Below are 144,179 nucleotides of genomic sequence, written 5' to 3'. Positions count from 1 at the left end.
TAATAATACAGTCCACATTCAAGGTTGATTCTCTGGCTTTCCCGGTGTCCTGAATGGCAGTTCTTTCTAGCTATATAGGTGAAGCAGTAGTTAAAGCATGTTTTTCATTTCTTATTATAATTTATTATATTTTATTTCTTATTATCTTTTTCGAATTATATTTTTCATTTAATCTGCTTCTAGGAAAGCTGGATTAATAATACCGTCCACATTCAAGATTGATTCCCCACCTTTCCCGGTGTCCTGAACGGCAGTTCTTCTTAGCTCTATAGGTGAAGCAGTAGTTAACCCGTGTTTTTCCTTTCTTATTATTTTTCTTATTATCTTTTTCTAATTACTGTACATTTTTCATTTAATCTTCTTATAGGAAAGTTGGATTAATAATACCGTCCACATTCAAGGTTGATTCCCTGGCTTTCCCGGTGTCCTGAATGGCAGTTCTTCCTAGCTATATAGGTGAAGCAGTAGCTAAACCGTGTTTTTCCTTTCTTATTATATTTCTTAGTAGCTTTTTTTAATTATATATTTTTCCTTTAATCTGCTTCTAGGAAAGTTGGATTAATAATACCGTCCACATTCAAGATTGATTCCCTGGCTTTCCCGGTGTTCTGAATGGCAGTTCTTCCTAGCTCTATAGGTGAAGCAGTAGTTAACCCGTGTTTTTCCTTTCTCATTATTTTTCTTATTATCTTTTTCTAATTACTGTACATTTTTCATTTAATCTGCTTCTAGGAAAGTTGGATTAATAATACTGTCCACATTCAAGGTTGATTCCCTGGCTTTCCCGGTGTCCTGAACGGCAGTTCTTTCTAGCTATATAGGTGAAGCAGTAGTTAACCCGTGTTTTTCCTTTCTTATTATCTTTTTCTAATTATATTTTTCATTTAATCTGCTTCTAGGAAAGCTGGATGAATAATACTGTCCACATTCAAGATTGATTCCCCACCTTTCCCGGTGTCCTGAACGGTAGTTCTTCCTAGCTCTATAGGTGAAGCAGTAGTTAACCCGTGTTTTTCCTTTCTTATTATCTTTTTCTAATTATATTTTTCATTTAATCTGCTTCTAGGAAAGTTGGATTAATAATACCGTCCACATTCAAGATTGATTCCCCACCTTTCCCGGTGTCCTGAACGGCAGTTCTTCCTAGCTCTATAGGTGAAGCAGTAGTTAAACCATGTTTTTCCTTTCTTATTATATTTCTTATCTTTTTCTAATTATATTTTTCCTTTAATCTGCTTCTAGGAAAGTTGGATTAATAATACCGTCCACATTCAAGATTGATTCCCCAACTTTCCCGGTGTTCTGAATGGCAGTTCTTCCTAGCTCTATAGGTGAAGCAGTAGTTAACCCGTGTTTTTCCATTCTTATTATCTTTTTCTATTTCTATTTTTCATTTAATCTGCTTCTAGGAAAGCTGGATGAATAATACCGTCCACATTCAAGATGGATTCCCCGGCTTTCCCGGTGTCCTGAACGACAGTTCTTCCTAGCTATATAGGTGAAGCAGTAGTTAAACCGTGTTTTTCCTTTCACCTTAAGGGCCCCGCCGCCGCGTTCCGTGATGTAACGCCGATACGGTGAATGAAAGCTCCTTTCATGGGGGGGAATTCATAGGAAAAACAACTTGTTCCTGACAGAGAGTACTGTGTACTGTAGGCGTCTCCGCACCGCAGCCGGGGCACTACAAGAACCAGCATACCCTGCCGCAACTCTATAATAAAAACGGTCTACAACTTTTTAAAAACTTTAATATATATTTTTTTTAATCTTTATAAAATGTTGCGGTTTTCACACTTTATTGTACGGCCCTATATTGTTTGCCAACCTGCAGCCGAACTACAACTCCCATCATGCCCTGACAGCCGAAGGCTGTCAGGGCATGATGGGAGTTGTAGTTCGGCTACAGGTTGGGGAATCCTCCCATATAACAATATTGCTCCCCATCCATCCGCACACCTGAGCTCCCACAATCCCCTGCGGTGACAACAGGTGTCTCAGGAGGAAGCCCCCGTCTCCATGACACCTGTCCTAGGTGTATACGCGCATGCGCAGTTGCTCCACCCGACCCTCCCGCAGGAAAAAGTGAGATGGACTCTCCCAAAAAAATATAAGAAAAAAAAAAAAACTGTTATCCCACCTGACGCCCCCCCGCACTGACCTGACAATAGGACGCTCCACAGCAGCGCCTGCGCAGTCATGGCGGACTAGGCTCTGCGGGCTTCCTGGTACTTGTAGTTCTCTTCTCTCAGGTCAGATTCAGGTGTCGCCTCCTCCTCCCCGGGCTGTGAACTCTCTAGGTGTCCTCCAGGCTGGAGCTCAGCCGCCCGTCATCTCTATCAGTGACCCGGAGCCGCCCGCACACCCGAGAGCGAAACTTCCCTGCCAGCCAGAAACCTGTTCACCCCTCCCCCAGCGACTGGCAACGGGTAACACGGGACCACGCCCACCGGGCAGCAGGCCACGCCCCCTCTGAAACCTTCACCGACCTGTTCACCTCTGTCCAGACACTATATACCCTGCAGAGCATTGCACCTCTGTCCAGATACTATATACCCTGCAGAGCATTGCACCTCTGTCCAGACACTATATACCCTGCAGAGCATTGCACCTCTGTCCAGATACTATATACCCTGCAGAGCATTGCACCTCTGTCCAGACACTATATACCCTGCAGAGCATTGCACCTCTGTCCAGATACTATATACCCTGCAGAGCATTGCACCTCTGTCCAGACACTATATACCCTGCAGAGCATTGCACCTCTAGACACTATATACCCTGCAGAGCATTGCACCTCTGTCCAGACACTATATACCCTGCAGAGCATTGCACCTATGTACAGACATTATATACCCTGCAGAGCATTGCACCTATGTACAGACATTATATACCCTGCAGAGCATTGCACCTCGGTCCAGACACTATATACCATGCAGAGCATTGCACCTCTGTAGACACTATATACCCTGCAGAGCATTGCACCTCTGTAGACACTATATACCCTGCAGAGCATTGCACCTCTAGACACTATATACCCTGCAGAGCATTGCACCTCTGTCCAGACACTATATACCCCGCAGAGCATTGCACCTCTGTCCAGACACTATATACCCTGCAGAGCATTGCACCTCTGTCCAGACACTATATACCCTGCAGAGCATTGCACCTCTGCCCAGACACTATATACCCTGCAGAGCATTGCACCTCTGTCCAGACACTATATACCCTGCAGAGCATTGCACCTCTGTCCAGACACTATATACCCTGCAGAGCATTGCACCTCTGTCCAGACACTATATACCCTGCAGAGCATTGCACCTCTGTACAGACACTATATACCCTGCAGAGCATTGCACCTATGTACAGACACTATATACCCTGCAGAGCATTGCACCTCTGTCCAGACACTATATACCCTGCAGAGCATTGCACCTCTGTCCAGACACTATATACCCTGCAGAGCATTGCACCTCTGTACAGACACTATATACCCTGAAGAGCATTGCACCTCTGTACAGACACAATATACCTTGCAGAATATTGCAGCTCTGTACAGTATATACTGCAGAGCATTACACTCCTGTACAGATACTATATATTTTGCAGAGCATTGCACCCCTGTAAAGACACTATATACTCTGCAGAGCATTGCACCTCTGTACAAATACTTTTTTGTGCGGAACATTTCACCCTGTGCAAACACTATACTCTGCAGAGCGTTGCACCTCTGTGCAGACACTATATATTCTGCAGAGCATTGCACTCCTCTACGTACACTATATATTTCAGCTGAAACCCTGTGCACCTCTGTAAAGACTTTGCACCTCACATTCTACAATTCCCAGTCCGAGAACTAGATACTCTACAGAGCATTGCAGCTAACTTTCTTTGAGACTCTTTAAAGGCCTTATACACCCTGCAGAGCATTGCACATCATATTCTAGAACTCCCAGTCCAGGAACTACATACTCTGCAGAGCATTGCACCTCACATTCTATAACTCCCAGCCCAATAACTTTATACTCTATAGAGCATTGGCAGCTATTAAACTATGCTTTGGTTCTCTATACTCTGCAGAGCATTGCACCTCACATTCCACAACTTCCAGCACAATAACTATGTACTCTGCAGAGCATTGCATCTTTTAAACGATCGCATTGGCTCCCTATGCTCTGCAGAGCATTGCACCTCACGTTCCACAACGCCCAGGCCGAGAACTAGATACCCTACAGAGCATTGCAGCAAACTTTCTATGAGACTCTTTAAAGGCCTTATACACTCTGCAGAGCATTGCACCTCGTATTCTAGAACTCCCAGTCCACGAACTACATACTCTGCAGAGCATTGCAGCTAAAACACTATGTCCCGACTCTATGCATTTGCACCTCACATTCTAGAACTCCATGTCTGAGAACTATAAACTCTGCAGAGCATTGCAGCTGTTATTCTAGAACTCTCAGTCCAGGAACTACATACTCTGCAGAGCATTGCACCTCACATTCTATAACTCCCAGCCCAATAACTTTATACTCTGTAGAGCATTGGCAGCTATTAAACTATGCTTTGGTTCTCTATACTCTGCAGAGCATTGCAGCTCACATTCCACGACTTCCAGCACAATAACTATGTACTCTGCAGAGCATTGCATCTCTTAAACGATCGCATTGGCTCCCTATGCTCTGCAGAGCATTGCACCTCACGTTCCACAACTCCCAGGCCGAGAACTAGATACCCTACAGAGCATTGCAGCAAACTCTTTAAAGGCCTTATACACTCTGCAGAGCATTGCACCTCATAGTCTAGAACTCCCAGTCCACGGACTACATACTCTGCAGAGCATTGCAGCTAAAACTCTATGTCCCGACTGTCTATGCATTTGCACCTCACATTCTAGAACTCCATGTCTGAGAACTATAAACTCTGCAGAGCATTGCAGCTGTTACACTATGCATCCTTGTACAGGCTTTGTATACTCTGCAGCAAAAAAATATATACCCCGCACAACTACCTAATACACAGGTGCCTGCTGCTGTGGCAAATACAAAGTATACAAAAAAGAAGGTTGCAGCGGCACTCTTGGTCAAAAAAATGGAGGCTCTTAGCGCATTTTTTGATCAAAACGTGTCCCCCATCTTTTTTTGTATACTCTGCAGAGCATCTCGCCCTACACTCCATACACAGCCACCTTGGGCCTCATTTCCATGACCTAATTCCTACATTCAGACAAATACAGTTCCGGCCCCCCTATATATGGGCCCTTGGGTGACAGCGGACCCCCTGACACAGACATAAATATGGGTTGGGATAGGAGGCCAGACGGGTTTCCAGCGTCCACCGACTTCTACAGGGACCTCGCACAATGGAGAGACGCGCCCATCCCCCGCCTACATTATCCCAGGCCAGACAAAAGACTGACCCAGTGAATGGAGTAGTGTGACCCCCGCTGAGCGCCCGCTACATGCCAATCATAGGGGGAGACCAGAAGGGGCGACCATCGTTATTAGGGGTCTGTATTATATTTACGTCTAAATCACTCTCCCACCAGGGGGCCTCCAGCTTTTGCAAAACTACAACTCCCAGCATGCCCGGACAGAAAAAAACAAACAAAAAAACACAAACTCAAGCAAATCCATGACAAAAACTGTATAACTAGGTAGATTTGCCATTCAGGGCTTTGGGAGAGACTGGTAGAATGATGACTGCATTAGTTGTTACCCAGCTTCACCAGAAGCAGATAAGAGTTAGGAACCATCTATGTGGTCATTTGTTATTGAGGAGGGCGATTTTGCAAAGTTGACATTCAGGATTCTGGAAAAGCTGGAATGGGATTTAAAAGTTCAGGGTTACGATTTCCGTAGTTTTGCAAAGTTGACGAGGGGGGGGAGGGGGGGGAATATTATAGCAGCAGTTTGACGGTAGGAGATGTATTGCTGTATGAATTGATTGAGTTGCCATTCAGGATCCTGTAAAAAGTTGAGTGATGGGTTCTGGGAAGCTGTAATGATGACTGTGGTGTCACCCAGCTTTTCTAGAACTGAGATGTTTTTGATTTATAGAAGAGGGCCACTGTGGATTGCTGACGGGATTCGGACCCAGCTTTTCCTGGAAACTGAACGAGAAGATGAAGACTTGGAAGCTTAGGGCCTCGTTCATACCTGCGCTAGACTTAGATGACACCTGCGACGTCTGATGGACGCCATTGACTATAAGGCCCAGTTCACACTACGGAAAATCCGCCAGAGAAGACCCGGCGTAGTGCAGTGTTTCCCCACCAGGGTGCCTCCAGCTGTTGCAAAAACTACAACTCTCAGCATGCCTGGACAGCCGAAGGCAACAACTGGAGGCACCCTGGTTGGGAAACACTGCTTTAGGCCCCTTTCACACTACAGGTACTGACGTTATATGACAATAACAGATGAAAAAAAACGGATGCAATAACTGATAATAACGGATGAGAACATCAGTTTTTTTTGTACTGAGCATGCTCAGTACAGCTTTACAAAAAAGGGTTAAAAACCGGTTTAAAAAAACCCCGGATGTAACGGGTAATAATGGATAAACAGCAACAGGTTTTTTCTTTAAAAAACCTGGTGTTCATCGGTTATCATCCGTTATTACCACTTACATCCGTTTTTTTAAATCACGTTTTTAACCCTTTTTTTGTACAGCTGTACTGAGCATGCTCAGTACAAAAAGCGGATGTTAAAAAACAGACAATAACGGATTTTTATTTTTAACTTCCATTTCCCATAGACTTCAATGTTAAATTTTAACGGCCGATTTTTTTTCGCCATTATTTTTGCCGGACCAAAAATGACTGCATGCTCCGTCTTTGGTGCCGGCATAAATACCGGACATTAGTAAAAAAACGGACATACCTGATGCAAAAGGATGGTCAAAAAATCCCATTGACAGGAATGGGACTTTTTGCTGGCCTATTTTGGGACTTTTTGCCGGGAGTAATAACGGAGGTTTTTACAGGATGATACCTGTAGTGTGAAAGGGGCCTTAAAGGGGTTATCCAGGAAAAAAACTTTTTTACATATATATAAATCAACTGGCTCCAGAAAGTTAAACAGATTTGTAAATTACTTCTATTAAAAAATCTTAATCCTTTCAGTACTTATGAGCTGCTGAAGTTGAGTTATTATTTTCTGTCTTAGTGCTCTCTGATGACACGTGTCTCGGGAACTGTCCAGAGTAGAAGGAAATCCCCATAGCAAACCTCTTCTACTCTGTGCAGTTCCCGTGACAGACAGAGATGTCAGCAGAGAGCACTGTTGCCAGACAGAAAAGAACAACTTAACTTCAGCAGCTGATAATTATTGGAAGGATTGAGATTTTTTTTATAGAAGCAATTTACAAATCTGTTTAACTTTCTGGAGGCAGTTGATATTTCCTGGAATACCCCTTTAAATAGTCATACAGTGCCATTAGTACCAATAATACCGCCACATATAACCGCTACATGTTATACGGTTACCAAAAACTACCATTAAAACTTGTGTAGAGGAAAAGTTGACTAGTTACCCATAGCAACCAATCAGATCGCTTCTTTCATTTTTGAAAAGTAAAAGAAATGATCTAATTGGTTGCTATGGGCAACTGATCAACTTTTCCTCAGCACGTCTTGATGAATCTCCCCCACAGTGACTAAATAATACCACCATACTGTTAAAAAATAAAGCAGTATACACAGACCAATAATACCCCATACATATAAAGGGGGAGATTTATCAAAACCCGTCCAGAGGAAAAGTTGCTGAGTTGCCCATAGCAACCAATCAGATCGCTGCTTTCATTTTGCTGAGGCCTTTTCAAAAATGAAAGAAGCGATCTGATTGGTTGCTATGGGCAACTCAGCAACTTTTCCTCTGGACAGGTTTTTGATAAATCTCCCCCATAGTGTTGACCCCGGTAGAGATGAGCGAATTTTTGAAAAATTCGATTTGGCTGATTCACCAAATTCTTGGAAAAAATTTGATTAGATCCGAATTTATTTGCGGCGAATCGCTATTAAAAACGTCTATTTCTGGGCTACATACAGCCTCAATAGGGGTGTAGAACACTTTGCCTTGTCGTAACACACATAGGGTGTGTGCTGGGGTAGTGAAATAATACTGTTATTCAGAATGACATGCAGATTCTTTAGGAAATGTCTTCCATGCCATAAGAATGTTGTGACAAGAGTTACCGTCCATTCTTGCTTTTATGTATATCAATTGTACATTTTTAACCCCTTAAGGACACATGACGTTCTCATACGTCTCCATTTCCGAGTCCTTAAAGGGGTAGTCCAGTGGTGAAAAACGTATCCCCTATCCTAAGGATAGGGGATAAGTTTGAGATCGCGGGGGGTCCGACCGCTGGGGCCCCCTGCGATCTCTCTGTACGGGGCCCCGGCTCTCCGCCGAGATAGCGGGTGTCGACCCCCGCACGAGGCGGCGGCCGACACGCCCTCTCAATACATCTCTATGGCAGAGCCGGAGATTGCCGAAGGCAGCGCTTCGGCTCTGCCATAGAGTTGTATTGAGGGGGCGTGTCGGCCGCCGCCTCGTGCGGAGGTCGACACGCCCCCTTCCCGCGGGCTGTCGGGGCTCCGTACAGGAGATCGCAGGGGGCCCCAGCGGTCGGACCCCCCGCGATCTGCAACTTATCCCCTATCCTTAGGATAGGGGATAAGTTGCTCACCACTGGACTACCCCTTTAAGGACACATGACGTATGAGAACGTCATGTGTTTTACCGGCCCCCCCGCAACCATCTGGAGCGGAGCCGGTGCCCGATGCCTGCTGAAATCGTTCAGCAGGCATCGGGGCATATCGCCCAGGGGGGGTCATGATGACCCCCATGTCGGCGATGGCCGCAGATCGCTGGACAATTCAGTCCAGCGATCTGCGGAGGATTCCGGGTCAATCGGGGCTCCAGTGACCCGGTGACCCGGAATTATTAGCTGATCGGGGCCGTCAGAGACGGCCCCGAACAGCCAGACCCAGCAGGGGGGAGGTGGCACTGGTGCCACCTCACGATCGCCCTGATTCGTCGGCCGGATTACCGGCCGACCAATCAGGGCGCCTGCTGCGGGTGTCACTCCCGCAACCCGCTCCGCCCCTCTTCCGGAGGACGTGAGTGGGTGCGGGCAGAAGACCCCGGGTGCTGGGGACCCCGATCCCCGGCGCCCCTGTTGGGATCGGGGCCCCAGGAGCAGCGGCGGCGGCGGAGACGACGAGGGACTGACCTGTGCGGCTAGGATCGTTGGAGGTGAGTGACAGCCTCCTGCTGTTGCTTAGCAACAGCTCCCAGCATGCAAAAAGGGCATGCTGGGAGCTGTAGTTATGCAACAGCAGGAGGCAGACCACCACAACTCCCAGCATTCCCTTATGGGCATGCTGGGACTTGTAGTTTTGCAACAGCTGGAGGCACATTCTTTCTATGGAAGAGTGTACCTTCAGCTGTTGTGTAACTACAACTCCCAGCTTGCACAATCAGCTAAAGCGCATGCTGGGAGTTGTAGTGGTGCATCTGGTGGTTGCATAACTACAACTCCCAGCATGCTCGTTGGCTGTCGGTGACTGCTGAGAGTTGTAGTTTTGCAACAGCTGAAGGCACACTGAGTTAAGTAGCAAACCAGTGTGTCTCCAGCTGTTGCATAACTACAATCCCCAGCATCCCCAGCCAAAGTAGTATGCCTCCAGCTGTTGCATAACTACAAGACCCAGCATGCCCTTCCGCTGTCCGTACATGCTGGGGGTTGTAGCTTTTGCAACAGCTGAAGGCACACCTGTTGCAAAACACTGAGTTTGTTACCAAACTCGGTGTTTCACAACAAGTGTGCCTCCAGCTGTTGCAAAACTACAACTCCCAGCATGCACTGATAGACCATACATGCTGGGAGTTGTAGTTTTGCAACAGCTGGATGTCCCCCCCCCCCCCCCCCATGTGAATGTACTGGGTACACTCACATGGGCGGAGGCTTGCAGTAAGTATCCGGCTGCAAGTTTGAGGTGCGGCAAAATTTCTGCCGCAGCTCAAACTGCCAGCGAGAAACTACTGTGAACCCCCCGCCCGTGTGACTGTACCCTAAAAACACTACACTACACTAACACACAATAAAATAAAAAGTAAAAAACACTACATATACACATACCCCTACACAGCCCCCCTCCCCAATAAAAATGAAAAACGTCTGGTACGCCACTGTTTCCAAAACGGAGCCTCCAGCTGTTGCAAAACAACTACTCCCAGTATTGCCAGATAGCCGTTGACTGTCCAGGCATGCTGGGAGTTTTACAACAGCTGGAGGCACCCTGTTTGGGAATCACTGGCGTAGAATACCCCTATGTCCACCCCTATGCAATCCCTAATTTAGGCCTCAAATGCGCATGGCGCTCTCACTTTGGAGCCCTGTCGTATTTCAAGGCAACAGTTTAGGGTCACATATGGGGTATCGCCATACTCGGGAGAAATTGCCTAACAAATTTTGGGGGGTATTTTCTGCTATTACCCTTTTTAAAAATGTAAAATTTTTGGGAAAACAAGCATTTTAGGTAAAAAAATATATATTTTTTTTTACATATGCAAAAGTCGTGAAACACCTGTAGGGTATTAAGGTTCACATTACCCCTTGTTACGTTCCCCGAGGGCTCTAGTTTCCAAAATAGTATGCCATGTGTTTTTTTTTTTTTGCTGTCCTGGCACCATAGGGGCTTCCTAAATGCGGCATGCCCCCAGAGCAAAATTCGCTTTCAAAAAGCCAAATGTGACTCCTTCTCTTCTGAGACCTGTAGTGCGCCAGCAGAGCACTTTTCACCCCCATATGGGGTGTTTTCTGAATCGGGAGAAATTGGGCTTCAAATTTTGGGGGGTATTTTCTGCTATTACCCTTTTTAAAAATGTAAACATTTTGGGAAAACAAGCATTTTAGGTAAAAAATATATATATATTTTTTACATATGCAAAAGTCGTGAATCACCTGTGGGGTATTAAGGTTCACTTTACCCCTTGTTACGTTCCCTGAGGGGTCTAGTTTCCAAAATGGTATGCCATGTGTTTTTTTTGCTGTCCTGGCACCATAGGGGCTTCCTAAATGCGGCATGCCCCCCAAAAACCATTTGACGCTCCTTCCCTTCTGAGCCCTCTACTGCACCCGCCGAACACTTTACATAGACATATGAGGTATGTGCTTACTCGAGAAAAATTGGGTTTCAAATACAAGTAAAAATTTTCTCCTTTTTACCCCTTGCAAAAATTCAAAAATTGGGTCTACAAGAACATGCGAGTGTAAAAAATGAAGATTTTGAATTTTCTCCTTCACTTTGCTGCTATTCCTGTGAAACACCTAAAGGGTTAATACACTTACTGAATGTCATTTTGAATACTTTGGGGGGTGTAGTTTTTATAATGGGGTCTTTTATGGGGTATTTCTAATATGAAAACCCTTCAAATCCACTTCAAACCTGAACTGGTCCCTGAAAAATAGTGAGTTTGAAAATTTTGTGAAAAATCGGAAAATTGCTGCTGGACTTTGAAGCCCTCTGGTGTCTTCCAAAAGTAAAAACTCATAAATTTTATGATGCAAACATAAAGTAGACATATTGTATATGTGAACCCAAAAAAAATATATTTTGAATATCCATTTTCCTTACAAGCAGAGAGCTTCAAAGTTAGAAAAATGCAAAATTTTCATTTTTTTCATCAAATTTTGGGATTTTTCACCAAGAAAGGATGCAAGTTACCATAAAATTTTACCACTAAGTTAAAGTAGAATATGTCACGAAAAAACAATCTCGGAATCAGAATGATAACTAAAAGCATTCCAGAGTTATTAATGTTTAAAGTGACAGTGGTCAGAATTGCAAAAAACGCTCCGGTCCTTAAGGTGTAAAATGGCCTGGTCCTTAAGGGGTTAAATAATATTTAATATAATTTAAATAAATAAGTCGCTTTTCATAAATTATAAAACGTCTTTAAACAAAGTCTGCAAACTGTAAAGGTTCTTGAAAACTGAAGCCTGATGGAATGTTCACACTGAGGAATTGGCGAGGAATTCTCGCTTAAAAATTCCGCCACAGCACTTCCTTTTTTTTTTTTCTGCGCGGAAATTTTTTTTTGGGCTGGACGACGGCCACCAATTAGAATTTCCCTTTTTTTTCCGCGCGGAATTTCCGGGCACATTCCGCGCGGAAACACAATTGGCAAAAAAAAACAAAGCATTACGGTCTATAGGGATTTACACGCAGATTCCACATAAAGAAAGAACATGTTCATTCTTCATGTGGAACTGAATGTGGCAATTCCTCAGTGTGAACAGAGGAGCGGAATTCAATTTAAAGGGGTATTCCAGGCAAAACCTTTTTTATATATATATATATATATATATATATATATGTGTATATATATATATATATATATATATATATATATATATATATATATATACCAGCAATAAATCCAACAGCACTCACGGGTTCAAGTGAAAAAAACACAACGGTGTTTATTTAAACCATGTTCAGATGCAACGTTTCAGTGATATCCACCACCTTTTTCAAGCATGGTATACAAATGTGCAAGACAAACCTTTATATGGTATCATATTAAGTTAATTACAAACTCCAATCAATATAATCAAACAAAATTCATACAGTAAAAAGACATGATCAATACAAAATTTATAATATAAAAAGTGCAAGTGATAACAGTGTGATCAGAAACAACAATGGTCGCCGTACATACAATAGATCATCGTTGTTATTAAAAATATAAAGTGCAGATAATAAAGGCGCAGCTGCAACTGCGTCTTACAGTGATTAAAAACAACATTGCCATGGAGACAGACCACTCACCTCCCACGTATGGGCGCCGCCATTACGGCGTCTCACATTGTTGTCATATGGCTCCCGGTCATGTGACGCTCCCGAGCTCCGCCCCGTCATCACGTAACCGGGGCGCACACACGCGCATGCGCGCCTGCCACTTTGATGCCGAAAACGGCATCAAGAGACCTGGCGGAGACACGGGAGCGCCACAAATGCCAGGACCAAAATGACATTATGAATCACAATTTAGAATAGCAAATTAAAATACAAATAATATCTGAAAAAGATGATGTACAAAATAAATAAATACAGGGGCAAAAAACCTTATTATCATCAAAGGCCAAGAGGAAAATAAAACCATTCCCACCCGGTCTGTGGATGACAAGGAAGCCTATCAATAATAAAAAAGTTCTAGTAGTACACCAATAAACGCATCAAAAAACGCATCAAAAAAACGCATCATGTGAATAGGGGGAAAACATTTTTTTTTGTTTGTATCAGTGGATACGTCAATGGGCACACAAATGCACATAGGTGTACAAGTGTGCATCCAGAGGCACATCCACGGAGAACATCTCACCTAAGGTAAGGGGGGAATAGTATACTCGTGTAACTAAACAAAAAAGTAAACAAAAAAGTGAATATTTAAATGTGGAATCAATGTTCCACAATGTGCCCGTAAAAATAATGCAAAAAGTGTATATTATGTGAATAAGTATGTATTCATGTATATACATGCACGCATGTAAGGACCAACATACCAATGTTGGTATATAAAAAATATACAATACAGTGAGTATAATCATAATATTATTAAAGAAATATATTAGACATAAAATAAAAGACTGAGTGTCTAATGTAGATGTAGGTCTCCAATCTCCACGTGCATAATGGTTCTCCATATGCACATAGGGATCTTTAACCTTCCGAAAAAAATATATAAATACATGACATTGCCCCTCCTTTGTACATCACACATAACTAAAATAGTCATAAGTTAAATTTTTATTACACACATGTAAAAGTAATGTAAAGAATTATAATAGTATATTCCGTGTCGGTGTCTTTGGTCTGTCCCCCGACAAGCAAATACTTCAATATCTAAAACAAAACAGAAAGAAAGTATCAATAATATATGTTACATCGTATACCATTTAAACACATTCTCAACAGTCGACATTGGCCTACGCATTATATATAGCCGATGTAACAGTAAAATCTACATTCAGGCCACGTGGGCGTAACGTGTCCAACTCATGAATCCAATATAACTCACGTTTCTTCAAACGATTGATTCTGTCTCCTCCCTTCTTACTCTCTGGTACATGGTCAATTAATGTAAACCGCAAATCTCCTTCCGTATGACCCGCCTCAACAAAATGTTTAGATAACGGCAGATCCAGTCTAGCCTTCCTGATCGAATACCGGTGTTGGTTGAGGCGGGTCCAGAAGTCGAGTGTGGTCTCTCCAATGTAAAGTAATTTACAGGGACATGAAAGTGCATAGATGACAAAGTGCGACGTACAGGTTAAAAATAATTTCAATTTGTATTGCCTTAATGTTAGAGGGTGTACAAACAGAATGCTCTTGTTCATCCTTGGGCAGTTGATACAAGTGCCACAAGGAAATTAACCCTTGCGGTTAACTGTCAGATACTTTTGTCGGTCCATCGGGCTTGTGGATACGTCGGTTTTCACCAGCCGATCCTTCAAGCTCGGTGGCTTCCGATAAGACATCAACGGGGGTTGACAGAACTCTGGAATCTCAGAATGACATTTACTCAAGATACCCCAATGTTTACGTACCACACCAGCGATCTTATCTGATCTACTATTGAACGTAGACACAAATGCAATCCTTGGTGGCTTAGGTGTTTTTTCAGTCTGATGAATTAGTAGTTTACGATCCAATTCTAGGGTCTTGTCCTTACTTGCTAAAAGTAAATCACGTGGATACCCTCTACGTGCAAAGTTATCCACCATTTTGTCTAGGGCCGGTAAGACTCTGTCATCCACTCCCACCACCCGGTGGGCCCTCATCATCTGACTTGACGGGAGGGACCTACCATGGGGCGGGGGTGGTGACTGTCATACCTTAAAACAGAATTGCTGTCAGTCGGTTTCGTGTATAGATCGGTGGTCAGCCGTCCACCGTCTACACATACCAACGTATCTAGAAATTGTACTGAAACCATAGAAGAAGTTAAGGTAAATTTAATATTAGTATGGATATGATTCAAAAACTCAAAAAAATCCAAAAGTTGTTCGTGTGTACCCGTCCAAATTAAAAAGACATCATCTATGTAGCGCCACCACCCCAGCACATTTACATTACTTTTACATGTGTGTAATAAAAATTTTACTTATGACTATTTTAGTTATGTGTGATGTACAAAGGAGGGGCAATGTCATGTATTTATATATTTTTTTCGGAAGGTTAAAGATCCCTATGTGCATATGGAGAACCATTATGCACGTGGAGATTGGAGACCTACATCTACATTAGACACTCAGTCTTTTATTTTATGTCTAATATATTTCTTTAATAATATTATGATTATACTCACTGTATTGTATATTTTTTATATACCAACATTGGTATGTTGGTCCTTACATGCGTGCATGTATATACATGAATACATACTTATTCACATAATATACACTTTTTGCATTATTTTTACGGGCACATTGTGGAACATTGATTCCACATTTAAATATTCACTTTTTTGTTTAGTTACACGAGTATACTATTCCCCCCTTACCTTAGGTGAGATGTTCTCCGTGGATGTGCCTCTGGATGCACACCTGTACACCTATGTGCATTTGTGTGCCCATTGACGTATCCACTGATACAAACAAAAAACATTTTTTCCCCCTATTCACATGATGCGTTTTTTTGATGCGTTTTTTGATGCGTTTATTGGTGTACTACTAGAACTTTTTTATTATTGATAGGCTTCCTTGTCATCCACAGACCGGGTGGGAATGGTTTTATTTTCCTCTTGGCCTTTGATGATAATAAGGTTTTTTGCCCCTGTATTTATTTATTTTGTACATCATCTTTTTCAGATATTATTTGTATTTTAATTTGCTATTCTAAATTGTGATTCATAATGTCAGTTTGGTCCTGGCATTTGTGGCGCTCCCGTGTCTCCGCCAGGTCTCTTGATGCCGTTTTCGGCATCAAAGTGGCAGGCGCGCATGCGCGTGTGTGCGCCCCGGTCACGTGATGACGGGGCGGAGCTCGGGAGTGTCACATGACCGGGAGCCATATGACAACAATGTGAGACGCCGTAATGGCGGCGCCCATACGTGGGAGGTGAGTGGTCTGTCTCCATGGCAATGTTGTTTTTAATCACTGTAAGACGCAGTTGCAGCTGCGCCTTTATTATCTGCACTTTATATTTTTAATAACAACGATGATCTATTGTATGTACGGCGACCATTGTTGTTTCTGATCACACTGTTATCACTTGCACTTTTTATATTATAAATTTTGTATTGATCATGTCTTTTTACTGTATGAATTTTGTTTGATTATATTGATTGGAGTCTGTAATTAACTTAATATGATACCATATAAAGGTTTGTCTTGCACATTTGTATACCATGCTTGAAAAAGGTGGTGGATATCACTGAAACGTTGCATCTGAACATGGTTTAAATAAACACCGTTGTGTTTTTTTCACTTGAACCCGTGAGTGCTGTTGGATTTATTGCTGGAATTTATGGATGCGGTCTGCGACTGGGACCACGTTTTTTTCCTATTGCACCCGGACTACTATCTTGAGACTTACAGTGGTAGTGCTGTCCTCCGCCATTTGGGAATATATATATATATCAACTGGCTCCGGAAAGTTAAACAGATTTGTAAATTACTTCTATTAAAAAATCTTAATCCTTCCAATAGTTATTAGCTTCTGAAGTTTTCTGTCTAACTGCTCAATGATGATGTCACGTCCCGGGAGCTGTGCATGATGGGAGAATATCCCCATAGGAACTGCACAGCTCCCGGGACGTGAGTCATCAGAGAGCAGTTAGACAGAAAACAACTACTCAACTTCAGAAGCTAATAACTATTGGAAGGATTAAGATGTTTTTATAGAGGTAATTTACAAATCTGTTTAACTTTCCGGAGCCAATTGATATATAAAAAAAAAGTTTTGGCCTGGAATACCCCTTTAACGACACAGGACGCATATTTACGTCCTGCGCCGGCTCCCGCGATATGAAGCGGGATCGCGCCGCGATCCCGCATCATATCGCCTCGGTCCCGGCACTCATCAACGGCCGGGACCCGCGGCTAATACCACACATCGCCGATCGCGGCGATGTGCGGTATAAACCCTTTAGAAGCGGCGGTCAAAGCTGACCGCCGCTTCTAAAGTGAAAGTGACCCGGCTGCTCAGTCGGGCTGTTCGGGGCCGCCGCAATTTCACCGCTGGCAGGACAACAGGAGGGCCCTTACCTGCCTCCTCGCTGTCCGATCGGCGAATGACTGCTCCGTGCCTGAGATCCAGGCAGGAGCAGTCAAGCGCCGATAACGCTGATGACAGGTGTGTTAATACACGCCTGTGATCAGGATGAGAGATCAGTGTGTGCAGTGTTATAGGTCCCTATGGGATAACAATGATCAGTATAAGAGATCAGTGTGTGCAGTGTTATAGGTCCCTATGGGATAACAATGATCAGTATAAGAGATCAGTGTGTGCAGTGTTATAGGTCCCTATGGGACCTATAACACTGCAAAAAAAAATGTAAAAAAAAAGTGTTAATAAAGGTCATTTAACCCCTTCCCTAATAAAAGTTTGAATCACCCCCCTTTTCCCATAAAAAAAATAAAACATAAAACGCATTTTTGGTCATAAAACGTGATCAAAAAGTCCGATCAAAACAAAAATCATACCGATAAAAACTTCAGATCACGGCGCAAAAAATGAGTCCTCATACCGCCCCGTACGTGGAAAAATAAAAAAGTTATAGGGGTCAGAAGATGACATTTTTAAACGTATAAATTTTCCTGCATGTAGTTATGATTTTTTCCAGAAGTGCGACAAAATCAAACCTATATAAGTAGGGGATCATTTTAACCGTAGGGACTTACAGAATAATGATAAGGTGTAATTTTTACCTAAATATGCACTGCGTAGAAACGGAAGCCCCCAAAAGTTACAAAATGGCATTTTTTCTTCGATTTTGTCGCACGATGATTTTTTTTTCCGTTTCGCCGTGAATTTTTGGGTAAAATGACTAATGTCACTGCAAAGTAGAATTGGTGACGCAAAAAATAAGCCATAATATGGATTTTTAGGTGGAAAATTGTAAGGGTTATGATTTTTAAAAGGTAAGGAGGAAAAAACGAAAGTGCAAAAACGGAAAAACCCTGAGTCCTTAAGGGGTTAAATCAATGGGGTTTGGCACTGCTGAATGAATTGGGGAGGAATTAGCAAGCGGAATTACTTGTGGAAATTCCTCTCCAATTCCTCAGTGTGAACATACCCTGAATGAAACACGATAAAATGTTTTGGACACTTTCACATTATAAACACAAACTTTATCAGCACTTTAATGAAAGATTTAATGGCTATGGACACTTCTGATGTTTTTATAAGAATGTCTTCACATTGGTGCCACTTCTACAGCACTCTTCATATCCAAGGTATCCTACAAATCTCCCACATTCACACTCCAATCCAGACAGCTGTGTAGCTTTTTATTTATGTAAATAAGTGTTTATTTATTTATAGCCTATTAGAATGTTAAATTATGATTATTTATGAAAGTCACTTTTCCGTTTTTGCACTTTCGTTTTTTCCTCCTTACCTTTTAAAAATCATAACCCTTTAAATTTTCCACCTAAAAATCCATATTATGGCTTATTTTTTGCGTCACCAATTCTACTTTACAGTGACATTAGTTATTTTACACAAAAATTCACGGCGAAACGGGAAAAAAATCAAGAAAAAACGCAATTTTGTAACTTTGGGGGGCTTCCGTTTCTACGCAGTGCATATTTCGGTAAAAATTACACCTTATCATTATTCTGTAGGTCCATACAGTTAAAATGATCCCCTACTTATATAGGTTTGATTTTGTCGTACTTCTGGAAAAAATCATAACTACATGCAGGAAAATATATACGTTTAAAAATGTCATCTTCTGACCCCCATAACTTTTTTATTTTTCCACGTACGGGGCGGTATGAGGACTAATTTTTTGCGCCGTGATCTGAAGTTTTTATCCATACCATTTTTGTTTTGATTGGACTTTTTGTTCACTTTTTATACATTTTTTAATGGTATAAAAAGTGACCAAAAATAAGCTTTTTTTGACCTTGGAATTTTTTTGCGCATACGCCATTGACCGTGCCATTTAATTAAGGATATATTTTTATAGTTCAGACATTTACGCACGCGGAGATACCACATATGTTTATTTTTATTTTATTTTTACACAGTTTTATTTTTTTTATGGGAAAAGGGGGGAGATTCAAACTTTTATTAGGGAAGGGGTTAAATGATCTTTATTAACACTTTTTTTTTTTTACTTTTTTTTTGCAGCGTTATAGGTCCCATAGGGACCTATAACACTGCACACACTGATCTCTTATACTGATCATTGTTATCCCATAGAGACCTATAACACTGCACACACTGATCTCTCATGCTGATCACTGGCGTGTATTAACACGCCTGTGATCAGTGTTATCGGCGCTTGACTGCTCCTGCCTGGATCTCAGGCACGGAGCAGTCATTCGTCGATCGGACACCAAGGAGGCAGGTAAGGGCCCTCCCGGTGTCCTGTAAGCTGTTCGGGACGTCGCGATTTCACCGCGGTGGTCCCGAACAGCCCGACTGAGCAGCCGGGTCACTTTCACTTTAGCTTCTAAAGGGTTAATACCGCACATCGCCGCGATCGGCGATGTGTGGTATTAGCCGCGGGTCCCGGCCGTTGATGAGTGCCGGGACCGACGCAATATGATGCGCGATCGCGGCGTGATCCCGCTTCATATTGCGGGAGCCGGCGCAGGACGTAAATATACGTCCTGCGTCGTTAAGGGGTTAAACAAAGTCTGCAAACTACAAGGCTCTTATAACAATGATCAGATAAGTGCTAAACATTGTTACATGATGTGCATTACAGACAGAGCTGTAGCTCCTGAGGCAAGAACAGAAAATTAGCGGGGCACCCTAACCGAATAATTTTTTTTCATTATGTTTCTTATATAGATTACAGTACAGTTTTATGCAGCGGCTCACAAATGACATATTCACTGATCAGAGTCATTCTCTTTATTTTTCTTCCCCATCTGGCACAGGACCATCGCGATAATCTGTTCCAGCCAAAACTCTTGGGCAGAACAGTGCAACACAAACATATTAGTATTAGGCTCTGCACTTTTCCAGCATTATCCTCCCCTTTTCCCTACAAATGACTTCAGCCTCTTCCAAGCACAATGCCACCAGCCTTCCCACAACGCACAAGGGAAGAGATTTATCAAAATCTGTGCAGAGGAAAAGTTGCCCAGTTGCCCATAGCAACCAATCAGATCGCTTCTTTCATTTTTAACAAGGCCTTTGCAAAATGAAATAAGAAATCTGATTGGTTGCTATGGGCAACTTTTCCTTTGCACAGGTTTTGATAAATCTCCCCCAATGTTTCCAGCCTCACTCAAATGCCTCCAGACCCCCCCCCCCCCACAAGCACACACAATGCCTCCTGCCTTACCCATATTCCTCCAGCCTTCCCCACGCACAATGCCTCCTGCCTTACCCATATTCCTCCAGCCTTCCCCACACACAATGCCTCCTGCCTTACTAATATTCCTCCAGCCTTCCCCACACACAATGCCTCCTGCCTTACCCATATTCCTCCAGCCTTCCCCACACACAATGCCTCCTGCCTTACCCACACAGTGACAGAGGGGTGTACATAAGTGACAGAGGAGCATACAGGGGTGACAGAGGGGTGTACAGGGTAACCGTGGGTGTACAGGGGTGACAGAAGGATGTAGAGGGGTGACAGAGGGGTGTACGGGATAACAGAGGGGTGTCCAGGGGTTACAGAGAGGTTACGAGGGGTGAGAGAGAAGTGTAGAGGAGTGAAAGAAGGGTGGGGGTGCACTACCTGAAGCTGAGTAGGCCTCTGTCAGCGCGGCCCCTGCTCCTTCCCTCCATCCACATCATTCTGCTGAGGGACCAGGGAGAATCCAGAGTCCAGAGCTGCTCCACAGGAGAGGGAGGATACACGAGGATTGGGGCTGCAGCATCTCCCGTCCAGGCACAGCACTCAGACTTCCCTCCAGCCTGGCCTGCACGGCTGTGTGTGACTCAAGGTGCGCAGGCCTGGGCAGAAAAATCTAAAAATGTTATCGCCATATTTCCCACCAGAGTGTCCTGGCACCCCGGCTGGGAATCAATGCCTCAGTGTAATGTGTCCTGGACTCCCCTTGAAACAGCGCACCTGAGGCGATCGCCTCACTTGCCTCATCAGAGCTACAGCCCTGATTACAGAACATACAAGTGCAAAAAACACAAACGTCAAAAAACACTAAAATCTGTCAGAAAAGTGCTATCAAAAAAGAGGTAGTATTATATGTGACAAGGTCATCAAGGGTGGATTAAAAAGGGGGGCAAGTTTAAGTTGTAGAAATGTCTGCAACAATCCGTTCCAGAAACCTGAGTGAGGGGAACTCTGATATTAATGTTTTGCCACCAGTTGGTTTCAAAACAATTTTTTCCAGATTTGTAACCAGTAGGTGTGTACTTTTGCTGGGCTTTCACAGTATCTAGGCCCTTAAGACTTTAACATGAACAAAATGGTACACCACTTAGATGTACACACAGGTTACACTTAATAGAGGACAATATGCTTTTTTTGCTCTGCTCACCCTAACTGTCTGGCTACTATTAGCTTTTCAGTTGTTGTACACACCAGTGCTGCAGCACACAGTCGCTGTGTACTACACCCACAATTGCACTTTCTCTCTTACTCCCTTCCCTATCAGTGCTTCCGGGCTGGATTTGGGCTCGAGGTGAATCGCTGCTGTAAAAAAGCTTTTCTGTGCAACACACTGCTGTCTGTCCCTCTCTCTTTCTCTGCAATAAAAGGCTGAAGTGACTGGCCGCAAGATGGCTGCCGATTATATAGGGCTGTGACATCACAGGGGTGGCTGGCTGCTGATAAACTGCATGTGATTCAGGGTCATCCGGCCTACCCACCTTCCCAGGATTCCTTGCCCCATGTCCTCACATGTGGATTTGCCATCTTAGATGCCATGGAGCCTGGACCGCACTAAATGGAATTTAATTAAGCGATTTGCGCAATCGAATCGTGGCGATATTTGCATTCATTGCGAATCGCATTTTTCCTGAAATTCGTAACTAATTCGGATTCGTCAGATTCGATTCGCTCATCCCTAGACCCCGGCTCTATACTGGCTCTGATGACCTTGTAAGTGATTACAGTGCAGTTACATCCAGACTCTGCTCAATTGAATAAGAATTGGCCAAAAATCATCTTATGCTGGGTTTACACTGCTTCTAGTGCTTCTTTTACAGGTCACCGTCAGCACCCCGCCAATAATGGAATGCCAACGTATACTGTAGCGGCAGGAGAGCAGGGTGTTCCAGGGAATGTGGGGTGAGCTCAGGAGCTGCGCTTGCTTCATTCCCGGTGAGTACCAGCTGCTTCATGTGAACCCGGACTATGATGCCCCTTATTTAACCTTTTACATGCCGCGATCAATGTTGATCACGGCATCTAAAAAGCTAAAATGACAGTGGGATCGAGACTGTCGTCACACTCTCGCAGCCAAATAACTGGGGTCCAATTAGTTAAAAAGGCCCCCCACCTTGTTAGGCCCTATACTGCGGCCCACTCCCACCTTATTAGGCCCTATACAGTGCTTCTCACCTTATTAGGCCACATACTGTTCCCCCCACCTAATTAGGCTCAATACTGTGCCCCCTACCTAATTAGACTCTATTCTGTGCTCCCTAACTTATATGGCCCTATACTGTGCCCCCCCCCCCCCACCTTATTAGGTCCATACTGTGCTCCCCATTTTATTAGGGCCCCATACTGTGCCCCCCACTTTATTAGGCCACATTAGGCCCCATACTGTGCTTCCTACCTTATTTCGCCCCATACCATGCTCCCTACCTTATTAGACCCTATACTGTGCCCCTGCCTTATTTGGCTCCATACCGTGCTCCCCACCTTATTAGGTCCAATACTGTGCCCCCCCACCTTATTAGGCCCTTTAGAGTGCTCCCCACCTTAATAGGCCACATACTGTTCCCCCCACCTAATTAGACTCAATACTGTGCCCCCTACCTAATTAGGCACCATTCTGTGCCCCCTAACTTATTTGGCCCTATACTGTGCCCCCCCCCCCTTATTAGGCCCTATACTGTGCTCCCCATTTTATTAGGCCCCATACTGTGCCCCCCACTTTATTAGGCCCCATACTGTGCCCCCCACCTTATTTGGCGCTATACTGTGCCTCCCACCTTATTAGGCGCTATACTGTGCCCCCCTCCACTTTATTAGGCCCCATACCATGCTTCCCATCTTATTAGACCCCATACTGTGCCCCTACTTTATTAGGCCCTAACCGTGCTCCCCACCTTACTAGACCCCATACTGTGCCCCTGCCTTGTTAGACCCCATACTGTGCCCCCCCCCACCTCATTAGGCCCCATACTGTGCTCCCACTTTTTATTAGAGCCCCATACTGTGCCACTACCAACTATAATAGGCCCCCTTTTTTCCCCTCACACTTTGTCTGTCTCCAGTCAGTGTGAAAAAGTAAGTGACCCCCTTACCACAATCGCTCCTGTAAAACTTTCAATTTCCTTCTAGAATAGCAGTTTTTCAGTACTATAAATAGTCTCTTCACCTCAAGCTCTCCAGAAAAACTACAACTCCCAGCATACCCTGACAGCTGCTGAGATGTGCATCTAGCCGGAGGCTGTCAGGGCATGCTGGGAGTTGTTGTTCATTTACTGCTGCCAATTTACAGGTTGGAGACTAGAGACAGAAAGTGAAGTAGTCAGCAATAAAGTGTTTACCAGCAGGAAAACTAGTCAGACCAGTCCTGCCGACTCTCATTCACTTTAATACAGTGTTTCCCAGCCAGGGTGCCTCCGATTACTGCAAAACTACAACTCCCAGCATGCCCGGACAGCCTTTGGCTGTCCGGGCATGCTGGGAGTTGTAGTTTTGCAGCAGTAAGAGGCACCCTGGCTGGGAAACACTGTGCATAAACAAGGGGTTCACATACTTTTCTTGTACAGGCTCCCTCACACTGTGTCATAACGTCTGCTGAGCCGATGTATCTAAGCCTATTGCGTAAGATACTGCCTGATAAACCTGTGCATCTAATCTTATTATTCGTGATACAGACTGCTGAGCCTGTGTATATAAGCCTATTATGTGCGATATTGTTTAATGAGTCAATGTATCTAAGCCTATTGTGTATCTTATTGCCTAATAAACCTGTGTATCTAAGCTTATTATTTGTGATAGTGTCTGCTGAGCCAGTGTATGTAAGTCTATTATTCGTGATACTGTCTTCTAAGCCAGTGTATCTAACCCTATCATATGTGATACTGTCTAATGAGTTAGTGTATCTAAGCCTGTTAAATGTGATGATGTCTAATGAGCCATTGTATCTAACCCGATTATGCATAATACTGTCTGCTAAGACATAATATATGTCTGTTTTATGTCAGATGACCAAATGTATCTAAGCCTATTATATATATTAATAATAATAGTAATAATAATAATTAATAATTTATTATTTATTTATACAGTGTCAACACAGCACTTTTGGACACTGTCAGAATAAAAAAACTTTTTAAATGTCATACATCTTGGCAAAACAGTAACCTTTCTAATATACTTCATAATACATTTTATCTCCTTTTTATAAAAATCATGACTTATAAAAAAAAAAAAAGACCACTAGGGGTCCCCATATCATCCAGGACATAATCCTGTCTGGCTGCAGCATCATCTTTGTCCCAACTGAAGAACAGGCTTGGACAAAGTCTAGGAAGTGAGAGCATGACTAGCACTCCTCTGTGCTCACTCCTGTCCTATCAGACTGCAGCATAAAAACAGAGAGGAGGGGGTTACAGAGCAGCCTGCAGTGATTGGATAGGAAGACCCAGCACAGCACAGCAGACTTAGGGAGGAAGTGAAATCATGGTGAGGTAGGGCGGGCCAGTGCTTGCCTCGGACACGCCCCTTCCTGAGCAGCTGATGTCAGAATGAATAAGCAGCAGAACAGAGGAACTATTGAGCTGAATAGAGAAGCTAGACACATAAAAAGAAATGTAATGAATCTGCATGACCTGGTGAATAACATATAGAAGCATTTTTTTTCTAGAAAGTTATACAAATTTTTTAATTACTTCTATATAAAAATCTTATCCCTTCCAGTACTTATCAGCTGCTGTATGCTCCACAGGAAGTTGTGTAGTTCTTTCCAGTCTGACCACAGTGCTCTCTTCTGCCACCTCTGTCAGTGTCAGGAACTGTCCAGACCAGGAGAGGTTTGCTATGGGGATTTGCTCCTGCTCTGGACAGTTCCTGACATGGACAGAGGTGTCAGCAGAGAGCACTGTGGTAAGACAGAAAATAACTACACAGTAGTCTCTGAACTATCTTCAACCTTGATTGTATATCTCTTAGCCATTGGGCTTCCACTATATAAGGTTGCCATCAGAGTGATATATCCATCAATCCAAATATATGTGTTAATTTTAACATGATAAAACGTTGGAGCTCTGACTACAATTTGTCAATATTGTATTATATATTTCGTACATTTATTTGTATATGTACAATAGACTCCCCCACCACATCTATTCTTCCAGGACCATTGGTGACTGATCTGACATTGTGACGGTGACCGTTAATGACCATCCTTTAATCACTTTCTTCTATCTCTTCTTCAGCACACTGCATAACATTATCTGGTTCTTGTTCACAATTTCTCCTTCAACCCTGATGAACCCATTTATATGAGATGGGAGAAACGCGTAGGATAAGAAGTATGAGAAATTCTGCACATGTCATTACCACTTTGATGTTCATTTGACTGTGGTTTATGAATATCCTTCCCCTATCCACACTTATATCAGTTAGGGAATGTTGTTTAGGATAGGCAGGGATATTTAATTTTCTAGGGCACTCACCTGTACCCCTCTTCCCTCCCTATAACAAGCCAACAGGCTTATATCAAGTTTTCACTATATAATAAGTATCGGAATAGAAAATTGCTGAGGATATGTAATTTAGTTTATTGTATCTGTCACTGTTGTTGTTGCCCTTTTTTTTACAAAAACTAAGTAAAAGTTATATTTTAAAATATCTATGTCTTATTGGTTGAGTTTCAATATAAACATATGTTAAGTTCTCTCCAAGGGCTAATACATCGACCTCACTTAGAGGAGTGAGTAACTATCTGACTTTCCCCTGTAGTTAAACTGATGCATTTTGGAAACAAGTTCTGTGGACCGATGAGGTTAAAATTGAACTTTTTGGTCAGAATGAGGTATGTTTGAAGAAGAAGGGGAACAGAATTTAATGAAAAGAACCTCTGTCCAACTGTTAAGCATGGGGGTGGATCAATCATGCTTTGGGGTTGTATTGCAGCCAGTGGCACAGGGAACATCTCACGAGTAGAAGGAAAGGTGGATTCAATAAAATTTCAGCAAATTTTGAATGCTAACTTGATGCCATCTGTGAAAAAGCTGAAGTTAAAGAGAGGATGGCTTCTACAAATGGATAATGATCCTAAACACGCCTCGAAATCCACGGGGGATTACATCAAGACGCGTAAACTGAAGGTTTTGCCATGGCCTTCACAATCTCCTGACCTCAACATAATTGAAAATCTATGGATAGACCTTAAAAGAGCAGTGCGTGACAGACAGCCCAGAAATCTCAAAGAACCGGAAGACTTTTGTAAGGAAGAATGGGCAAAGATACCTCAAACAAGAATTGAAAGACTCTTGACTGGCTACAAAAAGCATTTATAAGCTGTGATACAAGATATTAATTCTGCAGGGTGCCCAAATTTTGCAGACGCCATTTTTTTTTTCTCTGTTATTTTGAAAGTGTAAATGATGGAAATAAAATCTAACATTTGTTGACATATTATAAGAATATAAGAACGCCATCTATTATTTTAGTCAGCCAGTCAAAAAACTCAATAAGATTTGTTTGACATGATCTCCCTGAAGTAAACCCGTGTTGTTTTTTATCTTGCAATCCATGGGATTTTAGATGTTCCACAATCCTATCCTTTAGTAGGGTTTCCATTAATTTCTCCACTATTGATGTCAGACTTACTGGCCTATAGTTGCTTGATTCCTCCCTACTATCTTTCTTGTGAATGGGGAGGGGAAAGTTTAGAGAAGGGAAGATCTATTAGTACAGAGGCACGAGCGAATCCGAACAGCAATTAGAGGTTTTGCGGTTTCAATAGTAAGAAACAAGCAGATTCTGCAGATGATTTTAAGGTGGAGGAGACGAGGGACTGAATATATCTCCTATCCAAAGGATAGAGGATAAGATGTCTGATCACGGGGGTCCCGCCGCTGGAACCCCCCTCGATCTCCGTGCAGCACCCGTGCATTCTAAACATACTGGATAGGGGATAAGATATCTGTGGGCAGATTACCCTGTTAATGCACAGCGATTCCCTGCTTCTATCAGCAGCTGGTGACCTGCAGGTAATAATGAATATCAATTCAAGTAGAGAAGACAGACATGGCCGCACATTCACAAATTGTTTTCTGATCTAATTGCTTCTCAGCATAAATTCAAAAACTAACAGGTTGTTATTATACATTTTGATCAAAAAGTACAAGCCCACTCGCCACGTCAAGGTCACCTATTTAGAGTGGGTCCCTAACGTCCCTAGCATAAAATGGCGTAGCACTGGGTGGCGACCACCACCGCCGCAACACCAGTGCCCACAGGGGGAACGATCCACTGGCAGAGCAGCCACAATGCCACTCAAACCAGTCCCTGGTGTCTGTGGGGAGGCACGGCCCATAGACTGGTTTGAGTGGCATTGGGGCCGCTCTGCCAGTGGGTCATTCCCCCCGTGGGCACTGGTGTCGCGGCGGTGGTGGTCGCCGCCCAGTGCTACGCCATTTTATGCTAGGGACGTTAGGGACCCACTCTAAATAGGTGGCCTTGACGTGGCGAGTGGGCTTGTACTTTTTGATCAAAATGTATAATAACAACCTGTTAGTTTTTGAATTTATGCTGAGAAGCAATTAAATCAGAAAACAATTTGTGGATGTGCGACCATGTCTGTCTTTCTCTACTTGAGTTCAATAATGAATATCAGCCATCACGCTCCATGTCCGATTTTACGTTATTATGCATATGCATAGCACTGAACAGTGATAGAAATCAAGGTTATTGTTATAAATAAACCCCTATGGGGACATCAAAAATGTAAAGTTTGTATTTAAAAAAAAAATGTAAATGTGAATAAGCCCCTCCCCAATAACAAAATAACATTTTCTTTTTCCCATGTAAAAAAAAAAGTGTAAAAAGAAAATAGAGAAAAGTTTTTTGGTACCGCCGCATGTATAAATGTCCAAACTATTAATTAAAATATAATGTTAATGATCTTGTATGGTCACATCACATGCCAGAAAAAAATCATTTTCCCCACACATATATATTGTTTTTGTTTTGCCGTATGTTTTATGGTAAAAAAAAAAAGTGTCATGACTAAGTACAATTGGCCACGCAAAAAACAAGCCCCATATGAGTCTGTGGATGGAAATATAAATGTTATGGCTCTTAGAAGACGAGGAGGAAAAAAAAAAAACTAAAATGCAAAAATGAAGCTGACTGTGTCCTCAAGGGGTTAAATACCTAAAAATGAAGCTTCTTTATCGTCAGCGGCCAAGCGTTTCCAGCGTTCTAGGGCTGTAAATTGGCGATGGCTATTTTTGTTAGGTGGTTTTTATCATTTAAAAACGTTCTATTTATTACTTATATTTATAGCTCCCCCTAGTGGTCTTTACCAAGCAATCACTTGTACAGTGCGCAGAAATTCTATAGCCAGCAAGTGCTTACCTAAACAGCTGGTGAAGCATGTGAAGTGATGGTGCCCTCTTGTGGAGAGACTTGTGTACTGCAGTATTTTCCCAGTAAAGTTTTTAAAGGGGCCCTCCGCTGCTCAGCATTTGGAACAAACTGTTCCGAACGCTGGAGCCGGCGTCGGGAGCTCGTGACGTCATAGCCCCGCCCCTCATGACATCACACCCGCCCCCTCAATGAAAGTCTATGGAAGGCGGCGTGTGGGGGCTAGGTGTAATGTCATGAGGGGGCGGGGCTATGACCTCACAAGCTCCTGGCTCCAGCGTTCGGAACAGTTCCAAACGCTGAGCAGCGGAGTACGCCTTTAGATGCTCGGCACTGCATTCAAAGGAGGGATATGCTTCGGTACGATGTAGGTGCCGACGTATGATCCTTCCCACCCTACTAATAACAGTCCAGCCTCCACCCTCCCCCTGGAATGCTCTGCTCTGCTGGTATGGGACTCAATCAATGGAAGACCAAACATCTCAGCCCAGAAAAGAAAGTCTGTGAGCAGAGAGAAGGTATGGAGCCTTGTAGGAGCAAGTGGCGAAGATGGTAGATGGCAGGAATCAGAGAGCCGCACTGACGGGCAACGTCCTTCTGCACTGTGCCGGCCCCTCCGCACAACGTCCTGGAGGTCATCCGTCAGGCCCAGCAGCCACTGCAGCTCACGTACAATATAGTGAACTGCTGCGGCGTAGAATCCCTGCATGCATGGCCGCTATTTGTCAGCTAATCGCCGTACCCCCGCATAACCCTTGGCATACCCCTAGGGGTACACGCACCCCTGGTTGAGAACCCCTGCTGTAAAAGGAGAATTTTTCATCCTTCTTTAAAAAAAATTATTTACAAAAACAATTTTTTCACTGTTGTCACAAAAAGAAAATTTTTGGAACGCTTAGAAAAAGCCATTGGGGGAGATTTATCAAAACCTGTACAGAGGAAGAGGGGTGCAGTTGCCCATAGCAACCAATCAGATTGCTTCTTTCATTTTCCACAGGCCTCTTTAGAGGCCTATGGAAAATGAAAGAAGCAATCTGATTGGTTGCTATGGGCAACTGCACCACTCTTCCTCTGCACAGGTTTTGATACATCTCCCCCATTGTGTCTTCCGATACCTTCATGTCCATTTTAACACCGGCAGACATCTACCAACAACCAAGGATACATTAACCCCCCCTCCAGTGTAGCATCAGAGAGAGTGTTTAGTGCCGTCTGATCGGCTATTTTTTTTTTTTCTTGAGCCGATCGGACCCTTAAACTGATCGGATGCAAACGGCTATTGATTCGGTAATTTTCCAGGAATTGTGCCAAACTTGACAGATCTGCCGACGGTGCTCCACCAATGGCAGTGTGAAAGAGGCTTAAAGGGGTACTCCGGTGGAAAAACAATTTTTTTTAATTTTTTTAAATCAACTGGTGCCAGAAAGTTAAACATATTTGTAAATTACTTCTATTAAAAAATCTTAATCCTTCCAGTACTTATTAGCTGCTGAATGCTACAGAGGAAATTCCTTTCTTTTTGGAACACTGATGACATCATGACCTCAGTGCTCTCTGCTGACATCTCTGTCCATTTTAGCAACCGTGCATAGCACATGTATGCTATGGGCAGCATTGTGGCTCAGTGGTTAGCACTGCTGACTTGCAGTGCTGGGGACTTGGGTTCAAATCCCACTAAGGACAACAATAAATAAAGACTTATTATTATTATTATTATTATAATAACTTCAGCAGAGAGAACTGTGCTCGTGATGTCATCAGAGAGCATTCCAAAAAGAAAAGAATTTCCTCTGTAGTATTCAGCAGCTAATAAATACAGGAAGGATTAAGATTTTTTAATAGAAGTAATTTACAAATATGTTTAACTTTCTGGCACCAATTGATTTAAAAAAGAAGTACCCCTTTAACCCCTTAGGAGTACCCCTTTAACCCCTTAATGCCGCAGGACGTATATTTACGTCCTGCGCCGGCGTCCGCAATATGAAGCGGGGTCGCGCTGTGACCCGGCATCACATTGCGTCGGTCCCGGCGCTCATCAACGGCCGGGACCCGCGGCTAATACCACACATCGCCGATCGCGGCAATGTGCGGTATTAACCCTTTAGAAGTGGTGGTCAAAGCTGACCACCGCTTCTAAAGTGAAAGTATCCCGGCTAGTCAGTCGGGCTGTTCGGGACCGCCGTGGTGAAATCGCGGCATCCCGAACAGCTTATAACACAGCACAAAAAAAAGTAAAAAAAAAGTGTTAAAGGGGTAGTCCAGTGGTGAAAAATTTATCCCCTATCCTAAGGATAGGGGATAAGTTTGAGATCGCGGGGGGTCCGAATGCTGGGGCCCCCCGCGATCTCTCTGTACGGGGCCCCGGCTCTCCGCCGAGATAGCGGGTGTCGACCCCCGCACGAGGCGGCGGCCGACACGCCCCCTCAATACATCTCAATGGCAGAGCCGGAGATTTCCTGAAGGCAGCGCTTCAGCTCTGCCATAGAGTTGTATGGAGGGGGCGTGTCGGCCGCCGCTTCGTGCGGAGGTCGACACGCCCCCTTCCCGCGGGCTGTCGGGGCTCCGTACAGGTGATCGCGGGGGGCCCCAGGGGTCGGACCCCCGCGATCTGCAACTTATCCCCTATGCTTAAGATAGGGGATAAGTTGTAAACCACTGAGTCACCACTGGACTACTCCTTTAATAAAGGTCATTTAACCCCTTCCCTAATAAAAGTTTGAATCACCCCCCTTTTCCCATAAAAAAAATAAAACAGTGTAAATAAAAATAAACATGTGTGGTATCGCTGCGTGCGTAAATGTCTGAACTATAAAAATAATAAAAAATAATTAAACCGCACGGTCAATGGCGTACGCGCAAAAAAATTCCAAAGTCTAAAAAAGCGTATTTTGGTCACTTTTTATACCACTGAAAAATGAATAAAAAGTGATCAAAAAGTCCGATCAAAACAAAAATCATACCGATAAAAACTTCAGATCACGGCGCAAAAAATGAGTCCTCATACCGCCCTGTACGTGGAAAAATAAAAAAGTTATAGGGGTCAGAAGATGACATTTTTAAACGTATAAATTTTCCTGCGTGTAGTTATGATTTTTTCCGGAAGTGCGACAAAATCAAACCTATATAAGTAGGGTATCATTTTAACCATATGGACCTACAGAATAATGATAAGGTGTAATTTTTACTGAAATATGCACCGCGTAGAAACGGAATTCCCCAAAAGTTACAAAATGATGTTTTTTCTTCGATTTTGTCACACAATGATTTTTTTTTCCGTTTCGCCGTGAATTTTTGGGTAAAATGACTGATGTCACTGCAAAGTAGAATTAGTGACACAAAAAATAAGCCATAATATGAATTTTTAGGTGGAAAATTGAAAGGGTTATGATTTTTAAAAGGTAAGGAGAAAAAACGAAAGTGCAAAAAAGGAAAAACCCTGAGTCCTTAAAGGGTTAAGGGCGATATGAACACCTGAAATGCGTCACTTTATCTCCCTGACCTGTGTTCTGTCATTTTAATGTAATGGAATAAAGAATCTTGGATTTCATCCTATATCTCTGCTGGATCTTCTTGTTCTTAAATGTACATCATGGTCGTGAACATGAAGGAAGGGCCGGAGCTGCGCTCACTTAATGCACAGCAAGTCCCGGCAATTATAAGCAACCAAGACCTTGCTGCTAATGGTGGACATCAGCAGTCATGTCCATCATTAACCCTATAGATGCCCTCATCAATGTCGATCATTAGGCAAATTGGAGGTGCCGATTGGTTCAAGCTGGCTCATCGACTGCATGGAACATCCCTCTTTCCATAAAGACCCCCCATTTCCCTCCCCCGTTCTATATAAATCAAGACATAACTGTCTCCAATTTTACTGGGCTGGGTGATGGTCACAGCCCAATTATTATAAATAACATTCGAATATACATATATATATATATATATATATATATAAAACCGTAAAACCCACTGCATTGCAGTTAAATTAAACATATCATCAACACCTTACTACTTCAGCCGAAGCGGTACGCCGGCCACCGGGTCCCCGACGGGCATGTGTGCCAATGGCCCTTTTCATCCTGATACTCTCCACGCCAGCTGTGACTTCAAAAGAACGTGCAGAAGAAAGGCTAAAGCGCCAAACGACACAATGTAGAGAATAAAAGAAAGTAAGCCCGGAAAAAAAATATTATAATTATTATTATATATTTTTTTTTTTAAACAGGGGTAACAGAAACCAACGAGCCCCACAACAGGGCGCGTGGCCACAATAACACAAAAATATACAAAATGTGAACTAAAGAGAGGGCGGGCTGGGGAGTCACAGAGGATCATCCTGGGTAGGGAGGGTACTAATATAGCCTATGGGCGTACCCAAATACCCCCTCCTCACCAGATAAACGTGGGAGGGAACCCAACCCACCTCTAGGGCTCTCACTTAACCCCTTTGGTACCTGCAGTGCCTATGCAGCCAAGTAACCTACAAGACCCCCTCAATGCAATTGCAAGGGTCTAAGCACCGGAGCAGTGTGGAGCTGGCAATCAGAGCTCCGACTACCTTCTTGTCTCATCGGACTCCCGCCATTGGTCGCTTTAATCTCCCTAATGCTTCAGATGTCATGCATCAACATGATCGCTCATGTCCACCAAAAGCAGTGGGTCCCTGGCTGCTCATAGCAGCCAAAACCTGCGGTCTATGAAGTAAGTGCTACTCCTGCACTCATAGACCAGATGCCTCTTAGGAGGTACATTTATGTCCTGTAGGGGTTTATGGAAATAATTTTGGTAGATATTTCTTTATATGGCTAATTGTATTGTTTTTACACATGGCTTTACTGAATATTTTCTATGTGTACCTAGAAAAAGGTGAGTCTGTTATCGGGATTTGTTGACTGTATAGTGTCTTGCTCATTGTATTAATTATTTACATTAAACTCACACAGGAGAAAAAACATTCAATGCATGGAATGTGGGAAATGTTTTACTTGGAAAATAAATCTTATTAGACATCAGAGAACTCACACAGGAGAAAAAACATTCAATGCATGGAATGTGGGAAATGTTTTACTTGGAAAATAAATCTTATTAGACATCAGAGAACTCACACAGGAGAGAAGTCATTTTCATGTCCTGAGTGTGGGAAGTGTTTTAGTCTGAAAGCAAAATCTTGAGAATAACATAAAACTCACACAGGAGAGAAACCATTTTCATGTCCTAAATACGCAACGAGTTAAGTCTTGAGAAGTCAAACAGGAGAGAAGCCATTTTCATATACAGTATGCGGCTGATGTTTTAACCATAAATCAAAGAACTCAAGTGAAGAAGCCATATCCATTTTCGGAATGTGGAAAATGTATTAGTAAGAAATAGTTTCTTGGTAAACATCTAAGAACATACAGGAGAGAGGCTATTGTCATGTACAGAATATGGAGGTTGTCTTACTTGGAAATCAAGTCTGGTTGGCTATCTAAAAACTCAAGCAAGAGTAAAGCCATTTTCATGTTCAGAATGTGGGAAATATTTTATTCTAAAATCTAATTTTGTTTACCATCTGAGGATGTCCCCACCACATGGGAAAGGTTTTGATTATAAATAAAGTCTTGTAAAGCATCTGAGAACTATTAGAAATAAAAGTCCGGTGCACATTGTAGGACCTGATGTGTCAGGACGTCTTCTAAGTTATAGTGTCTCTGGAATGTTCTTCTCCTGTCTGATGGTCAGATAGGACATGGAGATGACCAATCTGTGCACGAGTCCTATTAATTCCATTGGATGTGTGTAGGAAACCCGCTGGACGTCACATGCTCGCCTCAGTAACTGTACTGCCCAGCAGGGACTTGTGTCCTTCCACCCCCAATCTGAAGATCAGGGGGGAGATCACCATTATAGGGACACTAGAAATGACTTTTCTGGACATGGGTTTTATTGACAAAATCATAAAAAAAACACATTTTTGGGCTTAACACAGAAGAGTAATCTCCTCATGTATCTTCTGTCTCTTTCTCCTGTGATGTTCCAGCTATGTGCACACAGACCTCTGCCTGACTATCCTCACACATACCGCCCCCTAGTGGTCAGAGGTTAGCTCTGTTGTCTTGCTTCTTTAGGCAATGTTCACACAGTGTACTGTTGGTGCTCATTTTGGTCATTCATTATTACAAAAACCAGTGGAACCAACAAGGAAAACAAATCTTTCCATTAGGTTATGGTCACTCAGTATAATGATACGGTCACAGACAGTGGTGCTTCTTCCATTAGGCCTATATACAGGTCACTAATATCTCCTATATATACAGGTCACTAATATCTCCTCCTATATACAGGTCACTAATATCTCCTCCTATATACAGGTCACTAATATCTCCTATATATACAGGTCACTAATATCTCCTCCTATATACAGGTCACTAATATCTCCTCCTATATACAGGTCACTAATATCTCCTCCTATATACAGGTCACTAATATCTCCTCCTATATACAGGTCACTAATATCTCCTCCTATATACAGGTCAGTAATATCTCCTCCTATATACAGGTCACTAATATCTCCTCCTATATACAGGTCACTAATATCTCCTCCTATATACAGGTCACTAATATCTCCTCCTATATACAGGTCACTAATATCTCCTCCTATATACAGGTCACTAATATCTCCTCCTATATACAGGTCACTAATATCTCCTCCTATATACAGGTCACTAATATCTCCTCCTATATACAGGTCACTAATATCTCCTCCTATATACAGGTCAATAATATCTCCTCCTATATACAGGTCACTAATATCTCCTCCTATATACAGGTCACTAATATCTCCTCCTATATACAGGTCACTAATATCTCCTCCTATATACAGGTCACTAATATCTCCTCCTATATACAGGTCACTAATATCTCCACCTATATACAGGTCACTAATATCTCCTCCTATATACAGGTCACTAATATCTCCTCCTATATACAGGTCAATAATATCTCCTCCTATATACAGGTCACTAATATCTCCTCCTATATACAGGTCACTAATATCTCCTCCTATATACAGGACACTAATATCTCCTCCTATATACAGGACACTAATATCTCCTCCTATATACAGGTCACTAATATCTCCACCTATATACAGGTCACTAATATCTCCTCCTATATACAGGTCACTAATATCTCCACCTATATACAGGTCACTAATATCTCCACCTATATACAGGTCACTAATATCTCCACCTATATACAGGTCACTAATATCTCCTCCTATATACAGGTCACTGATATCTCCTCCTATATACAGGTCACTGATATCTCCTCCTATATACAGGTCACTGATATCTCCTCCTATATACAGGTCACTGATATCTCCTCCTATATACAGGTCACTGATATCTCCTCCTATATACAGGTCACTGATATCTCCTCCTATATACAGGTCACTGATATCTCCTCCTATATACAGGTCACTGATATCTCCTCCTATATACAGGTCACTGATATCTCCTCCTATATACAGGTCACTGATATCTCCTCCTATATACAGGTCACTGATATCTCCTCCTATATACAGGTCACTAATATCTCCTCCTATATACAGGTCACTAATATCTCCTATATATACAGGTCACTAATATCTCCTCCTATATACAGGTCACTAATATCTCCTCCTATATACAGGTCACTAATATCTCCTCCTATATACAGGTCACTAATATCTCCTCCTATATACAGGTTATATACAGGTCACTAATATCTCCTCCTATATACAGGTCACCAATAGTAGTATTGCACTGCTTCTCAATAAGTACGTACAGTAATTTCTAGCATCAGCTGAATAATATTAAATTTATGATTTCTTCATAAGGAGAACACCTATTATATGAACTTTTGGTCTACGATTCTATATTGCACCATAACAAAATAGTTTTTATTTTTCATAATGAAATTATTTTTATATATGCTTTATAAAGGACAGTATATAAAAATAATTTATTTCAAGTGGATCCTATAGTGAAAATCCCTGTGGTTTGTCCATAGAATAATTATTTGTAATATTTTTTATTTTCTATTGATAACGTTAAGGTTGGCTGCTGGTTAGGCCTTAAAATGCTGTGACTGCCGCTGTGTACTGCTGAGTGTCGACACAAAGAAATAAACACCAGACAAAAAGTTGCTATATATCTCCTTCTCAGCAGAAGTTTAGCTCATACTGGCTAAGGAGCTGTCTCAAGGAGTTCTGTTTATTATACGGAAGTACATTGTTTTTTACAGTTGACAAAAAGGGGAGGTTAGTTATCACGTCAAAATCATCATGTTATATTTTGATTGGTTATTTGAGTATTGCGTCTGTATATATTAGCACTTTTAAGCAATAATTTTTTTCTTAACCACAGGTCACTTATGTTGCCATTTCCCTATTCTACCAAAAAATTCTGGATGTATCCGTCCTTCTGCACATTCTATTTCTTCAGATGTTTTGTCTCTAACTTCCAACTGCTTCTTTATCTTGCATCTTTTGGCCTCGTCCCAAGGTCTTCATCTTAGTTACAAGCAAATAGTAATCTGATTTGTCTCATAAGTAAACTAATTTTTTCTGCAGCACTTGATTAACATTAGCATATATAATGGATGGGGGACACGTTTTGATCAAAAAGTGCGCTAAGAGCCTCAATTTTTTGACCAATGTGTGCTGCTGCAATCCTCTTTTTTTGTATACTCTGTATCTGCCATGGCAGTGTGCACCCGTGTATTAGGCTGTTGTGCCGGCTATTTTTCTTTTTTCTTGTATGTACAATTCAGGGGGAAATGGCACCCTCTTTGGCTGTGCACCCCTCCCCCTTTTTCACAGGTGGAGTTTTAAATGGATCCAGCATGTCACCCAATTAGAGGCTATATGCCCAGCAGAGGTGAATGGATAGTTGAGCGTTAGGGTCAGAATTTGTGCTAGGGTCCCATCCTAAATGAGGCCACCTCCCCATGGTGGATGGGGGACACATTTTGATCAAAAAGTGCGCTAAGAGCCTCAATTTTTGGACCAATGTGTGCTGCTGCAATCCTCTTTTTTTGTATACTATATATATATATATATATATATATATATATATATATATATTGATAAGTAATCAAAATCATAATGGTCATCCTTATCAATATCATATGTAATAATTTGTATTGAGGATACTAATTCTTAACCTATCTACCGTATTCTTATTCATATATAGATTTCTAGCCTATGATTTTACATCACCGTCCCTCCTACTTTCATCAGTTCGTTCCCTGTACACCTAGTAGGACTGTATAATACTTGTTTATATATTTTAGTAGTTTTTCACATATTAGGGTAGTGTGTATCACATTAACCTCTGTGTACAGGATTTGGACATTGTGAGCTGCACCATTTATTTTCTTTTGGTTTGATTAAACCCAGAAAATACAAGTAAGAGCGCTTTAGATGGCCGTGCTGCATTCACAATGCTTTTAAATACATTTTGGAGGTCTCTGTCTTAGGTCAGCCCACTAAATAATGCTTTTCTTTGCTTGTAATGTGATAGTTTCTTTTGAGCTGGATCACTGCTGGCTGGAATTTGTAGTGCACCAAAAGACTTCTGCAGGTACTGACAGGAGGTCCCTATCTGAGATCAGCCAAAAGATTAATGCTGTGCTCAACTAGTTGTGGAATTGTATAGAGTAGAATTTGTTATAGCTTTCTGGCATCAGTAGTCCTTGCTTCCTCTCCCAGCTTTCTCTCTTCAAAATGGTGGATCCCTTTTGATATTAGTGCACACATTGCCAAGTTCTAGCGAGCCGACACTGGTAATAGTTTGATAGTTCTGCGAGCCGTGATCGCGGCTTAATCTTGATCGAATCCTGGCTTGCGGGGCTCAGCTCACTAATCTCTACTTATAATCTATTAAAATAACACTGAGTTAAAAGGAGTACTCCGCTGCTCAGCGTTTGGAACAAACTGTTCCGAACGCTGGAGCCAGTGCCTGGAACTCGTGACGTCATAGCCCCGCCCCCTCCCATAGACTTGCATTGAGGGCGCTATGATGTAACGAGCTCTCTGAGCTGGCTCCAGCGTTCGGAACAGTTTGTTTCAAACGCTGAGAAGCGGAGTACTACTTTAAAGGGGTGGTCTGGTTATGTAAAACACAGGATAGCGGATAAGAGTCTGATCGCAGGGGTCCAACTGCTGGGACCCCCCACGCTCTCCAGAACGGGACCAGTTTCTTACCTTGCTGAGCTCCGGGCTCCACCTTTTGAGAAAAACTGGTCTTGAAGGTAACAGCCTGTTCCCTTAACCTCAAAGGGCATACTTGTATGACGCTTGCTCAGGAGCTTAGTGTGTGTCATAGCAGGGTGGTGGCTAATACCTAACCCCTATCGCAGTGATGCCTGGCATTAACCCCATAGATGCCGCAATCAAAGTTGATTGCAGAGTCTAAAATGTTAAAAAAAAAACACTTCCTGACTGCTCAGCGGTGCGGTGAAACCATGGTGTCCCGTTCGGCTGAGAGGACTGCGGGAGGGTCCTTACCTGCCTCCTCGGCATTCGATCAGTAATCCGAAGCGCCCGTCAGCCATGGCAGGCTGGAGCAATGGAGCACCGATAACACTGATCAGTGCTGTGCTATGGCATAGCGATGTTCAGTGTGTGCAATCTGAATATTACATGTAGTAGTCCCCTATGGGAACTAAAAAGTGTAAAAAAAAAAAAAAAGTTATAAAATTGTTAATAAAAGTAATTTAAACCTCCTCCCTAATAAAAATTTGAATCACTCCCCTTTAACATAATAAAAAATGTAAAACAAAAATAAACTTAAATATGTTTGGTATGCGTAAATTTGCGTACATTTTGCCCCACCATAGATTTTGTGGTGAAATGATTGAGGTCATTATAAAGTATAATGGGTGGCGCAAAACAATAAGCCCTCATATAGGTCTGTAGGTGGAAAATTGAAAGTGTTCTGATTTTTAGAAGAGGAGGAGGAAAAAACGAAAGTGCAAAAATGAAAAATGGCCTGGTCCTTAGAGGGTTAACCACTGGCTACAGCTAAAAATCACAGTGGCTACTGATCTGTGAAGCAGGCCATCTCTCCTGAGATCAGTTTGTGTCAGAAGATTGAGGCTGAAGCACTTAGTGGGGGGGACATGCTCCGTTCTGGAGATCACTGGGGCCCAACCAGTCGGACCACCCACGTTCAGACACTTATCCCTATTCTGTAAATAGTAGATACGTTTTACATAACCAAACAACCTTAACCCCTTGGGGACAGAGGATTTTTTCCGTTTTTGCACTTTCGTTTTTTCCTCCTCACCTTTTAAAAATCATAACCCTTTCAAACTTTCACCTAAAAATCCATATGATGGATTATTTTTTGCGCCACCAATTCTACTTTGTAAGGACATCAGTCATTTTACCCAAACCATTATGCGACCAAATTGAAGAAAAAAAAACACCAATTTGTAATTTTGGGGGCTTCCGTTTCTACACAGTACATTTTTCGGTAAAAATGACACCTTATCTTTATTCTGTAGGTCCATACGGTTAAAATGATCCCCTACTTATATAGGTTTGATTTTGTCGTACTTCTGGAAAAAATCATAACTACATGCAGGGGAATGTATTCGTTTAAAATTGTCATCTTCTGACCTCTATAACTTTTTTTATTTTTCCGCGTACAGGGCGGTATGAGGACTCATTTTTGGCGCCGTGATCTGAAGTTTTCAGCGGTACCATTTTTGTATTGATTAGACTATTTGATCGCTTTTTATTCATTTTTTCATGATATAAAAAGTGACCAAAAATACGCTATTTTGGACTTTGGAATTTTTTTGCCCGCAGGCCATTGACCGTGTGGTTTAACGATATATTTTTGTAATTCGGACATTCATTTACAGTTTTTTTTTTTTTTTTATGGGAAAAGGGAGGTGATTCAAACTTTTATTAGGGAAGGGGTTAAATGATCTTTATTCCCTTTTTTTTTTTTGCAAGGTTATAGCTCCCATAGGGGACTATAACACTGCACACACTGATCTTTTACATTGATCAATGGTTTCTCATAGGAAACCATTGATCAATGATTCGGCCGCTTGACTGCTCATGCCTGGATCTCAGCCACTGAGCAGTCATTCAGCGATCGGACAACAGGAGGCAAGGTAAGGGACCCTCCTGCTGTCCTTGAGCTGTTCGGGATGCCGCGGTGAACGCCGCATTTAAAGGGTTAATAGCGAGTGGCACCGCACCCCGTCTAAAGGGTTAATAGCGCGCAGCACCGCGATCAGTGCCGCACGCTATTAGTCACAGGTCACAGCTATGACGCGGGATCACGGCATGGCCCCGTGTTATAGACAGGGAGTGGGGGGAGGGTGTACAGCTACGCCCTCTGTCCTCAACAGGTTAAAGGGGCATTCCGGTGGAAAACTTTTTTTTTTTTTTTTTTTAAATCAACTGATGCCAGAAATTTATACCGATTTGTAAATTACTTCTATTTAAAAAAAAAAAAAAAAAATCTTAATCCTTCAAGTACTTATTAGCGGCTGTATACTAGAGAGGAAATTCTTTTCTTTTTGGATTTATTTTCTGTCTGACCACAGTGCTCTCTGCTGACACCTCTGTCCATGTCAGGAACTGTCCAGAGCAGGAGAAAATCCCCATAGCAAACATATGCTGCTCTGGACAGTTCCTAAAATGGACAGAGGTGTCAGCAGAGAGCACTGTAGTTGTGACAGAAAAGAAATCCCAAAATAAAAAAATGTCCTCTGCTAATAAGTATTGGAAGGATTAAGAATTTTTTATAGAAGTAATTTACAAATCTGTTTAACTTTCTGGCACCAGTTGATTTAAAAAAAATTTTTTTTAAATAAATAAAAAGGTTTTCCACTGGAGTACCCCTTTAAGTAATTACAGTATGTTGAATACACTATGTCCACCTATGCCATATACCTATGTCCAAACATTACTCTGTGACCTAAAATGATCAGTGCTTTCTGTTCTTTGTCTCAAAGTTCCATAATATAATTATTGATATGTAACTTTTCTCCTTCCCATTACACCCTTCTACTTCTTATGTACATTCAATTGCATCTTATTTGTAACCGATATCACATTTTCTACTTTTATTTTTTCAAATGAACAAATAAAATGGGGAAAAAAAAATTCTTCTGAAACATTTTCTACATTTTGTCCATCACCAATACATAGCTTCTTATGACCTATTAGATGTGTCACAAGATACTATTTTTACTCAAAACATTTCCCACATACTGAACATTAAACTAAATTTTTCCCCTGAGTGATTTCTCAGATGATCCACAAGATTTGAATTCTGACTAAAACACTTGGCCCATTAAGGACATGAAAGTGGCTTCTCCTCTGTATGAGTTCTCCGATGTTTAACAAGACCGATTTTCTTAGTATAACATTTCCCACATTCTGAGCATGAAAAGGGCTTCTCTCTTGCGTGAGTTTTCAGATGGGAAAGAAGATGCGATTTCTGAATAAAGCACTTCGTACATTTAGGACATGAAAATGGCTTCTCTCCTGTGTGAATTCTCTGATGGATAACCAGATCAGATTTCTCGCCAAAACATTTTCCACATTCTGAACACGAAAAGGGCTTTTCCCCTGTGTGAGTTCTCTGATGTCGAAAAACCTTTGATCTTTGTGTAAAACGTTTTCCACATTCCGAACATGAAAATAACTTCTCCCCTGTGTGAGTTTTCAGATGATAAACAAGACTTGCTTTCCAACTAAAACACTTCCCACACTGAGGACATGAAAATGGCTTTCCCATGTGAATTCTCTGATGTTCCACAAGACTTGGTTTTTGACCAAAAGATTGCCCACATTCTGAAGATGGTCTTTCATCTATGCCAATTTTTTCTTGTATGAAAACATGAGATTTATTTTCAAAATGTTTCCCATGTTCTCCTAGTCTGTGTCCAATTCTTCTGTGATCAATCTGTGATTGATAACATGACAATGAAAGGAGGCGTCCATGGGAGTCTCTCATCCCGTCTTCATCTAAAAAAAATTAATAAAAAAACATTTTCTGTGACTGAAATAGTATTTTATCGTTTGTGGAAGACATTGAAATACGGTCAACAAGTCAAGATAAAGCTGCTCTTACACTGTGTTCATAGTTCAGATATAGATAATACATCAGTGTTTCCCAACCAGGGTGCCTCCAGCTGTAGTAAAACTACAACTCCCGGCATGCCCGGACAGCCAATGGCTGTCCGGGCATGCAGGGAGTTGTAGTTTTGCTACAGCTGAAGGCACCCTGGTTGGAAAACACTTTAATACATTGACATCTCCACATGTACATATCCCATTGCCTGACACCCATACATTGAGGTTTATACGTCAGGGTTTAGGCTTCTGCACTATTCACAGAGCAAGATACACTAATATAATATAAATTATAAAATAATAAAAATGCTAATATAATAATAATAATAATAATATAATAATAATGATGCTAATATATTAATAATAATAATGGTAATAATAATATAATAATGATGCTAATATAATAATAATAATAATAATGGTAATCATATAATAATGATGCTAATATAATAATAATAATGGTAATAATAATATAATAATGATGCTAATATAATAATAATAATAATGGTAATAATAATATAATAATGATGCTAATATAATAATAATAATAATGGTAATAATAATATAATAATGATGCTAATATAATAATAATAATGGTAATAATAATATAATAATGATGCTAATATAATAATAATGGTAATAATAATAATGATGCTAATATAATAATAATAATGGTAATAATAATATAATAATGATGCTAATATAATAATAATAATGGTAATAATAATACAATAATGATGCTAATATAATAATAATGGTAATAATAATACAATAATGATGCTAATATAATAATAATAATGGTAATAATAATATAATAATGATGCTAATATAATAATAATAATAATAATAATGGTAATAATAATATAATAATGATGCTAATATAATAATAATAATAATGGTAATAATACAATAATGACGCTAATATAATAATAATGGTAATAATAATATAATAATGATGCTAATATAATAATAATAATGGTAATAATAATACAATAATGATGCTAATATAATAATAATAATAATAATAATGGTAATAATAATATAATAATGATGCTAATATAATAATAATAATAATGGTAATAATAATATAATAATGATGCTAATATAATAATAATAATAATAATAATAATAATGGTAATAATAATACAATAATGATGCTAATATAATAATAATAATAATGGTAATATAATAATAATGATGCTATTAATTTAATAATAATAATGATAATATAATAGGATAATAATATTTATTCAGCAAGAGAAGGTGGAGTCAGCTCACCCAGCGTTGACCCGCCGTGGCATGGGCAGGTGCCGACCTCACCAATATGTAGACAGAAAAAGAGGGAGTCCAGCGCGGCAATTTCAAGCAGATGTGCGGTTTATTATAACTTGCATACAGCACACAATACAGGCATGGTGGTGACGCGTTTCGGCCGGTGGCACCCGACCTTACTGTGTGCTGTATGCAAGTTATAATAAACCGCACATCTGCTTGAAATTGCCGCGCTGGACTCCCTCTTTTTCTGTCAATAATATTTATTATTATTATGATCGTTATATTATATAATAAATATTATCAATATTATTATCATGATTATATTATGTTGTTTCATCATCATCATCATCATCAACATAATATAATAAAATAATAATAATACAATAATGATAATATTGATATTTATTATATAATATAATGATAATAATAATATAATAATAATTATTATTAGATCATTATTGTATTATGTTGTTGTATCATCAACATAACATAATAATAATACACAAATTATAATAATAAAAGAAGATACAGACACTGCTGGAGATCCAAATAATAATAATACTAAATACTGAGCCGTGTGGTCCCCACTGGTGACTCTGACCCAGTCTGACTATGCATCAATAACAACCACTTTGTTTCCTATCAAGCGCTCCATTTAGGTGGTCCTTCGCATAGTCTGTACTAGCGGCAAACAACGGACCCGGATAATGGGCACCAACGGGTTCTGACATTACCCATTGACTTTCACTGGGGTCCGACGGGGCTGTATTTTTTTTTCTATGCTCAACTCTCGTCAGAACGGAGCTCAACACAGATGTGAACTTGTCCTTAATGCATCCGGAAAGTCTTCAGGCCCCCATATTCTCACTATGGCATATTGAGTGCAACGTGATACAGAAAACATGTTTGTTTTTATAAGCAACCCCACTGTACCATGTGTCCTGGTTCTCACCAGCGTCAGGCTACATCCTCTGTGCCATGTGTCTGCTGTGCCTACTGACCTTCCTCCTCTTGACTCTCATGCTGCTTCTGCCATTGCTGCAGTTTCCGCTTTGCCCTCTAGGGACCACACGGGAACACTAGCTGAAACATATAGTGCACTCACTAATGGATCCTCCTCCAATCCCTGACAGACACTGCCTATATAACTCTGCTCCACCTGTTGTAATAGTGTCGTTTCTCCACAGATAAGGTCTTTGAGTTTGTCTGCTATTCAAGTGTTTCCTGACCATGGCCTGCCTTCTGGACTTTGTCTTCGCCTCATCCCTTGGATCTGGTTTTGTCTCTCCTGTGTATGAATTTGGACTGTTGCCCACGCCCCTCTCTGCCAGCTGCATCTGCCGAATTGGCTCTACTGTTTTCACAGCACCTGCTTTGCTATAAACACCAAGTCAACTCTGCCTCGTCTGACGCTGTCTTTAGTGTCAGTTTTCCGTCGTCAGCCCGGCAAGCCGCCATTTGCTGCACAGTGGGTCCACACACGTTGGGATGTTACAATACCCCTTTGTTATGGACATGACAAAATGAGGTACAATACTCCCATAATTCCACATATAGTAGTCTCTACAGTAAGTGTGGCCCAAAAACTGTTTTCCCGGTTTCTGGCATGCTCAGAAGCAGAGAATGGAAGGAAAATAGTCAACTGAGTGGGGCATAGTGGATTTTTAAGGGGTACTCTAGTGGGAATAAAAATGATCTTAAAATCAACTGGTGCCAGAAAGTTATACAGATTTGTAAATGTCCCTTATTTTATAATCTTAATCCTTCCAGTACTTATCAGCTGCTGTATGCTCAGAGGAAGTTGTGTAGTTCTTTTCTTTCTGACCACAGTTCTCTGTGGTCACGCCCCCTCCCATAGACATGAATGTAGGGGGCGTGGCATGACGTCACGTCCCCAGTCCCAGAAACCCAGGGGTTTCCGAAACTGGAGACGCAGCCCTGCAGAGAATGCGTGTGGTGAAGGGAGATTGTGGGGGGGTCCCAGCAGCGGGCCCCCCGCGATCAGACATATCCCCTATCCTTTGGATAGGGGGTAAGATGTTTTTGACGGGAATACCCCTTTAACCCATTTTACTGAGAAACATTGTTTTCATCGTTTTAAAACTAACCCCTGAGATTTCCTATACTCGATGAGGGTTCGGGCCATTTACACACAATAGACCTGTTTAGAGGAAGAGTGGCACTGTTGTCCTTGGCAACCATCAGATTGCCTTCAGTAAAAAAAAAAAAAAAAAAAAGGCCTAAAAAAATGAAAGAAGTAATCTCACTGGTTGCTACGGGCAACTGCGCCACTCTTCCTCTACATAGGTTCTGAAAAATCTCCCCTATAGACTGTGTAAACATGTGCTAAATTACTTTTCTTCAGAGCGATCTCCCACAAGACCCAATTGCTGGCTAAAACATTTCCCACATACTGTACATGAATATTATTTCTTCCTTGGGTCTCCAGATATTTCCACAAGACTTTATTTCTAGTTTAAACATTTCCAACATACTGAACATGAATTTGGCTTTTCTTCTAAGTCAGTTCTCAAATGTTCCAGAAGACCTGATTTTTAACTATTCGGTATTTTACATTTCAACATAACAAAATGGCTTCCCTCTTATTTTAGTTTATAATTGGTCAGAATTTATGGGTGAGGCAGCTTTCCACATGCTGAACAATGAAATGGCTGCTTTCCCAAGTAAGCTCTGCGGCATATAGAATGAGCTCATAAGTAAACATTTTCCACATTCTGAAAATAAATCTCTGGCTTTCTCTTTGTGTGATTTCTTAGATGATCACAAAGTGTTGATTTATGCTTAAAATGTTTCCCACATACTGTACATGAAAATGATTGCTCCACTTTGTGAGTTCTCAGATGTTTAGAAAGATTAAAGATTTGATGTGTGACTAAAACATTTTCCACGTTTAGGAATACGGCTTCTCCCTTATGTGCGTTCTCTGATGTATAACAAGACCTATTTTCTGGCTAAAATATTTCCCACATTCAGAACAAGAAAATGGATTCTTCCCTATGTGAACTCAATTTTGAAGAAAAGCATTTTGTACATTCTGAACATAAATATAGCTTCTAAGTTCTGTGAGTTTTCTGATGATACACAAGATTAACTTTCAGACTACAACATTTCCCACATTTAAAACATAAAAATGACTGTTCCCCTGTGCAAGTTTCCTGGTGTCTAACAAGACTTGATTTTCGACAAAAACTTTTTCCAAATTCTAAACAAGAAAATGGTTTCTCCCCTGTATGAATCATCAGATGTCTAAGAAAATTTGATTTGACACTAAAGCTTTTCCCACATTCTGAACATACACTGCTCAAAAAAAAAAAAAGGGAACACAAACAACACAATGTAACTCCAAGTCACTGACCCTGAAATCCCACTGTCCACTCAGCAACACTGACAATCAATTTCACATGCTGTTGTTCAAATAGAACAGACAACAGGTGGAAATTATAGGCAATTAGCAAGACACTCCCAATAAAGGAGTGGTTCTGCAGGTGGTGACCAAAGACCACTTCTAAGTTCCTATGCTTCCTGGCTTATGTTTTGGTCACTTTTGAATGCTGGCGGTGCTTTCATTCTAGTGTTAGCATGAGACGGAGTCTACAACCCACACAAGTGGCTCAGGTAGTGCAGCTCATCCAGGATGGCACATCAATGCGAGCTGTGGCAAGAAGGTTTGCTGTGTCTGTCAGCGTAGTGTCCAGAGCATGGAGGCGCTACCAGGAGACAGGCCAGTACATCAGGAGATGTGGAGGAGGCCGTAGGAGGGCAACAAAAGGAGGAGCAGGAGGAGCATTTCCAGAGCCCTGCAAAATGACCTCCAGCAGGTCACAAATGTGCATGTGTCCACTCAAACGGTCAGAAACAGACTCCATGAGGGTGGTATGAGGTGGGGGTTGTGCTTACAGCCCAACACCGTGCAGGACATTTGGCATTTGCCAGAGAACACCAAGATTGGCAAATTCGCCACTGGTGCCCTGTGCTCTTCACAGATGAAAGCAGGTTCACACTGAGCACGTGACAGAGTTTGGAAACGCCGTAGAGAACGTTCTGCTGCCTGCAACATCCTCCAGCATGACCAGTTTGGCGGTGGGTCAGTAATGGTGTGGGGTGGCATTTCTTTGGGGGCCCGCACGGCCCTCCATGTGCTTGCCAGAGGTAGCCTGACTGCCATTAGGTACCGAGATGAGATCCTCAGACCCCTTGTGAGACCATATGCTGGTGCGATTGGCCCTGGGTTCCTCCTAATGCAAGACAATGCTAGACGTCATGTGGCTGAAGTGTGTCAGCAGTTCCTGCAAGAGGAAGGCATTGATGCTATGGACTGGCCGCCCGTTCCCCAGACCTGAATCCGATTGAGCACTTCTGGGACATCATGTCTTGCTTCCTAAACCACAGACTGGTCAGGAGTTCACCTCATCAGGAGCATGCCCAGGCGTTGTAGGGAGGTCATACGGGCATGTGGAGGCCACACACACTACTGAGCCTCATTGTGACTTGTTTTAAGGACATTACATAAAGTTGGATCAGCCTGTAGTGGGGTTTTCCACTGTGATTTTGAGTGTGACTCCATATCCAGACCTCCATGGGTTGATAAATTTGATTTCCATTCATAATTTTTGAATGATTTTGTTGTCAGCACATTCAACTATGTAAAGAAAAAAGTATTTCATACAATTAGTTCATTCATTCAGATCTAGGATGTTTTATCTTCGTGTTCCCTTTATTTTTTTAAGCAGTGTATATTGGGCTTCTACCCGTGCAATTTCTCAGATTCTGAACGCGACAATAGTTTTTTCCAAATTTTCAGATGTATATCAAAACTTTGTTTTTTAGTAAAAGATTTCCCACATTCTGAATATTAAAATGATCTTTCATCTATGTGAGTTTTCTCTTGCATGGAAAGATGGGATTTATTTTCAACATGTTCCCCACATTCAGAACATTTTACCCAGTCCAAGTTTATTTTTTTGCCAATCTGTAATTGATCATCATCATCTAATTTTTAACAAGGAGATAAAAATTGTCCATGGAGACCTCTCATCCAGTCTTTACCTGGGAAAATAAATGTTTTTTGTAACAAAATTGGTATTTTTTTAATTTAAAATGATTACAATGAGCATGATGTATCAAAATTAAGATAAAAAAAATCAAGATTACGTTTGTTGTTGTTTATTTAGTGTATACGTGGAATAATTTTTTTAAAATGTTTTATTAACTAGTGCCAGCAAGTTAAACAGATTTGTACTTCTATATAAAAATCTTAACCCTTCCAGTACTTAACCCCTTAAGGACTCAGGGTTTTTCAGTTTTTGCACTTTCGTTTTTTCCTCCTCACCTTTTAAAAATCATAACCCTTTCAATTTTCCACCTAAAAATCCATATTATGGCTTATTTTTTGCGTCGCCAATTCTACTTTGCAGTGACATTAGTCATTTTACCCAAAAATGCACGGCGAAACGGAAAAAAAAAATCATTGTGCGACAAAATCGAAAAAATAACGCCATTTTGTAACTTTTGGGGGCTTCCGTTTCTACGCAGTGCATATTTCGGTAAAAATTACACCTTATCATTATTCTGTAGGTCCATACGGTTAAAATGATACCCTACTTATATAGGTTTGATTTTGTCGCACTTCTGGAAAAAATCATAACTACATGCAGGAAAATTTATACGTTTAAAAATGTCATCTTCTGACCCCTATAACTTTATTATTTTTTCACGTACGGGGCGGTATGAGGACTCATTTTTTGCGCCGTGATCTGAAGTTTTTATCGGTATGATTTTTGTTTTGATCTGACTTTTTGATCACTTTTTATTCATTTTTTAATGTTATAAAAAGTTACCAAAATACGCTTTTTTGGACTTTGGAATTTTTTTGCGCGTACGCCATTGACCGTACGGCTTAATTAATGATATATTTTTATAGTTCGGACATTTACGCACGCGGCGATACCACATATGTTTATTTTTATTTTTTTTTACACTGTTTTATTTTTTTTATGGGAAAAGGGGGGCGATTCAAACTTTTATTAGGGAAGGGGTTAAATAACCTTTATTAACACTTAACTTTTTTTTTGCAGTGTTATAGGTCCCATAGGGACCTATAACACTGCACACACTGATCTCCTATGCTGATCACTGGCGTGTATTAACACGCCTGTGATCAGCATTATCGGCGCTTGACTGCTCCTGCCTGGATCTCAGGCACGGAGCAATCATTCGTCGATCGGACACCGAGGAGGCAGGTAAGGGCCCTCCCGGTGTCCGATCAGCTGTTCGGGACGCCGCGATTTCACCGCGGCGGTCCCGAACAGCCCGACTGAGCAGCCGGGATACTTTCAGTTTCACTTTAGAAGCGGCGGTCAGCTTTGACCGCCGCTTCTAAAGGGTTAATACCGCACATCGCCGCGATCGGCGATGTGTGGTATTAGCCGCGGGTCCCGGCCGTTGATTAGCGCCGGGACCGACGCGATATGATGCAGGATTCATATCGCGGGAGCCGGCGCAGGACGTAAATATACGTCCTGCGTCGTTAAGGGGTTAATCATCTGCTGTGTGCTCCACAGGAAGTTCTTTTTGAATTTCTTTTCTGTCTGACCACAGTGCTCTCTGCTGACACCTCTGTCCATGTCAGGAACTGACTAGGGCAGAAGAGGTTTGCGCTATGGGCATTTTCTCCTGCTCTGGACAGTTCCTGACATGGATAGAGGGGTCAGGAGAGAGCACTGTGGTCAAACAGAAAAGAACCACACAACTTCCTCTGGAGCATACAGCAGCTGCTAAGTACTGGAAAGATTAAGATTTTTAAATATAGGTAATTAAAAATCTGTAGAACTTTCTGGCACCAGTTGATTTAAAATAAATAAAATAAACCCCCCCCCCCCCGTCGCATAAACCCCGTTCCCTCCATCACAAACCCCCCGCCCGCATACCCCGTTCCCTCAGTTATACTTACCGGCAGCGGGCGTGCAGGGACAGCGGAGGCGAAGAGGCGGCGGCGATGTGCGGGAGGAGTGGCCTCCCAGCCAGTGGCCGGGGAGCCAATGCGCTCACTCCCGCCTGTCTGATTGACAGGCAGGGAGCGAGAACAGCCTAAATGAAAAAGGACTGATTGCCAGGCCAAAATCAGTCCTTTTTCAGGCGTGACGTCACGACAGGCTGCAGTCGGCCACTAGGAGGGAGACCCCTAGTGGCCGGTTTTCAAATGTACATTACACCCTTATAAAAAAAAAAAAAAAAAAATGAAACTATATTTGAGATATGTTGAAGTACATATGTACTACAACATATCAAAAAAAAAAGTTGGTGACAGTGCCCATTTAATGAAGTGAAAACGTGTCCTTTTGGCTACGGCAAGGACGTTCCCGGAGCTATATATGGGGTGGACACACTTATGGGATATACTGTATATATAATGTGAGGGGTGGAGTCACTTATGGGATATACTGTATATATAATGTGAGGGGTGGAGTCACTTATGGGATATACTGTATATATAATGTGAGGGGTGGACTCACTTATGGGATATACTGTATATATAATGTGAGGGGTGGAGTCACTTATGGGATATACTGTATATATAATGTGAGGGGTGGAGTCACTTATGGGATATACTGTATATATAATGTGAGGGGTGGAGTCACTTATGGGATATACTGTATATAATGTGAGGGGTGGAGTCACTTATGGGATATACTGTATATATAATGTGAGGGGTGGAGTCACTTATGGGATATACTGTATATAATGTGAGGGGTGGACTCACTTATGGGATATACTGTATATAATGTGAGGGGTGGAGTCACTTATGGGATATACTGTATATATAATGTGAGGGGTGGAATCACTTATGGGATATACTGTATATAATGTGAGGGGTGGAGTCACTTATGGGATATACTGTATATATAATGTGAGGGGTGGACTCACTTATGGGATATACTGTATATAATGTGAGGGGTGGAGTCACTTATGGGATATACTGTATATATAATGTGAGGGGTGGAGTCACTTATGGGATATACTGTATATAATGTGAGGGGTGGACTCACTTATGGGATATACTGTATATATAATGTGAGGGGTGGAGTCACTTATGGGATATACTGTATATATAATGTGAGGGGTGGACTCACTAATGGGATATACTGTATATATAATGTGAGGGGTGGACTCACTTATGGGATATACTGTATATATAATGTGAGGGGTGGACTCACTTATGGGATATACTGTATATATAATGTGAGGGGTGGAGTCACTTATGGGATATACTGTATATATAATGTGAGGGGTGGAGTCACTCATGGGATATACTGTATATATAATGTGAGGGGTGGACTCACTTATGGGATATACTGTATATAATGTGAGGGGTGGAGTCACTTATGGGAGATACTGTATATATAATGTGAGGGGTTGAGTCACTTATGGGATATACTGTATATATAATGTGAGGGGTGGAGTCACTTATGGGAGATACTGTATATAATGTGAGGGGTGGAGTCACTTATGGTATATACTGTATATATAATGTGAGGGGTGGACTCACTTATGGGAGATACTGTATATATAATGTGAGGGGTGGACTCACTTATGGGATATACTGTATATATAATGTGAGGGGTGGACTCACTTATGGGATATACTGTATATATAATGTGAGGGGTGGAGTCACTTATGGGATATACTATATATATAATGTGAGGGGTGAACTCACTTATGGGAGATACTGTATATATAATGTGAGGGTGGAATCACTTATGGGATATACTGTATATATAATGTGAGGGGTGGACTCACTTATGGGATATACTGTATATATAATGTGAGGGGTGGAGTCACTTATGGGATATACTGTATATATAATGTGAGGGGTGGAGTCACTTATGGGATATACTGTATATATAATGTGAGGGGTGGACTCACTTATGGGATATACTGTATATATAATGTGAGGGGTGGAGTCACTTATGGGATATACTGTATATATAATGTGAGGGGTGGAGTCACTTATGGGATATACTGTATATATAATGTGAGGGGTGGAGTCACTTATGGGATATACTGTATATAATGTGAGGGGTGGAGTCACTTATGGGATATACTGTATATAATGTGAGGGGTGGAGTCACTTATGGGATATACTGTATATAATGTGAGGGGTGGAGTCACTTATGGGATATACTGTATATATAATGTGAGGGGTGGACTCACTTATGGGATATACTGTATATATAATGTGAGGGGTGGACTCACTTATGGGATATACTGTATATAATGTGAGGGGTGGAGTCATTTATGGGATATACTGTATATATAATGTGAGGGGTGGAATCACTTATGGGATATACTGTATATAATGTGAGGGGTGGAGTCACTTATGGGATATACTGTATATATAATGTGAGGGGTGGACTCACTTATGGGATATACTGTATATAATGTGAGGGGTGGAGTCACTTATGGGATATACTGTATATATAATGTGAGGGGTGGAGTCACTTATGGGATATACTGTATATAATGTGAGGGGTGGACTCACTTATGGGATATACTGTATATATAATGTGAGGGGTGGAGTCACTTATGGGATATACTGTATATAATGTGAGGGGTGGACTCACTTATGGGATATACTGTATATATAATGTGAGGGGTGGAGTCACTCATGGGATATACTGTATATATAATGTGAGGGGTGGACTCACTTATGGGATATACTGTATATAATGTGAGGGGTGGAGTCACTTATGGGAGATACTGTATATATAATGTGAGGGGTGGAGTCACTTATGGGAGATACTGTATATAATGTGAGGGGTGGAGTCACTTATGGTATATACTGTATATATAATGTGAGGGGTGGACTCACTTATGGGAGATACTGTATATATAATGTGAGGGGTGGACTCACTTATGGGATATACTGTATATATAATGTGAGGGGTGGACTCACTTATGGGATATACTGTATATATAATGTGAGGGGTGGAGTCACTTATGGGATATACTATATATATAATGTGAGGGGTGAACTCACTTATGGGAGATACTGTATATATAATGTGAGGGTGGAATCACTTATGGGATATACTGTATATATAATGTGAGGGGTGGACTCACTTATGGGATATACTGTATATATAATGTGAGGGGTGGAGTCACTTATGGGATATACTGTATATATAATGTGAGGGGTGAAGTCACTTATGGGATATACTGTATATATAATGTGAGGGGTGGACTCACTTATGGGATATACTGTATATAATGTGAGGGGTGGACTCACTTATGGGATATACTGTATATATAATGTGAGGGGTGGAATCACTTATGGGATATACTGTATATATAATGTGAGGGGTGGACTCACTTATGGGATATACTGTATATATAATGTGAGGGGTGGAGTCACTTATGGGATATACTGTATATATAATGTGAGGGGTGGAGTCACTTATGGGATATACTGTATATATAATGCGAGGGGTGGACTCACTTATGGGAGATACTGTATATAATGTGAGGGGTGGAGTCACTTATGAGAGATACTGTATATAATGTGAGGGGTGGAGTCACTTATGAGAGATACTGTATATAATGTGAGGGGTGGAGTCACTTATGGGATATACTGTATATATAATGTGAGGGGTGGAGTCACTTATGGGATATACTGTATATATAATGCGAGGGGTGGACTCACTTATGGGATATACTGTATATATAATGTGAGGGGTGGAGTCACTTATGGGATATACTGTATATATAATGTGAGGGGTGGAGTCACTTATGGGATATACTTTATATATAATGTGAGGGGTGGAGTCACTTATGGGATATACTGTATATATAATGTGAGGGGTGGAGTCACTTATGGGAGATACTGTATATATAATGTGAGGGGTGGAGTCACTTATGGGAGATACTGTATATATAATGTGAGGGGTGGAGTCACTTATGGGAGATACTGTATATATAATGTGAGGGGTGGAGTCACTTATGGGATATACTGTATATATAATGTGAGGGGTGGAATCACTTATGGGATATACTGTATATATAATGCGAGGGGTGGAGTCACTTATGGGAGATACTGTATATAATGTGAGGGGTGGAGTCACTTATGGGATATACTGTATATATAATGCGAGGGGTGAACTCACTTATGGGATATACTGTATATATAATGCGAGGGGTGGACTCACTTATGGGATATACTGTATATATAATGTGAGGGGTGGAGTCACTTATGGGATATACTGTATATATAATGTGAGGGGTGGACTCACTTATGGGATATACTGTATATATAATGCGAGGGGTGAACTCACTTATGGGATATACTGTATATATAATGCGAGGGGTGGACTCACTTATGGGATATACTGTATATATAATGTGAGGGGTGGAGTCACTTATGGGATATACTGTATATAATGTGAGGGGTGGAGTCACTTATGGGATATACTGTATATAATGTGAGGGGTGGAGTCACTTATGGGAGATACTGTATATATAATGCGAGGGGTGGACTCACTTATGGGATATACTGTATATATAATGTGAGGGGTGGAGTCACTTATGGGAGATGCTGTATATATAATGTGAGGGGTGGACTCACTTATGGGATATACTGTATATATAATGTGAGGGGTGGAGTCACTTATGGGATATACTGTATATAATGTGAGGGGTGGAGTCACTTATGGGATATACTGTATATATAATGTGAGGGGTGGAGTCACTTATGGGATATACTGTATATAATGTGAGGGGTGGAGTCACTTATGGGATATACTGTATATAATGTGAGGGGTGGAGTCACTTATGGTAGATACTGTATATATAATGTGAGGGTGGAATCACTTATGGGATATACTGTATATATAATGTGAGGGGTGGACTCACTTATGGGATATACTGTATATATAATGTGAGGGGTGGAGTCACTTATGGGATATACTGTATATAATGTGAGGGGTGGAGTCACTTATGGGATATACTGTATATAATGTGAGGGGTGGAGTCACTTATGGTAGATACTGTATATATAATGTGAGGGGTGGAATCACTTATGGGATATACTGTATATAATGTGAGGGGTGGAGTCACTTATGGTAGATACTGTATATATAATGTGAGGGGTGGAATCACTTATGGGATATACTGTATATATAATGTGAGGAGTGGACTCACTTATGGGATATACTGTATATATAATGTGAGGGGTGGACTCACTTATGGGATATACTGTATATATAATGTGAGGGGTGGACTCACTTATGGTATATACTGTATATATAATGTGAGGGGTGGACTCACTTATGGGAGATACTGTATATATAATGTGAGGGGTGGACTCACTTATGGGATATACTGTATATATAATGTGAGGGGTGGAGTCACTTATGGGATATACTGTATATAATGTGAGGGGTGGAGTCACTTATGGGAGATACTGTATATAATGTGAGGGTGGAATCACTTATGGGATATACTATATATAATGTGAGGGGTGGACTCACTTATGGGATATACTGTGTATATAATGTGAGGGGTGGACTCACTTATGGGATATACTGTATATATAATGTGAGGGGTGGAGTCACTTATGGGATATACTGTATATATAATGTGAGGGGTGGACTCACTTATGGGATATACTGTATATATAATGTGAGGGGTGGACTCACTTATGGGATATACTGTATATAATGTGAGGGGTGGACTCACTTATGGGAGATACTGTATATATAATGTGAGGGGTGGACTCACTTATGGGAGATACTGTATATATAATGTGAGGGGTGGAGTCACTTATGGGATATACTGTATATATAATGTGAGGGGTGGACTCACTTATGGGATATACTGTATATATAATGTGAGGGGTGAACTCACTTATGGGATATACTGTATATATAATGCGAGGGGTGGACTCACTTATGGGATATACTGTATATATAATGCGAGGGGTGGACTCACTTATGGGATATACTGTATATAATGTGAGGGGTGGACTCACTTATGGGATATACTGTATATATAATGTGAGGGGTGGACTCACTTATGGGAGATACTGTATATATAATGTGAGGGGTGGAGTCACTTATGGGATATACTGTATATATAATGTGAGGGGTGGAGTCACTTATGGGATATACTCTATATATAATGTGAGAGGTGGAGTCACTTATGGGATATACTGTATATATAATGTGAGGGGTGGAGTCACTTATGGGATATACTGTATATATAATGTGAGGGGTGGACTCACTTATGGGATATACTGTATATAATGTGAGGGGTGGAATCACTTATGGGATATACTGTATATATAATGTGAGGGGTGGACTCACTTATGGGATATACTGTATATATAATGTGAGGGGTGGACTCACTTATGGGAGATACTGTATATATAATGTGAGGGGTGAACTCACTTATGGGATATACTGTATATATAATGCGAGGGGTGGACTCACTTATGGGATATACTGTATATATAATGCGAGGGGTGGACTCACTTATGGGATATACTGTATATAATGTGAGGGGTGGACTCACTTATGGGATATACTGTATATATAATGTGAGGGGTGGACTCACTTATGGGATATACTGTATATATAATGTGAGGGGTGGAGTCACTTATGGGATATACTGTATATAATGTGAGGGGTGGAGTCACTTATGGGAGATACTGTATATATAATGTGAGGGTGGAATCACTTATGGGATATACTGTATATATAATGCGAGGGGTGAACTCACTTATGGGATATACTATATATATATATAATGTGAGGGGTGGAGTCACTTATGGGATATACTGTATATATAATGTGAGGGGTGGAGTCACTTATGGGATATACTGTATATATAATGCGAGGGGTGGACTCACTTATGGGATATACTGTATATATAATGTGAGGGGTGGAGTCACTTATGGGATATACTGTATATATAATGTGAGGGGTGGAGTCACTTATGGGATATACTTTATATATAATGTGAGGGGTGGAGTCACTTATGAGAGATACTGTATATATAATGTGAGGGGTGGAGTCACTTATGGGATATACTTTATATATAATGTGAGGGGTGGAGTCACTTATGAGAGATACTGTATATATAATGTGAGGGGTGGAGTCACTTATGGGATATACTTTATATATAATGTGAGGGGTGGAGTCACTTATGGGATATACTGTATATATATAATGTGAGGGGTGGACTCACTTATGGGAGATACTGTATATATAATGTGAGGGGTGGACTCACTTATGGGATATACTGTATATATAATGTGAGGGGTGGACTCACTTATGGGATATACTGTATATATAATGTGAGGGGTGGACTCACTTATGGGATATACTGTATATATAATGTGAGGGGTGGACTCACTTATGGGATATACTGTATATATAATGTGAGGGGTGGAGTCACTTATGGGAGATACTGTATATATAATGTGAGGGGTGGAGTCACTTATGGGATATACTGTATATATAATGTGAGGGGTGGAGTCACTTATGGGATATACTGTATATATAATGTGAGGGGTGGAGTCACTTATGGGATATACTGTATATATAATGTGAGGGGTGGAGTCACTTATGGGATATACTGTATATATAATGTGAGGGGTGGAGTCACTTATGGGATATACTGTATATATAATGTGAGGGGTGGAGTCACTTATGGGATATACTGTATATATAATGTGAGGGGTGGAGTCACTTATGGGATATACTGTATATAATGTGAGGGGTGGAGTCACTTATGGGAGATACTGTATATATAATGTGAGGGGTGGAGTCACTTATGGGATATACTGTATATAATGTGAGGGGTGGAGTCACTTATGGGAGATACTGTATATATAATGTGAGGGGTGGAGTCACTTATGGGATATACTGTATATAATGTGAGGGGTGGAGTCACTTATGGGAGATACTGTATATATAATGTGAGGGGTGGAGTCACTTATGGGAGATACTGTATATATAATGTGAGGGGTGGAGTCACTTATGAGAGATACTGTATATATAATGTGAGGGGTGGACTCACTTATGGGATATACTGTATATATAATGTGAGGGGTGGACTCACTTATGGGAGATACTGTATATATAATGTGAGGGGTGGAGTCACTTATGGGATATACTGTATATAATGTGAGGGGTGGAGTCACTTATGGGAGATACTGTATATATAATGTGAGGGGTGGAGTCACTTATGGGAGATACTGTATATATAATGTGAGGGGTGGAGTCACTTATGGGATATACTGTATATAATGTGAGGGGTGGAGTCACTTATGGGATATACTGTATATATAATGTGAGGGGTGGAGTCACTTATGGGATATACTGTATATATAATGTGAGGGGTGGAGTCACTTATGGGATATACTGTATATATAATGTGAGGGGTGGAGTCACTTATGGGATATACTGTATATATAATGTGAGGGGTGGAGTCACTTATGGGATATACTGTATATATAATGTGAGGGGTGGAGTCACTTATGGGATATACTGTATATATAATGTGAGGGGTGGAGTCACTTATGGGAGATACTGTATATATAATGTGAGGGGTGGAGTCACTTATGGGATATACTGTATATATAATGTGAGGGGTGGAGTCACTTATGGGAGATACTGTATATATAATGTGAGGGGTGGACTCACTTATGGGATATACTATATATAATGTGAGGGGTGGAGTCACTTATGGGAGATACTGTATATATAATGTGAGGGGTGGAGTCACTTATGGGATATACTGTATATATAATGTGAGGGGTGGAGTCACTTATGGGATATACTGTATATATAATGTGAGGGGTGGAGTCACTTATGGAATATACTGTATATATAATGTGAGGGGTGGAGTCACTTATGGGATATACTGTATATATAATGTGAGGGGTGGAGTCACTTATGGGAGATACTGTATATATAATGTGAGGGGTGGACTCACTTATGGGATATACTATATATAATGTGAGGGGTGGAGTCACTTATGGGAGATACTGTATATATAATGTGAGGGGTGGAGTCACTTATGGGATATACTGTATATATAATGTGAGGGGTGGAGTCACTTATGGGATATACTGTATATATAATGTGAGGGGTGGAGTCACTTATGGGAGATACTGTATATATAATGTGAGGGGTGGAGTCACTTATGGGATATACTGTATATATAATGTGAGGGGTGGACTCACTTATGGGATATACTGTATATATAATGTGAGGGGTGGACTCACTTATGGGATATACTGTATATATAATGTGAGGGGTGGAGTCACTTATGGGATATACTGTATATAATGTGAGGGGTGGAGTCACTTATGGGAGATACTGTATATATAATGTGAGGGGTGGAGTCACTTATGGGATATACTGTATATATAATGTGAGGGGTGGAGTCACTTATGGGAGATACTGTATATATAATGTGAGGGGTGGAGTCACTTATGGGAGATACTGTATATATAATGTGAGGGGTGGACTCACTTATGAGAGACTCTATATACACATATATATCTATCTGTGGCTCTATTACCTACAACATGCCTAAGGAAGTGGCCAGGAGGAGATGTAATGTGTGGGGTATCCAGTGGGGGGCGCTCTTGAAATATCTTCACCTTTCCTCTTGGGTCTCTGTCGGTGTCGGGGGTCACTACCAGGGTTGCTTTTTCTTCAGGCTTGATGACGTGCAGAAGTTTTTATATAAACCTCTCCTAATGTATTTTAGATATTAATTTGATGATTTCGCTGTCCCATAGGGAGGGAATTTATCCAGAGGACCATTTTACACGGCGGTTTTTAAGGAAAACTTTCAGAGTCACCCGCACGAACCTGATAAAAATGATACTTGCCACAAGCGGGTCCGTTGCTCCATTGCAAAGTTCTTCTTATCCAGTTTATGAGAATTAGCAGTTTGGGGCGCAGGCGGGGTTCTGAAGGCTTATTCCAGTACGCTAACGTCACCGCTTCTGATTGGGTGCTCCGTCCAGCCCATAAATACGCCTATCCCCCCTCTGCCTCCTCCCTCGGCCTCCTCCCTCTGTTTTATGTCCTACTGCACATGTGTCGCTTCCTGGAAACATTGAGGAGCAGCGTGCGGCACAGATTCACAGCCGCAGCAATCTTGATGTACCCAGGAAGCGGCACATGCGTATTAGGACATAAAACAGAGCATAGAAGTAGAAAAAGTATACGCATATTTTATCAGCCGAGAGAAGCGCCGAACCAGAAGCGGATACGTCAGTGCGCCTTAGAAAGTCTTCGAAAAAGAGGAGTAACGTTGCAATGGAGCAACAGACCCGCTCGTGGCAAGGTTCATTTTAATCAGGGTCACCCTCAATACAGGCCTGTGCTTTACTGCAAGCAAACCTGCTGTGGAAAGCATGAAGACCAGAGGCCACCAACCCAGTCCTCAGGCCACCAACCCAGTCCTCAAGGCCACCAACCCAGTCCTCAAGGCCGCTGACAGTCCAGGATCTGAATTTTTCCTGTTCTATTCCAATGAGTAACTAAAACTACCCCAGAATGTTGGTTGGAATATCTCCTACTTATTTGTGGCAAAAACATTTCCCATATACTGTGTGGGAACTGAATATTGTCCCTTTCCTGTGTAAAATGCCAGATATTTCCGATTTTATCTCAGATGTTCCACAAGACCTGATTTCTGACATTCAGCATTCACTTTTCAACATCAAAAATGGCTTCTCCATGTTTTCGTTTTTTAATTGGTCAGATAATTTATTGGTGAAGAGTCTTTCCACAAACGGCTGCTCAGTGTTTAGAATAATCTCACAGGGAAACATTTTCCACATTCTGAACATGAACCTCCGGCTTTCCCTTTGTGTGGTTTCTTAGATGATCCCGAAGAGTTGGCTTATGCTTAAAAACATTTCCCACATACTGTACATGCAAATGATTTCTCCGCTTTGTGAGTTCTCAGATGCTCAGCAAGATTTGATGTGTGACTAAAACATTTTCCACATTCAGGACATGTATACGGCTTCTCCCCTGTGTGAGTTCTCTCATGTATAACAAGACCTATTTTCTGGCTAAAACACTTCCCACATTCAGAACAGGAAAATGGCTTCTCCCCTGTGTGAACTCTCTGATGTTTGAAAAGAGCTGATCTGGAATTAAAGCATTTTGTACATTCTGAACATGAATAGCACTTCTCCGCTGTGTGATTTTTAAGATGTTTCATAAGCTTTGATTTAAGACTAAAACACTTCCCACATTCAGGACATGAAAAGGTCTCCTCTCCTGTGTGAATTCTCCAATGGTCCACAAGATTTGATTTCCGACTAAAACATTTCCCACATTCAAAACATGAAAAAATCTGTTCACCAGTGTGAGTTTCCTGGTGTCGAATAAGACTTGATTTTCGACTAAAACTTTTTTCACATTCTAAACAAGAAAATGGTTTCTCCCCGGTATGAATCATCTGATGTCTAAGAAAATTTGATTTATCACTAAAGCTTTTCCCACATTCTGAACATATGTTTAGCTTCTCTCCTGTGGGAGGTATCAGATTAAATTTTTCTAATTCTGAACATGACAATAGTTTCTCTATAGTATGAATTTTATGATGTTCCTCCAGACTTGCTTTTTCACTAAAAGATTTCCTACATTCTGAACCTGAATATGGCTTCTCATCTATGTGAATTCTCTCCTGTTTGAAAAGATAAGATTTCTTTTCCAAATCTTTAGTACATTCAGAACTTGCAAAAATGTTATCCAGTCCAAGTCCAGGTCTTTTTTTGCCAATATGCAATTGATTATCATCTACATCATAACAAGGAGATACAAGATGTCCATGAGGGCCTCTCATCCAGTCTTCACCTGGAAAAGCAAACAATTTTCTGCTAACAAAATTGTTTTTATTTTCTACAAAAAAAAAAAACACACATACAACAAACAAGAAACAGGTAAAATACGGCACAATAAAGGTAAATCAAGATAGGGCTAGTTTTACACTGTATTCACAGTGCACGTTTGTCTAATTCTACAGGAAAGCTTCTGGTGTATACATAAGCATATCCATAGATCCTCATTACTTGATGAATAGCAAAAGGGCATCTATTCAGGTGACATCACTAGTTGTTATACGGAGGAACTTAGACCTCTGCACTTATTTATAGAGGAGGAAACCATAAAAAGTGGTATACTACCAAAAAATAATATAATTAATAACGCACAGTAGTCGACTTCCGTGATCAGACACTTATCCCCCATCATGCATATAATGGCTAAGTACTGGAATACCCCTTTAACCCCTTAACAACAATGGACGTAAATGTACATCATGGTAAGGTGGTACTTAAATGGTCACTCTCATTAAAACTAATTTTTGTTATTGCACTCCTTATGGTAAATGAAAAATATTTCTAATATACTTTGTTTAAAAAAAAATTAAGTTTTCTATGTTTTATTTGTGCTTAAAAAAGCTCAAGAGCACATTTTCCCCCAACTCATACACAGACTTTGGACCAAAGTCCAAACACAGGAAGTGCCACCTGGAGTATGGAGGAGGGGGGGGGGGTGTCCAACCAACAGCATATGGCAGTTATGTGTGAGAGGAGCTATGATTGGATGAGGCTGGACACCCCCCCCCCCACCCTCAGCACTCCAGGTGTCACTTCCTGTGTTTGGACTTTGGTCCAAAGTCTGTGTATGAGATGGGGGAAAATGTGCTCTTGAGCTTTTTTAAGCACAAATAAAACATAGAAAACTTCTTTTTTTTTTAAACAAAGTATATTAGAAATATTTTTCATTTACCATAAGGAGTGCAATAGCAAAAATTAGTTTTAATGAGAGTGACCCTTTAACACACCATGACGTACATTTACGCTCCGCCATGACCGCAAGCATCGGACCAATGCTTAAGTCATGCGTGGCAGGTACCGGCTGCTATCAGCAGCCAGGGACCCACCGGTAATGGTGGACATCCGCGATCGCTCAGATGTCTGCCATTAACCCCTCAGATGTAGTGATCAATACAGATAACGGCATCTGCACCAGGGCCTTACTTTAAATGGATGATCGGATTGTCCGCAGCGCTGCCGTGGAGATCCAGGGAAAGAAATGTGAAAAATCTCCTCCCCCAATATAAATGCAAAATCATCCGTTTTTCCCATTTTACCCCCAAAAAAGCATAAAAAAACAGAAACATATTTGGTATCGCCGAGTGCATAAAAGTCTGAACTTTCAAAATATATTGTTAATTATCCAATACGGTGTTCGGCGTAAACTTGAACTTAAAACGTAAAAAATTAAATAAATAAATTAATTAATAAATAAATTGCGGTTTTCATTTCAATTTTCCCACATAAATAATATTCAGGGATGTGGAATTCCTATCTCTCGGGACATGCAGTTCCGGGCGCCGGGCAGGTGAATTTTTCCGGCCCTTAGCCCGGCTTCGGGCAAGAAGGGCCGGACCTGACAAACTTGGTGGCGCTCAGCAGTCTGTATGGAGCGGGCTCCTGACTCCTGCCCGTTCCGTACTCTGCAGCCCCCGGCTGTTTTCAGTATCCGGGGGCCGCCGCTAATAGCCAGCATGTGGCGATCGCCGCGGCTGGCTATTATACCTTTAGATCTAAAGGGACATGTGAATGCTCCCTGGTGGTCCAGTGGGGTGGACCACTATAGAGGTAGCCGGAGGTCTTACCTCTGTTCCCTGGTGTCCCGTGGCTCTGTCATGGATAGATCCTGGCTGGACTAGGCTCTATCAATGGATCGCAGAGCACACAGATCAATGAAGTACAATAGAACTATTGATCTGTATGAGGAATCTAATGATTCCTCCTAAAATTTTAACAAAGTGTAAAAAAAAAAAAAAAAATTATTTTAATAAACGTTTAAAAGACACACACATTAACCCCTTCCATGTTAAAAGTTCAAATCCCCCCCCTTTTCCTATATAAAAACATGTAAACATAATAAAAATAAACACTTCGTATTGCTGTGTGTGTAATTGTACGAACTATTAAAATATAAAACATTATGTATCCCATACGGTAAACGACGTAAATGTAAAAAAAAATAAATACCAAACCACAGAATTGCAATTTTTATAATATCCCAGAAAAAAAAAAAAGGTCAAAAGCGATTAAAAAGTCAGATCAATACCAAAATGGTACCGATCCAAAAAAAACTGATTATGGCGCAAAAAAGGAGCCCTCATACAGCCTGGTAAGTGAAAAAGAAATATATATATATATATATATATAAAAAAAAAAAAAAAAAATAGCTACAGGGGTCAAAAAATGGCAATTAAAAAAGTTCCATTTTTTTTTTAAATTACTAGAACATGACGGACACTATACAAATCTGGTATTGCTGTAATCATGCGGCCTAAAGTATAAAAACAATATGTTGTTATCTCAACCGCAAGGTAAATGGCGCAGAAAATAAAACCACCAAATTTGCTAAATTATCTTTTACTATTTCACTTTCACTTCACCGATTATTATATATATTTTTGGTTCGGAGAATATGAAAAATTAAAAGGCATCATTATAGTAGGTAGTTCTGGCTATGATAGGGCGAGGAGGAAAAAACAAGAATGTAAAAGCGAAAATTGTCCCGGACAAGTGGATCGTCATGAGGGACAAGTAGATTTTGCTCCGTTTTAGTCCCGTGGACAAGTAGTTTTTTAATTAAATTTCCACACCCCTGTGGTCCTTAAGGGGTTAAGGCATCTTTCACACTTAAATGGTTACTTTTGTTTGGTATTGGTAAATAGTTACTCTTGTTTTATACAACGTCCCTCCATTTTTATAAAATATCTGATTCCTAACATTCCTATTAATCACTATTAACCAGAAATGGATTCTTACTCTGGGGAAAAAAAGTTCTTAAAGGGGTATTCCAGGCAAAAACTTTTTTTATATATATATATATATATATATATATATATATATATATATATATATATATATATATATATATATATATATATATATATATATATATCAACTGGCTCAGGAAAGATTTGTAAATTACTTCTATTAAAAAATCTTAATCCTTCCAATAGTTATTAGCTTCTGAAGTTGAGTTGCTGTTTTCTGTCTAACTGCTTTCTGATGACTCACGTCCCGGGAGCTGTCCTGTTCCTATGGGGATATTCTCCCATCATGCACAGCTCCCGGGACGTGACATCATCATTGAGCAGTTAGACAGAAAACTTCAGAAGCTAATAACTATTGGAAGGATTAAGATTTTTTAATAGAAGTAATTTACAAATCTATTTAACTTTCCGGAGCCAGTTGATATATAAAAAAAAAGTTTTTGCCTGGAATACCCCTTTAAGTCTTGACTACTAGGCCTTTCTCTTCCCCGCAACCTGTTGCCCACTGCCTGTTGTTATGGGAAATCTGTCTCTAGGAACAGCCTTTGGAAGACAGATTACAGGAAGTAGGGGGTGGGGCTTAGCCATGTGTTCTGTGCTGAAGAGACTGTGTCCCTGCATCTGTGAGGGTCCTGAGAATCTGCATTGTCCATTCAGGCAAAGGCAGTGCACCAGTAATCTCTTCACCCCCCTCCCTCCTTAAGACTAAATACCCTAATGTGCCTGGACCTAAGGGACCACCATGGCTTCTGTATACTTAAAGGGGTACTTTGCCCCTAGACATGTTATCCCCTATCCAATGGGACCCCCCGTGATATATCCGGCCTGGTGTTGCTGCGTTACAGTTACGGAAGCCTTGGTCTTCTGTGATCCAGATGTCACACCATGCCCCCTCCATTCATGTCTATGGGAGGGGGCATGATGGCTAGTACACAGCAGTCACGCCTCTTCTCATACACATGCATGGAGGGGGGCATGGTGGCTGTGTTCGTCAGTCATCCGACACGGAGCGGAGCTTGCACCGGATGACTGGAGTGTTGCTGCAGAGATCCCCAGTGGCCAGATCCCCGCAATCAGACATCTTATTCCCTATCCTCTGGACAGGTGATAACATGTCTAGCAACGGAGTACCCCTTTAAAGGGATACTCCACTGAAACACATTTTTAAATCAACTGGTGCCAAAAAATTAAAACAGATTTGCAAATAATTTCTATTTAAAAATCTTAATCCTTCCAGTTCTTATCAGCTGCTGTATACTACAGAGGAAGTTCTTTTCTTTTTGAATTTCCTTTCTGTCTGACCACAGTGCTCTCTGCTAACGCCTCTGTCCATTTTAGGACCTGTCCAGCCAGAGAAGGAGCAAATCCCCATAGCAAACCTATCCTGCTGCGGACAGTTCCTAAAATGGACAGAGGTGTCAGCAGAGAGAACTGTGGTCGTGACAGAAAGGAAATTCAAAAAAAAGAACAGAACTTCCTGTGGGGCATATAGCAGCTGATAAGTACTGGAAGGATTAAGATTTTTAAATAGAAGTAATTTACAAATCTGGCACCAGTTGATTAAAAAATTTTTTTTTTTTTTTTTTTCCGGGGAATACCCCTTTAAAGGGGTAGTCCAGTGGTGAAAAACTTATCCCCTATCCTAAGGATAGGGGATAAGTTTGAGATCGCGGGGGGTCCGACCGCTGGGGCCCCCTGCGATCTCTCTGTACGGGGCCCCGGCTCTCCGCCGAGATAGCGGGTGTCGACCCCCGCACGAGGCGGCGGCCGACACGCCCCCCCAATACATCTCAATGGCAGAGCCGGAGATTGCCGAAGGCAGCGCTTCGGGCTCTGCCATAGAGTTGTATTGAGGGGGCGTGTCGGCCGTCGCCTCGTGCGGAGGTCGACACGCCCCCTTCCAGCGGGCTGTCGGGGCTCCGTACAGGAGATCGCGGGGGGCCCCAGGGGTCGGACCCCCCGCGATCTGCAACTTATCCCCTATCCTTAGGATAGGGGATAAGTTGCTCACCACTGTATCACCACTAGACTACTCCTTTAAGACTAAAAACCCTAAAATATAAATTCAAATGGTAAAAGGCTATATTATAGTACCAGGTAACTTTTACTCTGACCAGCACCAAGAAAAGATCAGCAGGTATCTATGTATTGTTATATCTTCTCCACTGGAAACAGAAGGTTCAAAAGTAAAAAATAAATAAAAATAAAAAAATGGAAGGCACTTACCATTCTCCAATATGGGGTTTTCAAGTCCGCTCATTGTTCCTCCAGAACTTTCCTGTAAGGATCTCACATTACGGACCTTAGAAAGGGACAAAAATGAACCTTAGTTTGTCTCTTAGAAGGAATAAACCATTTTGGCCTGAAAGAAAAAAGGCTATCCCCTCCTAGTCTTTCCTCACAAGTAGAGATGAGCGAACTTACAGTAAATTCGATTCGTCACGAACTTCTCGGCTCGGCAGTTGATGACTTTTCCTGCATAAATTAGTTCAGCCTTCAGGTACTCCGGTGGGCTGAAAAAGGTGGATACAGTCCTAGGAAAGAGTCTCCTAGGACTGTATCCACCTTTTCCAGCCCACCGGAGCACCGGAAAGCTGAACTAATTTATGCAGGAAAAGTCATCAACTGCCGAGCAGAGAAGTTCGTGACGAATCGAATTTACTGTAAGTTCGCTCATCTCTGCTCACAAGTAATATTCTCCATATTCTAGAACAGTGGTCTCAAACTGTGGTCCTCCAGATGTGGAAAAACTTCAATTCCCAGCATGCCCGGACAGCCATCGGCTGTCCGGGCATGCTGGGAGTTGAAGTTTTGCAACATCTGGAGGGCCACAATTTGAGACCACTGTTCTAGATGATGTTACACATGTTTTGTAAGGCTGCGTTCACACGGCCGTCTAGACCTGTCCCGTTCTTCTCCCGACAAAAATTAAACACAAACTTTAAAAAAAATATAAGAAGGACAATAATGGATGTTATCCGTTTGTATCCATTATTGTTCAGTTAACCCCTAAAGGACGCAGCGTTTTTCCGTTTTTGCATTTTCATTTTTTCCTCATCACCTTCTAAAAATCTTAACGCTTTCAATTTTGCACATAAAATTCCATATGATGCTTATTTTTTGCGCCACCAATTCTACTTTGCAGTGATATCATTCATTTTACCCAAAAATCCACAACGAAACAGAAAAAAAATTCATTGTGCGACAAAATTGAAGAGAAAAATTTCATTTTTTAACTTTTGGGGGCTTCCGTTTCTACGCAGTGCATATTTCGGTAACAATGACACCTTATCATTATTCTGTAGGTCCATACGATTAAAATGATCCCCTACTTATATAGGTTTGATTTTGTCGTACTTCGGAAAAAATCATAACTACATGCAGGAAAATTAATACGTTTAAAATTGTCATCTTCTGACCCCTATAACTTTATTATTCCGTGTACGGGCCGGTATGAGGGCTCATTTTTTGCGCCGTGATCTGAAGTTTTTATTGGTACCATTTTTGTATTGACCTGACTTTTTGATCTCTTTTTATTCATTTTTTCTTGATATGGAATTCTTTGGAATTTTTTTGCGCGTACGCCATTGACCGTGCGGTTTAATTAATTATATATTTTTATAGTTTGGACATTTCCGCACGCGGCGATACCACATATGTTTATTTTTATTTACACTTTTTTTTTTTTTATGGGAAAAGGGGGGGGGGGGTGATTCAAACTTATTAGGGAAGGTGTTAAAATGGACTTTGTTAACTTTTTTGAAACTTTTTTTTGCAGTGCTATAGCTCCCATAGGGACCTATAACACTGCACACACTGATCTTTTACACTGATCCCTGCAAAGCCATAGCTTTGCATGGATCAGCGAGAAAGGGGCTCGATTGCTCAAGTCTGTAGCTCAGGCTTGGAGCAATCAAACCCCGATCGAACGCCGCGGAGACAGGTAAGGAGACCTCCGCTCACGTCCTAGCTGATCGGGACATCTCGATTTTATCGCAATGTCCGGATCAGCCCGACTGAGCTGCCGGGAAGCGTTTGCTTTCACTTTCAGACGCGGCGGTCAACTTTGATCGCCGTGTCTGAAGGGTTAATAGCGCACGGCACAACGATCGTGCTATGAATAGCAGCCGGGACCAACCCAGTGTGATGCGGGGTCACGGCGTGACCCCGTTTTAAACACCGGGACCGGGCTCAGGGCGTACAGGTACGTCCTGAGTCCTTAAGAGGTTAAGGACGCAGCGTTTTTCCTTTTTAATATTTTCATTTTTTCCTCATCACCTTCTAAAAATCAGAACGCTTTCAATTTTGCACCTAAAATTCCATATGATGGCTTATTTTTTGCGCCACCAATTCTACTTTGCAGTGACATTAGTCATTTTACCCAAAAATCCACGGCAAAACAGAAAAAAAATTAATTGTGCAACAAAATTGAAGAAAAAATTTAATTTTGTAACTTTTGGGGGCTTCCGTTTCTACGCAGTACATTTTTCGGTAAAAATGACACCTTATCTTTATTCTGTAGGTCCATATGGTTAAAATGATCCCCTACTTATATAGGTTGGATTTTGTCGCACTTCGGAAAAAAATCATAACTACATGAAGGAAAATGTATATGTTAAAAATCGTTATCTTCTGACCCCTATAACTTTTTTATTTTTCCGCGTACGGGCCGGTATGAGGGCTCATTTTTTGCGCCCTGTTCTGAAGTTTTTAGCGGTACCATTTTTGTATTGATCGTACTTTTTGATCGCTTTTTACTCATTTTTTCATGATATAAAAAGTGACCAAAAATATGTTATTTTGGAATTTTTTTGCGCGCACGCCATTGACCATGCGGTTTAATTAATTATACATTTTTATAGTTCTGACATTTCCGCACGCGGCGATACCACATTTTTATTTACACAGTTTTTTTTTTTTATGGGAAAAGGGGGGTGATTCAAACTTATTAGGGAAGGGGTTAAATGACTTTTGTTAACTTTTTTTTAAACTTTTTTTTGCACGGTTATAGCTCCCATAGGGACCTATAACACTGCACACACTGATCTCCTATGCTGATCCCTGCATAGCCATAGCTTTGCACGGATCAGCGAGATAGGGGCTCGATTGCTCAAGCCTGTAGCTCAGGCTTGGAGCAATCAAACCCCGATCGGACGCGGCGGAGCAAGGTAAAGGGACCACCGCTCACGTCCTAGCTGATCGGGATATCTCGATTTTATCGCAATGTCCGGATCAGCCCGACTGAGCTGCCGGGAAGCGTTTGCTTTCACTTTCAGACGCGGCGGTCAACTTTGATCGCCGCGTCTGAAGGGTTAATAGCGCGCGGCACAACGAACGGTGCCGTGCGCTATTAGCCCAGGGTCCCGGCTATGAATAGCAGCCAGGACCGACCCGGTGTGATGCGGGGTCACGGCGTGACCCGGTTTTAAACACAGGGACCGGGTGTAGGGCGTACAGGTACACCCTGAGTCCTTAAGAGGTTATGCTGAGAAGTAAAAACTGATCAAAAAACGGATTGAAAAAAAACCTATGCAAACAGATGTCATTAAAGGCTTATCCGTTTTCCATAGACTTCAATGTTAAATTTACTGTATCAGTTTTTTCTTCCGTTTTTTTTTCACGGAAGAAAAAAATACTGCATGTGCCGTTTTTTCTGCCGTCAAAAGAACGGAAATGAGAGCAGACGGGTACAAACGGATGTAAACGGATTGTAAAAAAAATCCCATTGACATGAATGGAATCTTTTTTAAACCGTTTATAAATCAGCCTGCAAGAACAGAACCGAAACGGTGATAAAAAAAATCAAAAAAAACAGGGACAGACGGCCGTGTGAACGCACCCTAAAGCTGTAAGACTATGTCCATATCTTTCAGTAAATAAAGTCATCTTTTAGCCTTACCACAGCTGACTGGCATTGTGCTGTTATTTAGTCGATAATTTACAGTCCAGAACGTGACATTTTTTTTATATTGATTCTTCATTGCCAAGGACGTGGCTATAAAAGGAAGACATTTAGCAAACTAAAGAAAATTAAACTAAAAACCATTTGTGACCACAACCTTCCACGGCCAACAGCGGATCAAACAGAGTGCAGTGCCCCGATACCCATGATACAGCTACAACATAGAAGAGGCTGTTGTGTGGCCGAGAAAACCTCCTGAGTGTTTGTATGGGGTACTGGGAATTGACTTGCATAACTCTTTGTACGTTGCATTGCCATGATAGCATACACTGAAGTCTCACAGCTGTTTGCTATGCAGAAGCTTCCAGAAAGGCTGCGAGATGAGTCCCTAGTCCAGGCCCCTTTCTCCAAAGGGCTGAACCCAAACCAGTTTGTTCTGGCAGAGCAAAACCTCTCTTAGCTCTGCTCCCACTAGGTAGATCTACACCTAGTAAAGTTTAGGCCCAAAGAGTGAGAACCCCTGGTTGAGGGTAAGTTAAAGGAAAACTGTCACCATGATCACTCACACTAAACCCAATACACAGGGTTATAGTGTGGGTGACCAGGAGTCCAAAGAGGGGTCACTTGCCATATTCCAATCAGTGGCTCCTGTGATATTGCTGGACCAAAGTCCTGTTCTCAATTCAGTTACCTGCGCGCAGGAGGCGGGGCCCGAATGGTTGTCCACCCCCTGCTTCTATCTGCCTCCTGAAACAATCTGCCTCGTTTACTATATTCAAATTCTGCGCTGCGCTCTGAGGCAGTAGCGCAAGCGCAGTTAGTTTACAGACAGCTCTCACATCCTAGTGATGGGAGTCACATGTCACGTGAGCGCTGCGCTCCGAGGCCGGTCATACGCTCTGGCACAGTAGCAGAGCGCTCTGGCAAGAAGAGCCCTTACGTCACTAGGATGTGAGAGCTGTCTGTAAACTAACTGCGCTTGCGATACTGCCTCAGAGCGCAGCGCAGAATTTAAATATAGTAATAGAGGAAGATTGTTTCAGGAGGCAGATAGAAGCAGGGGGCGGACAACCATTGGGGCCCCACCTCCTGCGCGCAGGTAACCGAATTGAGAACAGGACTTTCGTCGGGCAATATCACAGGAGCCACTGGATGGAATTTGGTAAGTGACCCCTCTTTGCACTCCTGGTCACCCACACTATAACCCTGTGTATTGGGTGAGTGTTTTCCTTTAAAAAGTCTCTTTAGTGTTCTTTTTGTCCTGTTTAAAGGGGAACTCCGTTGACCTATTACCCCTATGCAAAGGATAGGGGATAAGATGCCTGATCGTGGGGGTCCCGCTGCTGGAACCCATCTGCAATCTCTGAGCAGACACCCAGCATTCTGAAAATTATGCTTAGAACGCTCGGTTTGGCCGGCCGTGGTGGTGATGTCAGGCCATGCCCCCTCCATTCATGTCTATGGGAGGGGGTGTGACGGCCCGACCCCCACGATCAGACTTCTTATCCCCTTATCCTTTCAATAGGGGATAAGATGTCTAGAAACAAGAGTTCCCCTTCAGGTCAAAGCATTCTACAAGCAAATCTTAAAGGGGTACTGCACTGCCCCAGCGTCCAGAACATTTAGTTCAGAACACCGGGTGCTGGCTGTGAGGGTTGTGACATCACTCCACGTACCCTCAATGCAAGTCTATGGGAGGGGGCATGACAACAGCCACTCCTCCCATTGACTTGAATTAAGGGGCGTGGTGTGACTTAACGAGAAGGCCTGACCATGACGTCACGACCCCCGCAGCACGCACCCAGCATTCGGAACTAAATGTTCCGGATACTGGGGCAGTGGAGTACCCCTTTAAGTCCTGTTCTAGTTGCAAGCATCATCACACCTTAGAAATATCTGGGCTGCCTGTGCAGCGATCATGTGAGCACTTTGTGGAGTTAAAGGGGTACTCCACCCCTAGACATCTTATCCCCTATCCAAAGGATAGGGGATAAGATGTCTGATCACAGGGGTCCCGCTGGTGGGGACCCCCGCAATATAGCATGCGACACCTACAGCGGAAGCGCTGGAGGGTCTGAGTTCCGACCACCGGAACGGAAGTCCGTGACGTCACGCCCCGTCCCCTCAATGCAAGTCTATGGGAGGGGGCACCTCCGCCACCGTGTGACGTCACGCCCCGTCCCCTCAATGCAAGTCTATGGGAGGGGGCATGACGCCCCCTCCCATAGACTTGCATTGAGGGGACAGGCCGTCACGCCCCCTCCCATAGACTTGCATTGAGGGGACGGGCCATCACGCCCCCTCCCATAGACTTGCATTGAGGGGACGGGCCGCCACGCCCCCACCCATAGACTTGCATTGAGGGGACCGGCCATCACGCCCCCTCCCATAGACTTGCATTGAGGGGACGGGCCGTCACGCCCCCTCCCATAGACTTGCATTGAGGGGACGGGCCATCACGCCCCCTCCCATAGACTTGCATTGAGGGGACGGGCCATCACGCCCCCTCCCATAGACTTGCATTGAGGGGACGGGCCGCCACGCCCCCACCCATAGACTTGCATTGAGGGGACCGGCCATCACGCCCCCTCCCATAGACTTGCATTGAGGGGACGGGCCGTCACGCCCCCTCCCATAGACTTGCATTGAGGGGACGGGCCGTCACGCCCCCTCCCATAGACTTGCATTGAGGGGACGGGCCATCACGCCCCCTCCCATAGACTTGCATTGAGGGGACGGGCCATCACGCCCCCTCCCATAGACTTGCATTGAGGGGACGGGCCGTCACGCCCCCACCCATAGACTTGCATTGAGGGGACCGGCCATCACGCCCCCTCCCATAGACTTGCATTGAGGGGACGGGCCGTCACGCCCCCTCCCATAGACTTGCATTGAGGGGACGGGCCATCACGCCCCCTCCCATAGACTTGCATTGAGGGGACGGGCCATCACGCCCCCTCCCATAGACTTGCATTGAGGGGACGGGCCATCACGCCCCCTCCCATAGACTTGCATTGAGGGGACGGGCCATCACGCCCCCTCCCATAGACTTGCATTGAGGGGACGGGCCGCCACGCCCCCACCCATAGACTTGCATTGAGGGGACCGGCCATCACGCCCCCTCCCATAGACTTGCATTGAGGGGACGGGCCGTCACGCCCCCTCCCATAGACTTGCATTGAGGGGACGGGCCATCACGCCCCCTCCCATAGACTTGCATTGAGGGGATGGGCCGCCACGCCCCCACCCATAGACTTGCATTGAGGGGACCGGCCATCACGCCCCCTCCCATAGACTTGCATTGAGGGGACGGGCCGTCACGCCCCCTCCCATAGACTTGCATTGAGGGGACGGGCCATCACGCCCCCTCCCATAGACTTGCATTGAGGGGATGGGCCGTCACGCCCCCTCCCATAGACTTGCATTGAGGGGACGGGCCGTCACGCCCCCTCCTATAGACTTGCATTGAGGGGACGGGGCGTGACGTCACACGGGGGCGGAGTCGTGACGTCACGGACTTCCGTTCCGGTGGTCGGGACCCAGACCCTCCAGCGCTTCCGCTGCCGCATGCTATATTGCGGGGGTCCCCAGCGGCGGGACCCCCACGATCAGACATCTTATCCCCTATCCTTTGGAAAAGGGATAAGATGTCTAGGGGTGGAGTACCCCTTTAAGAGGATTTCACCCAAACAGTTGTCTCCAGTTCATGCTGTAAAAGCATCATACTCAAATGTCCAGCTACTAAGAGTGCGTGCGTCGCCAAAGGAGGACAAAGCTGAACAAGGACCCCTCTGTGTACACTAATCTCTTTAGTGACCTAGAGTCGAAATTAGCGCTGGGCGGCTACACACATAAACACAAAAGTTCTTCAGTGTACGCCCTGTATATAGGTCATCGTGACTAAATGTACATGTATTTACATCACAGTAAGTCAACCTGTGTAGGCCTATTACACTAGATAGCAAATAACGTGAACATTCCTGTAATATATCTGCAATGCCCGATACACGACCAAGGGACTTTTCACTGAACATTCAGTAAAGTTTTTTCAAGCTATCGAATTGTTCTTATTCCTTCACAACTTTGGCAATAGGATTTAGGGCTTACAGGGGACCCTTAGATTAGCTCCAGCAGCCGATTACATGACATTACTATCTACATCCCTAAGGGACAACACCACCTAGTTGGCTTGTACTACAACACTCATCTAATACATCACCTCCGCTAAAGGAGATTTATAGAAACTTCATCTACCTGATGGTCCAGTGGGATATCCTCCTCTTCCTCTTTACAATCCTGGGGATATAGAGGACGGGGACATCTCTCGGGGGGATTTATACTACTGGATCCATCTATAGGAAATAAACACAGTGACTGAATCCATTGTTATATGTGATGATCAGATGATGGGGGAATCTAGGAGATCCACAAACCTGCTCTCTCCTCTTACCTGGTGATGTGAGGGACTGGTGATCCTCCATCATGACCTGATCCTTGTACAGATCCTTGTGTCCTAATAAATACTCCCACTCCTCCATGGAGAAATAGACAGTGACATCCTGACACCTTATAGGAACCTGACACAGACAATGATACAATTCTCCTCCAGACACTTCATACCTTGGTGTTATTGTATAATGTCCCAGCATTCCCAGCAGCGCTCACCTCTCCAGTCAGCAGCTCAGTGATCCTGGAGGTAAGTTCTAGGATCTTCTGCTCATGTATCAGTGAATGAGGTGGAGGCTCCTCGGGGGCGGGGCTCTGGCTCCTGCTCCAGCCTCCTGACACACGGGGTGTCACACACTCACCAGACGACTTCTTCACTACTGTGTAATCCTGTGTATGGGGAGACACTGATCACTACAGAGAGAAGAAGAATCCCGCACCTTTCCGCTCATTTCCCTGCTTTATTAATAGAGATACAAGTGAGGTCATGTGACCCGCTCACCTCTCCAGTGATCCAGTAGATCATCTCTAGGGTGAGATCTAATATCCTCCCAGACATGTGGTCTCTGTCCTCCATCTTTGGTCGGTCACTGATAACAAGGACCAGCGTATTTCAGTAATGTTTAGCTACGATAGTCCTGGACCTAAGGAACCTGAGGAGAAGTAAGGAGGATTTACATGAAGTATAATGGGGGAGATTTATCAAAACCTGTAGAGAGGCAAAGTTGCCCATAGCAACCAATCAGATCACTGCTTTCATTTTTAACAAGGCCTCTGAAAAATGAAAGCAGCGATCTGATTGGTTGCTATGGGCAACTTAGCCTCTTTACAGGTTTTGATAAATCTCCCTAAATGTCTGACTTATTGTGACTCCTAGAACTACTGATACCAGCATGCAATAGAGGTGTGAATATTTAGGACGTCATCCGGACATCACTGATGCATAATAAATACCGGATAATGACAATAATAATCATTAATATTAATTATTATGTATTCATTTATTCAGCCATAAATGCACAAATTTACAACAAAGACTGTCGTCCCCCTACCCCCCACCCCAAAAAAAAAAAAAAAAGAGGGAAAATAAACTGTAGCAGTTTTTACAACTAGAGATGAGCGAACTTACAGTAAATTCGATTCGTCACGAACTTCTCGGCTCGGCAGTTGATGACTTTTCCTGCATAAATTAGTTCAGCTTTCCGGTGCTCCGGTAGGCTGGAAAAGGTGGATACAGTCCTAGGAGACTCTTTCCTAGGACTGTATCGACCTTTTCCAGCCCACCGGAGCACCGGAAAGCTGAACTAATTTATGCATTAAAAGCCATCAACTGCCGAGCTGAGAAGTTTGTGACGAATCGAATTTACTGTAAGTTCGCTCATCTCTATTTACAACATTTCTTTATGTTTTTTTAAGGCTACAAATATAAAACAAAAATCCGCTGTGAGAGAGTATGGCATGAAAATGAGAGGACTACACAACTTCCTGTTGAGGGTGAATCAGACTGATGTCGGTACATTTAGTGATAACACTATATTAGTAAGGGATTTATCTTGGATCTTATTTGAATAAAAAACTTTTATGAAGACAGAATACCCCTTTAAAAAGGGGTACTCCACTCCCCAGCATTCGGAACATATATTTCCGAACGCTGGGTGCCGCTTTCGGGTGTCGCCACCCCGCCCGCTCAATGCAAGTCTATGGGAGGGGGCAGGATGTCACAAAGGGGGCGCGGCGACCCCCGAAGCCAGCATCCAGCGTTCGGAACTAAATGTTCCCGAATGCTGGGGAGTGGAGTACCCCTTTAAAGAGCAGCCCTGATATATATATAGAGAGAGAGAGAAGAGAGTGTATAGAGGAGTGTGCATAGTGTGTATATAGAGGAGTGTATAGAGGAGAGTGTATATAGTGTGTATATAGAGGAGTGTATAGAGGAGAGTGAATAGTGTGTATATAGAGGAGTGTGTATAGTCTGTATATAGAGGAGTGTGTATAGTCTGTATATAGAGGAGAGTGTATAGTGTGTATATAGAGGAGAGTGTATAGTCTGTGTATAGAGGAGTGTGTATATAGAGGAGAGTGTATAGTCTGTATATAGAGGAGTGTGTATAGTCTGTATATAGAGGAGAGTGTATAGTCTGTATATAGAGGAGTGTGTATAGTGTGTATATAGAGGAGTGTATAGAGGAGAGTGTATATAGTGTGTATATAGAGGAGTGTATAGAGGAGAGTGAATAGTGTGTATATAGAGGAGTGTGTATAGTGTGTATATAGAGGAGTGTGTATAGTCTGTATATAGAGGAGTGTGTATATAGAGGAGAGTGTATAGTCTGTATATAGAGGAGTGTGTATAGTCTGTATATAGAGGAGAGTGTATAGTCTGTATATAGAGGAGTGTGTATAGTGTGTATATAGAGGAGTGTATAGAGGAGAGTGTATATAGTGTGTATATAGAGGAGTGTATAGAGGAGAGTGAATAGTGTGTATATAGAGGAGTGTGTATAGTCTGTATATAGAGGAGAGTGTATAGTGTGTATATAGAGGAGTGTGTATAGTCTGTGTATATAGAGGAGTGTGTATATAGTGAGGAGTGTGTATATAGTCTGTGTATATAGAGGAGTGTGTATATAGAGAGGAGTGTGTATATATAGGAGAGTGTATATAGTCTGTATATAGAGGAGTGTGTATAGTCTGTGTATATAGAGGAGTGTATATAATCTGTATATAGAGGAGAGTGTATAGTGTGTATATAGAGGAGTGTATATAGTCTGTATATAGAGGAGTGTGTATAGTCTGTATATAGAGGAGTGTGTATAGTCTGTATATAGAGGAGTGTGTATAGTCTGTATATAGAGGAGTGTATATAATCTGTATATAGAGGAGAGTGTATAGTGTGTATATAGAGGAGTGTATATAGTCTGTATATAGAGGAGTGTGTATAGTCTGTATATAGAGGAGAGTGTATAGTCTGTATATAGAGGAGAGTGTATATAGAGGAGTGTGTATATAGTCTGTATATAGAGGAGTGTATATAGTCTGTATATAGAGGAGTGTGTATATAGAGGAGTGTGTATATAGTCTGTATATAGAGGAGTGTGTATATAGTCTGTATATAGAGGAGTGTGTGTATATAGAGGAGAGTGTATAGTCTGTATATAGAGGAGAGTGTATATAGTCTGTATATAGAGGAGAGTGTATAGTGTGTATATAGAGGAGTGTATATAGTCTGTATATAGAGGAGTGTGTATAGTCTGTATATAGAGGAGAGTGTATAGTCTGTATATAGAGGAGAGTGTATATAGAGGAGTGTGTATATAGTCTGTATATAGAGGAGTGTATATAGTCTGTATATAGAGGAGAGTGTATAGTGTGTATATAGAGGAGTGTGTATATAGAGGAGTGTGTATATAGTCTGTATATAGAGGAGTGTGTATATAGTCTGTATATAGAGGAGTGTGTGTATATAGAGGAGAGTGTATAGTCTGTATATAGAGGAGAGTGTATATAGTCTGTATATAGAGGAGAGTGTATACTCTGGGGGACATGTATCATTTCCAGTGTATAATAGAAGTTTTTTACCCCTCTGCCTGTTGTGTAAATTTGGCGCAGCTGTGTTAAATTTATCATTCTTGCGCAGCTACTTTCTTGAATTGCGTTTACATTTAGAATTCTCCTCAGAGCATAAATTTACACCGCAGCTCTATTTAGTAGGAGCTTTGTCTGCAGCGTTTCTGCACCTAAACAGTAATTGTGTCCTCGTTATTAGTTTTAGAATTTTTTTTCTTCATTATGTAGAGTTTTAATCTCACAATAATACCACTTTTTGCACCCAATTATAACATCAATTATACCAATGTCCTTATTCTTCATTTAACATCTGTGACACCCCTGTGCAAATCACCTCAAATGTACATGGTGCACTCTACCTTATGGGCCTTGTTGTGCGCCCGCAGAGCACTTTGCGCCCACATATGTGGTATCTCCGTACTCCGGCTAAATTGTGTCCCAAAAAATGGGGATCTTTTTTCCCATTTACCTCTTGTGAAAATGAAAAGTATGCGGCAATACCTGCATGTCAGTGTAAATAATTTTATTTTTATACACTAACATACTGGTGTAGACTCCAACTGTTCCTTTTCATAAGGGGTAAAAGGAGAAAAAGCCCCCCAAAATCTGTAAGGCAATTTCTCCCGAGTACGGCGATACCCCATATGTGACCCTAAAATGTTGCCTTGAAATACGACAGGGCTCCAAAGTGAGAGAGCGCCATGCACATTTGAGGCCTAAATTAGGGTTTTGCATAAGGGTGGACATAGGGGTATTCTATGCCAGTGTTTCCCAAACAGGGTGCCTCCAGCTGTTGCAAAACTCTGGGAGTTGTTGTTTTGCAACAGCTGGAGGCTCCATTTTGGAAACAGTGCCGTACCAGACGTTGTTCATATTTATTGGGGAGGGGAGGGGGGCTGTGTAGCGGTATGTGTATATATAGTGTTTTTTACTTATTTTATTTAAGTGTAGTGTAGTGTAGTGTGTTTAGGGTACAGTCACACGGGCGGGGGTTCACAGCGAGTTTGCTGCATCTCAATCTTGCAGCACTCCCTGTAAACCTCCACCCATGTGAGTGTACCCTGTCCATTCACATTGGGGGGAGGGGGGAAACATCCAGCTGTTGCAAAACTACAACTCCGAGCATGCCCTTTGGCTGTCCGTGCATGCTGGGAGTTGTAGTTTTGCAACAGCTGGAGGCACACTGGTTGCAAAACACGGAAACAGACTCAGTGTTTCACAACCAGTGCGCCTTCAGATGTTGCAAAAACTACAAATCTCAGCATGCAGTGACAGCAGGAGGACATGCTGGAACTTGTAGTTATGCAACAGCTGGAGGCATACTGCTACAACTCCCAGCATGCCCTTTGGCAGTCCGTGCATGCTGAGGGTTGTAGTTATGCAACAGCTGAAGGCACACTGGTTGCAAAACACATGAAAGTTTTTTTACTTAACTTAGTGTTTCCAAACCAGTGTGCCTCCAGCTGTTGCACAACTTCAATTCCCAGCATGCATGGTCTGTCAGTGCATGCTGGGCGTTATAGTTTGGAGGCACAGCTGGAGGCACATGGGTTGGGAAAAAGAGTTAGGAAACGAACAATGTTTCCCAACTAGTGTGCCTCCAGCTGTTGCAAAACTATAATTCCCAGCATGGCCAGACATGCTGGAAGTTGTATTTCGGCAATATCTGAAGGGTCAGATGTTGACGAACTACAACTCCCAGCATGCTTGGGCAGTCTGGGAGTTGTAGTTTTGCAACAGCTGGAGGTCCACAGTTTGTAGACCACTGTATAATGGTCTCCAATCTGTGGTCTTCCAGATGTTACAGAACTACAACTCCCAGCATGTCTCGACAGAGTGGGCATGCTGAGATTTGTAATTTTGGAACATCTGGAAGAGCACAGATTGGAGACCATTATACAGTGGTCTCCAAACTGTGGCCCTCCAGATGTTGCAAAACTACAACTCCCAGCATGCCCAGAAAGCCAAAGACTGTCTGGGCATGCTGGTAGTTGAAGTTTTGAAACTCCCAGAGGCAGCGGTGAGATCGCTTTACGGCGATCTCACTGCTGGCAATGAAGATGCTGCCCTGCTGCCGGAAACTCACCGCGGGGACGCAGCGCAGCCGGGACCGCATGGAGGACGTCGCTCACGCCGGGACCGCTCGGGACACCACATGGCCGGGTAAGTGACGCCGGGGGACGGGTAAGGGACACTTAGCAGAGTGGTGTGTGTCCCGATCCCCGTGATCCGGACTCACACACCGCGCTGCTAAGTATTCTCATAGCGAAACGCTGCTATCAGCTAGTCAGATTTGACTGATGGCAGCGATCGCTGGGGGGGGGGGGGGGGGGGGTTGGGATGAAACCCCCCGTGGTCACATGGTAAGGTGGCTGGATATCAGTGATAGCCACCATCTTACCGGGCGCTGGGGAAAAGTATAACGGAAAGCAGTAAAAGGAGAATGATCTGCAGTGTTAAGTGGATTACAACGCTATTATAATGTGACGGATCTTGTTCAATGATAAGATATCAAACATTTCCTATGTAAATGTATTAAATTGTTGGATCATAAAATAACAATATCCAAGTGATCTAATGAATAACTGAACTGGAAACAAATATTCTATATGCAAATTATTATAAAAGTGCTTTGGAATAACCAAGGAGTAAAAATATAAAGCAAAACAAAGGAGGAATAGAGATAGGAAAGTGATAACATTCTGGTGGTTCCTTAGTAGAACTTTCCTTCAGAAATAGAAAGGATTTCGCTACGTGCAGTTAAAGATGGTTTATATTTATGGGGAAAAAGACGCACGTGCCTCAAAATTTTTGGTGCAAAGGAAAAGTGCGCAGGTAATAAATCCATGTGTACTATATATGCAGCTCCAAGGTGCCCTGATTAGGCCACATCTGGGGGACATGCTCTACCAAAACGTGCGCAAAAAAATGCGGAAAAAAATACACACAAAACAGGGGTAAAATCTTTGATACATGTCCCCCTGTGTATATAGAAGAGTGTGTATAGTATGTGTAGAGGAGTGTGTATAGTGTGTATATAGAGGAGTGTGTATAGTCTGTATATAGAGGAGAGTGTATAGTCTGTATATAGAGGAGTGTATAGAGTGTGTATATAGAGGAGTGTGTATAGTGTGTATATATAGAGGAGTGTGTATAGTGTGTATATAGAGGAGTGTGTATATAGTCTGTATATAGAGGAGAGTGTATAGTCTGTATATAGAGGAGAGTGTATAGTCTGTATATATAGGAGTGTGTATAGTGTGTATATATAGAGGAGTGTGTATAGTGTGTATATAGAGGAGTGTGTATAGTGTGTATATAGAGGAGTGTGTATATAGTCTGTATATAGAGGAGAGTGTATAGTCTGTATATAGAGGAGTGTATATAGTCTGTATATAGAGGAGTGTGTATATAGAGGAGAGTGTATAGTCTGTATATAGAGGAGAGTGTATAGTCTGTATATAGAGGAGTGTGTATAGTCTGTATATAGAGGAGTGTGTATAGTGTGTATATATAGAGGAGTGTGTATAGTGTGTATATAGAGGAGTGTGTATATAGTCTGTATATAGAGGAGAGTGTATAGTCTGTATATAGAGGAGTGTGTATAGTCTGTATATAGAGGAGTGTGTATAGTCTGTATATAGAGGAGTGTGTATAGTGTGTATATAGAGGAGAGTGTATATAGAGGAGTGTGTATAGTGTGTATATAGAGGAGTGTGTATATAGTCTGTATATAGAGGAGTGTGTATATAGTCTGTATATAGGAGTGTGTATAGTGTGTATATAGAGGAGTGTGTATAGTCTGTGTATAGAGGAGTGTGTATAGTCTGTATATAGAGGAGTGTGTATAGTCTGTATATAGAGGAGTGTGTATAGTCTGTATATAGAGGAGTGTGTATACTCTGTATATAGAGGAGTGTGTATAGTCTGTATATAGAGGAGTGTGTATATAGTCTGTATATAGAGGAGTGTGTATAGTCTGTATATAGAGGAGTGTGTATAGTGTGTATATATAGAGGAGTGTGTATAGTGTGTATATAGAGGAGAGTGTATATAGAGGAGTGTGTATAGTGTGTATATAGAGGAGTGTGTATATAGAGGAGAGTGTATAGTGTGTATATAGAGGAGAGTGTATATAGAGGAGTGTGTATAGTATGTGTATATAGAGGAGAGTGTATATAGAGGAGAGTGTATAGTGAGTTTATATAGTCTGTATATAGAGGAGTGTATATATAGTCTGTATATAGAGGAGTGTGTATATAGTCTGTATATAGAGGAGTGTGTATATAGTGAGTTTATATAGTCTGTATATAGAGGAGTGTGTATATAGTCTGTATATAGAGGAGTGTGTATATAGTCTGTATATAGAGGAGTGTGTATATAGTGAGTTTATAAAGTCTGTATATAGAGGAGTGTGTATATAGAGGAGTGGAGTGTGTATATAGTCTGTATATAGAGGAGTGTGTATATAGTCTGTATATAGAGGAGTGTGTATATAGAGGAGTGTGTATATAGTCTGTATATAGAGGAGTGTGTATATAGAGGAGTGTGTATATAGTCTGTATATAGAGGAGAGTGTATATAGAGGAGTGTGTATAAAGTCTGTATATAGAGGAGAGTGTATATAGAGGAGTGTGTATATAGTCTGTATATAGAGGAGAGTGTATATAGAGGAGTGTGTATATAGAGGAGTGTATATAGTCTGTATATAGAGGAGTGGGTATATAGTCTGTGTATAGAGGAGTGTGTATATAGTCTGTGTATAGAGGAGTGTGTATATAGTCTGTATATAGAGGAGTGTGTATATAGAGGAGTGTGTATATAGTCTGTATATAGAGGAGTGTGTATATAGTCTGTGTATAGAGGAGTGTGTATATAGAGGAGTGTGTATATAGTCTGTATATAGGAGTGTATATAGAGGAGTGTGTATATAGTCTGTATATAGAGGAGTGTGTATATAGTCTGTATATAGAGGAGTGTGTATATAGTCTGTATATAGAGGAGTGTGTATATAGTCTGTATATAGAGGAGTGTGTGTATATAGAGGAGTGTGTATATAGAGGAGTGTGTATAGTGTGTATATAGAGGAGTGTGTATAGTGTGTATATAGAGGAGTGTGTATAGTGTGTATATAGAGGAGTGTGTATAGTGTGTATATAGAGGAGTGTGTATAGTGTGTATATAGAGGAGTGTGTATAGTGTGTATATAGAGGAGTGTGTATAGTGTGTATATAGAGGAGTGTGTATAGTCTGTATATAGAGGAGTGTGTATATAGAGGAGTGTGTATATAGTCTGTATATAGAGGAGTGTGTATATAGTCTGTATATAGAGGAGTGTGTATAGTCTGTGTATATAGAGGAGTGTGTATAGTCTGTATATAGAGGAGTGTGTATAGTGTGTATATAGAGGAGTGTGTATATAGAGGAGTGTGTATAGTCTGTATATAGAGGAGTGTGTATAGTCTGTATATAGAGGAGTGTATATAGTCTGTATATAGAGGAGTGTATAGAGTGTGTATATAGAGGAGTGTGTATAGTGTGTATATAGAGGAGAGTGTATAGTCTGTATATAGAGGAGAGTGTATAGTCTGTATATAGAGGAGAGTGTATAGTCTGTATATAGAGGAGTGTATATAGAGGAGTGTGTATATAGTCTGTATATAGAGGAGTGTGTATAGTCTGTATATAGAGGAGTGTGTATATAGAGGAGAGTGTATAGTCTGTATATAGAGGAGAGTGTATAGTCTGTATATAGAGGAGAGTGTATAGTCTGTATATAGAGGAGAGTGTATAGTCTGTATATAGAGAGTGTATAGTCTGTATATAGAGGAGAGTGTATAGTCTGTATATAGAGGAGAGTGTATAGTCTGTATATAGAGGAGTGTATATAGAGGAGTGGGTATATAGTCTGTATATAGAGGAGTGGGTATATAGTCTGTATATAGAGGAGTGTGTATATAGTCTGTATATAGAGGAGTGTGTATATAGTCTGTATATAGAGGAGTGTGTATATAGTCTGTATATATAGGAGTGTGTATATAGTCTGTATATAGAGGAGTGTGTATATAGTCTGTATATAGAGGAGTGTGTATATAGTCTGTCTATAGAGGAGTGTGTATATAGTCTGTATATAGAGGAGTGTGTATATAGTCTGTATATAGAGGAGTGTATAGAGGAGTGTGTATAGTGTGTATATAGAGGAGTGTGTATAGTCTGTATATAGAGGAGTGTGTATAGTCTGTATATAGAGGAGTGTGTATATAGAGGAGTGTGTATAGTGTGTATATAGAGGAGTGTGTATAGTGTGTATATAGAGGAGTGTGTATAGTGTGTATATAGAGGAGTGTGTATAGTCTGTATATAGAGGAGTGTGTATAGTCTGTATATAGAGGAGTGTGTATAGTCTGTATATAGAGGAGTGTGTATAGTCTGTATATAGAGGAGTGTGTATAGTCTGTATATAGAGGAGTGTATAGTCTGTATATAGAGGAGAGTGTATAGTCTGTATATAGAGGAGAGTGTATAGTCTGTATATAGAGGAGTGTGTATATAGTCTGTATATGGAGGTGTGTGTATATAGTCTGTATATAGAGGAGTGTGTATAGTCTGTATATAGAGGAGTGTGTATATAGTCTGTATATAGAGGAGTGTATATAGTCTGTATATAGAGGAGTGTATATAGTCTGTATATAGAGGAGTGTATATAGTCTGTATATAGAGGAGAGTGTATAGTCTGTATATAGAGGAGAGTGTATAGTCTGTATATAGAGGAGTGTGTATATAGTCTGTATATAGAGGAGAGTGTATAGTCTGTATATAGAGGAGTGTGTATATAGTCTGTATATAGAGGAGTGTATATAGAGGAGTCTGTATATAGAGGAGAGTGTATATAGAGGAGTGTGTATATAGTCTGTATATAGAGGAGTGTGTATAGTCTGTATATAGAGGAGTGTATAGAGTGTGTATATAGAGGAGTGTGTATAGTGTGTATATAGAGGAGTGTGTATATAGAGGAGAGTGTATAGTCTGTATATAGAGGAGAGTGTATAGTCTGTATATAGAGGAGTGTATATAGAGGAGTGGGTATATAGTCTGTATATAGAGGAGTGGGTATATAGTCTGTATATAGAGGAGTGTGTATATAGTCTGTATATAGAGGAGTGTGTATATAGTCTGTATATAGAGGAGTGTGTGTATAGTCTGTATATAGAGGAGTGTATATAGTCTGTATATAGAGGAGTGTATATAGTCTGTATATAGAGGAGTGTGTATATAGTCTGTATATAGAGGAGTGTGTATAGTGTGTGTATATAGAGGAGAGTGTATAGTGTGTGTATATAGAGGAGAGTGTATATAGTCTGTATATAGAGGAGTGTGTATATAGTGAGTTTATATAGTCTGTATATAGTCTGTATATAGAGGAGTGTGTATAGTCTGTATATAGAGGAGTGTGTATAGTGAGTATATAGAGGAGTGTGTATAGTGTGTATATAGAGGAGTGTGTATAGTCTGTATATAGAGGAGTGTGTATAGTCTGTATATAGAGGAGAGTGTATAGTGTGTATATAGAGGAGTGTGTATATAGTCTGTATATAGAGGATTGTGTATATAGAGGAGTGTGTATAGTCTGTATATAGAGGAGTGTGTATAGTCTGTATATAGAGGAGTGTGTATAGTCTGTATATAGAGGAGTGTGTATAGTCTGTATATAGAGGAGTGTATATAGTCTGTATATAGAGGAGTGTGTATAGTCTGTATATAGAGGAGTGTGTATAGTCTGTATATAGAGGAGAGTGTATAGTCTGTATATAGAGGAGTGTGTATAGTCTGTATATAGAGGAGTGTGTATAGTGTGTATATAGAGGAGTGTGTATAGTCTGTATATAGAGGAGTGTGTATAGTCTGTATATAGAGGAGTGTGTATAGTCTGTATATAGAGGAGAGTGTATAGTGTGTATATAGAGGAGTGTGTATAGTCTGTATATAGAGGAGTGTATAGAGTGTGTATATAGAGGAGTGTGTATAGTGTGTATATAGAGGAGTGTGTATATAGTCTGTATATAGAGGAGTGTGTATATAGTCTGTATATAGAGGAGTGTGTATAGTGTGTATATAGAGGAGTGTGTATAGTGTGTATATAGAGGAGTGTGTATAGTGTGTATATAGAGGAGTGTGTATAGTGTGTATATAGAGGAGTGTGTATAGTGTGTATATAGAGGAGTGTGTATAGTCTGTGTATATAGAGGAGAGTGTATATAGAGGAGTGTGTATATAGTCTGTATATAGAGGAGAGTGTATAGTCTGTGTATATAGAGGAGTGTGTATAGTCTGTGTATATAGAGGAGTGTGTATAGTCTGTGTATATAGAGGAGAGTGTATATAGAGGAGTGTGTATATAGAAGAGTGTGTATAGTCTGTATATAGAGGAGTGTGTATATAGTCTGTATATAGAGGAGTGTGTATATAGTCTGTATATAGAGGAGTGTGTATAGTGTGTATATAGAGGAGTGTGTATAGTGTGTATATAGAGGAGTGTGTATAGTGTGTATATAGAGGAGTGTGTATATAGTCTGTATATAGAGGAGTGTGTATATAGTCTGTATATAGAGGAGTGTGTATAGTCTGTATATAGAGGAGTGTGTATATAGTCTGTATATAGAGGAGTGTGTATATAGTCTGTATATAGAGGAGTGTGTATAGTGTGTATATAGAGGAGAGTGTATAGTCTGTATATAGAGGAGTGCGTATATAGTCTGTATATAGAGGAGTGTGTATATAGTCTGTATATAGAGGAGTGTGTATATAGAGGAGTGTGTATATAGTCTGTATATAGAGGAGTGTGTATAGTCTGTGTATATAGAGGAGTGTGTATATAGTCTGTATATAGAGGAGTGTGTATATAGTCTGTATATAGAGGAGTGTGTATATAGTCTGTATATAGAGGAGTGTGTATATAGTCTGTATATAGAGGAGTGTGTATATAGTCTGTATATAGAGGAGTGTATATAGTCTGTATATAGAGGAGAGTGTATAGTCTGTATATAGAGGAGAGTGTATAGTCTGTATATAGAGGAGTGTGTATATAGTCTGTATATAGAGGAGAGTGTATAGTCTGTATATAGAGGAGTGTGTATATAGTCTGTATATAGAGGAGTGTGTATAGTCTGTATATAGAGGAGTGTATAGAGTGTGTATATAGAGGAGTGTGTATAGTGTGTATATAGAGGAGTGTGTATATAGAGGAGAGTGTATAGTCTGTATATAGAGGAGAGTGTATAGTCTGTATATAGAGGAGAGTGTATAGTCTGTATATAGAGGAGAGTGTATAGTCTGTATATAGAGGAGTGTATATAGTCTGTATATAGAGGAGTGTGTATATAGTCTGTATATAGAGGAGTGTGTATATAGTCTGTATATAGAGGAGTGTGTATATAGTCTGTATATAGAGGAGTGTGTATATAGTCTGTATATAGAGGAGTGTGTATAGTGTGTGTATATAGAGGAGAGTGTATAGTGTGTGTATATAGAGGAGAGTGTATATAGTCTGTATATAGAGGAGTGTGTATATAGTGAGTTTATATAGTCTGTATATAGTCTGTATATAGAGGAGTGTGTATAGTCTGTATATAGAGGAGTGTGTATAGTGTGTATATAGAGGAGTGTGTATAGTGTGTATATAGAGGAGTGTGTATAGTGTGTATATAGAGGAGTGTGTATAGTCTGTATATAGAGGAGTGTGTATAGTCTGTATATAGAGGAGAGTGTATAGTGTGTATATAGAGGAGTGTGTATAGTCTGTATATAGAGGAGTGTGTATAGTCTGTATATAGAGGAGAGTGTATAGTCTGTATATAGAGGAGTGTGTATAGTCTGTATATAGAGGAGTGTGTATAGTCTGTATATAGAGGAGTGTGTATAGTCTGTATATAGAGGAGTGTGTATAGTCTGTATATAGAGGAGTGTGTATAGTCTGTATATAGAGGAGAGTGTATAGTCTGTATATAGAGGAGTGTGTATAGTCTGTATATAGAGGAGAGTGTATAGTCTGTATATAGAGGAGTGTGTATAGTCTGTATATAGAGGAGTGTGTATAGTCTGTATATAGAGGAGTGTGTATAGTGTGTATATAGAGGAGTGTGTATATAGTCTGTATATAGAGGAGTGTGTATATAGTCTGTATATAGAGGAGTGTGTATAGTGTGTATATAGAGGAGTGTGTATAGTGTGTATATAGAGGAGTGTGTATAGTGTGTATATAGAGGAGTGTGTATAGTCTGTATATAGAGGAGTGTGTATAGTGTGTATATAGAGGAGTGTGTATAGTGTGTATATAGAGGAGTGTGTATAGTCTGTATATAGAGGAGTGCGTATATAGTCTGTATATAGAGGAGTGTGTATAGTCTGTGTATATAGAGGAGTGTGTATAGTCTGTGTATATAGAGGAGAGTGTATATAGAGGAGTGTGTATATAGTCTGTATATAGAGGAGAGTGTATAGTCTGTGTATATAGAGGAGTGTGTATAGTCTGTGTATATAGAGGAGAGTGTATATAGAGGAGTGTGTATATAGAGGAGTGTGTATAGTCTGTATATAGAGGAGTGTGTATATAGTCTGTATATAGAGGAGTGTGTATATAGTCTGTATATAGAGGAGTGTGTATAGTGTGTATATAGAGGAGTGTGTATATAGTCTGTATATAGAGGAGTGTGTATATAGTCTGTATATAGAGGAGTGTGTATATAGTCTGTATATAGAGGAGTGTGTATAGTCTGTATATAGAGGAGTGTGTATATAGTCTGTATATAGAGGAGTGTGTATATAGTCTGTATATAGAGGAGTGTGTATAGTGTGTATATAGAGGAGAGTGTATAGTCTGTATATAGAGGAGTGCGTATATAGTCTGTATATAGAGGAGTGTGTATATAGTCTGTATATAGAGGAGTGTGTATATAGAGGAGTGTGTATATAGTCTGTATATAGAGGAGTGTGTATAGTCTGTGTATATAGAGGAGTGTGTATATAGTCTGTATATAGAGGAGTGTGTATATAGTCTGTATATAGAGGAGTGTGTATATAGTCTGTATATAGAGGAGTGTGTATATAGTCTGTATATAGAGGAGTGTGTATATAGTCTGTATATAGAGGAGTGTGTATAGTCTGTATATAGAGGAGTGTGTATATAGTCTGTATATAGAGGAGTGTGTATAGTCTGTGTATATAGAGGAGTGTATAGTCTGTGTATATAGAGGAGAGTGTATATAGAGGAGTGTGTATATAGAGGAGTGTGTATAGTCTGTATATAGAGGAGTGTGTATATAGTCTGTATATAGAGGAGTGTGTATATAGTCTGTATATAGAGGAGTGTGTATAGTGTGTATATAGAGGAGTGTGTATATAGTCTGTATATAGAGGAGTGTGTATATAGTCTGTATATAGAGGAGTGTGTATATAGTCTGTATATAGAGGAGTGTGTATAGTCTGTATATAGAGGAGTGTGTATATAGTCTGTATATAGAGGAGTGTGTATATAGTCTGTATATAGAGGAGTGTGTATAGTGTGTATATAGAGGAGAGTGTATAGTCTGTATATAGAGGAGTGCGTATATAGTCTGTATATAGAGGAGTGTGTATATAGTCTGTATATAGAGGAGTGTGTATATAGAGGAGTGTGTATATAGTCTGTATATAGAGGAGTGTGTATAGTCTGTGTATATAGAGGAGTGTGTATATAGTCTGTATATAGAGGAGTGTGTATATAGTCTGTATATAGAGGAGTGTGTATATAGTCTGTATATAGAGGAGTGTGTATATAGTCTGTATATAGAGGAGTGTGTATATAGTCTGTATATAGAGGAGTGTGTATAGTCTGTATATAGAGGAGTGTGTATATAGTCTGTATATAGAGGAGTGTGTATAGTCTGTGTATATAGAGGAGTGTGTATAGTCTGTGTATATAGAGGAGTGTGTATATAGTCTGTATATAGAGGAGTGTGTATAGTCTGTGTATATAGAGGAGTGTGTATATAGTCTGTCTATAGAGGAGTGTGTATAGTCTGTGTATATAGAGGAGTGTGTATATAGTCTGTCTATAGAGGAGTGTGTATATAGTCTGTATATAGAGGAGTGTGTATATAGTCTGTATATAGAGGAGTGTGTATATAGTCTGTATATAGAGGAGTGTGTATAGTCTGTGTATATAGAGGAGTGTGTATATAGTATGTGTATATAGGAGTGTGTATATAGTCTGTATATAGAGGAGTGTGTATATAGTCTGTATATAGAGGAGTGTGTATAGTCTGTGTATATAGAGGAGTGTGTATATAGTCTGTCTATAGAGGAGTGTGTATAGTCTGTGTATATAGAGGAGTGTGTATATAGTCTGTCTATAGAGGAGTGTGTATATAGTCTGTATATAGAGGAGTGTGTATAGTGTGTATATAGAGGAGTGTGTATATAGTCTGTATATAGGAGTGTGTATAGTCTGTGTATATAGAGGAGTGTGTATATAGTCTGTATAAAGAGGAGTGTGTATATAGTCTGTATATAGAGGAGTGTGTATATAGTCTGTATATAGAGGAGTGTGTATAGTCTGTATATAGAGGAGTGTGTATAGTCTGTATATAGAGGAGTGTGTATATAGTCTGTATATAGAGGAGTGTGTATATAGTCTGTATATAGAGGAGTGTGTATATAGTCTGTATATAGGAGTGTGTATAGTCTGTGTATATAGAGGAGTGTGTATAGTCTGTGTATATAGAGGAGTGTGTATATAGTCTGTATATAGAGGAGTGTGTATAGTCTGTGTATATAGAGGAGTGTGTATATAGAGGAGTGTGTATATAGTCTGTATATAGAGGAGTGTGTATATAGAGGAGTGTGTATATAGTCTGTATATAGAGGAGTGTGTATAGTCTGTGTATATAGGAGTGTGTATAGTCTGTGTATATAGAGGAGTGTATATAGAGGAGTGTGTATATAGTCTGTATATAGAGGAGAGTGTATAGTCTGTGTATATAGAGGAGTGTGTATATAGAGGAGTGTGTATATAGTCTGTATATAGAGGAGTGTGTATATAGTCTGTATATAGAGGAGTGTGTATATAGAGGAGTGTGTATATAGTCTGTATATAGAGGAGTGTGTATATAGTCTGTATATAGAGGAGTGTGTAGTGTGTATATAGAGGAGTGTGTGTATATAGAGGAGAGTGTATAGTGTGTATACAGAGGAGTGTGTATATAGTCTGTATATAGAGGAGTGTGTATATCGTGTGTATATAGAGGAGTGTGTATATAGTCTGTATATAGAGGAGAGTGTATATAGTCTGTATATAGAGGAGTGTGTATATAGTCTGTATATAGAGGAGTGTGTATATAGTCTGTATATAGAGGAGTGTGTATATAGTCTGTATATAGAGGAGTGTGTATATAGAGGAGTGTGTATATAGTCTGTATATAGAGGAGTGTGTATATAGTCTGTATATAGAGGAGTGTGTATAGTGTGTATATAGAGGAGTGTGTGTATATAGAGGAGAGTGTATAGTGTGTATACAGAGGAGTGTGTATATAGTCTGTATATAGAGGAGTGTGTATATCGTGTGTATATAGAGGAGTGTGTATATAGTCTGTATATAGAGGAGAGTGTATATAGTGTGTATATAGAGGAGTGTGTATATAGTCTGTATATAGAGGAGAGTGTATAGTCTGTGTATATAGAGGAGTGTGTATATAGAGGAGTGTGTATATAGTCTGTATATAGAGGAGTGTGTATATAGTCTGTATATAGAGGAGTGTGTATATAGAGGAGTGTGTATATAGTCTGTATATAGAGGAGTGTATATAGTGTGTGTTTGTGTATTATCCCTATAATACTCCTCACCTGTCATCCTTCACTTTCCTGTCACATGACCCGGCTGCGCCTGCGCTGTGTGTGCAGGGATAAATGTGATCCTGACATCCGGTGACCATGTGACCTGTCCTGTCCCTCCCCGCCCTCCATCCTCTTCCCCGCACTCCTCCCTCCTCCCTCCTCCCTCCTCCCTCCTCCCTCCTCCCATCTCCCATCTCCCATCTCCTCCCTCCTCCCCCCTCCTCCTTTCTCCCTCCTCCCTCCTCCTCCCTCCTCCCTCCTCCCTCCTCCCTCCTCCCTCCTCCCTCCGTCCTCCCCTCGGTGTCTTTGTGATTTCTTCTCCCAGTACAGACAGGTGAGAGGCCGGAGCTGCACAAAACAAGGATTTACAAGACAAATACACCGGGTTCCTTTATTACTCTAAAGAGGTTCTGCAGCAGAATGTACTGGACAGCTCCGTTATTAGCTAGTACACAATGCAGCTAAACCCGTCAAAGAAGTTCTGCAGCAGCACATGCTGAGCAGCCTATTTTATGAGCCAGTAAGTAATGCAGCTGCATTGTTGGATAAAGAGGTTCTGCAGCAGCACGCACATATGAAAGCTTCCTTTCATGAGACAGTAAGTGCTGCAGCTAAACCACTGGTCGAAGAGGTTCTGCAGCAGAACATACTGGACATCTCCTTTATTAGCCAGTACATAATGCAAACGAACCACTGGTCAAAGAGGTTCTGCAGCAGGACCGGCTGAAAAGCCTATTCTATGAGCCAGTAAGTACTGCAGCTAAACCACTGGTTAAAGAAGTTCTGCAGCAGCACACATTGGACAGCCCCCTTGAGCCAGCTGCACAACCTATTTACCTATGGTAAAAGAGGTTCTGCAGCAGGACATATGAAGGCCCCCTTTCATGAGACAGCAAGTGCTGCAATTGAACCACTGGTCAAAGAGGTTCTGCAGCAGCGCATATTGGACAGCTCCTTTATTAGCCAGTACTTTATTAGCCCCCTCAATGCCAGTCTATGGGAGGGGGCGTGACAGCCGTCACGCCCCCTCCCATAGACTTGCATTGAGGGGCAGCACGTGACATGAGGGGGTGGAGCTATGACGTCACAAGCTCCAGCATTCAGAACCGTTTATTCCAAACGCTGAGCAGCGGAGTACCCCTTTAAGTATTAGGCATCAGCTCCGATCTATCAATCTGCCTGAGACCCCAATTGTCTTGAGTTTTCCCACATTGACCAATCACAGCCCGGCTTATATATCTTAACGACCTCAGGTAAAGTGAAAGCTGAGCTGTGATTGGTCACTGTGGGCAAAATCTCTTCCCTTTTTCTCTCACACATTTTGATGTCAGGGGTCACGGTGTGTACACAGCCTTAGGGTCCTTCACTTGTGGTGTAACTATAGGCGGGGCCGGCGTTAGGGCGGGACAAAGTAGGCAATATGCCTAGGGCCTCCATACCCCAGGGCGCCCCCTGCCAGCTGCTTTTAAGGTGGCCGCAGCGCCGGCTGCTTGTTAAACATCAGCAGCGCGGCCGCTTTAAAACAGTGACCATCGGTGGGTCCTGCGGGCCCGGACACTTCTCCGCCTGCTTTTTCTATTTTACATATTTCCTTACTTGGCCGAGCTCAGCAGGCTCAGGTAATGCGGCGGTCTTGTGGGCTGTGTGGATAATATGACGAGTGACGTCTCCTGCGGCTCCTCTGTGCGGCGTCAGGGACGTCACTCAGTCCGGCCACGGCTGCAGGAAATGATGAACGACGTCCCTGACACCGCACAGAGGAGCCGCAGGAGACGTCACTCGTCATATTATCCACACTGCCCACAACATTCTGCCAACATAATGTGGGGGAACATACTGCTAACCTAATGTGGGGGGAACTATACTGCCAACATAATGTGGGGGAACATACTGCTAACCTAATGTGGGGGGAACTATACTGCCAACATAATGTGGGGGAACATACTGCTAACCTAATATTGGGGAACATACTGCCAACCTAATGTGGGGGACCTATACTGCCAACCTAATGTGGGCGAACACTACTAACCTAATGTGGGGGGAACTATACTGCCGACATAATGTGGGGGAACATACTGCTAACCTAATGTGGGGGAACTATACTGCCAACCTAATGTGGGGGAACTATACTGCCAACCTAATGTGGGGGAACTATACTGCACCTAATGTGGGGGAACTGTACTGCCAACATAATGTGGGGGAACTATACTGCCAACATAATGTGGGGGAACTATACTGCCAACCTAATGTGGGGGAACTATACTGCCAACATAATGTGGGGGAACTATACTGCCAACCTAATGTGGGGGAACTATACTGCCAACCTAATGTGGGGGGAACTATACTGCCAACCTAATGTGGGGGAACTATACTGCCAACCTAATGTGGGGGAATTATACTGCCAACCTAATGTGGGGGGAACTATACTGCCAACCTAATGTGGGGGAACTATACTGCCAAACTAATGTGGGGGAACTATACTTCCAACATAATGTGGGGGAACTATACTGCCTACCTAATGTGGGGGGAACTATACTGCCTACCTAATGTGGGGGAACTATACTGCCTACCTAATGTGGGGGAACTATACTGCCAACATAATGTGGGGGAACTATACTGCCAATCTAATGTGGGGGAAAATACTGCCAACATAATGTGGGGGAACTATACTGGCAACATAATGTGGGGGAACATACTGCCAACATAATGTGGGGGAACATACTGCCAACATAATGTGGGGGAACTATACTGCCAACCTAATGTGGGGGAACTATACTGCCAACATAATGTGGGGGAACATACTGCCAACATAATGTGGGGGGGAACTATACTGCCTACCTAATGTGGGGGAACTATACTGCCTACCTAATGTGGGGGAACTATACTGCCAACATAATGTGGGGGAACTATACTGCCAATCTAATGTGGGGGAACATACTGCCAACATAATGTGAGGGAACTATACTGCCAATCTAATGTGGGGGAACTATACTGCCAACATAATGTGGGGGAACATACTGCCAACATAATGTGGGGGAACTATACTGCCAACATAATGTGGGGGAACTACAACCTAATGTGGGGGAACACTGCTAACCTAATGTGGGGGGAACTATACTGCCAACCTAAGGTGGGAGAACTATACAAAAATATAAAATTGTACTATTTTGATCCCTATAACTCTTATTTTTCTGTATATGGGGATGTGAGGGTCATTTTTTGCGCTGTGATTTGTGGTTTTTATCGGCACCATTTTTGTTTTAATGGGACTTTTCAATTGCTTATTAGATATTTTTTATGGTATATAAAAGTGTCCAAAAATGTGCAAATCTGGTTAGTGCACTATTACGACTTTTGATTTTGCTCAGGGCCACGCTAAGCCTAAATCCGTCCCTGACTATAGGGGTGCAGGGGTGTGACTGAAAGGGCCCCAAGGCATAGAAACATAGAATGTGTCGGCAGATAAGAACCATTTGGCCCATCTAGTCTGCCCAATAATCTGAATACTATGAATAGTCCCTGGCCCTATCTTATATGAAGGATAGCCTTATACCTATCTCTATCTTATATGAAGGATAGCCTTATGCCTATCCCTATCTTATATGAAGGATAGCCTTATACCTATCTCTATCTTATATGAAGGATAGCCTTATACCTATCCCTATCTTATATGAAGGATAGCCTTATACCTATCTCTATCTTATATGAAGGATAGCCTTATGCCTATCCCTATCTTATATGAAGGATAGCCTTATACCTATCCCATGCATGTTTAAACTCCTTCACTGTATTTGCAGTGACCACTTCTGCAGGAAGACTATTCTATGCATCCACTACTCTCTCAGTAAAGTAATACTTTCTGATATTACTGCAGAAACCTTTCCCCTCTAATATAAAACTATGTCCTCTATATAACACTATGTCCTCTATATAACACTGTGTCCTCTATATAACACTGTGTCCTCTTGTGGTAGTTTTTCTTCTATATAAATCTCCTCTCCTCCTTTACCGTGTTGATTCCCTTTATGTATATAAAAGTCTCTATCATATCCCCTCTGTCTCTTCTTTCTTCTATACATGATAAGGTCCTTTAACCTTTCCTGGTAAGTTTTATCCTGCAATCCATGTACTAGTTTAGTATCTTCTCTGAACCCTCTCTAGAGTATCTATATCCTTCTGGAGATACGGCCTCCAGTACTGCGCACAATACGCCAAGTGAGGTCTCACCAGTGTTCTGTACAGCGGCATGAACACTTCTCTCTCTCTACTGCTTATACCTCTCCCTATACACCAATGAGCACTTCTCTCTCTCTACTGCTTATACCTCTCCCTATACATCCAAGCATTCTGCTAGCGTTTCCTGCTGCTCTATTACATTGTTTTCCTACCTTTAAGTCTTCTGAAATAATTACTCCTAAATCCCTTTCCTCAGATACTGAGGTCAGGACTGTGTCAAATAATCTATATTCTGCCTGAGGGTTTTTACGCCCCAGCTGCCTTATCTTGCACTTGTCCACATTAAATTTCAGTTGCCAGAGTTCTGACCATTCTTCTAGTTTTCCTAAATCCTTTTCCATTTGGCAGATCCCTCCAGGAACATCAACCCTGTTACATATCTTTGTGTCATCAGCAAAAAGACATATCTTACCATCGAGACCTTCTGTAATATCACTAATGAAGATATTAAACAATATTGGTCCCAGTACAGATCCCAGAGGTCCCCCCTGGTGACAAGACCTTGTTCTGAATATTCTCCATTGACTACAACCCTCTATTGTCTGTTACTCAGCCACTGCCTAATCCACTCAACAATATGGAGTCCAAGCTCAATCACTGTAGTATATTGATAAGTCTTCTATGTGGGACAGTGTCAAAAGCCTAAAATCTAGATATGCGATGTCTACTGCTCCTCCCCATCTATTATTTTAGTCACCCAGTCAAAAAAAATCAATAAGATTTTTTGACATGATCTCCCTGAAGTAAACCCATGTTGTTTTTCATCTTGCAATCCATGGGATTTTAGGTGTTCCACAATCCTATACTACCTTACTACCTTTCTTGTGAATGGGCACAACATTTGCTAATTTCCAATCTTCCGGGACGGCTCCTGTTACCATTGATTGGTTAAATAAATCTGCTAATGGTTTTTCGGATATGTCTATAATATCTGCAACATCCAAAGACATGATTCAGCAAATTAATATTTCTACATACAGCTGAGTGATTGCTTTAGTAATATTTATATAACTGTGTTATATTTGTTATGTATTGTTCCTTGGCCACGTTGTTTTCTTTGGCCAATCTTTACTTCGTAGTAAATTTCTCAAAGAAAAATCCAATAAAAATTATTTAAACCAAAAGACTGGCTATGAACCACAGGTGGTTCATCAGAATCACATCAAACTGTGCCTCAGAGAAGATCTGCCTGAGCCTCCTGATCCTCCTCCCCCAGCTGCTAGACCCGTGAGGGAGTATGTACCAAGAGAAGGAATCCACCCATCGATGGATGTACCAATGTTCTTTTCTAACCAGCCTGCGGTCTTCTGTGCAATGTCATACCAAGCACAGGCACCGCCATCCCTGGTTCCCTCACCTGCTTCTAGTCTGTCTCCCGTGGCAACTACCTCCAATCCAGATCCAAATTCACCAGTTCGTATGGATCCCACCAGTCCAGGACCAAGTACAACTCCTGAGTCCAGCCCTCAAGGTGGTCCTTCTACATCAGGAACATCAAGGGCTCCAGAAGAATACGGCGTTCCTGAGAACCAAGAAGTGGTGTTGCGTCGGTCCCGAAGGGGCAATTACCTACCAGATACCAAAACTAACTCCATTAGCGTACATATAAATTCAGTACACATAAAACTTTATTAGTGTACATCCATAAGTCTAGTACACATAGATCACTAAATTCATGTACATGTCACACTAACATTTATTCAAATGTACTTCAGGGACTGTAACCTGTCTTATGCCAATCCACAATACTGTTATGCACTAAATGTCATGCAACTAATGTATTTCTTCTTTTCTTTGCGTGTCCAGGGTACTTTACTGGCCAGAAGCTATTCCTGTAGCTAACCAAATGCACATATAAAGTAAGGTAACAGAATGTGTAAATGTTATCTAGAATAAAGTGTTCTAGGGGTAAGTGTGTAGTGCCGATAGACCCTAGTAGCCCTGGCATTGGGCAGAAAGCCTCAGGCAACCCAATCCGCAACCAGTGTCTAACAGTAGAAATAACCAGTGGTATAATATAAGATATCTACCAACAAAAGTAGTAGTGATCTAATGTGAAGAGTGATCTAATGTCAGGAGTGATCTAATGTCAAGAGTATGTATGAGCATTTCAGTCACCATGCATACCATATATAACCGTCTAATATTCCAAATGTCATTAAAAGTATGATAATCAGTAAGAATATTAGTCATAGTCAAATGTGATAGCACTCATAAAATATGCTATAGTCATAACAAAATGTTCTAGTCAATCACAGCTGTATAGTCTGTATGGTCTAATATAGTCTAATATATGCATAGTCATTAGAGGTGCATAATATATAGGTATACCTACAAAAAAAGAAAAGGTATTGTTGTAAAATCTAAAGCAATGTTACCATAGTCATGGTTGCATTCTTAAGGAATCCAAATATCCAGCAAGTCCTAAAAGTTACCCAGTTTCATCCTGTTTTTTCAAATTTACAGAGCATGTATGGACATTATAATGTGTACAAAGACTCTAATCAGCATTTCATTGTTTCCTTGTTCATCAGCCTGAAATTGGACGTTATTATCAAATGCTTCAGGACTGCATCCGGCCCAGTGGCCATTTCGCTCCTCTCCCTAAGGGGACGGACGTCGAGGGCGACTTTCATTAAGTAAGGGGGTTTGTGGTATCCCGATACAGAACCTGGTTCTGTCCCTCCTTAAGTCCCCTCAGGAAGAGTACCTTAGGTCCATAGGGCTCTCCTGCAGGGCTTCCCCCAGGTTATGTCATGTTAAGTGTAGGGCATAAATACTATGTATATTTCTTATGTTCCTTTAATCTGAATGTTCATTATGTATAAAGTTGTACAAAGTGTATAGAGGGTTGGTCATGTGACCTGCAGTCATGTGACATACCCAGAGTTCCAAGGGCACAGGTACCCCAGGCTACCAGCTACCAATGGGCTTTAGTCCAGCCCCGTAGTATATAAGGGGCTGTAGTCTCCATATTCGCTCTCTTGTTCCTGAACTCTCTTAGTTACTGCTCTGGTTCCTGCACTGAGTTCCTGCAAGCTCAGCAGCACAAATCCTGTAGCATCTAGGCCAAAGCCTAAAGTCCAGCAGCCACTTCTAAACCGTGAGTTACAAATATCTCTGCAAATCAAGTGACTACTACTCAGCTAAAGATACATATTAGTAGCACAGTGGCCTGCTGCATTATTACCATAACTACAAGTCCAAGCAAGCCTGCGAGGTTCCCTGTGTCCTGTTTGCCTCTGAGGAAACTGCATTATTGTAAAGACTGTTTCCTGCATATTGCAAGAAAAAGTTCCGGTTACATCAAAACCCTTGCTGTGGACATTCCTTCATTGCATGCTGTTTTTGGGCTGGTTGGTGGCGGTCCCTATTCCGAAACAACCACATCCTGGCGTCATGAACACTATGGGGTTAACAACATCTTGCCCCCAGGGTTAATACCACCAGACCCTACTCCATCCACTGCAACACCCCATGGTCACCACATGTATATAGGAGGAGATATTAGTGACCTGTATATAGTAGGAGATATTAGTGACCTGTATAGGAGGAGATATTAGTGATGTGTATATAGGAGGAGATATTAGTGACCTGTCTATAGGAGGAGATATCAGTGACCTGTCTATAGGAGGAGATATTAGTGACCTGTATATAGGAGGAGATATTAGTGACCTGTATATAGGTGGAGATATTAGTGATCTGTATATAGGAAAAGATATTAGTGACCTGTATATAGGTGGAGATATTAATGATGTGTATATAGGTGGAGATATTAGTGACTGTATATAGGTGGAGATATTAGTAACCCTTATATAGGAGGAGATATTATTGACCTGTATATAGGTGGAGATATTAGTGACCTGTATATAGGTGGAGATATCAGTGACCTGTATATAGGAGGAGATATTAGTGACCTATATAGGAGGAGATATTAGTGACCTTTATATAGGAGATATTAGTGACATATATAGGTGGAGATATTAGTGACCTGTATATAGAAGGAGATAATAGTGACCTGTATATAAGAGGAGATATCAGGGACGTGTGTATAGCAGATATTAGTGATCTGTATATAGGTGGAGATATTAGTGATCTGTATATAGGAGGAGATATTAGTGACCTGTATATAGGAGGAGATATTAGTGACCTGTATATAGGTGGAGATATTAGTGACCTGTATATAGGTGGAGATATTAGTGACCTGTGTATAGGAGGAGATATTAGTGACCTGTATATAGGAGGAGAAATTAGTGATGTGTGTAACGGAACTGGATGTGGATCCTCTACCTGTGTGGCTGATGACTCGGACCATATCAGAGGGGCGGAGTCTTCACCAGAGCCCACCGCAAGGCAGGATGGGCTTGCTGAGTCAGGTGACTCCCAAGGTGCTACCCCCGACACGGCTCGACCACACAGGTAATTGGGCAAGGCGAGGTACCGAAGGAGGAGGCTGTAGCGTAGTCAATGTAGCAGAAAGTTAAGGCAGGCGGCAAAGGTTCATAGTGAAAAAATGTAGCAGGAAGGTCTGGATACACGGGTATGGCAAAACAGGCAATTGGGAACGCTTTCTCTCTGGCAATAGGCACTGAAGATCCGGCAGGGGTGTGTGGGAGGTGCAGCAACTTATAATGTGCTGTCAGGTGCTTTTACTAATTATGGGCATACTGGCCCTTTAAATTTCAAAGCCCCGGTGCGCGTGTGCCCTAAGGGACGGGGACACATGCGCCGGAGCTGAGAGAGAGCTGCAGGAGCGGGACGAGGTGAGTGACAGGCCGGGATTCACATGCGGGCGCGTCCCACGATGCAAATCCCGGCCCCGTCAACGGTTGGGGACACTGCGCTCACGTCCAGTGCTTGCGGCCGGAGCGTCGTGTGTAACAGTACTCCCCCTTTGGTCTCCCCCTCTTTTTACGGCTCAAGAACTTTTTGAGAAGATGCTGATCTAGGATGTTATCCTGTGGTTCCCAAGACTTCTCCTCTGGTCCGAACCCCTCCCAATCTACAAGAAAGAAACATTTTTCTCTGATGAGTTTGGAGTCCAGAATTTCTTTGACCGAATATACATCAGAGATACCCGCGATGGGAGTAGGAGAAACGTCCTATTTAGAGAAGCAGTTATAGATGACGGGTTTCAAGAGGGAGGCGTGAAAAGAATATGGGATCCGAAGGGAGGAAGGGAGATGAAGAGAATAAGTCCCTGGATTTAGCGTGGACCCAGTTTGTAACAGGGTACTTTGAAGCGCATGTATTTAGATGATAACCACACTTTGTCCCCGGGTGAGTATTCGGGAGGAGGACGCCTTTTCTTGTCCGCTTGAAATTTCATACGGGTCATGGCACGAAGAAGGGAGAGACGAGTCTTCTTCCAGATGGAGAAGTTCCGAACAAGTTCATCAGCCATAGGGACATCGGAGGGAGAAGACAAGGGCAAAGGTGGACGAGGATGAAGTCCATAGACTACAAAGAAAGGTGAAAATCCTGTGGATTCGGTATCCTTATGGTTGTACGAAAACTCTGCCAAGGGTAGTAGATCGGCCCAGTCGTCTTGGCGGGCAGAAACAAAGTGGCGAAGGTAATCTCCCAAGACCTGATTCACCTTCTCAACTTGACCATTAGATTGGGGATGATAGGCAGAGGAGAAATCCAGCTTAACTTGAAGATGTGAGCAGAATGCCCTCCAGAATTTAGAAACAAACCGGACTCCCCGGTAAAAAAAACAATATGTGTCGGTAATCCATGGAGACGGAAGATATGGGAAAGGAACTGTTTAGCGAGTTGAGGTGCAGATGGTAAACCAGGCAAGGGCACAAAGTGAGCCATCTTAGAAAATCGGTCCACAACTACCCAGATGACCGTTTTGCCACTAGAAGAAGGAAGGTCTGTATTAAAGTCCATTGCAATGTTAGTCCAGGGCAGGTCAGCAACAGGTAAAGGATGTAGAAGACCGGCTGGCTTGGCACATGGAGTTTTGTCCCGGGCACAGATTGAGCAGGAATGAACAAAGTCTTTGACATCCCGTTTCAGAGTGGGCCACCAATATTGTCGGGATATTAGTTGCAGGGATTTACGAATACTGGCATGACCAGCCAACAGAGAGGAATGACCCCATTTCAAGATTTAGAGTCTCAGACGAGGAGATAAATAAGTCTTCCCAGGAGGCAGATGTTGAATACTTGCTGGTGCTGCGGAAATAAGACAATCAGGAGGAACAATATGTTGAAGGTGAGATTCCAGGCCTTTTACTTCAGAAGATCTTGATAGAACGTCAGCCCGAAGATTCTTCTCTGCTGGATGGAAATGAATAAAAAAAAAATTAAACCTGGAGAAGAATAGGGACGAGATAGAATAGCAGACTGAAGATAGAGTAAATTCTTGTGATCCGTGTAGATGGTGATTGGATGCATGTCGCCATTCTTCCAAGGCCAACTTAATAGCCAGAAGCTCACGATCTCCTATAATATAATTTCTCTCCACTGAAGAGAAAGTCTTAGAGAAAAATCAGCAAGTCACAGTACTGCCCTTGGAAGAGCTTTGTATCAGGACTGCTCCTGCACCAACTGAAGATACATCCACCTCCAAAGTAAACGGCTTGTCCGCATCCGGTCTTGACAACATCGGAGCAGAACCAAAGGCAGACTTTAAATGCTTGAAGGCTTCCTCGGCCTCTGGAGTCCAGACCTTTGGATTGGCAGTTTTCTTGGTAAGAGACACGATGGGGGCAACCAAGGTGGAATAGTGGGGAATAAACTGCCGGTAATAATTGGCAAAGTCAAGGAAGCGCTGAATTGCTTTCAGACCAGAAGTTTGAGGCCACTGCAGTACAGCGCATAATTTGGTCCATTTGAAGGATCCATTTGAAGTCCTTGACTGGTAACAATATACCCCAGGAACGGTAGACTGGTCTTTTCAAAAGTACACTTTTCCAGTTTTGCATAGAATACGTTGTCTCGGAGATGCTGTAAAACTTGACGGAGATGCAGACGATAAATGTGGAGATTGGGCGAATAGATGAGAATGTCATCCAAATAGACAACGACACAGAAGTAGAGAAGGTCCCGAATGATGTCATTGACAAACTTCTGAAAGACTACTGGAGCATTACATAGTCCGAATGGCATTACAAGGTACTCAAAATGTCGGTATCGAGTATTAAACTGAGTCCTTTACTTGTCCCCTTCTCTTATACGAATCAAATTATAGGCACCACGAAGATCCAGTTTGGAGAAAATCCTGGCACCTCGCAGCTGATCAAACAACTCCGAGATTAAAGGAAGGGGATACCGATTTTTTACTGTCATTTTATTCAGTCCTCGGTAGTCGATGCAAGGAATCAATGACCCATCTTTTTTTTCCATGAAGAAGAATATTGCTCTGGCAGGAGAAGAGGATTTCCTGATGAATCCCTTCTGAAGATTCTCCTGGATGTAAGTAAACATGGCCTGGGTTTCAGGAACTGACAAGGGGTAGATTCGGCTCCTGGGAGGTGTGGTGCCAGGTAGTAAATCAACGGGAAAATTGTAAGGATGATGTGGAGGCAAGACTTCAGCGTGCTTTTCACTGAAGACATCAGCAAAGTCCTGGAGGTACCAAGGTAAACCGGGCAGAGGACTAGACGAAGAGTTCAACTTGATCACACGTATATGTATACAGTGGTGGCTGCAATACAGGCCCCAGCAAAGGACTTCTCCAGTTTTCCAATCAAGCTGTGGAGCATGGAGTTGCAACCATGGAAGGCCAAGCAATAGAGGAGAAGTACAATGTGGGAGAACGTAGAAAGACAAGTTCTCCCTATGGGAGACTCCGATTTGCATAGATAATGGTTCTGTGCGATATAGCACGCGACAATCCAGTCTTTCTCCATTGACCGTAGAGATATACAGCGGGTTTAAGAGGCGGGACACTTGCAGATGATACCTATGCACTAGGGAGACATCAATAAAGTTTCCCGCTGAGACAGAGTCAAGTAAAGACAGAACGGAGATGATCTCTTTAGAAGTAAGAAGATGCTGGACCGTCAGATTTAAGCATGGAGAGGTAAAACTCACACCTAGGCAGGCCTCTCCCACGAACCCTAGGTGCAAGCGTTTCCCTGAGACTGTGGATGCAGAGGACAATCCTTAAGGAAATAGTCTGCACTGGCGGAGTATAGGCAGAGATTTGCGGTTCGTCGGAGAGTTCTTTCCTGCAGGGTCAGGCGAGACCGATCCACTTGCGTAGCCTCCACTGCAGGAGGCAACATAGAAGGTTGCGGTGGTTGCTGGGAAAACTTGTGCCAGACGAGGAAAGCGCCGAGGTCATGCAGATTCCCCTTCTTGTCGCACTTCCTCTCGTCGCTCAGAGAAACGGATATCAATCCGGGATGCCAACTGTATAAGTTTATTCAGGTTGGATGGCAATTCCCGGGCAGTGAGGACATCCTTAATTTGACTTGATAATCCTCTCTTGAAAGTAACGCAGAGAGCTTCATTATTCCAAGACAATGGAGTTGTCCCACAGTGGAGTTGCCTTGGGAAAGACTCAGCAAAGCCGTCTCAGCGGAGGAAGCTCTGGCAGGTTCTTCAAAGACAGTGTGAAATTCCATCAGGAACGCCTGGAGATTGGTAGTGATAGCATCACTGCAATCCCACAGCGGAGTTGCCCAGGCCAAGGCCCTACCAAATAGGAGACTGATGAAGAAGGCTATCTTTGCTTTTTCTGTGGAGAACTGGTCCGCCATGAGTTCAATGTGCATGGAGCACTGCGTCACAACACCACGACAGGACTTGGGATCTCTCCCCCCCCCCCCAAACTTCTCTGGAAGTGACAAACGGAGTTTGGTTCCGGAGGAAACTGCAGCACGGGGAGGCTGTACTGCAGCTTGAGGAGGCTGTGGCTGTGGCGGGTGCTGCTGGGCAGATAGCAACTGCTGCATCATGGCGGATAGCTGGTTAAGCTGCTGTGCCTGCTGGGCCAACTGCTGGGACTGGAGTGCCACGATAGAAGCAAGATCCCTGTTGTCAGGCAGAGGAACCCGAGTGGGATCCATGGCCGGATCTTACTGTAACGGAACTGGATGTGGATCCTCTACCTGTGTGGCTGATGACTCGGACCGTATCGAGGAGTGGAGTCTAAGGTGCCGCTGGTCTTCACCAGAGCCCGCCGCAAGGCAGGATGGGCTTGCTGCGGCAGGCGACACCCAGGTCGCTACCCGCGACACGGCTCGACCACACAGGTAACTGGGCAAGGCGAGGTACCGAAGGAGGAAAAATGTAGCAGGAAGGTCTGGATACACGGGAATGGCAAAACAGGCAATAGGGAACGCTTTCTCTTAGGCAATAGGCACTGAAGATCCGGCAGGGGGGTGTGGAAGGTGCAACAACTTATATGTGCGGTCAGGTGCTTTTACTAATTATGGGCGTACTAGCCCTTTAAATTTCAAAGCCCCGATGCGCGCACGCCCTAAGGGACGGGGACGCACGCGCTGGAGCTGAGAGAGCTGCAGGAGCGGGACTAGGTGAGTGACGGTCCGGGATTTGCATGCAGTCGGGTCCCACAATGCGAATCCCGGACCTGCTGGCGGTCGGGGACGCTACGCTCACGGCCGGTGCTTGCGGCCGGAGCGCAGTGTGTAACAATGTGTATATAAGTGGAGATATCAGTGACCTGTATATAGGAGGAGATATTAGTGATGTGTATATTAGTGATGTGTATATTAGTGATGTGTCCATTTTTCATGGACAGACGAGTTCTGCTTGGGGTGACTATAGCCCCCGCTACACTAAACACCCGCTCTGATGGCACACTACTGGATGGGCAGGACAGCTTTTCCAGGGCAAACTCTGCTAGTTGCAGCCACAAATCAAGTTTGGCTGCCCAGAAGTCCAGCGGATCTTCAAGGTGTGTTGGCATGGGCATGTCAAGGTATGTCACCACCTGCTGGTTCAGGTCCTGCTCCAGGTCTACCTGCTGCTGATGAGTAGCTTCACTATGCGGGTGAAGAAAGGTACTCATCAGGCTGCTGATGGAGCTGGTACTGCTCCTGCCACCCTACCCCTCCTCAGCAGCCACGGCAGTGGAAGGTGAGAGCAGAGCCCCCCCGATGGCGCCAATAGGCGATGGCACCAATAGGCATTGGCCAACTGACCACGTAGGATGTCTTTGTAGTAGGTCAGTTTGTCCTCCCTCTCAGTGGGTGTAAAAAAGGCTCCCATTTTGTGCCGGTAGCGAGGGTCCAATAAGGTGGAGAGCCAGAAGTCATCCTGCTGCCGGATGGTGACAATTCGGCAGTCACTACGCAAGCAACTGAGTATGCATTGTGCCATTTGTGCAAGTGACTCGGACTGTGTCCGGGTCCTCTGTCTCGCCTTCCTTATAACCCTGTAGCTCCTCTGGCTGCTCCTGCTCCTCCTCTCCTGTCAGATGACTAGAAAAACCGAAACCTAAACTGTGATCCGCTGTGCCCCTCCCCCTTCTCCTCCAGTTCAGCCCCCACAGGGCTTTCCAACACGTGTTGTAATAAATGAAGCAGTGCAATGACGTTCATTCCGTCATTCTGGCGACTGACTAATAATGTGGATTCCTCAAAGGGCCTGAGAAAAAAGCAGGTGTAACGTATGAGCTGCCACTGGTTCACATTGAAGTTACACAGGGGAGTACCCCTATCCACTTGGATCATCAAGAAATCGGTGATGGCTTTTCTCTGTTCGTACAGTCGGTCCAATATATGGAGGGTGGAATTCCAACGTGTGGCAACGTGACAAATCACACTATGTTGGGGGATACCGTTCTGATGCTGCAACTCAAGGAGGGTGTGCTTTGCGGTGTACGAGTGGCTGAAGTGCATGCAAAGTTTCCTCCCCATTGTTAGGGTGTCTTGCAAATGGGGGGAACACTTCAGGAAGCACTTGACAACCAGATTGAACATGTGTGCCATGCAGGGTACATGGCTCAGCCTTCCCTGTCGCAGGAGATAGGGAAAAAGAAAAAAGCAACCACACAAGGCGCCTAGTGCATTATCTTATGGACAAAGAAGTGTGTTACGATAATTATTGTGCTCACCTGGAGTGTAAAGTTTATGCGCATATAGCCCAAGTGTACTAGGTACAAGTGCCGGTTCTCAGAGGAGGTGCAAAGCCGTGGGGTGTTGGGTAGGAACTGGAATCCGTCCACAAGTAGTGCAATGCCAGAGGTAGAAAGAAAAACCCCCTGTAGGCGCAGATTGCTCCGGGAATGGCAGACAAGAAGATATAATTTTTTTTAAATTAATATCTTTTTATTAAGAGACCAATGACGCGTTTCGGGTACAACCCTTCCTCAGATTGGTATCCAATATAACGCGTCATTGGTCTCTTAATAAAAAAGATATTAATTTTAAAAAATGATATCTTCTTGTCTACCATTCCCGGAGCAATCTGCGCCTACAGGGGTTTTTTCTTTCTACTTCTGGCATTCCCTGTCGCAGTGCACGCAAGATGTTCTTCCCGTTGTCAGTCACCATGGTTCCCATTTCCAGTTTTCGTGGAGTAAGCCATGCTCCGATTTCTTTATGAATGACTTTTAGCAGTTTCTTCTCTGTGTGACTCAGAAGAACGTGACGTGGTAGAAGAACGTGACACCGCCGTGCCCTGCACACATGGTATGCTGAAGGGCCACTGAGACTTGTCCAGGCAGTGGAGGCTGAGGACCCGGTGGAGGATGAGGAGGCAGAGTCGCACACTGTCACAAGACCAACGACCTGAGAGCATGGAGGAGGAAGCGGTGGGACATGTCCAAGTTGCTGTTGTGGCTGTGCAGGAACCACATTCACCCAGTGGGCCGTAAAGGACATGTATTGTCCCTGACCATAGTTACAGATGTCACTTGTGATGAAGTGGATGACTGTGTTAACCAATCGATGATGGCAGATGGGTTGCTCGTCGAGACATGACTTCTAGCTGATACCGAGAGATCAAGCCTCTCGCTGCGACTCCTGCTGCCACTCACTCCTAGTCTGCTGCGACCTCTGCCTGCGCCTGATGAATTTAGGTTTCTGCCACTCCTCTGTGAACTTAAGTATTTGTGTACAACACAATCAGTACACAGTGCTGCAGAACAGTCGCTGTGTACTACACTCAAAATTGCACTCTCTCTCTCAATCTCACTTCCTTCCCAATCAGTGCTTCTAGGCAGGATTTGTGCTTGAGCTGAATTGCTGCTGTTCTTCTGTGCAACACACATCTTAGGGCCAACTATAGAAAATACAACTCCTTGGGGAATTACCCCCTTGGGGATAACCCTGATTAAAGATCCCCCTAAATAATATTTAAAACTTAAAGGGGTTATCCAAGAAAAAACTTTTTTTTTATGTATCAACTGGCTCCAGAAAGTGAATCAGATTTGCAAATTACTTCTATTTAAAAATCTTCATCCTTCCAGTACTTATGAGCTGCTGAAGTTGAGTTGTTCTTTTCTGTCTAAGTGCTCGCTGATGACACATGTCTCGGGAACCGCCCAGTTTAGAAGAGGTTTGCTATGGGGATTTTCTTCTAAACTGTGCGGTTCCCAAGACACGTGTCATCAGAGAGCACTTAGACAGAAAAGAACAACTCAACTTCAGAAGCTCATAAGTACTGAAAGGATTAAGATTTTTTTAATAGAAGTAATTTACAAATCTGTTTAACTTTCTGGAGCCAGATGAGATATATATAAAGTTTTTTCCTGGATAACCCCTTTAACCTTTCTGTCAATGGTAAAAAGTTTAAAAAATTTGCTCAATGGCCACTAGATGGCAGTGGTGCTTTAAAATTTACAACTACTGTGTACTTTTTACTTTCCTATTATCAATTTCTTTTGAGTCTGTTACACAGACTATTAGGAATGGACTGCTGGGTATTATACCGTCTACAGACTAGTATAACCAGCAGATAATTTTTTGTGGAACAAAGACACAGAATTGCGGTGAAAATTATTTCTGCCTCCTCTGCTAAAGTTTATGAAGTTGAGGCAGCTTGTTGAAATGTATGAGGCAACACGCAGCTATGTGCCCCTTTCTGTAATACTAGGCTGTAGAAAGTGACTGGGAGGTTAAGGCCTGCAGCTGCAGTAAAAATCCTTTTCAGTGAAAAAAACAATGCTCTCCGTCCACAAGAACGTTGATGTGACTAGGAGGATGTTAAACGCTGCTGGAATGCGCTTTTTTCTGCTGTAACACACACAGGCTTTGCGTCTTATTGATCCTTCTGCAGTGTATTGTAATGAAGTGAGGAGCCGGAATTATGGCTGCCAATTATATAGGGCTGTGACATCACAGGGGTGACCGGCTTCTGATAGGCTGCATCCTGCATGTGATTCAGGGTCATCCCATCTACTTCCCTTCGTGCCTTGCTTTCCCGCTTTCCCAGCATTCCTTGCCCCATGTACTGACATGTGGATCCGCCATTTTAGATGCCCTGGAGCCTGCACCGCAGTAATGGAGTTTAATGAATCGCGTTGATATTCGCATTTGTTGCGAATTGAATATTTCCTGAAATTCGTAACGAATTTGGGTTCGTCAGCTTTGATTCACTCATCTCTACTCATTGCCATGACAGCTACCAGCCAGGTACAGAGAAGAGTGAGAGTACCTTGTATCATATTTAGTCAGTCTAGCATAGTTAATGCTAATAAATAACTAATCCAGTGATGTACATAGTGTATATGCTAGTCAAATGTCTAGATTAGGACTGAAGCTAAACTGTATATTTCCAGTCCACAAATAGTCATATGTTCACATGTCTAACAGGACTCGTCCCCAGTTATTTATTATTCCTTACTCAGACCTGTATAGGACATTTCGAAACAATAACTCAGGAACTGTTGTCAACACCAGGTACCAGTGACCATTGTCAGTCGTCCGCCCTCCAGGACTGGGCGCCGAGGACGGCTGTGTTTAGAGGGGGAGTTTGTGGTGGCCCAGTACAGGAGTTGTACGCCTGTACCCTAGCTGCCCTGTCCGGCAGCCTCCCTGCAGTGTTCTCTGGGCCCCCTGAACCTGTTCCCCTTGTACAGTTCTCTTTATACTATGTATTGTATACAGAAATGTTAAAGCTTTAAGAACAGTTGTCATGCGGTTAAACATTTGTAATGTGATTGTAACCCAGTTAGGTGTCAGTGACCATTTGACCTAAGGGTGACCTATGGGACCCCAGCAAAGTCTCCCTTATATAAGCCTTGCGAGGAGTCTCTTGAAGCTCTGCTCTTAGTCTTTGCTGAACCACATTGAGGTAAAGTCCTGCTACAGTGTGTCTAGTGTCCAGAGGAGGCCTAAAGTCAGTCCAGCAGTAAAGGATTCTCAAGTCCATTGCCCCACAGGTCAAGTCAAAGCCTGGTAAGCTTCAGAAGGGGTAAAGTCAGTCATAGTCTGTCATAGTTAATTCAGTCCAAGTCATCATGTCTCAAGTCAGCGTGGTCTGCATGTAAATTGTCTAAGTCCCAGCAAGCCCTAAGGTCTCTGAGGTCACTGGTCACCTCCGTGGGCCTAGCCAAGCTGTATAGACTGTTAAACCTGTCTGACTCAGTAAAGCTGCCGTTGTTCTGTAACTAGCCTCTGAGCCATTATTGCCCCCGTGCCTAGCCCAGGATCCATCGGTATACCTTCAGGTGGTATTGAGGATAAACCACGCCCTGGTATCACAAACACAAGGGGTTAGTGCCATCTGCCCCTAGGGTAATTCCATCTGCCCTCATCACACCCTCACCACAGAAGTTTCACAAACCTTTCTCACATAGACTGAGATGATTAACAAGATTTTATTTTGGACAAAAATTTTTACACATTCTAAACATGAAAATAACTTCTCCTTTGTCTGAGTTCTTAGATGATCCACAGATTCGATATTTGGTTAACACATTATCCACATACTATATATGACAATGGCTTCTCTCTTGTGTGACTTCTCAGATGTCCCTCAAGACTTGTTTTTATTAGTAAAACACTTTGCACATTCAGGACATAAACATGTTTTTTCTCCTGTGTGAGTTCTCTGGTGTCCCACAAGAGTTGTTTCTTTAGTAAATGATTTTCCACATTCTGAACATGAACATGGCTTCTCTCCTGTGTGAATTTTTTGATGGATAACAAAATGTGATTTCGTAGTAAAACAGTTACTACATTCCATGCACAAAAAATGGTTTCTCTCCCGTGTGAGTTCTCATATGATGAAAAAGAGTTTCTTTCTGTGTAAAACACTTCACACATTCTGGACATGAAAATTGCTACTCTTTTGTGTGAGTTCTCTGATGAGAAACAAGATGTGATTTTTTACTAAAGTATTTTCCACATTCTGGACATGAAAATGGCTTCTCTCCTGTGTGAGTTCTTATATGATCCACAAGATATGATTTATTCTTAAAACACTTCACACATTCTGGACATGAAAATGGCTTCTCTCCTGTGTGAGTTCTCATATGATCCACAAGATTTGTTTTTTGTGTAAACCACTTCATACATTCTGGACATGAAAATGGCTTCTCTCCCGTGTGAGTTTTTATATGTTCCACAAGATGTGATTTCTTACTAAAACACTTCACACATTCTGGACATGAAAATGGCTTCTCTCCTGTGTGAGTTCTAATATGATTAACAAGAGTTGCTTTTCGTGTAAAACTCTTCACACATTCCGGACATGAAAATGGCTTCTCTCCCGTGTGAGTTCTCATATGATCCACAAGAATTGCTTTTTGTGTAAAACTCTTCAAACATTCTGGACATGAAAATGGCTTCTCTCCTGTGTGAGTTTTTATATGATCCACAAAATGTGATTTATATCTAAAACACTTCACACAATCAGGACATGAAAATGGCTTCTCTCCTGTGTGAGTTCTCATATGATCCACAAAATGTGCTTTTCGTGTAAAACACTTCACACATTCCGGACATGAAAATGGCTTCTCTCCTGTGTGAGTTTTTATATGTTCCACAAGATGTGATTTCTTACTAAAACTCTTCACACATTCCGGACATGAAAATGGTTTCCCTCCTGTGTGAGTTCTCTCATGAGTTATAAGATGTGATTTCTTACTAAAATATTTTCCACATTCTGTATATGACAATGGCTTCTCTCCTGTGTGAGATCAATGTTAAAAATCAATAAAATGAGCAAAACACAATACAGTCAACACATGTAGATAACAGGCTCACTTATTTCTAGGTACTGCTCCCATCATGGAAATTAGTCTGTTCCATGATGGGAGTAGTAGTAGTCCCTCAGCACTGCAGGAGTCTGCTGATGTCCCCTCTTCTGAGCATATTCAGAAGTAATAACAGTTCAGAAACGGATATTATAAACCAGTGCATCCATTTGCCATCGACTTCAATGTTAAATTTTTAATATCCGTTTCTATTCCATTATTTTTGACGGGAGAAAAAATACTGGATGCACCATCTTTTGTATCCAGAATGATTTGCGGTTTATTAGTTTTCGATACCTATTGGGGGCTTTAGGGGAAATAGATTCTAATATAGTTAAGTTAATTAAATCTGCATTCTTATTATGAGAAATATTGAAATGTCTCGACACACTATGAAGCATAAATCCATGTGCAATATTCCATCTATATTTATTGATCCTTGCTCTTACTGTTTGTACTGTTCGACCAACATATTGTAAATTACAGCTACATGAAAGGAGATATACAGTGGTCCCTCAACATACGATGGTAATTCGTTCCAAACGACCCATCGTTTGTCGAATCCATCGTATGTTGAGGGATCCATGCAATGTAAAGTATAGGAAGCTGTACTGACCTTTCCCCGCAGCTCCGGACCAGGTCCTCACCGCTCCTGATGCTGTCCCAGGGGCTCCCGCTGCTGTCCCGCTGCTCCGGTGTCTTCTTCGCGATCCTCCGGCTTCTTCCGCATCTTCTGCAGGGTCCGGGCCTCGCTTTCTGGTGACGTTATTACGCTGCTGCGCCGGCGCGGCGTGCGTAGTGACGTAATAACGACGACGGAAAGCGAGGCCCGGACCCTGGAGAAGATGCGCAAGACACTGGAGGATCGCGAAGTGGACCCGGAGCAGCGGGAATAGGTGAGCGAACCTGCCAGGGATGCTTAAACTGCTATCCGACAGCAGCTTAAGCATTTTGCGCTGTCGGATAGCAGTTAATGCGATGGCCCCGACATATAAAAGCATCGTATGTCGATTTTATCATATGTCGGGGCCATCGTAGGTCAGGGGGTTACTGTATAGCTTATTTGGTCTCACAATTTAATTTACCTTTAAAGGGTAGCTCCCACCATCCTATTTTTTTTTTTTTTGCTAGCCCGTTCCCCCCCTCTACGTCACTAGCCCGTTCCCCCCCTCTACGTCACTAGCCCGTTCCCCCCCTCTACGTCACTAGCTCGTTCCCTCCTCCCCCCGCCCCACATACCCCGTTCCCTCATTACACTTGCAGTTACTGCAGAGTCCGGCAGCGGGAGCGTGCAGGGACAGCGGCGGCAACGAGGCGGCGGCGGTGATGTGCGGGAGGATTGGCCTCCCAGCCAGTGGCCGGGGAGCCAATGCGCTCGCTCCCACCTGTCTGATTGACAGGCAGGGAGCGAGTGCAGCCTAACTGAAAAAGGACTGATTGCCACTCCAAAATCAGTCCTTTTTCAGTGGCCGGTTTTTAAATGTAAATTAAACCTTTTTAATGAAAAAAAATAATAATAAAAGTATATTAGAGATATGTTGTAGTACGTAAGTACTACAACATATCAAAAAATAAAGTTGGTGACAGTGCCCATTTAACTGAAAAAGTCTTGCCAGTCTGAAAGGATTTAAAGGTAGCCACTTCATTTTTAATCCAATTACAGCACAGACACTGATTTTCCATACATGGTTTACACCCAGATGCTACATCATTATCACTAGTAGTTATGTTGACATTTTTAAATCTACTAGAAGCAATCAAATTGTGAAGATTTTTAGTGCGCCGATAAGTAACATTAGGTTTATTTGATATTAAAGGAGTACTCCGCTGCTCGGCGTTTGGAACAAACTGTTCCGAACGCTGGAGCCGGGAGCTCGAGATGTTATAGCCACTCCCCCTCATGACATCACGTCCCTGCCCCCTCAATGCAAGTCTATGGGAGGGGGCGTGACGGCCGTCACGCCCCCTCCCATAGACTTGCATTGAGGGGGTGGGGTGTGACATCATGAGTGGGCGGGGCTATGACATCACGACCTCCCGGCGCCGGCTCCAGCGGCCGGAACAGTCTTTCAGTACCGGATCGCTTTGAATAATAGGCCAATTCTTTAGCAAGATCTTTTTTATGTAAAATGCTTCAGAGTTATAATTAGTTATGAAGTTGAATCTATTGAGATCTCATCTGGTTGGATATCATGTTGTTTATCGATAGTAGCGGCAACTAAATCAGATTGTTTCTTATGCTGAACCTTTTTAAATGCTTCAGTTAAAAGAGTTTTGGGGTACCCCTTATCTACAAAACGTGTTTTAACCCCTTAAGGACGGAGCCCATTTTCACCTCTAGGACGAAGCCCTTTTTTTTGCAAATCTGACCACTGTCACTTTAAACATTAATAACTCTGGAATGCTTTTACTTATCATTCTGATTCTGAGATTGTTTTTTCGTGACATATTCTACTTTAACATAGTGGTAAATTTTTGTGGTAACTTGCATCCTTTGTGGTGAAAAATCCCCAAATTTGATGAAAAAATTAAAAATTTTGCATTTTTCTAACTTTGAAGCTCTCTGCTTGTAAGGAAAATGGATATTCCAAATAATTTTTTTTTGGGATTCACATATACAATATGTCTACTTTATGTTTGCATCATAAAATTGACGAGTTTTTACTTTGGAAGACACCAGAGGGCTTCAAAGTTCTGCAGCAAATTTCCAATTTTTCACAAAATTTTCAAACTCGCAATTTTTCAGGGACCAGTTCAGGTTTGAAGTGGATTTGAAGGGTCTTCATATTAGAAATACCCCACAAATGACCCCATTATAAAAACTGCACCCCCCAAAGTATTCAAAATGACATTCAGTAAATGTTTTAACCCTTTAGGTGTTTCACAGGAAAAGCAGCAAAGTGAAGAAGAAAATTCAAAATCTTAATTTTTTACACTCGCATGTTCTTGTAGACCCAATTTTTGAATTTTTACAAGGGGTAAAAGGAGAAAATGTATACTTATATTTGTAGCCCAATTTCTCTCGAGTAAGCGCATACCTCATATGTCTATATAAAGTGTTCGGCGGGTGCAGTAGAGGGCTCAGAAGGGAAGGAGCGACAATGGGATTTTAGAGAGTACGTTTTTCTGAAATGGTTTTTGAGGGCATGTCGCATTTAGGAAGCCCCTATGGTGCCAGAACAGCAAAAAAAAAACACATGGCATGCCATTTTGGAAACTAGACCCCTTGCGTAACATAACAAGGAATAAAGTGAGCCTTAATACCCCACAGTTGTTTCACGACTTTTGCATATGTAAAAAAAAAAAAATAATTTTCACTAAAATGTTGGTTTTCCCCCAAATTTCACATTTTTTAAATGGTTAATAGCAGAAAAGACCCCCCAAAATTTGTAACCCCATCTCTTCTGAGTATGGAGGTACCCCATAAGTGGACCTGAAGTGCACTGCGGGCGAACTACAATGCTCAGAAGGGAAGGCATCATATTTGGATTTGCATGTCGCATTTAGGAAGCCCCTATGGTGCCAGAACAGCAAAATAACCCCCACATGGCATACCATTTTGGAAACTAGACCCCTCACAGAATGTAATGAGGGGTACAGTGAGCATTTACCCCCCACTGGTGTCTGACAGATCTTTGGAACAGTGGGCTGTGCAAAATTTTTCATTTTCACGGACCACTGTTCCAAAGATCCGTCAGACACCTGAGGGGTGTAAATTCTCACTGCACCCCTTATTACATTCCGTGAGGGGTGTAGTTTTCAAAATGGGGTCACATGTGGGTGTGTTTTTTTTTGCGTTTGTCAGAACCGCTGTAACAATCAGCCACCTCTGTGCAAATCACCTCAAATGTACATGGCGCACTCTCCCTTCTGGGCCTTGTTGTGCGCCCCCAGAGCACTTTGCGCCCACATATTGGGTATTTCCGTACTCGGGAGAAATTGCGTTACAAATTTTGGGGGGCGTTTTTCCCTTTTACCTCTTGTGAAAATGAAAAGTATAGGGCAACACCAGCATGTTAGTGTAAAAATTTTTATTTTTTTACACTAACATGTTGGTGTAGACCCCAACTGTTCCTTTTCATAAGGGGTAAAAGGAGAAAAAGCCCCCCAAAATTTGTTAGGCAATTTCTCCCGAGTACGGCGATACCCCATATGTGACCCTATTCTGTTGCCTTGAAATACGACAGGGCTCCAAAGTGAGAGCGCCATGCGCATTTGAGGCCTGAATTAGGGACTTGCATAGGGGTGGACATAGGGGTATTCTATGCCAGTGATTCCCAAACAGGGTGCCTCCAGCTGTTGCTAAACTCCCAGCATGCCTGGACAGTCAATTGCTGTCCAGAAATGCTGGGAGTTTTTGTTTTTCAACAGCTGGAGGCTCCATCTTAGAAACACTGCCATACAATACGTTTTTCATTTTTATTGGGGAGGGGGGTGGTGGGGGGGCAGTGTACGTGTGTATATGTAGTGTTTTACTCTTTATTTTATGTTAGTGTAGTGTAGTATTTTTAGGTTACATTCACACTGGCGGCAGATTAAACTGAGTCTCCCGCTAGAAGTTTGAGCTGCGGCGGAAAATTTGCCGCAGCTCAAATTTGTAGCGGGGAACTCACTGTAATCTGCCGCCAGTGTGAATGTAGCCTGTACATTCACACGGGAGGGGGGGTCAAAACTACAACTCCCAGCATGCACTGACAGACCATGCATGCTGGGAGTTGTAGTTTTGCAACAGCTGGAGGCACACTGGCTGGAAAACCTTGAGTTAGGTTCTATGACCTAACTCAGTATTTTCCAATCAGTGTGCCTCCAGCTGTTGCAAAACTGCAACTCCCAGCATGTACTGATTGCGGAAGGGCATGCTGGGAGATGTAGTTATGCAATGGCTGGAGGCACGCAAGTACAACTCCCAGCATGCCAAGACAGCCTTATGCTGTTCCTGAATGCTGGGAGTTGTAGTTTTGCAAGATTTAGAGGGGTTCAAGTTGTAAATCACTGTACAGTGGTCTCAAAACTGTGGCCCTCCAGATGTTGCAAAACTACAACTCGCAGCATGCCCAGACAGCAAACTGCTGTCTGGGCATGCTGAGAGTTGTAGTTTTGCAACATCTGGAGGGCTACAGTTTGAGACCACTTAGTGATCTACAACCTGAACCACTCTAAATATTGCAAAACTACAAGTCCCAGCATCCCCACACAGCAAACAGCTGTCTGGGCATGCTGGGAGTTGTAGTTTTGCAACATCTTGAGGGCCACGGTTTAGAGATCACTGTAAACTGTGGCCCCCCGGATGTTGCTAGGCAACAACTCACCTAGCAGGACCCGGAAGCCGCCGCCGCACGTGGGGGATCCCCGCATGGAGGATCGCGCTCCGGGATCCGGGATCCAGGTAGAGACCTTCGGCACCGACCCTCCCTGGACGGTTCCCCCGTTTTGCCCGGACACCGATAGGTGGGCAAAGCGGGGGAACCGAACTTTAACCCCCCCTCCCCCGGTCTGCTATCGGTCGGTCGCTCGGCCGACCAATAGCAGGGATAGGAGGGGTGTCACCCCTGCCACCAAACTCCTATCCCTTTAGGGGGATCGATGGTGGGGGGGTCTCAGGACCCCTCTCGGCGATGTGCCGGGATGCCTGCTGTTAGATAACAGCAGTCATCCCGGCCCGATCACCGCTACCGGTGACGTGGCGCTTCCGGAACCCCGCGACGTACATGTGACACTTCGCGGCGCCGTACATGTACGTCGCTCGTCGTGAAGGAGTTAAAGGGGTACTCCCGAGGAAAACTTTTTTTTTTTTTTAAATCAACTTGTGCCAGAAAGTTAAACAGATTTGTAAATCACTTCTATTAAAAAATCTTAATCCTCCCAGTACTTTTTAGGGGCTTTATACTAAAGAGAAATTCAAAAAAGAAATGCATTTCCTCTGATGTCATGACCACAGTGCTCTCTGCTGACCTCTGCTGTCCATTTTAGGAACTGTCCAGAGCAGCATATGTTTGCTATGGGGATTTTCTTCTGCTCTGGACAGTTCCTGAAATGGACAGCAGAGGTCAGCAGAGAGCACTGTGGTCATGACATCAGAGGAAATGCATTTCTTTTTTGGATTTCTCTTTAGTATACAGCCCCTAAAAAGTACTGGAAGGATTAAGATTTTTTAATAGAAGTGATTTACAAATCTTCATGTAGAGAAAAAAATCTGTTTAACTTTCTGGCACCAGTTGATTTAAAGATTTTCCACGGGAGTACCCCTTTAAGGATGTCTGCCTGCACTCTAAAATCCGTATTTGATCTGCAGTTTCTACGAATACATAGATATTGCCCATAGGACACACCCCTCAGCCGGCTGGGGTAATGGACGCTGTCGAACTGTAAAAGACTGTTTACATCTACAGTTTTAAAATAAGTTCTGGTTGCCACAGAACCCGTATCTGCTACGTAAATCTCTAAATCAAGAAATTGAATTGATGTCCTAGAAAAGTACATAGTAAATTGTAAACCCCCAAGAATTTTGATTCAATTCATGTACAAATAATTCGGCTTCTGCTTTTGACCCCAACCAAATCATAAACAAATCATCAATAAAATGACGTAAAAAGGAAACAAAATTCTTTAAAAACAAGGACTGTGCCATGATAAGGGACTCGAATCACCCCATGAATAAATTAGCATAACTTTGGGCAAAACGAGTCCCCATGGCACAGCCCTTGGTCTAATGATAAATGACATTATCAAAATGAAAGGGGTACTCCGGTGAAAACCTTTTTTCTTTTAAATCAACTGGTGCCAGAAAGTTAAACATATTTGTAAATTACTTCTATTAAAAAATCTTAATCCTTCCAGTACTTATTAGCTGCTGAATGCTACAGAGGAAATTACTTTCTTTTTGGAACACTGATGACATCACGAGCACAGTGCTCTCTGCTGACATCTCTGTCTATTTTAGCAACCATGCATAGCAGATGTATGCTAAGGGCAGCATGGTGGCTCAGTGGTTAACACTGCTGCCTTACAGTGCTGGGGACTTGGGTTCAAATCCCACTAAGGATAACAATAAATAAATAAAGACTTATTATTATTATAATAACGTCAGCAGAGAGAACTGTGCTCATGATGTCATCAGAGAGCATTCCAAAAAGAAAAGAATTTCCTCTGTAGTATTCAGCAACTAATAAGTACAGGAAGGATTAAGATTTTTTAATATCATTAATTTACAAATCTTTTTAACTTTCCGGAGCCAGTTGATTTAAAAGAAAAAAGGTTTTCACCGGAGTACCCCTTTAAAAACATTATGCTATAAAATAAATCGTATGGATTCTAATAGAAAATCAGCCCGATTTCTAGGCATACCTATATCCTCCCCAAAATAACTGTTAATTGCAGTAACACCTAACTCAGTATGGATGTTGGAGTAGAGGGAGCACACGTCCTGAGTCAAAAATGAATAAGAAGGTGGTAAAGGAAGTTGCTGAATATCAGGGGTTAAATCTGCTGAATCTCTAAAGTAAGAAGGCATTTTAGGATGTAAGGCTGTAAAAATAAATCAATAAAATGGGAAAGATTCGCAGTAACTGAACCGACACCAGAAATTAATGGGGCATCCTGGGGGGGGGATAACTAAATCCTTAAGTAATTTTGTTAAATAATAAAAATTAAGTAAAACATAACTCTTAATATTAAGGAACGTGTGCTCCCTCCTATCCAACAAAGACTGATCAGCAGTGTCCTTCTTGATTAATTTACAGAATAAGTCAAAAAATTAAGCAGAAGCATCCGTTTCAATATGCAGTGGTAATCTATATCTGATAAAATACGCAGGGATTCTTCTTTACCAATCCTATTGGTAGGAGATCATGTGATCTTTATATACACATGGCTGCGGCCAGATAGTTTTTAGTATGACTAAGGGCGATCTGAACACCTGAAACGCGTCACTTTATCTCCCTGATCCATGTTCTGCCCTGCGCCCACTCCCTGTCTATGATTTGCGCTATCTATACAATATACATCTCCATCACTAAAAAGCAGGAAGAAATATCTTAAGGAACCTCAGTCTGCAATTTATAATGACAGAATAAAACATAAGATGTATGAAAGGCTCTTACCATTCTCTGATATGGGGTTTTCTAGTCCACTCATTGTTCCTCCAGAACTTTCCTGTAAAGATTCCATATTATAGACCTGAGGAAAAAAACATAAAGGAACCTTAGTTTATCTTCTATCCAGGTGAGTGTTACATCCCCCCTAGAAGGTATGAACCAATCTGCACAAGGATCTCCTCAAGTGGTGATCACATAGGATCAACAATCATCCCAGTCTCTTTCCTACAATTATTGTGGGGTTCAGTGATGGCTACAGACAGCGCCAGACTGGGACTAAAAAGCCGCCCTGGACACAACCCTACCAGCCCACATACAATATACACACGGCATAAACAACAAATATGAAACAATTACAATATCTTATAATTCCTTCTACTTCCAGTCACCTCAGAGATGTTCTAGTCACCATACATGGACCCTCCACACACTCAGGTCTCTATCTCCAGTCAGTGTCTCCAGTGTCCCAAGTATATTCTCCTGGTAAGTTCCCCCATATGAGCCATGCTGGGGTCTTTTATACCCTTTTCACCATCAGATTGGCCTCCCCTCCCCCACCTACAATATGTAAAGTAAGAATGATGGGGCCAGAACCTGTCCAACCAGTTTTAGCATTCTATGGCCTCCTGGGATCAGCCTTCATTTACACATTGTATTGCAGGGTGGAGACATATTGGCCACACCCCTATTTACATCTGTAAGAGATACCGGGGATACTCCGAGACCTTTTCATATGATAATCAGGGGAAACAATCAGCATTTTCTCTCCTGATGAGGAACATGGCCCCATAGGTCCCACCCAACTTAACTCTAAAATAAATACACAACAACTGAGCTGTGTATAAAATCATTCGCAATGTTTTACTAAAGGTTAAATAAATTAAATTAATACATTAAATTAATTATGAAATTAAATTTGATAAAAAATTATTCACCAAGAATACTGTAACTAAATAATTCTAACCAAAATACCAAACACTTAACCCCTTGGGGATGGTGGGTTTTTCCGTTTTTGCACTTTCGTTGTTTCCTCCTTATCTTTAAAAATCCTAATTCTTTAAATTTTGCACCTAAAAATCCATATGATGGCTATTTTTTGCGCCACCAATTCTACTTTATAATGACATCAGTCATTTTACCAAAAAATCTACGGCAAAATGAAAAAAAAATCATTGTGAGACAAAATTGAAGAAAAACGCTTTTGTAACTTTTGGGGGCTTCCGTTTCTACACAGTACATTTTTCGGTAAAAATTACACCTTCTCATTATTCTGTAGGTCCATACGGTTAAAATGACCCCCTACTTATATAGGTTGGATTTTGTCGTACTTCTGAAAAGAATCATAACTACATGCAGGAAAATGTATACGTTTAAAAATGTCATCTTCTGACCCCTATAACTTTTTTATTTTTCAGCGTATGGGGCAGTATGAGGGCTCATTTTTTTGTGCTGTGATCTGAAGTTTTTATCGGTACCATTGATCGGACTTACTGATCACTTTTTATTCATTTTTTCATGATATAAAAAGTGACCAAAAATAAGCTATTTTGGACTTTGGAATTTTTTCGCACGTACGCCATTGACCGTGCGGATTAATAATGAGATATTTTTTATAATTCAGACATTTCCGCACGCGGCGATACCACATATGCTTAGTCTTATTTACACAGTTTTTTTTTTTTCAATGTTATAGCTCCCATAGGGACCATAACACTGCACACACTGATCTTTCACATTGATCTTTGTTATCCCATAGGATAACATAGATCAAAGATTTTGCCGCTTTACTGATCGTGCCTGGAACTCAGGCCACGGATTCTGGCCGTTGTTAGAGGCCGGGCCCGACCCGACCCGCTATGACGCGGGGCACGTCGTGGCCCCGCGTTATAGAAAGGGAGTGGGCCAAAGGCGTACAGGTACACCCTTCGTCCCCAACAGGTTAAAGGGGTACTCTAGTGGAAAACACATTTTTTTTTATCAACTGGTGCCACAAAGTTAAACAAATTCATAAATTACTTCTATTTAAAAATCTTAATTCTTCCAGTACTTATCAGCTGCTGTTTACAACAGAGCATGTTGTATTTCTTTCTGGAGTTCTTTTCAGTCTGACCACGGTGCTGACACCTCTGTCTGTAACACGAACTGTCCAGAGCAGGAGAAGTTTTCTATGGGGATTTGCTTGTACTCTGGACAGTTCCAGACATGGACAGAGGTGTTAGCAGAGAGCACTGTGGTCAGAGAGAAAAAGAATTCCAGAGAGAAATACAACTTCCTCTGTAGTATACAGCAGCTGATAAGTACTGAAAGGATTAAAGATTTAAAAAGAAGTAATCTACAAATCAGCACAAATGCATCTGATGAAGAGTCACATGACCTGAAATGCGTCATGTTGCTTATCCAGGAGGTTTTATCGTTTGTGATTTGAGACGTTCCCATGTCAAAGTTTTATCTTGGAATACACTGAAAGGTGAAGTTTATTAAACCGCCGGCTTCTGCACTTTTCTTCTAATCTACAAATCTGTTTAACTTTGTGGCACCCTTTGAGTTTAAATAATTTGTTTTCCACCTGAGTACCCCCTTTAACCCCTTAATAACATCTGACGTAAATGTATGTCGTGATACGGGGGACTTCCCGCACCATGACGTACATTTACGTCATGAACATGACCGCGAGCACCATACCGTTGCTCGTATCATGCATTGCAGGTCCCGGCTACTATCAGCAGCCAGGGAACTGCCGGTAATGGCGGACATTAGCGATTGCGCTGATGTCCGCCATTAACCCCTCTCAAATGCCGTGGTCAATACAGATCACGGCATCTGCGGCACTTAAAATGGATGAAAAATCCCTTCCCCCCAATAAAAATGTAAATTGTCTATTTTCCCCATTTTACCCCCAAAAAGTGTAAATAAACATATTTGGTATGGCCACGTGCGTAAATGTCTGAACTATCAAAATATAATTGTGCAATGAAGAAGCCGTTCGTTCTAGGGATCAACCGATTATCGGTATGGCCAATATTATCGGGCGATAATCACGATTTTGGGCATTATCGGTATCGGCAATTACCTTGCCGATAAGCCGATAATGCCCCACCTCCACCGCACCGCGACCCCCCCCCCTGACCCGCCGCACCGCGGCCGCCCCCCCCGACCCACCGCACCTCATTGCACCCCCCAACGTAGTGCTGGGCGGTATACCGGTATGAACCGGATACCGTTTTTTTTTTCTCCCACGGTATGGATTTTTGCCCATACCGCTATACCGGTCGGGCCCCTCCCCCACCCTCCGAGTCAATACAAAAAAATTTAACTTACCCGTAATGGGGATGGTCCGGGCCATCCATCCTTCCTGTAGTGTCCGGCAGCATTCCGGGTGGAGGGTGAACCGGTCTGGGCTGTCCTTCTCCTCCGGGGGTCCTCTTCTCCACTCTGGGCAGGCTCCGGCCTAGTACGCTGCATAGATGCCGCTACGCCGTGACGTCAGGTGCGTCGCTGCGCAGTGGCGTCTATGCAGCGTAACTAGGCCGGAGCCTGCCCGGAGTGGAGAAGAGGACCCCCGGAGAAGGACAGCCCGGACCGGTTCACCCTCCACCCGGAATGCCGCCGGTCACTACAGGAAGGATGGATGGCCTGGAACACCCTCCCCGGACAGTCCCTGCAGCAACTGGGATGGTGAGTCAGCGTTCTGGGATGGACAGGGGTCTGTATAATATACTAAACCTACAGCAGGCCCTCCAGCTGTTGCAAAACTACAACTCCCAGCATGCCCGGACAGCCAACGGCTGTCCGGGCATGCTGGGAGTAGTAGTTTTGCAACAGCTGGAGGCACCCCTAGGCGCGGTGTGGCGCGGCGGGGGGAGCAGTGGCGGTGATAGGTCTCAGGACCCCCGGACAGGTAGGGGGAGAGAAGCAGGTGGCGGCGGCGGCCTATGGCACCACAAAAGCCACTGCAGTGCATTGATTTAAAGCGCCCGCTTTAAATCAATGATCTGCAGCGGTGTCGTGGGGGGATAAATAGCTGATAACTTATACCGGAATATCGGTATAAGTTATCGGCTATCGGCCCTAACCTCCACCGATTATCGGTATCGGCCCTAAAAAAAACGATATCGGTCGATCCCTAGTTCGTTCCATCTTCATTGCTCGGATCTATTCAGCTGGAACTGAGCACCACTCGTACTGACTGTTCTCTAGCTGCGGTAGCCGTGCACTTACTAAGGCTAGGTTTCCACTTGGCTTTTTTTTCTGGCAGTTTTTGGATATCTGCCACTGCAGTTTTTGAGCCAAAGTCAGAAGTGGATCCATAAGGGAGGAGAAGTGTAAGTCCTTCCTTTATATGTCCTATTTCTTTTGAATACACTTCTGGCTTTGGCTCAAAAACTGCAGTGGCAGATATCCAAAAACTGACAGAAAAAAACAAAAACAAGTGGAAACATAGCCTGAGGGGATTGCTTTTGCATCTTTGTCAGGACTTATGTGGTAGTGTCGACTTGATTCCTTGTTTTCCTATCAAAATATAATGTTAATTATCCTGGATGGTGAAGAGCATAAACGTAAAAAGGTCCAAAATTGCTGCTTTTTTGTCACCTTTTATTCAAAAAATTTTTTAGAAAAAGTGATTAAAAAGTAAAATATAAACAAAAGTGGTGCTGATAATAACTACAGATCACGGCTCAAGAATTGAGCCCTCTTAGGCTAGGTTTCCACTTGGTTTTTTTTGTACACCTAAAAAAAACCGCAGCAAAAACGCCAGAAAAACTGCCACAGGTTTTTCCTGAGTTTTGGCAGTTTTTCTGGTGTTTTTTTCTGGCGTTTTCCCTGGTGTGTGGAAACAGCCAAATTTGTCCCCTGTTGCAGTTTTCTCACTGCCTTCTGGGTACCACTCTGTGGGTTGGATGCTGAGCGCCCGGTCCACAGAGTGTAAGGAGATGAGGAGTGATGTACAGCATCACTACTCACCTCCTCCGGCCGTATAGTATACAGGGGGCATAGTGTACCCATATATACTATACAGGAGCCGGGAATCCCGTCACCAGACTGACAGGACTCCCTGCTCCTATAGCCCCTTTGGGCGGTAAACAGAATATACAGCTATCTATAGATAGCTGTATATAGTGTATACAGAAGACGAGGTCCACTTACCTCCCTCGTTTGTCACCGCCGGTCCGTGTAGCTCCGCCCCTAGCAATGACATCATTAGGGGAGGAGCTACAGACGGTATTCAGGCTCTGTTCACATCGTCCGTATTGTATAATGTGAACAGACCCTTCTTCCAGTGTCTACCCAGACAGGGAGACTCCAGCTGTTGCTAAACTACAACTCCCAGCATGCCCAGACAGCCAAAGGCTGTCTGGGCATGCTGGTAGTTGTAGTTTTGCACCAATTGGAGGCTCACTGTTTAGGTAGACATTGCATTATGGGCACTCTCCTCTGCAGAGAGTGCAAAAAATGTCCTAACCCATTTTTTTTGTGTTTTTTTTTTCTTCTCTTTTCAGATCCGTGTATGCAGAGGATTACAACGGATTTGATGCATTACGACGGATTAACTTTTTATTTTTTTTATTTTAATAAAATTGTTAACGAGGGCTGTGGGGGAGTGTTTTTTTAAAATAAAATAATTTTTCCAATGTGTTGTGTCTTTTTTTTTATTGAATATTCAGGCTTAGTTATGGAGGCTGTCTAATAGACGGAATCCATTACTAAGCCGGGGCTTAGTGCTAGCCCCAAAAACAGCTAGCGCTAACCCCCAATTATTACCCTGGTACCCACCGCCACAGGGGTTACAGGAAGAGCCGGTACCAACAGGCCCGGAGCGTCAAAAATCGCGCTTCTGGGCCTAGGCGGTAACAGGCTGGCGTTATTTAGGCTGGGGAGGGCCAGTAACAATGGTCCTCGCCCACCCTGGTAATGTCAGGCTGTTGCTGCTTTGTTGGTTGGCGCAGCTACACGGACATGAGGGGACTGGATGGAGGTAAGGGAACTTCTCCATCTTCTGTATACACTATATACAGCTATCTATAGATAGCTGTATATAGTGTATATCGCCCAAAGGGTTAACCTACACTGTCCAGCAGTGTAAGTTAACTCTTTCCTTGCTTAGTGCACAGCTCAGCAAGGGGTTAAGTGAGCCAGCAATGTGTATACTGTCAGGGCCGGTGCATGGATTTCTGCCAACACAAGCGAAGCTCCATTTTACACCGCAGTACCCCTTTAAACCAAAGTAGTAGTAAAAAAAATACCAGAACTATAATAATAAACATGTCCACACATGACTTCTCTTCTCCTAATCTTCACCACAGGCTGACTGAGCTGGAGACACCAGAGTCCTGTATTTAGGGGGAAAAACCTGTTCCCGTCGTTGGGCCTGTAGCCAATCAGAATGCTGTTGGGGGGCAGAAGCATCGCTGGGCAGAAGATCTTGGTTGCTGGGCAGAATCTGGACGTCCAATCAGAACCAGGAATCCATCTCTTATCAGAACAGCTGTTGCTGGGCAGAATAACTAAGTACAGAAACAACCTGTGGGGAAAAGGTGGGGGAGGGGGAGAGCACAACAACATGTATACTGGGAACCATGATGTCTTGTGTCCCTCCACCTCCAGACATGACACCATACACAGGACTCTCCATCTTTATCTCACATAGATGTAATTCTCCATATTATATCACATACAACATATTATAAGGATTTCACAGACCAAACCTCCATATTTCCTGCACATATAAAGAAGGTTTATGACACAAAGAGGAACGAGACCTCAACATGACAGAAAATGACAATACATGAGGACGACTCTAGGTGAGTATTCCATGGATTACAGCCGGCAGTGCCGTCCTGAACCTCACTGAGATATGAAGGGGGGGACTACTATTCACAATATATGACACTGACCTGAAAATAAAAAAATTAAAAAAACTGCACCCCTCAAAGTATTCAAAAGGACATTAAGAGTGTTAACCCTTTAGGTGTTTCACAGGAATAGCAGCAAAGTGAAGGAGAAAATTCAAAATCTTCCTTTTTTACACTCACACTTTCTTGTAGACCCAGTTTTTGAATTTTCACAAGGGGTAAAAGGAGAAAAATCCTCTCAAAATTTGTAACCCAATTTCTCTCTAGTAAGGAAATACCTGAAGGGAAGGAGTAACAATGGGATTTTGGAGAGTGAGTTTTTCTGAAATGGTTTTTGGGGGGCATCTCGTATTTAGGAAGCCCCTATGGTGCCAGAACAGCAGAAAAAACCCACATGGCATACTATTTTGGAAACTACACCCCTCAAGGCACGTAACAAGGGGTCCAGTGAGCCTTAACACCACGCAGGTGTTTGACGACTTTTCTTTAACCCCTTAAGGACTCAGGGTTTTTCCGTTTTTGCACTTTCGTTTTTTCCTCCTTACCTTTTAAAAATCATAACCCTTTCAATTTTCCACCTAAAAATCCATATTATGGCTTATTTTTTGCGTCGCCAATTCTACTTTGCAGTGACATCAGTCATTTTACCCAAAAATGCACGGCGAAACGGAAAAAAAAATCATTGTGCGACAAAATCGAAAAAAAAACGCCATTTTGTAACTTTTGGGGGCTTTCGTTTCTACGCAGTGCATATTTCGGTAAAAATGACACCTTATCATTATTCTGTAGGTCCATACGGTTAAAATGATACCCTACTTATATAGGTTTGATTTTGTCGCACTTCTGGAAAAAATCATAACTACATGCAGGAAAATTTATACGTTTAAAAATGTCATCTTCCGACCCCTATAACTTTTTTATTTTTCCACGTACGGGGCGGTATGAGGACTCATTTTTTGCGCCGTGATCTGAAGTTTTTATCGGTATGATTTTTGTTTTGATCGGACTTTTTGATCACTTTTTATTCATTTTTTAATGATATAAAAAGTGACCAAAATACGCTTTTTTGGACTTTGGAATTTTTTCGCGCGTACGCCATTGACCGTACGGCTTAATTAATGATATATTTTTATAGTTCGGACATTTACGCACGCGGCGATACCACATATGTTTATTTTTTATTTTTTTTACACTGTTTTATTTTTTTTATGGGAAAAGGGGGGTGATTCAAACTTTTATTAGGGAAGGGGTTAAATGACCTTTATTAACACTTTTTTTTTTACATTTTTTTTGCAGTGTTATAGGTCCCATAGGGACCTATAACACTGCACACACTGATCTCTAATGCTGATCACTGGCGTGCATTAACACGCCTGTGATCAGCATTATCGGCGCTTGACTGCTCCTGCCTGGATCTCAGGCACGGAGCAGTCATTCGTCGATCGGACACCGGGGAGGCAGGTAAGAGCCCTCCCGGTGTCCGATCAGCTGTTCGGGACGCCGCGATTTCACCGCGGCGGTCCCGAACAGCCCGACTGAGCAGCCGGGTCACTTTCACTTTCACTTTAGAAGCGGCGGTCAGCTTTGACCGCCGCTTCTAAAGGGTTAATACCGCACATCGCCGCGATCGGCGATGTGTGGTATTAGCCGCGGGTCCCGGCCGTTGATTAGCGCCGGGACCGACGCGATATGATGCGGGATCGCGGCGCGATCCCGCTTCATATCGCGGGAGCCGGCGCAGGACGTAAATATACGTCCTGCGTCGTTAAGGGGTTAAAGTCAGATGTGTAAATGAAAAAAGTTTTTTCTACTAAAGTGCATTTTTCCCCCAAAATTTACCATTTTTACAAAGGCTAATGGGAGAAAATGCCCCCCAAAATTTGTAACCCCATCTCTTCTGAGTATGGAAATACCCCATGTTAGGACATAAAATGCTCTGTGGGCGAACTACAATGCTCGGAAGAGAAGGAGTCACATTTGGCTTTTGGACAGCAAATTTTGCTGAAATGGTTTTTGAGGGGCATGTCGCATTTAGGAAGCCCCTATGGTGCCAGAACAGCAAAAAAAAAAAACCCACATGGAATACTAATTTTGGAAACTACACCCCTCAAGGAACGTAACAAGGGTACAGGGAGCCTTAACATCTCACAGGTATTTGACGACTTTTTGTTGGATGTGCAAATGAAAAAAAAAAATTTTTTTCACAAAAATGCAGTTTTTTCCCCAAATTTTATGTTTTTACAAGGGGTAATAGGAGAAAATGACTCCCAAAATTTGTAACCCCATTTATTCTGAGTATTGAAATACCCCATGTGTGGACGTCAAGTGCTCTGCTGGCGCACTACAATGCCCAGAAGAGGAGGAGCGCCATAGAGCATTTGGAAAGATAATTTGCTTGGAATGGAAGTCAGGGACCATGTGCATTTACAAAGCTCTGGAGGTGCCAGAACAGTGGACCCCCCCCCCCCCCCCCACATTTGACCCCATTTTGGAAACTATACCCCTCACAGAATTTAATAAGCGGTGCAGTGGGTATTTACACCCCACTGGCGGACCACTGTTCCAAAAATCTTTCAGACACCTGTGGGGCATAAATGCTCACTGTACCCCTTATTACATTACATGAACGGTTTAGTTTTCAAAATGGGGTCACATGTCACATACGCCACTGTTTCCAAAACGGAGCCTCCAGCTGTTGCAAAACAACTACTCCCAGTATTGCCGGACAGCCGTTGACTGTCCAAGCATGCTGGGAGTTTTACAACAGCTGGAGGCACCCTGTTTGGGAATCACTGGCGTAGAATACCCCTATGTCCACCCCTATGCAATCCCTAATTTAGGCCTCAAATGGGCATGGCGCTCTCACTTTTGAGCCCTGTCGTATTTCAAGGCAACAGTTTAGGGTCACATATGGGGTATCGCCGTACTCGGGAGAAATTGTGTTACAAATTTTGGGGGGTATTTTCTGCTTTTACCCTTTTTAAAAATGAAACATATTTGGGAAAACAAGCATTTTAGGTAAAAAAATATATATATATTTTTTTTACATATGCAAAAGTCGTGAAACACCTGTGGGGTATAAAGGTTCACTTAACCCCTTGTTACGTTCACCGAGGGGTCTAGTTTCCAAAATGGTATGCCATGTGTTTTGTTTTTTTTTTGCTGTCCTGGCACCATAGGGGCTTCCTAAATGCGACATGCCCCCTGAGCAAAATTTGGTCTCAAAAAGCCAAATATGACTCCTTCTCTTCTGAGCATTGTAGTTCGCCCGTATTGCGCTTCAGGCCACCTTATGGGGTACCTCCATACTCAGAAGAGATGGGGTTACAAATTTTGGGGGGTATTTTCTGCTATTAACCCTTGCAAAAATGTGAAATTTGGGGGGAAACACATTTTTGTGAAATTTTATTTATTTTTTTACATATGCAAAAGTCGTGAAACACCTGTGGGGTATTAAGGCTCACTTTATTCCTTGTTACGTTCCTCAAGGGGTCTAGTTTCCAAAATGGTATGCCATGTGTTTTTTTTTTTGCTGTTCTGGCACCATAGGGGCTTCCTAAATGCAACATGCCACCCAAAAACCATTTCAGAAAAATGTACTCTCCAAAATCCCCTTGTCGCTCCTTCGCTTCTGAGCCCTCTACTGCGCCCGCCGAACACTTTCCATAGACATATGAGGTATGTGCTTACTCGAGAGAAATTGGGCTACAAATATAAGTATACATTTTCTCCTTTTACCCCTTGTAAAAATTCAAAAATTGGGTCTACAAGAACATGCGAGCGTAAAAAATGAAGATTGTGAATTTTCTCCTTCACTTTGCTGCTATTCCCGTGAAACACTTAAAGGGTTAAAACGCAGACTGAATGTCATTTTGAATACTTTAGGGTGGGTGTAGTTTTTATAATGGGGTAATTTGTGGGGTATTTCTAATATGAAGACCCTTCAAATCCAACTGGTCCCTGAAAAAAAGAGACTTTCAAAATTTTGTGAAAAATTGGAAAATTGCTGCTGACCGTTGAAGCCCTCTGGTGTCTTCCAAAAGTAAAAACACGTCAATTTTATGATGCAAACATAAAGTAGACATATTGGAAATGTGAATAAAAAAAATATATTTGGAATATCCATTTTCCTTACAAGCAGAGAGCTTCAAAGTTAGAAAAATGCAAAATGTTAAAATTTTTCATCAAATTTGGGGATTTTTCACCAAGAAAGGATGCAAGTTACCATAAAATTTTACCACTATGTTAAAGTAGAATATGTCACGAAAAAACTATCTCGGAATCAGAATGATAACTAAAAGTATTCCAGAGTTATTAATGTTTAAAGTGACAGTGGTCAGAATTGCAAAAAACGTCTGAGTCCTTAAGGTGAAAAAGGGCTAAGTCCTTAAGGGGTTAAGTTAAATGGGTTTTGATTACAAAACCCAAAAACTATTTTTCTTTTGAGGGGAAAAGAACTGATTTTTTGAAATTTATGAGAAATTCGAGGTCTGTGAGAAGAGACAATGTCCATTGCATATGAAGATGCATGTGAGAAAGAGATTGGATCATAATGAGGTGAGAAAGACACCTCGACTCTGTAAAGCAACAACCACTGATTTAAGGATTTACGTGAAACACCATGGAGCTGAGGAAAGGCCGAAAGGAAGGCAAGTAAATTACTATTTATGATTTTCCCAAATGAATTGGAAAAAAGGTAGAAAATCTGGATACATAGGAACTGTTAGATATGTGTCTGAGATCTATCTCCAAACGTCTTGTAATAAAAGATCTCTTAAAGGGGTACTCTGCCCCTAGACATCTTATCCCCTATCCAAAGGATAGGGGATAAGATGTCAGATCGCCGCGGTCCCGCTGCTGGGGACCCCCGGGATCGCCGTTGCGGCACCCCGCTGTCATTACTGCACAGAGCGAGTTCGCTCTGTGTGTAATGACGGGCGATACAGGGGACAGAGCAACGTGACGTCATGGCTCTGCCCCCTTAATAAAAGTCTATGGCAGGGGTGTGACAGCGGGACTGCGGCGATCTGACATCTTATCCCCTATCCTTTGGATAGGGGATAAGATGTCTAGGGGCGGAGTACCCCTTTAAGAGATGGATTCCTTCCTGAAATGATGGTAAGTTATGAAATTGCTCAGGATTCTCAGATTTAGAACTGGTCTGTGACCGCCTTCTTTCTTTTTCACCAAAAATAGGTTGTTTGTGAAACCCAAGGTATGGAAAGGAACTTGAACGATTGCCCTTTTGGAACATCGTTCCGTGATTTCTGAGGATATGAGATCGCTGTCCAGAGACGAGAATTGGATAGAATGGAGTAGATGAGTTGGAATCGGATACAAAATCTAACTGGTAACCATGAAACTGTGTTGAGGACCCTCGATGTCTGAAGAAATTGTATCCCAAATGTGGGAGTGTTTGACCTACCTGAAGAAGGTCTGGATCTAGGGAAACAGTGGTGTCCTCTCGTTCTCCATGGTCTGCTACAAGATGGGAAGAAAGGTGTAGGTTGGGTAGAGGTTGGTTGGAAGGAAGACCTGTCAGGTTGTGTAGGACCTCGTTGGAATTGTCTAGAACTGGAATTGCAGCTGGAAAAGCAGCCCCTTCCTCTCTTAGCCTTTCCAAAAACCTTTTGTGAAAATACTTTTTTCAATGAAGTCTAGGCCCTGTCCAAGCACAAAAATAGGCCAACGAATTTGTTTATTTCTTTAATAAAAACTCTTCTCTGAAGAGTAAGGTGTCTGGGTGAGAAGAGGCCATGTGAGTGAGCGGAGGGTGAAGCTGAACGGAGCGGTGACGCTCACTACATAATGCAGAACAGGCATTACTGACAATACATGAGGGCTCTTTGTGCCCATCCTTAAGGATATGAACTTCTATAGGTTGACCTGATGATATACTGTAGATTGTTCTGACATATGTCAAATTTTAGTCAGAGGACCCAATAAATCAAGCAGTTTATCTTGATACGATCTGAAAGATCTGTCTAGACCTTTTGGGGGATTTTTCCCATTTTTTTTAAATAAATATTTGACTAAAATAGGGTCCAAATCGGGAGTAAAAGAAGCCTTAAAGGGGTACTCCGCCCCTAGACATCTTATCTAGAGATGAGCGAACTGTATCCACCTTTTCCAGCCCATGGGAGCACCTGAAAGCTGAACTAATTTATGCAGGATAAGACATCAACTGCCGAGCCGAGAAGTTCGTGACGAATCAAATTTACTGTAAGTTCGCTCATCTCTAATGTCCACGAAACCCAAAGTGAAAACAAAAGGGTAAAAAGAAACAGTCGACAGGCAAAATTGATAAATACCCCCCCCCCCCCCAATATCCTCATATTCACAATCAATCTCTTCAGGATCAGACATTTTTGACTCATCTGAAGAAGACTGACCAGCAGAATCAATTATGAATCTAGTTTATTCCTCTTGGAGGATTTAAAGGGGTACTCTGGTGAAATAACTTTTTTTTTTTTTTTTTTTTAAATCAACTGGTGCCATAAAGTTAAACAGATTTGTAAATGACTTCTATTAAAAAAAATCTTAATCCTTCCAGTACTTATTAGCTGCTGAATACTACAGAGGAAATTATTTTCTTTTTGGAACACAGAGCTCTCTGCTGACATCACGATCACAGTGCTCTCTTCTGACACCTCTGTCCATTTTAGGAACTGTCCAGAGCAGCACATGTTTTTTATGGGGATTTTCTCCTACTCTGGACAGAGATGTCAGCAGATAGCACCGTGTTCGTGATGTCAGCAGAGAGCTCTGTGTTCCAAAAAGAAAACCATTTCCTCTGTAATATTCAGCAGCTAATAAGTACTGGAAGGATTAAGATTTTTTTTTATAGAAGTCATTTAGATATCTGGTGTATATTACACCACTGGTGTGGTGCTGTGCGGCATCCGTTGCCGCCATGGCGCCGTGTCTGTGGGGGGGGGGGGGGCCCATAGATGGGTTTGAGTGGCATTGGGGCCGCTCTGCCAGTGGGTCGTTCCCCCCCCCCCCCCCGGGCACTGGTGTTGCGGTGGTGGTCGCCGCCCGGTGCTACGCCATTTTATGCTAGGGATGTTAGGGACCCACTCTAAATAGATGGCCTTTACGTGGCGAGTGGGCTTGTACTTTTTGATCACAAATGTATCAGGGTTAATACAGGGCATCACCGCAATCGGTGTTGTCCTGTATTTGCTGCGGGTCCCGGCCGTTGATGGCCGCAGAGACCGCCACGATAGGGGTGTATTCGCCAGAATTCCCAGGTCATATTACAGGAAATATGATCAGCAATATTAAACAATCATATATCAATAATTATCAATAAAACAACTTAATAAAAGTATAAAGAAAAAATAATGAGAATAAGATATCACAATAAAATGTGTAACAATATTGAGCACAATTTATCTCTATTGAAGCAACAAAGAAAGAGGAAGATTTGAATAAAGCGTCACACTATATTTATGGGGCTGTCTCCTGATTGGTGGATCATACTGTGATGTCCCAGTACGGGATATGCTCCTACAGTCCTGTCAGGTTGAGTCCTTGTACGTCCTCAGGGCTCACCTGCAGTGTTCCCTCATAATGTGTATAAGTTATATATTAAGGGTAAAGGACCTTTGATATGGTCGCATAGTTGTTAGTCACATGATAAGGGTTGTCACATGTTTAACCCCTTAAGGACTCAAGACAATTTCATTTTTACGTTTACGTTTTTTCCTTCTCACCTTCAAAAAAATCATAACTGTTTTATATTTTCATCCACAGACTAGTATGAGGGCTTGTTTTTTGCGCCACCATTTGTCCGTTTTAATGCCATCACTCACTTTACCATAAAATGTATGGCGCAGCCAAAAAAAATACTATTTGTGTCAGGAAATGAAAAAGAAAACTGCAATTCTTCTTATTCTTTGGGTCAATACAATTAAAATTATACCCATGATGAAGCGCAGTAGCGCGAAACATGCGTTGGGGTAAGTGCAGGTGGCAGATGGCTCTACAATGATTTACTATGTTTTTCTTCTGTGCCTTTTTTCAGCCGTCATTATTGCTTGCAGGGCTTATATGTACCTATTATGATATACGTTATATCTGAAGCTACCATTGATTGGCACCTGTATCTACTTTCTCCAGTGTTTGTTGCCAATACCTCCTGTATTTGATCAGTTCTGTGCACTCTGCCATTTCATTTTAATCCATTATATGTACAATTCTAATAAAGTTTTTTCATTTTTGTACATGTATTGTTTATTGCTGACATTTGGGATTGGGTGTTTTGGTACTTGTGATATTTCAGCAACACTATTGATATCTTTTTGGTGACAAATCCCATGTCCAGAAAAGTCATGTCCCACAGGATGTCTCTTCTGTTCTGTATAAAGAATAATGTCTGAATTCTCCAGATACAAAAAGAATAGAAGAAACAAAGAGAAGTCTTCATACTTTATTCTCACATAGAAGAACTTTGGGATACAGTCCATTTAGTCCAAACCCAGTTGGATGTGGAAATAGCAGTAATGGTTTTCAGTATTGTAGCCGGGCATTTCTAGTGCCCCTATAATGGTGATCTCCCCCCCTGATCTTCAGATTGGGGGGTGGAAGGACACAAGTCCCTGCTGGGCAGTACAGTTACTGAGGCGAGCATGTGACGTCCAGCGGGTTTCCTACACACATCCAATGGATTTAATAGGACTCGTGCACAGATTGGTCATCTCCATGTCCTATCTGACCATCAGACAGGAGAAGAACATTCCAGAGACACTATAACTTAGAAGACGTCCTGACACATCAGGTCCTACAATGGGCATCGGACATTTCCTACATTCTGAACATTCTAATGACTTCTCTCCTCAGTCAGCTCTCACATCTTCCACTACATAAGATTTCCCCATAGAGTGTATATCCTGAGGTGATGAACAAGATTTCATTTTGGACTAAAATATTTTCCACACTCTGAACCTGAATACAGATTCTACCCTGTGTATGTGCTCAGATGTATAAGAAGATTTCCTACTAATACATTTTCCACATTCTGAGCATAGATATGGCTTCTCCTTTATGTGTGTTCTTATAGGATTGGATTTTTTGTTAAAATATTGCCAAATACTGTATATGACAAAGGATTTTCTCCTGTGTGAGTTTTCAGAGGTCTCTCAAGACTTGTTTTATTAGTAAATCCCTTCAGAACATTCAGACACGTTTAGAACATGAAAATGGTTTCTCTCCTTTGTGAATTCTCTGATGTTGAACAGCATATAATTTCCGGCTAAAACATTTTCCACATTCTAAGCATGAAAATGGCTTCTCTCCTGTGTGAATGCTCTGGTGTCTGGCAAGTTTTGATTTTTCACTGAATGATTTTCCACATTCTGAACATGAAAATGGCTTCTCTCCTGTGTGAATTTTCTGATGTTGAATAGCATGTGATTTCTGCCGAAAAGATTTCCCACATTCCAAGCATGAAAATGGCTTATCTCCTGTGTGAGTTCTCACATGGTCCACAAGATTTGTTTTATGAGTAAAACACTTTGCACATTCAGGACATGAAAATGACTTCTCTCCTGTGTGAATTCTCTGATGTCGAACAACATGAGATTTCCGCCAAAAACATTTGCCACATTCTGGACATGAAAATGGCTTCTCTCCTGTGTGAGTTCTCTGGTGGAACACAAGTGTTGATTTCTCACTAAATGATTTTCCACATTCTGAACATGAAAATGGCTTCTCTCCTGTGTGAATTCTCTGATGATTAACAAGTGTTGATTTCTCATTAAATGATTTTCCACATTCTGAACATGAAAATGGCTTCTCTCCAGTGTGAATTCTCTGATGTTTAACAAGTTTTGATTTCTCATTAAATGATTTTCCACATTCCGAACATGAAAATGGCTTTTCTCCTGTGTGAGTTCTCTGATGTTGAACAACATGTAATTTCCGCCTAAAACATTTACCACATTCTGAACATGAAAATGGCTTCTCTCCTGTGTGAGTTTTCAGATGGTATACAAGACTTGATTTATGAGTAAAACACTGCACACATTCCGGACATGAAAATATCTTCTTTCCTGTGTGAGATCAATGTTAAAAGGAATACAATGAGTAAAACACAATAAAGTAAACAAATGTAGATAACAGGATCATTTTTGTTTTATATACATGCAGAAAGTATGAAGTGAAGCCATGTGTAAATAACATGTAGTCATCCATATACAGATAATAATCTACTAAATTATTTCCATTAAAGAGGAGATGTGACCAGATAGAAACAATTATATCTGATTATATCTGTGGTTCTATTATGTTTCTACATATTCCTGCAGGACCCAGAGGTTTATACTATCAGGATCTGCTCAGTGTATTAACCCATTTTGTGCCACATTGTACCAGAACCAAGGAATATAATGGCAATAAGCAGTTACCTATACAATATACCGTATTTTTCGCCCTATAGGACGCACAGGCGTATAAGACGCACCCAATTTATAGGTGCAAAATCTAAAAAATGTAAGATTTTGAACCCAATAGTGGTCTTCAACCTGCGGACCTCCAGATGTTGCAAAACTACAACTCCCAGCATGCCCGGACAGCCGTTGGCTGTCCGGGCATGCTGGGAGTTGTAGTTTTGCAACATCGGGAGGTCCGCAGATTGAAGACCACTGCATAGGAGGTAATACTCACGTGTCCCCGCCGCTACGGACCCGTCACCGCTGCCCTGGATGTCGCTTCATCGCGGTCGCCGCGTCCCCGTCGCTCCGGAACGTCTCTGCTGCCGGCCGGGTATCCTCGCTCTCCGTCGCCGCCATCACGTCGTTACGCACGCCGACGCACGTACGTGATGACGAGGAAGGAGAGCGACGGCCATACAGGGGATCCCTGAATGGAGAAGACACCGAGGAGGCAGGTAAGGTCCCTCCCGATGTCCTGTAAGCACTAACCCGGCTATTCAGTCAGGCTGTTCGGGACCGCCGCGGTGAAATCGCGGCGGTCCCAAACAGCCCGCCTGAACAGCCGGGTTAGTGTCACTTTCCCTTCAGACGCTGCGGTCAGCTTTGATCGCCGCGTCTGAAGGGTTAATACAGGGCATCACCGCGATCGGTGATGTCCTGTATTAGCCGCGGGTCCCGGCCGTTCATGGCCGCAGGGACCGCCGCGATAGGGCAGTATTCGCCGTGTAAGACGCACCGACTTTTTCCCCCCAGTTTTGGGGAAGAAAAAGTGCGTCTTATACGGCGAAAAATACGGTACATCTCCACCACTGGAAATCAGGAAGAAATATCTTAAGGAACCTCAGTCTGTAATTTATAATGACAGAATAAAACATAAGATGTATGAAAGGCTCTTACCATTCTCTGATATGGGGTTTTCTAGTCCACTCATTGTTCCTCCAGAACTTTCCTGCAAAGATTCCATATTATAGACCTGAGGAAATAAACATAAAGGAACCTTAGTTTATCTTCTATCCAGGTGAGCGTTACATCCCCCCTAGAAGGTATGAACCAATCTGCACAAGGATCTCCTCAAGTGGTGATCACATAGGATCTACAATCATCCTAGTGTATTACACATCAGCAGTTATGTATATGTTATTATGTCCCATGAAGTGATGGGAGTCTATCCTGAAGAGGACAGCTGTGCTCACTAACATTATTCAGTAACATCACAGCTTTTACAGTAAAGAATCCTTTTATCACCGCTGGAGATGTTCCTCCATTAGACGTCTCTTGTCAAGACATAAAGGGGGTACTCCGGTGGAAAACAATTTTTTTTTATGAACTGGGGCCGGAAAGTTTAACAGATTTGTAAATGACTTTGATTAAAAACTCTTTACCCTTCCTTTACTTTTTAGCAGCTGTATGCTACAGAGGAAATTCTTTTCTTTTTGAATTTCTTTTTTGTCTTGTCCACAGTGCTCTCTGCTGACACCTCTGTCCGTATCAGGAACTGTCCAGAGCAGCATAGGTTTGCTATAGGGATTTTCTCCTGCTCTGGACAGTTCCTGATACGGGCATCAGGTGTCAGCAGAGAGCACTGTGGACAAGACAAAAAAAGAAATTCAAAAAGGAAAAAGAATTTCCTCTGTAGTATACAGCTGCTAAAAATACTGGAAGGGTAAATTTTTTTTTAAAAGAAGTCATTTACAAATCTGTTTAACTTTCTGGCACCAGTTCATTTAAAAAAAAATGTTTTCCACCGGAGTACCCCTTTAATGAATGTCATCATTTTGTATCTTTCCTCATAGCTGAGGCTGCACTAATGTTCAGTAAAGCAGTAAGATTATGGCCAATGACTCCTTCAGTACATGACAGTATTCTGGAGCCTTAGTAGCAGCTGACTGGCATTGTGTTGTTATTTACTCCATGATCTACAGGGGAAAACTTTACAATTATCCAGGATGAATCTTTATTGCCAAGTGCACAGAGGACGACATTTACCACAATCTTTTATGGACCCAGAAACTATTTATATCCACAACCGACCACAACCAACACCAGATGATATAGATCTCACATGGAAAGTTGCAAGTTTCAACTTGGAAAACCGATCCTCCTGGCGCTCGTCCGGTAGTGGAAATGAATCCAGTGATCACGAGAAATAAAATAAATTCTATTATTATTAGCGCTGTGGACTACGCGTTTCGAGGGGTGGGACCCCCTCTTCGTCAGGTCCTGTGATAGGTTGCATGTCAACTACGTCAGTTTTATACAGAAAACACCCGCGAAAACAATTTAGCGGGACAATAATCATTGGCAGCATACAGAGGTATATTACAAAAAAGCATATAAAACATGGAAAATATACTAACATCACAAAATACATAACCAATATATATAAAATTTGTAAAAGATCACATGATATTGGTATTCAGTAAAGGTAGTGGTGTGAGGATATGTCGATGGTGATCGCTATCCCAAAGTTATTGATCTACCTAATGTTCCCATGGAAGCGGAGGCAGGACTCGCTGCAAAAGACATACGTCTCGCCCTGCGGCAGGACATATGGATGGGAGACGGCAAACACGGGTAGCAATGGAAGGTAGGTACTGATTTATTATTCACTATAATGAATAAAAAAAGATATCAGAGTGAATGTTGTATTTATGAAAATAGGTTTGGGAATATAAGAGAGAAAATTTAAAATAGTTTAAAATGTAAAGGCTATAGCAAGATTATACAAAGAGGTGCTTTTAAAAAAATCTATTCCGTGGCCTCATTTAAGCCAAACGGTTGCAATGAATGTAAAGTAAAAATCCAATACATTTCCTTACGGCACAGAACTTCAAAACATATGCCGGGAAAGTCCATGTTGTATAAATCGTTTCTTGATATTATTGCGGTGTTGGTTTAAGCGTAGATGTCATTGTTGAGTTGTACGGCCCACATATTGTTTCCCGCATTTGCATGTTATTAGGTAAATGACAAACAATGTTTGGCAGTTCAAATTAGGGATCGACCGATTATCGGTATGGCCGATATTATCGGCCGATAATCACGATTTTGGGCATTATCGGTATCGGCAATTACCTTGCCGATAAGACGATAATGCCCCGCCCCCCGCACCGCGACCGCCCCCCCCCCCCCTGACCCGCCGCACCGCCCCCCCCCTGACCCACCGCACCGCGTCGCACCCCCCACCATAGTACTGGGCGGTATATCGGTATAAACCGGATACCTTTTTTTTTTCTCCCACGCTATACCGATCGGGCCCCTCCCCCACCCTCCGAGTCAATAAAAAAAATTTTACTTAGCCGTAATGGGGGTGGTCCGGGCCATCCATCCTTCGTGTAGTGTCCGGCGGCATTACGGGTGGAGGGTGAACCGGTCCGGGCTGTACTTCTTCTCCGGGGTCCTCTTCTCCAATCCGGGCAGGCTCCGGCCTAGTATGCTGCATAGACGCCGCTACGCCGTGAAGTCAGGTGCGTCGCTGCGCACGGGCGTCACTGCGCAGCGGCGTCTATGCTGCGTTACTAGGCCGAAGCCTGCCCGGAGTCGAGAAGAGGACCCCGGAGAAGAAGTACAGCCCGGACCGGTTCACCCTCCACCCGGAATGCCGCCGGACACTACAGGAAGGATGGATGGCCCGGACCACCCTGACAGGTAGGGGGAGAGAAGCAGGTGGCGGCGGCAGCCTATGGCACCGCAAAAGACACTGCCGTGCATTGATTTAAAGCGCCCGCTTTAAATCAACGATCTGCAGCGGTGTCGCGGGGGGATAAATAGCCGATAACTTATACCGGAATATCGGTATAAGTTATCGGCTATCGACCCTAACCTCCACCGATTATCGGTATCGGCCCTAAAAAAACGATATCGGTCGATCCCTAATTCATATAAGATTTGATCGGATAATATTCTCCCGTATGTGTACAGGAGAAATTGTAACTTTGATGTTGAATAGATATACAACAAAGGCATCTCGATTTTCCACATTTATGAACGCCCTTCTTTTCTTTTGTTGGATGTTGGAAATACTTGTAGAGGTTTTTTGATATTTTTTCTTTCGACTGGGAGCGATAATATTCCTCAAGGAAGGTGCCCTACGGAATGTAATGACAGGGTTAGAGGGCAGTAGTTTATCCAAAAGATGGATCAGATTTTAAGATTGTCCAATGTTTGCTAAGGATTTTACGAATTAATTTATGACCCCATGAGTAGGTAGTAACAAAGTTGTTTTTATATATTTTTTAGTTTTTTTTTTGTGTGATCTGGTGTTCATTCTGTTTGGTCACTGATTCCTTGGTCTCCAAATCTTCTTTGTCATTTATTTTGCTCGTGTTGACTTCACACCTGAGATGCCCCTCGATGTTCATTGTGTCCTTCTGTACTGGAGTGGGTAGGCAT

General features: G+C 42.2%; 3 protein-coding genes and 1 long non-coding RNA gene across 7 annotated transcripts in view; 1 reads left to right on the top strand and 3 right to left on the bottom strand.

The window, feature by feature from the left end:
• The window catches only part of LOC130357238 (uncharacterized), a 4,025-nt gene extending 2,869 nt beyond the window's left edge, over positions 1 to 1,156 (top strand). For 2 of the 3 annotated variants that reach the window (XR_008889145.1, XR_008889146.1), the window contains exons 2-6: positions 1 to 78; positions 184 to 272; positions 368 to 456; positions 549 to 637; positions 733 to 883. The exon at positions 1 to 78 is cut by the window's left edge and continues 11 nt beyond it. This is a non-coding gene — a long non-coding RNA (uncharacterized LOC130357238). Of the gene's footprint in view, positions 79 to 183; positions 273 to 367; positions 457 to 548; positions 638 to 732; positions 884 to 1,066 lie in introns of those variants that run through there. The other variant, XR_008889147.1, reaches the window with a different exon arrangement.
• Positions 1,157 to 41,788: 40,632 nt separating this feature from the next.
• LOC130357221 (gastrula zinc finger protein XlCGF67.1-like) lies at positions 41,789 to 94,172 on the bottom strand. 2 transcript variants are annotated; one of them, XM_056559828.1, is made up of 5 exons: positions 94,053 to 94,172; positions 77,113 to 77,263; positions 76,419 to 77,000; positions 68,489 to 68,564; positions 41,789 to 42,964 (listed from the first exon to the last, which is right to left on the bottom strand). In XM_056559828.1, the coding sequence occupies exons 4-5, from the start codon at positions 68,520 to 68,522 to the stop codon at positions 42,288 to 42,290; spliced, it is 711 nt and encodes a 236-aa protein (XP_056415803.1). In that variant the 5' UTR covers positions 68,523 to 68,564; positions 76,419 to 77,000; positions 77,113 to 77,263; positions 94,053 to 94,172; the 3' UTR covers positions 41,789 to 42,287. The 2 variants fall into 2 exon arrangements, with proteins under 2 accessions (XP_056415803.1, XP_056415802.1); XM_056559827.1 differs by lacking the exon at positions 41,789 to 42,964 and adding an exon at positions 62,098 to 63,252.
• Positions 94,173 to 113,023: 18,851 nt separating this feature from the next.
• LOC130357224 (gastrula zinc finger protein XlCGF8.2DB-like) lies at positions 113,024 to 129,423 on the bottom strand. The gene is made up of 3 exons (XM_056559830.1): positions 128,743 to 129,423; positions 122,507 to 122,582; positions 113,024 to 114,340 (listed from the first exon to the last, which is right to left on the bottom strand). The coding sequence occupies exons 1-3, from the start codon at positions 128,761 to 128,763 to the stop codon at positions 113,493 to 113,495; spliced, it is 945 nt and encodes a 314-aa protein (XP_056415805.1). The 5' UTR covers positions 128,764 to 129,423; the 3' UTR covers positions 113,024 to 113,492.
• A 6,939-nt stretch (positions 129,424 to 136,362) lies between these two features.
• LOC130357234 (oocyte zinc finger protein XlCOF7.1-like) overlaps positions 136,363 to 144,179 on the bottom strand; it is a 72,680-nt gene continuing 64,863 nt past the window's right edge. Inside the window, 1 exon segment of the mRNA XM_056559839.1 lies at positions 136,363 to 139,322. Within this exon segment, the coding sequence (XP_056415814.1) occupies positions 138,532 to 139,322 (791 nt within the window). The 3' untranslated portion in view covers positions 136,363 to 138,531.

This window comes from Hyla sarda, chromosome 2 (assembly GCF_029499605.1).
Source record: "Hyla sarda isolate aHylSar1 chromosome 2, aHylSar1.hap1, whole genome shotgun sequence".
Taxonomy (NCBI): domain Eukaryota; kingdom Metazoa; phylum Chordata; class Amphibia; order Anura; family Hylidae; genus Hyla; species Hyla sarda.
This window is presented reverse-complemented; position numbering and strand designations above follow the sequence as displayed.

Excerpts from the sequence above, each read along its gene's own strand:
- LOC130357221 (XM_056559827.1), bottom strand. The coding sequence starts at position 68,522 with ATGAGCGGACTTGAAAACCCCATATTGGAGAATG. Across the intron at positions 63,253-68,488 it reads AAACCCCATATTGGAGAATG|GTGAAGACTGGATGAGAGGC; the intron begins GTAAGTGCCTTC and ends TTGCTTTTCCAG.
- LOC130357224 (XM_056559830.1), bottom strand. The coding sequence starts at position 128,763 with ATGTTTATTATTATAGTTCTG. Across the intron at positions 122,583-128,742 it reads TGTTTATTATTATAGTTCTG|GTCTATAATATGGAATCTTT; the intron begins GTATTTTTTTTA and ends TTTTTTCCTCAG. Across the intron at positions 114,341-122,506 it reads AAACCCCATATCAGAGAATG|GAGAGAAGCCATTGTCATAT; the intron begins GTAAGAGCCTTT and ends GATCTCACACAG.